The following is a 141727-nucleotide window of genomic DNA, read 5'->3' on the forward strand; positions in this document are numbered from 1 at the left end:
CACGAGCCAGTCACATCAGGCCCACACCCTCCCTGTTTATACTGACAATGATGACTTGCCCCTAGCTCCGGCCCCGCCACGGCCGTCCACACATGGAACTCATTCTATCTGTGCACAACACCACGAAAGGCTGCCGGATCGCTCCAGCAGCATCATCCTGTAAAACAATCTGTTACTACGGCAACAGGTGCTGTTGGAGACATCCACAATTTAACAAAGAGCAGGAGTTTAAGTGACCAGTCACAGAAAGTTGAGTTTATGGGCAAAGCAGAGCTTTAGGGAAACACAGTAAGGATGACATCAGTGTCCGCACATGCACATGATCTAGAAATAGAGTCACTGTGTTTGTCTTGGCCCGCCTCTCTGCAGTTACTAAGGCTGTGTCAAAATGTGATATGTTGCAGATATCATCTTGCACATGCCAAGAAAACTGTTTAAAAAAAAGATTTAATGAGCTTAAGGTATTAATGCGTGTTAAAACTCAATCGGAGCATTCCTGTCAAACTAGTGCTGCAAGATCGCTGAAATGGATTAGTTTGTTTACAAAGGCAACAACTATCAGAGGCGAGAAAAAAAAGAATAGCTTTTGAAAAGCCCTGCGTGGGTGCAACCATATGATCTCACGATGTTTTGTTGAAGCGATTTGAACAAGACTGTAAATATTTGAGCAAAGTGTGTGTGTTTTAACCCTGCTTTACTGTGTGAATAATGTCACATTATAGTACCGTCCTGCTAAAATCTAGGTCGGGCTGGCTGCCAAACTAACAGAACTCGTGTCATATGAAAACTTTTTCCCCACTCTGTGCCTGTGCGAACACATTCTTCAACCAGAATATCCTGTAATCCCCTATTTCAAACTCAAGATGACAATGAAGCCCCAAACTATAATTAACCCTTGCACGTCCAGCATACTTCACATGCCTTTCAAAATAAAGACAAAATGATACGTGACTTCTTCTGTTAGAAGAATCTTTGCTATGTGTGCGAAGAAATGATGCAACTGTAACGAGTAGCTGCTGCACATTGAGGAATTTTACACACAAAAGGAGTTGACTTTGGTTTTAAGCTCTGTGAAAAGCAAACATTTAGAAGTGGGTCTGACTGTTGATAGATTAGGATTACAACATAGCTGATTAAGAGGAACACAATGAACATTCCTTAGCTGACCCTTTTTGTGTTTAATACTTAACTTTGCTGTTAGAAGAATGATGTTGATCAATTTAAAAGGGACAGTGCCGTGCCTGCTGAGTCACTGCACTGTGACAGGGCTACAGTACGGTCTTGTGATGTTAATGCCGTGTGGATGAAGACCTGGATGACTCAACCCTGAAGACTGGTTGGTACAACTGCCCATTTTTCAGGGTACAGAAGGTGGGGAGTAGTGGGTGGACAGATCACTGGACCAGGAAAGATTGCTTCCAGGCCTTTCCAAATGCCGTGTCCAGATGAATGATCACTAACTGGAGATGACTGGATCTGAGTTTAAATCAAGTGTTGCTCAAAACAGAACCTGGCCACTTTTTCCTTTCAGGTCTATTTTTTCTCTCCTTACTCTCAGCCTAGTTTCTGCACTATTCTTCCTTTTAATCCCCCTTTTTGCCACCCCTTTCATATTTATCACTCCCATTTCTTCCCTCCTTTTATATTCATAAACCCCCTTTTCTGTCTTTCTTAAAATAAAAAAACAACCCTTTCCATAAAAAACAACCACAAACCCACTGCTCCTGTGCGTGACTTCCATTTTTAAACTGTATGCTGCATTTATTCCCAGCATTTCCGTGATCTTTTACTGTCACACGGTTTGCTCTGACCTGTCCTGTTTAAATTAATCCGATTTTATGAGCCCAGCACAGCAGAAAGCAATGTATGGTGACTTAGTTTCAGTTGCGTGTTTTATACATAGTAATTAAAAAATGCTGAAACAATTGCAAGAAAAAAAAAGCCACACATGAGTTTTAATTGATAACAAAAAGAAAATGAGAAACAGAAAAAAGCTCACAAAAATTTAAATTTAATATTCAATTCAATTCAGTTCAATTCAATTCAATTCAATTTTATTTATATAGCGCCAAATCACAACAAAAGTCGCCTCAAGGCGCTTCATAGATACAGAGAAAAACCCAACAATCATATGACCCCCTATGAGCAAGCACTTTGACGACAGTGGGAAGGAAAAACTCCCTTTTAACAGGAAGAAACCTCCGGCAGAACCAGGCTCAGGGAGGGGCGGAGCCATCTGCTGCGACCGGTTGGGGTGAGAGAAGGAAGACAGGATAAAGACATGCTGTGGAAGAGAGACAGAGGTTAATATCAGTAGTTTTGAGTGTAATCAAAGGACTCTTTTACATGCTGACAGAGATTCTCTGTGTTCAAGGTTCTGCTGACCCCGGGCCAGGGTTTTCCTTTTTTTTCAAATTGTTATTCATCACATACAAAGACTTAGATAATTTCCTGTTGCATTAATAAAGAATTTCTGATTCTGATATTATAACTGTCTTAAAATCTCTTTTTAAATCAAGCTTGAGATATTTGATATCCTTAAAATGCTTAAAAATCTCCAGAATTTAAAAATTAGGCTTGGATAATTTTGGTTTTGGGGACAACTATCAGCTTGCAATTCAGTCAACAACCTCTGGGGGAGCCATGGTAAGAGTTCGTTGGTTAGGCATGTTGGTACAGGATGAAATATCATGACAGGATTAGTTTTCATGATTTTAACTGAATGAAAGATGGCTTTTGTGTCACGATGTAACAACTCCTTGAGATAAATGACATCACTTTGGGGCCCTCTGACTTTTATAGCATCACTATCACTAAGGATTATGACTGGTTAACCAACACATGAAATCCTCATTAGCTTCACCTCTACTTTTAGTCTTCTTTTAATATAATAATATTAGTATGCTAATAAGCTACTATGACATCAAGATGTCAAATATTTAGCTTTTATGTGAGAACAATTCTCAGAACAGCCTCTGGCATCCTGTGAGGGACGGCGCAGACAGGGTTAAATTCTCTGTGGAAGGGATTTTTTTTTCGAGGGGCAGTCATGAGGTTATCCCCCTGTGTCAGACTGTCACTTTTGCCCAAGGCACCTAAGGAAGAAGATTAAGTGGAAATGACCGGAACTGGTGTTTGCAAGTGTACGCACAAGATAGGAGTTCTGTGGCCACATCAAAACAATGTTTGCTCACTTCCTGCCCTGCTGACCGGATTTGGCTCCACGTGAGCCTAAAGTTTTTCCCTCCCTGACAAAATGACATTCAATATATTTTTTGCTGTTGCTTTTGTAACACAGTGGTGATATAGTAAAAATAACAAAGGGGCAGTATACTTTGAACGTGACTTCAAGGGCTCGATCCAACCATAATAGGAGCACTAGAACAACTCCCAACATGTAGACAGCTAAATTTAATTTGTGGTTTTTTCTTTATGTTGTGCAGAATAGTTTTTGATTTTGTTTCCCCCCCCCTGTATTTTCTGCCTGACAAAAGATTACTATAGATTACTTCACAGATTACTATAATTGGAATAGAAAGACTGCACATGCCAGCAGCACCTTTACCTATCCCTGTCATGCTCCTGACAGGAAATCAAGGTATGGGCACAAACTAGGATATAGGTGCCTCGTGATTGAAAGTGTTCTCACTGATTTATTTAGAACACATAAAAAATAGCATAGACTTGATCCTATAAAACTGATGGATAATTTTCAGAAGTCATAGTGAGACACCAAACCCTCTCCCTCCCTGTCACAGAAACAGGCCACGCAAAATGGTTACAGAACAAATAACAACCAACGTGATTCATGTGTCAACTAACTGACACGTTTACAGAGAGTTCATGTTTTACTCTGATCTTATTATATTCAACAATCTGCTGTTTGTGAGCAGCAGAAGAAGAAGACATTATTGAGTTAATCTGGGGGTCATACGGAAGTGTTAAAACCACCTGCAGGTTAGGTAATACACAAATTCCCCAGGGAGCCACATGTTTGATAAACACAGTGACCGCTTGTGTTTGCAGTCAACACAGAAACCATCAAGTCCACTTTTTCTAAATGGTTATCTAACGCTCTATCACACAAAGTTACATCATTGTTATACAACCCTCACAGAATGGGACGGGACTGTCAGCTGATGGTTTGGAGCATCTTTCATAGTTTTTAAATAACAGAATGTGATCCCTGCACCTCTTTTTATTTTTATTCTGGCTGAATACTTCCTTTTGCTGGAAATTGCCACTGAGTAATATTTTTTACTGATCTGATTAATAAAAATAGAACTACTTAATTAAATAGTTGCTCTGAACATAAAATCCAACAGTGTGGGGCTCTCTCACACGGTCAGCTGGCAAAACAGGTTTTCTCATAAAAAAAGAAGCATTCCTCTTGGCAGGCCTTGCTGGCCTCCATTTCACTGCAAAGACGATGGATTGCTGTGGATTGTTTCCCCATCACATGGAGAAAAGTGACTTCAGTGATTAGCGCTCTCAGACGGGCCTCTTTTTGAGTGGGTGAGTTCAGGTGAAATGGACACGTTAAATTGTCTGTGTAGAGCTCATTTGTCATGTTCCCTTTCCTACAAACACAGTGTTGTAGTCGAAAATATATCGTAGGTTTCTTCCACTGTCAGAATGTGTTTGTGGCCACTGCCTGGAGTCAACACACCGGTTAAAAAAATATGCTCCCTAAAATAAATGGACTAAAGCACAAGGAGAGAATTATGAGACGTGTTGCCATCGGTGGGAGGGTCACTCTCATATCTGATGTGCATCTGGCAGTGAAAGTAAAACAAATAAGAATTTGACGGATGATAAATAAGACACCGCACCAAGATGTATTATAATGTGTCTCGTTAACATTTCTCTCGATGACTAATCATGCTGTGGTTGGCTACTTTTTGTAATTCCTCACAGATAACCAAAATCATTGCTCACCACTGCACATCAGCAGGGCCAAGAAAATCCCACAGGTGCTGAACGCCCAGGAAAGGCTGCCATTCTCTAGCCTGTCCAAAAAAACCCAGAAACTTTTCAAGTTTACTTTTTTACAATCTACCTTAGCAATGAGCAATTTAACAGTTTAAAAGATAGTGGAAGAGCAGCTTATAGACAACATATTCTTGTCTGATCTGCCTCTGCATTAAAACCATCTTTCTGAAGTTCTGGAGAACACGTCCCACCCATTAAGCTGTGGGAGTATTATTTTGTTCTCAAGTATCAATAATAGGAGTAAGTTCCAGGGAGTTTAGAGGACTTGGGCTCATTTTGGTAGAGCAGGGGATTCTGCTGGGAGACCACTGATGTCAGGGATGTGGGAGTGCTTGGACTGTAACAATGTTTAGGTGACAGGGCCCATTAAAGTAATGTCCATATGAATACCAGAACCCAAAGTTCCCCAGAAGAACATTACTCTGTAACAACATGCTCGATATTGCACAGTGATTCTGCTTGAAGCTGTGTTTTTTCTGCATGCTGCCACAGCCGTCTTAATGCTCTCCAGGTGGTTTAGAGGAAAATCTATCTTTTGATAACTAAATACTTATGGCCCACTGGCTTCAATAGAAGCCGTGGAAGTTGCCAAGCTTGATTATCAACCAAGCAATGTGGGAACTGTTTGTCAGCCTGACAGTCCAGCAGCCAAAAATGCTTCAAAACATGTTTGCATACCTTGCAACCAGTGTCAGTGTATCTTGGAAAACTAAACCTGCACAGTCCAGTTGCAACTAAGGAGGAACAAAAACACCAAAGATAATTTTGTAGCCTAGTTTTAAAATCTTGAACATTTAAAATTATTTTGCGCTTGCCAAAAGTAATTTGGCAAGTCTCATACTTACATTTTATTAAATCTTCACCAACATTTGTTTTTAGATTTCTAATGATTTATTTTTTTTTACATTCAATTTCAAATAAATGAGCTCCTTACCTGTTCTGATTTTTTTGAAGCCATTGGCATGGCCCTAAAACATTAATCACATTGCTAAAGCGGCTTTACCATGGCTTGATGTCTCTGGTTGGCAAAGACAAAGTTATATTTAAGTGCAAACACATGACACGAGTGTACTGCACATGACAGCCAAAAAGCTGCAATGGGTGAGCAGCCAACACACAAGTCCATATGTCAGAGAGCACCAAGCTGCTGAGCCACTGGCTGCAAAGTTCATGCTTTTATTTATGCACCAAATTATACTGTGAAGCTGATTTCTAAACATTTTCTTGTAAAACAAATGTGAGTCAAAAAGATCCCATAAAGAATAAAATCCATTTAGATGTGTAATGATGTTAGTTTTCTTTGTATATTACATAAAGCTATAACAGTTTAGGAAATGAAACCCTCACCACTCAAAAAGCATTATCATTCCCAACACGTAACATACCGACAATTTATCACGGCCCAAGGTTCCACGTTCTTGTGAGGTTCTCAACTGAATGCCGCTCGCAGTGCTAAGACACGCTTAGAGCAGAGGCTCCAGCCGTCCATTCCAGCCCCAATCATAACGTTAACCCTAACCTTAACCCTATCACATACTATTTTCCAAAGTGATTCATGATCAGAATGTAAAACACATTTACAAGTATAGATTCCTTCCAACCGGCTCTCATGCCTCTGAACGCGTAACATACCAACGATTTGTCACATGCGTCGGTATGTTACGCGCTGGGATGAGAACGTGTTGCAAAAACAAGGGGAATTTAGAATAATATCTTATTTTGATGTTTATTTGATCAAATAATCTTGGTATTGAATGACAAGATCATTCAATAAAGTAAAAGTGAGCTAGCAAAGTTGAGGAGTGCTGGACAACACCTAAATGTATGTAAAAGAGGAGCAAATGTTATTGCTGCTATTTGGTTTGCAGCAAGTTGTTAAATGGTGAATATTTAATGTTTTAAGGAAATAATTAAAATGCTTGAATTTGTTAGAGATAACTCCACTTACCTTTCTACAAATGTGATCATTGGTAATAACTAAATAAATCTAAACTATACATGGTAGAAAAGATGCTTAATGTAAATTTCTGCTACCGTGACCATGATCGAAACACAACATATTGCCCCACATGAGATGAAAAAAGATGCAAACTTCTTCTTTTTTTTGCAGCAAGGGAGTGCTAACAAACTCGTCACTCTGTTAGGGTCATAGGAGAGTGTTTTCCCGTGACATTTTTCTTACTTGTCAAGTCTGAAAAGTTCAGACACTTACTATTTTACAGTGTGTTTTTAAAGCTGTTGTGGCATTCCCTCCCTCTTGTAACAGTTGTAACATGTTTGCTGAAAGAGCCAATTTGAGAGCCGCTGAGAGGACATTCTGCTTGTTAAAGCAAATTATGAAATATATCCCTGTAATTAGCTGCAGCATTTAGGTTAGACAGTGAAACGTATAGGTGTAATTACCCACAGGATTAAGGTTAAAAGACGAAATCTAGCCTCATGGTGTACCAAAAGATTCAGGGGAAACTGAAATATATCCCTCTTATTAAATCTGTCAGTTAAATGAAGGGACAAAATACTCTTTTTTTTCCCCTTCATCCACCAATCTCCATGTCAAATCTGACCCTTTTAGGCATGTGCATTACAATAAGACGCAGCACGTGAAGCTGGTTAGAGACAGATGCGTGCAATTACTCGTCTACTTATTGTACTGCCAACAACAGTAAAACCATGCAAAGGTGCAAAGACATGCGTCTGAAAGAGTAAAAGACTCAAGACAGGAAGTAAACGAGGGAATGTGGTTTCAGGACAGCGCAAGGAATTAGGGTGTACGTGTTTGTGAGGATGTTTGGTACAAAGCAGTGTTGAATGAGAAAAAATTCATGGAAAAAAGCAAAGAGTATGAATGCATCTTATCAACGAAAATGTGCAAGAGATAAGATCATGTCTGTGACTGTATGTGCATACAAAGCATAGCTGGAGAGCTTCTTGGTGAACATTTATAATTCCAGTTGCTTATCAAAATAAAAAAATAATATTTAAACTTAATATCTTTTCTAAACCACATGTTTATTATGGACTTTTAAGTAAGAGCAAAGTGCAATCGCACATCTTCCTTTGGTTAGCACACCTTCGCTCATACGTGTAGTAATGTAACACACCTTATGCAGGCGAACAGAGAAAACACCAAACACAAAATGTAGATGGATGATGACAGATGAGCCGATGCTCGCTGACACCTGTGAAATGCCTTTAATGAAGACGTCATACTGTATGTTGCCACACTCACCCTGCAGCAACTCCTGTCTGTCTGTGTATACAGTATATGTGTGTTTTCAGCACACATGTAAAGCCCCCACACACTGCGGGGCTGCTGATGTTGTCAGCACACATTTATCACACAGTCACACATGCACACAGAGGACATTGCATTGACTTACATTCCCTGGAGGACCTACCTGACCAGTACATGCCCTAACCAAACCCTAACCTTTAAAAAAACAGTAGCCTGAAATATCTCCCATTTTACTCTGTGAAGACTTTGCATACCCAGGTCACCATCATATGATTGTATTGTTATTTAATTTAACCACAAAATGCAACCTACAAGGACCAACCCCACATTTCATGTTTATGTACAAGTGGACATCTAACAGCAAACATCCACATGACTTGATTAGGTCTGACATACCACAGCTTCTGTGCTGTGAAGACAAAAGCGAAAAACAGCAGAAATTCTGGCTTGAGGGGAAAGTATCAGGTCATGTAGATGTTTTATACTGAGAGCATTTTATCTATTTATTTATTTTATGAGCTGGATAGATAAAGAGAAACTGAATAAGCAAGATAAAGAGGGTGAATAATACTAAGGAGGTTAAACTGGTGCAAAATAATTGCAGGCTATACTGCAGCCCAATTATGAACAGGTCAGCTGACCTCTAGCAATTTAGATTTCTTTAGATGATAAAAACCTTAAACAATACAAATAAATGAAAAAATACACACACCCATGTGTGTATGCTCTTATAATATTTTACAAAAGCAAACTTCTGCCCACTTCCTGGTTTATCACAGGTCCAGAAGGCAGAGGTGAGCTGTACAAAATGTAATGTATTCTCAATCATCCAGATAAGTAAATCTCCAAAAGTTGATTCTGTTCATTTTTCATTTTTCAGTGGTGAAAAGGCTACGTCCAGATGAACAGAATCAACTTAATTAATTCTTGGTTATACAAGACTCATGCAAGTGTATGAGAGATGTCTGAACATCTCATGATGTAATGTGGTGAGAAATCAAAGAAGTCAGGTGAACCTGTTTTGGGAGAAAAAAATGTTCCTGACCCTAAACACCTCCAAATTTCCTCACAGGAGAGCCCTGTTCCCTAGCCTCACTGGAGAAAAGGGTGGCATCAGGGTGCGATCAGAATCATAAATGATGCTGCAAGAATCATGGAAGACCTCAACTTGCAAACTAAAGCTTTTCCCAAACCTTTAGGTTCAAGGTTCAAGGTTCTTTATTTGTCACATGCATAGTTATACAAGTATAACACACAGTGAAATGTAGCCTGACACGCTCCTCGACATGTGCAAAAAGGGGGGGGGGGGGGGCTGTAGAGGAAGAACATTATATATATATATAGTATATACATTGGGTGAATGTGCAGTAGTAGCAGCAAGCAGGTGAATTCTGTACATTAATAAGAATAGACATCTGACTATTTTACAGGATAGACAATGTAAACATATTTAAAATTAAAGGAATTTGAAATGTACATTGTTCCTTGGTTTAGTGTCTGGAAGAGTCCTGTCTCAGTCAATTATAGATGATGTGAGAGGGCGGGTGTGTGTGTTTAGGGCACGGATGGCTTGGGGATAGAAGCTCCTCTTGAGTCTCTCTGTCCTTGCCCGGAAGATGCGGAACCTTCTACCAGATTGCAGAAGTTGGAACAGTTTGTTGCCAGGATGGGACGGGTCCTTCAGTATCTGCGCTGCTCTAGTCCGGCATCTCCTGGTGTAGGTGTCCTGAAGCGGGGGGAGAGCAATCCTGCAGCAGTGTTCTGCTGTACGGATCACTCTCTGGAGAGCTTTTTGGTCCTTCACACAGCTGTTCCCAAACCACGATGTCATGTTCTGTGTGAGGATGCTCTCCACAGCGCCTGTATAGAAAATCCTGAGGATCTTTGGCGAGACCCTGAACTTCCTCAGTTGTCGTAGGTGATACAGGCGCTGCCTAGCCTTTTTGGTCTGGACCTGAATGTGGGCAGCCCATGTCAGGTCTGAGGAGATGTGGACACCAAGATACTTGAAGGACTGCACCCTCTCCACTGGAGCTCCATTGATGATAATGAGCTTGTAGTCTCTGTGCTGACCCCTTCTGAAGTCCACCACCAGCTCCTTGGTCTTGCTGACGTTCAGCTGGAGGTGGTTGTCCTGGCACCACGATGCCAGATTCTTCACTTCATCCATGTAGGCCGCCTCATCGTTGTTGGAGATGGCACCCAACACCACTGTGTCGTCAGCAAACTTCACAATGGTGTTGGAGCCATGGGTGGCCACACAGTCTGAAGTGTAGAGGGAGTAGAGCAGTGGCGAGAGGACACATCCCTGAGGTGCTCCTGTGTTGATGGTGATGCTGTTGGAGAAGCACCTGCCCTCCCTCACCACCTGAGTTCTGCCAGTGAGGAAGTCCAACACCCATGCACACAGACGGCTGTTAAGTCCCAGATCCCTGAGCTTTGTAAACAGTCTGCAGGGCACTATTGTGTTAAACGCTGAACTGTAATCAACAAACAGCATTCGCACATAGTTGCCCTGTTTAATGTACTAAAATTTAAAACGTTGCCCTTTCCAAGACCTCTGCAACCCAAGGATTGTGCCTGAGGCTGGGTAAATGCTGCATTCAGCACTACAAGCAAGAAACATCGGAATATCTTCAATATCAGTGTTGCACCATGGGTAATCGGCATAGACTTAATATAAAAAAACAGAAAAAGCCATTATGACACACCACATAGTGGTTTGTATTTTGAAACCTTGAGTTTGGAAATTAGATCAAATTAGATCATATATTTTTTTTCTCGAGTTTTAAGTTATGATGTATCATTAGCTACCTAGCTTAGCAAAGGCACATCTTAAAGGTGATAACAGACAGCTATAGCTCAGTCAACAAGGGCCCTCTTTACCATGCAAACTTTAGGTATTATTGTTATTAGTGGTAGTAGGTAAAGTTGTCATAAATATGGAACTTATCTAGAAAACAAAACCACATTTGTATCAGGGTGTTAAAATTTTCATTTCTCTATTTTCTGCAACTGTATTAGGTACAGATATTAAATGGCTTTTCAGGACAAAAATGTAAAAAAAAGGCTGATATTATGAAAACTTTTACTAAATTACAAGTATTGCTGCAGTTTCACTTTTAAATACACAATAAAGTGTATTGTTAAGATTGTTATGCAACACTTTAATATTACTCTGAGGCGTTTAACCTTTTAAACATCTTAATGTCAGATCTATTTTAGCCGACACTGGGTTGGACAAACTGAACATTTTCCCCCCTTAACAACTGTGGTCAGGCTATGTCTAATATAGCCCATTAACAATTCATCTCCAATTCACTATTACTGAAGCTGAACACACTTGCTTGATGTTACTGTTTTATCTAAACACATTAAGCATGTGCCATGCGGTCGACGTGGGCTAAATTTATATTAATGATATATTAATATATAATATATATAATTATAGGGCCAAGCTATAAAAAACAACCCAAACCTGTATTTCTGGGCATCTTTTGATCAATTAAATAAAAACTGATTTTCAGATGAAAATGGCAGGTTTGTGGTGATCGTAAATGAAACTATTGCTATGGCTGTCAAAAATTGCTTGCTAATAATATGTGTTGTAAGGCTAATACTTACTAATACTACAGTAGAAACTTTAGATTTTTCTTTTCATCACACATTTCTGGCAGATTCAAGCTAATACTTTTTTGAGGCAGCATCTGCTAACAGCAGGGCAGCACTAAGGTTGCCATGGTTACAGGGTGACGCTCTCTCTCTTCGTGTTTCCTGGGTGAGAGAGCGCCTTTTTGTTGTTGTTGTTGTGCTAAGCTAATAGGCAGAATGCTACAGACTAGCTATAGCCCTAAAGAACGTAGCATCATAGGCAGTGTAGTCCGTGCTGCAGGGAGAATGGACTGCCATACACGTTATGTGTCTGTGAGCGAGGGAGGGAGAAAAAGGGGAGTGGAAAAGTCCGAGCTGTCACCGAGCAAAAACGGGAGCTGGAAGCATGTAAATATAATAATAACCACTGCAGCCAAGAAGAGTGCCTGACGAGCCCAGTTGTAAGTAAGCTATTAAGACTCGACTGTACACCGTGTTCGTGTTTTCCTCCGAAACAATAAGTTCCGTTTCAGCAGCCTTTCAACGCCTCTCTCTGTCTCTCGCTACCAAACTTGACCCAGACAACAAAGTAAAGCTAGTTTTCAGCTACGAGCCCAACACGGAACCCGATGTATTAGCCAGAGGTCCCTTTGCTATGATTCAGAGCCGCGGACCTTCAGTAATAGTAATAAATATCACAGCAATAGTACATTAACGTAGTTGTAAACAGCATGATAATATATTAAGTAATCCAAAGTATTCAGAATACGTTACTCTCATTGAGTAACGTAACGGAATATGTTACAGAATACATTTTGGGGCATGTATTCTGTAATCTGTAGTGGAATACATTTTAAAAGTAACCTTCCCAACACTGCTGGTACCAGATTGGACCGCCACCGGCTTTCAGAACTGCTTCAGTTCTTGAGGTCATGTTTTCAGCAAAGGTGCTTGAAACGCTCGTCAGAGAGTTCGGTCAATACTCACATAATCACGTCTTCCCCCTGTCGCTCCCTCCGGTATGGCAGATAGCAATATGCATATTGTAATAGCTAAACCTGGTTCTGGTGGAGGTTTCTTCCTGTTAAAAATAAGTTTTTTCCCACTGTCTCCAACAGCTTGCTCAAACTGGTCATTTGATTGCTGGGGTTTTCTCTCTATTATTGTAGGGTTTTACCGTACAGTACAAAGCACTTGTGGGTGGTGGGTGGTGGTGCATGGCTGTTCTTAGTGGGTGAAGTGATTTGTCTGGTTAATTCCGATAACGATCGAGACTCCGACATGCTAACTAGTTACTCGACCCCGTGCGGTCCCAGTTCAACTTCTTAGAGGGACAAGTGGCGTTTAGCCACGTGAGATTGAGCAATAACAGGTCTGTGATGCCCTTAGATATCCAGGGGTGCACGCACGCCACACTGAGTGGATCAGCGTGTGTCTACCCTTCGCCGAGATGCGTGGGTAACCCGTTGAACCCCACTCGTGACAGGGATTGGGGATTGCAATTATTACCCATGAACAAGGAATTCCCAGTAAGCTCACATTGACTCAGTCTCTGCCCTTTGTACACACCGCCTGTCGCTACTACCGATTGTTTGCGGGGTGGCCCTAGCTCAGGTTATAGAGTTGGTCACATCCTAATCGGAAGGTTGTTGGTTCGATCCCAGTCTGCATGTTAAATGTCCTTGGGTAAGATTCTAGCCCCAGGTTGCTCTCTTAAGAGTGCCAAGAACCACTGATGCAAGGCAGGATGGATCTCCTGACTCCCTGACATTACAGCACATTCTCAGGTCATTGTTCCTTTGTCCAACCGTTGAACTCTTCCCAGTTCATTTACTGCCTCTCTTCTGGAAACATACCTGAAAAATAGTTCATCCTTCAGGTCCATAACTAGATCAATAACACAATAACAGCATTTAGTTCTCCAGCACGGGCCTCACAGATAAACCCAAAGAATGTCCTTTGTTTGCTTTCTACAAGAGTTTCATAATAATATTATACAACATGAGCACCACATAACACTTGCCATGTTGTGGATGCTTTGATCCTCGGTGCCTTACAGTACTGTAATTGGATCTGTTTTTAATATGGTCAGCCCTGCTAGGAATCTTGTATTAACTAACAACCATTAGGATGCTGCTAAAATCCATGCGTGACAGTCTATGTTGTGAAAACAAGGCACTAAAGCAGTGATTCTATCAGAAAGTGATGTAATCAGACAAAACCTTTTCTAATCTTTAATTTTAGTTTTGTACCAAAGGTTGTTGGTGTGAAGCATGGCAGTGCAACCAGAACCTTTAAATTAAAATATCCGGTTCTTTCTTCATTCATGACTCTAGATGTTTGTTAGCAATTCCTGAAAGTACACAACATATATTTTCCACACATAAGGTCATCAATAACATGTAAACAACCAAATACAAAAAAAACAATATGAGGATTGTGTGTTGTATAAGGTTGAGGTACATGTCAGTTTTAACAATATATATATATATATTAAAAAGCTGCTGCTGTATTTAGGTCTCCGGATCATTGTCTGGTTGTTCAATCAATTGAAACTTATTGTTGGCTCATGCACAGAAACTACTTCATCTTAAGTGCTTTTTTGCAAACTAGACACATCTCATAAATGTCTAAAAAGCTGATTTTGATGTCATGATGCAAAGACAATGAGGCATAGACTTTGTTTGTGAGCGGTAGTTAACTTGTGAGGTTTAAATGCTCAGCTTATTCCTCACCCCCCGAGGCTAGCTTTAGCCACTGAGCCTCGGCTTTTAGATTTCATTTAGTAAAGAAAGGAATAGTATCTTTATACGTTTGAGCCTGGCCAAGGGCTTCTCTTAGTCGCTCCTGCCAAGCTGCCTGGTTGCGTAACTGCAGGATGTACGTCTGAGTGCGATCCCTGCTCGGCCAACTATGGAAGGGTTTCTTGGAGGGCATGAGGTTTATGTAACTGGGACATGGAAGAGGGCATGGGAGGATATTTTACCCTGGAGTCCATTTTTAGCTGTTGATGCTGAGAGTTCTGACTGAAACAATGGCAGACATACATACAAGGGAAACATCACCAACTGGTGACCATCCAGCAATGCTCAAGGGGAAAGAGACAGCATGAAACAGGAAACAGGCTGCCACTGTCACTATATTTGTGCTGTCCCTGTGTTTGGGAATATGCACAACATTTCTACATGTAAATGATGAATTTAAGAGTAGTCAAGACCATGAGAGTCCATCCTAAAAGGTGTTTCTAAAGGTTTCATGTCACATGACCTTTAAGATTGTGAATTCTCTACATTTTGTGAGAAATCGTCTCTTTTACCCCTTTGTTTTTCACTCAAAATGTATTTAAATGTATCTAAATGTGTCCAAATGTATTTTATTAATATTCAGAAAGGTGATCACATGTAGCTGATTGAAGAGATTCTCACACAGGACATTTTACAAGGAGACCTAGTTGTTCCAAAAGGTCTGTACTGAGACTGTAAATTATATACATTGGTCGAAGGTGCAGCTGATCCATGATCTCCCAGAGATCCAAAGATGACTTTTTACAATTTTTCATATGCAAATTATGACAATATGATTAGTAGCAGCATTAAGCTTGCAAGGAAGTCTGTTGCAGAGTTTGCAGAGCATGCATGCAAACTGACGTGACACATGAGATGATATTCTCTCTGAACCGTCCGTCCACAGCTCAGAGGGACTCGTGTGTGAAAGCACTAATTATGTCAGAATGCGAATGATTAAAATAGTGAACCTGAGCACATGCTCAGCGTGCACGCACTAAGCTATAAAAAAATGCAGGGAGGAATGCATTGACGTCACAGTTCAGCTAATTTTAGGTTATATTTGTTAAGTATACAGCAGAGAGGGAACATCTGTGTCACAGTGGAAAAAAAGTTTTATAGTGCACACCCACAACATGATCTCCTTTTTTCAAAGCAAGCTTTGCTAAGCACAAAGTTTGATGTTATGTACTAAATTAAGCTTAAGTGAATGGAAGAAGTCTGCCCGTGCACAGCAAGATTAAATGGTTTACTTACAGTAGGGCAAAAAAGTATTTAGTCAGCCACCGATTGTGCAAGTTCCCCCACCTAAAATGATGACAGAGGTCAGTAATTTGCACCAGAGGTACACTTCAACTGTGAGAGACAGAATTTGAAAAAAAAAAATCCATGAATCCACATGGTAGGATTTGTAAAGAATTTATTCGTAAATCAGGGTGGAAAATAAGTATTTGGTCAATAACAAAAATACAACTCAATACTTTGTAACATAACCTTTGTTGGCAATAACAGAGGTCAAACGTTTACTATAGGTCTTTACCAGGTTTGCACACACAGTAGCTGGTATTTTGGCCCATTCCTCCATGCAGATCTTCTTGAGAGCAGTGATGTTTTGGGGCTGTCGCCGAGCAACACGGACTTTCAACTCCCGCCACAGATTTTCTATGGGGTTGAGGTCTGGAGACTGGCTAGGCCACTCCAGGACTTTCAAATGCTTCTTACGGAGCCACTCCTTTGTTGCCCGGGAGGTGTGTTTTGGATCATTGTCATGTTGGAAGACCCAGCCTCATTTCATCTTCAAAGTTCTCACTGATGGAAGGAGGTTTTGGCTCAAAATCTCAAAATGGCCCCATTCCTTCTGTCCTTAACACGGATCAGTCGTCCTGTCCCCTTGGCAGAAAAACAGCCCCATAGCATGATGTTTCCACCCCCATGCTTCACAGTAGGTATGGTGTTCTTGGGATGCAACTCAGTATTCTTCTTCCTCCAAACACGACGAGTTGAGTTTATACCAAAAAGTTCTACTTTGGTTTCATCTGACCACATGACATTCTCCCAATCCTCTGCTGTATCATCCATGTGCTCTCTGGCAAACTTCAGACGGGCCTGGACATGCACTGGCTTCAGCAGCGGAACACGTCTGGCACTGCGGGATTTGATTCCCTGCCGTTGTAGTGTGTTACTGATGGTGACCTTTGTTACTTTGGTCCCAGCTCTCTGCAGGTCATTCACCAGGTCCCCCCGTGTGGTTCTGGGATCTTTGCTCACCGTTCTCATGATCATTTTGACCCCACGGGATGAGATCTTGCGTGGAGCCCCAGATCGAGGGAGATTATCAGTGGTCTTGTATGTCTTCCATTTTCTGATGATTGCTCCCACAGTTGATTTTTTCACACCAAGCTGCTTGCCTATTGTAGATTCACTCTTCCCAGTCTGGTGCAGGTCTACAATACTTTTCCTGATGTCCTTCGAAAGCTCTTTGGTCTTGGCCATGGCGGAGTTTGGAGTCTGACTGTTTGAGGCTGTGGACAGGTGTCTTTTATACAGATGATGAGTTCAAACAGGTGCCATTCATACAGGTAACGAGTGGGGGACAGAAAAGCTTCTTACAGAAGACGTTACAGGTCTGTGAGAGCCAGAAATTTTCCTTGTTTGAGGTGACCAAATACTTATTTTCCACCCTGATTTACGAATAAATTCTTTACAAATCCTACCATGTGAATTCATGGATTTTTTTTTTCACATTCACTGTATCTGTTTACCATGCGTGTAAATACAGTAATTGTGTTGTATGTTCATGAATCCTTGCTTCCATCTGCTGCTAATAATGAATGATTATATGTGCCCTATGTACAGCCTGATTGCACAAGAAGATTCATGGAAAACCGTTCCCCTTTCTCAGCCCCCCCCCCAAATATTCAAATGCTCTTTTGTTGTGTCTGAATAATGTAGCGGTTGACCTCATCTTTGAAAGTTCAGCACATGAGTCACATAGTGTCAGTGCGTAAATTGTCTTATTATGTTCATTTGCTTTGTGGTCCAATCTCTGACTGTAACGGTTCACTGGCAAAGGCGGCTTTGGAGTCAGATGATTTTAATATTGAGATGGTTCATAATTCATAAACAAAGGCTTTATTTCTTCCACAAACATGGAATGTCAGTTTAAAAATAATTTCATTCTGTTGTTCAAGTTTGACTGAGAATGCATTTGCAGCATTTTTCACGAGTTCTTACAGGTGTGGTTGCCGTTGGGGTGGTGAGTGTCTTTGTTGATCCAGTGAATTCCATCAGATAACAGAGGTTGAACAGGTGTCGTTGGGCCTTCATCACCACATTTGTGGTTTATCTGGACCATTTCAGGTCCTCTGCAATGGTGATGCCAAAAAAATTAAACTCACTGACCTGCTCAGCTGGGGTTCTGTTGATGTAAATGGGTGCACGATCTCTGCTTGACTGCCTGAAGTGCACAATCAGCTCTTTGGTGTTGTTGACATTGAGGGCAATGTTGTTATCCTGACACCACCGTGTCAAACGGCTGATCTTGACTATATAAGCAGTGTTTTCATCCACGATGATGACGAGAGCTCAGTCGCATCTTCCACATATTTTGTTAAGACTCTGGAGCTGGGCTTGGCCTTGCAGTCCCGTTTGTACAGGAAGCAGAGGAGCAGACTCATGCAATGCAACTGAGTTTAAAACTTTTCAGACATCGTTTGAGGCCACAGTGTCACCCAGAAACATAGCTGTTTCTCCATTTATAAGTACTTTTATTTTTACTAATCTGAGGGTTATTTTTATTTAAGCAATCAGAGTGCCACCATATGCAGGATTTCCTGAAGAAGTCCTGGTTTGTGGTTATGCTGATTAGTGGAAACACCCAAAATACAGGAAAAGCAGTGAGGCCAGGACACAGAGGTAGGAAAAGAAAGGGAGAGCAGCCAAATATGCCCAGCATGCCTCAGATGTTTCTACAAAACATTCGATCAGCAGAAAACTGTAAGAAAAGGTGCTTCATAACGTGCTTGTTGTATGCTTTAAAAAAAAACAGTCACAGTTTACAGACATCTAGTGTCCTCTAGGTGCTGGAGTTTACTTTCAATTTTTGAAATAAGCTTCAGCTCAGGGCTGTGGCCCAAGATGGTGCTGTGGGGACTGAAGTACGTTATCCTTAATGGGAATATATATTCAGTTAGAGATTGATGTTTTGACCCATCATTGAATTTACCTGCTCCTCTATATATATGTATAAAGTTCAAAAATATTAAGAAAGAAATCAACCAACTTATAATTTCCTTATAAAGACTTGGGTGATGACATGTGTTGTCATAACACCTGATATTCTAAGGGTAACTTATAACCGTGACCATCATACCTGCTGATCACCTCATCTAATGGAAGCCTATTACTCTGCTCCAGCCCTGAGTCATAGTTTGTCTATAAGAAACCAGCCCTTCACTCATTTGATGTCACTTTAACAACATAGATGAGATGAGCCCTTAAAACCGACTTGCAATATGCTGACACTAACATTCCCTCAAAGACTTAAAACTGCCTTAGACACAACTTGAGACATATCCTGGAATTAATCAAAAATATGAATCCAGCCTGCAAATATGTGTAAATAGAGAAGCAGCTGATTTATATTCATAAACTAATACATTTGACATCTGAGAACAATGTCTTGGACTGAGTGTCTCCATTTATTTCTTCCATAATGTTTTTTTTATTTGTTGTATGATTGAATTTATGTTTTCCAGATGTGTGTTTACTGGAAAAACTTAGCAAACTGGAAACACTGAAACACAACATCATGTGTGGATTGAAATGGAGAAAGAATTACCTGTTTTTAGGTTGTGAGTGACAGGAGACATTGTTCAAAGGATTCCAAATGTCAAGCGTTTCAACGTGAATTCATTAAATATGTGTTTTAAGCGAAATTGTTATTATTTTTGCACAAATTACTTGGTTACATTCAGTACAAAAGTTGTAAAATAACATGCAAATCACTTACAGCAAGTACAAAGAGGACTAATGTGGCAGTCTCTGAAGGATTATTGTAACCATAGTAACTTTTGGATGCTAAACTAGAAATCTAGAGATTAAAAGAGGTTGAAATCATAATTAAGATATGGCTAAAAGGGGAAAAAAAGCAACGACAAAACACACACACTCTCTTTTTTGTCACTGAACTACTAAGAATCCTTTTACAGACAGAATACTTTATTAACGCGAAGGCTGAAACCAAAGCAAGGTGAAAGACAAGTGACAGACTGAGCATCATTTCTCAAAGATGATAACAATCAGTGCCAGTCATTTTAGTTGTGAGACTAATGTTTGTGCTAAGGGGTAATTTCCAAGCATATCTGATACGTGTTTGTCATCTCAGGGGTAGGTTTTGTTTTGTTATCATTTTCTCAGAGCTGAATAATAAGAGGAGAAACCACCATGAAATAGAAACCATATGGCAGTGCTTTTGCCTTAGTATTAGTAAAGACAGAGAACATCTCAAATGAAGAGAAGATGAGAGTGTGAGGTCAAAAAACAAAACAAGCTGCATTTACCTGATAATAAATTCAAAGACTTGGAGTGTTGTCCTAAATAGATGTTGTCATGTGTCTCTATTAAATTTAGAAATTAAGAAACTTAAAATACCATTAAAAACTCATCTAGTTGTTTCTAAGCTGCTTCTCTATCACACAGGGAAAGATAATAACACACTGATTAAAATAATTAGATAAGACTAAAGTGTAAGTGGATGTGGGCGTGGATCGCCTCTGCTGACTTTTCTCTTCTTCCTTATAGTTTTCTGCAGGTTTACAGCTTTTGGTCCTACTAGTTTAAGTTGGCGATGAATGAATCAAGCTGTGGCCCCGAGTAGTTTAATTGTTAGTGCAAAGTGAAACATGATCAAAATGAAACTCTTTCCAACTCCTAAGCCATCTATTTTCTTCTAGTTATTCATTTCACGGTCTTAGAGGTGGGCTGGAGTGTATTCCAGCTTTCCATGGGACGACAGATGAAAGGCAGAGCACACCTTGGACACGTCGCCAGTCTCCTGCAGGGTCAACACACGAAGACATGGAACCACTCAGATTCACACCTAGAGCCAATTTAGAATAAACTAACCCCATTTAGAAAATTTGACCAGATTCCCTGCTGTGTCGTTCTCAGTCTTCACTTTAAACTAGATCTGCTGAGGCACATCTGGGTCGTGCTTACGAGATTAAAACATAGTCAGAAATGAACACTCCTACTCCTTGACACACTAAGATGCTAAAGCATCTGAAATTTTACTTTCTGTTATCAATGTGTGCAGAATATTTAAAATAAAAAGAGTTTCTGTATACACTCAGCAAGAGGGGAAGATTTTGATTTTGAAAATATTGCCTATTGGGTAAATTCCTTTTTTTCATTACCATAAATAATAGTAATTGCTTTGCCTGTGTGCAAACCTATAACCATTAATCAAAAAATAAATCGAAAATCTTGAGAACTTTTTGATTTATTTGTTTTCTGTTGTCGTTTGAGTCCATGAAGTACTTTCCTCAGTTGAGTGAACGACTTTGTTGATGGAGCCACATGAAATATCAAATAAATAGAGAAAAAAATTAAAAATAAACATTGTTTGAGAACAACATGGTCTACAAAAAATCTACTGAATCTGTGCACATCATTATTATGCCTATCAGAAAACTTTAGAAAGTGCTTGCTCTACTTTTGACAAGCTATCTGCTGAAGATACGATCGCTATGTAAAAGCTTCTTTCAGCGTCTCCTTTCTTCACAGTGGATCACCACAATAAGTGAATGCATGTGTTTGAAAACAAGTAACACGTTTTTCTATTTTTTCTATGTATTAACCGCTATACCACATTATTCATGGATCATTTCTTACCTAAAATGATTGACAGCACAGATACTGCATCCAGTCAGTTTTCCATAAAGCCTCAGTTATTCTGCAGTAAAAATAGAACAACAACTTCCTCGCGACAAGAAATAATCAGTGGCTGCTCGGTAATTGCATAAAATGTTTCCACATTAAATTTCTGATTATAAGTTCTTGAAGTGGCCAGCTGCACACCCAGAGCTTAAGTGTGAAACACAGCTAAACCTCCGGGTGTTGTTATGCTAATGCAATTCCACAGATCACCACCTGGGAGGCGACCTCTGTCTAAACCACAGGTGTCGAACTCCAGGGCTCGAGGGTCCTGCAGGTTTTAGATGTGTCCTTGATCCAAGACAACTGATTTAAATGGTTAAATTACCTCCTCAACATGTCTTGAAGTTCTCCAGAAGCCTGTTAATGAACTAATCATTTGATTCAGGTGTGCTGACCCTGATGAGATCTAAAACCTGCAGGACACCGGCCCTCGAGGCCTGGAGTTTGAGACCCCTGGTCTAAACAGTTACTCTTTGACAAACTGGCAAAGGATTGCTAGCAAACAATTACTGTCTAATTTCTAAATCCATACAAATTGACAATATGTTGCAATCAATTTTAGGAATGAGGAGGACTTGCTGTCATCGACTCCGAATCAGCCATTTCAAAGGCAACAAAATTAGAGGGCAACTTTCCCAGTAACATTTAAATATTTATTTAATTTAACCTTGACATCAAGGATCAGTTGTTTGGAACTGCAATAACCTTTTTTTTTTGACAAACAGAAAATTAGGCTTCAAGTAAAACATCAGCTCATAAAGGTCACTTGGAGGAGGAGTAGAGTGAGCATGACGGATACCCAAGCGTTCACGTTGGGGGAAATGCTTTCAAGTGGAAGGTTAGCGGAGTAAAGCTTAGTGCCACCAGAGCTTTGTGCCAGTCACAGAGAGATTTCAGCTGAGCACCCAGGGGGATTGACTGTGGTTCTGCTCTGTCCTTCATTCCTCCAAACTCCATCCAGATCTGAGACTTCTGCTTTTCATTGCCTGTGTGTGAGACTTGGCCTCTGAGCATGTGAGTCAGTGTGTGTGTGCAGTTTTGTTGCAGACACCCTTTTGAAGCACTGTATTCTGTGGCAGATGAGTAAGTAAATGTTTATACATGTGTGTATTTAAAAGTGGAACCTGCATATGTTTATGTGAGTGTGTGCGCTGATATTTATTAGCTACAGAGCAGACATCGAAGTGCTTCAACTACGAGTGAACATTTCTTACTGTACATGCTTTTTGGGGGCGTTAAACGAAGAACAGATATATGTTTTAAACACACGCGCACACACACACACAAATTACTGTCAGCAGCGTTACAGATGAGCGAGGGGGATGTGTGCATGATCATCTTTGCTTTCGAGATCCATCTTAAATAAATTAAATATTCTGGCAACGACCACATTGTCTTAGTCACTTGTTTGAAGAGCTCTCAGAAACCTCTCCCACCAAGTTTTCCACAGGAATCCGGCTTGTTTATCAGTCTTTACACAGTTTTTTATGATCACCAAAAGCTAATAATTTCAGGAATGTGGGACAAATGTAAATTTTGTAGTTGCAGTTTTGGATCCTGAAGAGAATTCCTGATCTCTCTAGTGTCTTTTTCTCTGGTGGATTCACATGTCAGCTGCAGAGCAGCAACACTGCCACTGTAAGTTGGTTGAATTTAAAATTTTCCCTCAAGGAGCGATCAGCGCAGTGCAGGAACCTCCACTGAAACTTCAGATCTTGGTCTGCTGGTCAGAAGGTGTTGTAACCATGAGGACAGCTGGTGACCTGGAGTTTATTCTTACTGATGAAAGATGGTTTGCTTTGAAAGTGCAATCATTGCTTTCAGTGATTTGTTACCTTTGCGTCGTTTCTTTACGCATTCTTCTGAGTAGTGCTGATAGTAAACTATAATAAATCCAGTTTTTTTGTGCGTGTTATGGGTTCCACTTAAGTTTAACATGAAAACATTTCATGTGTAACAGAGTCAGAGTTTCAAGTTTAATTTCATAAAGCAAACATCAGTAACTGTGGCTAATTAATCTCATCCCAGCATGTTCGAGTCATGGGGTTCTGCACAGCATAAAGTAATTACAGAGCACATATACATCACAGAGGAAACTATTGATTTTGGATGATATCTTTTTCTGAGTGGTTTATATGAAACTCCAAATTTCTCTGCGTCATTTCTCTTCTCAAGTACAAAAGTTCACATCTTTTCGGAGGAGCTTCCAAGAACTATAAACACATATTTGAAATTTTTATTTTGGTTGAAGAGTTGGTCTCAATACAAATGGAGTTGTTTGGACCGAGATTAGCCCAAGACCTTACCTTTCTTCTTAGGGAAACATTCTCTGTAGCAGTATTTTCCTGGGTGTGATAATCACTGTGGGCTTTCAGTAAGATTAAAGAGGAGCAGTGTGTTTTCAAAGACTTACTTTTTTATTTAAAAGGACATTTATTGGTGGCTGAGGTCTCTGCTTGAACATGCTTCTGTAAAAGGTTGAAATGCCATTCGAAGAGGTTGGCATGGCAAATAATTGCAGAATGTAAACACAGTTTTGTTTGTTATTTCAAACTCATCTCCACCACCCTGGAAGTTTGATTTTGTTTGGCACGCACGGCAGCGTCCTAGCATCCTGTTATTTGGAGATGTTGTACTTGTGCATACTGGATCTTCTACAAACATTTATGAATTAACAGATGCCCATGACACATCTCCTGCTTGACTGTAAGACAATCTTGAACTGCAAACAGAAAAAGCACGTTACAACAGTGTGCCATAAAACTGCTGGTTTTCTGAAGAGTTGACTTACGTATGTAATTCCAGGAAAAATGGAATAGAATATCTTAACCTTTCCAGGTGTGGCTAAAACTGGATTGCTTACAGCATTAATAGATCAATCACACCACAACAAAAAAGGGACGGCAACCTTCTTGTGATTATGAAAGATTGCCGATTGCATGACTGGTGATCAGCTGGTTTCTCAGAGTATGAGCTTGCAGAACTGAACCTCTGGGTTGGAGGACAATCAAAAGTATAATTTCAGACACTTTGAAGATGGCAACTGCCTGTGAGTGGTAACAGACCTTGTCTCCATCTGCAGAGGAACCATTTTAAAGTTAATTGCACAGTTTGTAATAATTGTGAGTATCTCACAGCCTTCAACCACTTTTCTTTTAATGGGACTGTAGCATAAAGAAGCAAAATCAGTCTTTTAAATGTTTAGCTATTTTATCAACTCTAATGCTCCATCACAACCAATTGTGTGTGAGAAGTTAGAGATGTTTGTAATAAATAACTGGATATTTCTTCCACGTGTGGAGAAAGTCAGAATAAAAGATGAATGAATGAATGTCATTACCATACTTATGAGAGAGCAATTGTTCTGTAGTTCTAGAAGATAACTGGGCTTACTGCTTATTGCACCCATCAGGAAGTCTGTATAAGCATGTGAGGGTAAGTTCAAGACTACAAAGAAGAAGGTAAATAAGCAGAAGACGATGATAGCTGACAGTAGCTGTTGAGTCATCAGCTTAACACCTCACTGCACACAGAAGCTGTGTGCACTTTACCCTGATAATGCAACAGCAGACGCACACACATGTCATCACAAATGTGTACAAAGTGTGCGCATTGCCAGCTTGAAGCCAACTCAGATTCAGGTGTGGGAGTGTGAGCTCAGCGTATTCCTTAGTGGAGGTCTCTTTGTTCCACAGCTTCACTTTCTCTTTACTTCACTGTAAATCATAAAGAGCGTAGAGAATGAGCTGGAAGACCAGCTGCACTAAAAGAAAAGTCTAATTCTACTTTCAGATGATCAAATGCCCAACAGAGAACAGAGACTCATCGAGTCTGGGTGGAGTGGAACAGGATATAACGAACATGAACTTTTAGCTTGAGCGAAACCAGGAAATTGGGGTTACACATACTAAGCTGTCTAATTAACCAAATAGGATTGAGAATTACAATAATCCAGTACTGCAAGAATGGATGAACATGACAGACGTGACCAACTGTTCTCAGAGATTTGTCCAGTGCTACAAGCCATCATAATCGGTCAGAGCTTTGACTGTGACTTTGACTTCTGTGGGTGTGATTACTGAAACACTGAAAAAGTTGCAGCATCATACGTTTTCATAGTTTTAGATGAGCCGGTTATGTTTATAAGAAAGACTGAAAATGCTGTGTGTGGTTCAAAAGGCTCAGAGTGCAAACATGAGAAATAAAAACTAAAAACTTAAAGCAAGAATTGTTTGCAAAATCCAAAACTCGCCTTCATGCAAACTGGGTAAAAGGATAGCACGAGAGACCCACTGTGATCTTAAGTGACCCGGATCAGTGAAACGTCCACTTCTGTTAGAGTAAAGAAGCTTGACTACACATTTAATTCCTCATATTTCTTAGTATAAGAAAAATATCTGCAATTTCACCATCTCGGGTTTGCTACATGATAAAGAAAAGAGAACCTAAACTGACTCCAAATTAAAACAGGCAGTGACTACAAACTGTCACAAAACAAAGAGGGGAGGCACAGATAAGAGAGCACAACAGACCAAAGAAACATCTGAAGCAAAACAGCAACAGTGAGTGGAACTTTAGACAAGTAATAGTTTGATTAAGCAAATACATGCATGATAAAAGTTGACCAACGTAATAAAATCAAAAGAAAGACAACACAGTTAATAATTTTTTTAGTTTTGTTTTTAAATTTTGGGTTCATTGTGTCGTCTTTCCTCAGTTCAGTCAGTATCGGGGAAATAAAAAGGGGGAAAAAAGTCGAAGTCAAGTATCGAAAAAATTAAAAAATAATTTACAACATCCTGCTGGTAGTGTACAAACAAGCACAAAACAAGACAATCACAACAAAATACAGAACACTGGCCACAATTGGATTTCCAAGTGTCTTTTTACAGCTCTCTGGTGCTCTTAAGCATCAGGTAGGTTTAAGATAGCCATTTTTTCATACACTTTACTGGATGCTTTATATCTCAGTGATAAACCAGATGTTTATTAACAGGCAACATGGGCGGATTGCTGCACCTCTGCCAAAAGCAACTATGGCCCCTCCCAACAGCTTAACACAGCTTTTCTCTGAAATGATGCTTTGTTATCCTTTGCATTCTTGTTTTTTCATTGTTTGTTTTTAATTTAGACTTGCTTCTTGCCTTCAGGTCACAGCTAATGCTAGTGTAATGGAATACTTCGTCAAAATACCCGATAACAACCGACCACCTCCCAAACATAGCTTGACAGAAACTGTCCAAGAAAACTTGAAGAGGAATTTTTTCAGGATCAGTTGACCTACCGTGTGTCATGTCAAACATCAAATGGTCTTGGCTCTATTGTTGATAGTCTGTGTGATGTCCAGCTGTGCTCGTGTGGAAATCGAGCAGGTAACTGTGAGCTAGGAAGCAAACATCACGTGGCCTTTCTTCTGCCACCTATGAAAGAGATGTTTCACATGTGAAAAAAACACTACTTTAGAAAATTGCCTGACCTGATTGTCCCAACATATTTTGGAGTTCATGTGTGAAAATATTTTTAATCACCAACAAGGAGGTGGAGCTTTACTAGACACTTCAGTAACTATGGGTGGCTGCAAGGTAAGATGGAAAATGGTAACAAAGAAGTCAAAACAAAGAAGAACAGGAAGTCAGGGGTGAATCCAAAAAGTGACCAAAGACCACGTATGAATGGATGTAGTTTTTGTGACTGCATTAGACCTTAATCCTTTTTAAGAGCCAACAGGCGCTCTTCCTCTAGAGCAGCCTAGTGTCTAGAGTCAAACTCAAATACACAGTGGGCCAAAATTCAAAACTGGAACAAAGTTGCGGGCTAACGTTAATATTTATTGAAAAAAAAATCTTCCTCCAGATATAAGAATGAATCTTTTCTGGACGCAAACACGTTTTGCTGAAAAACTGAATATGGAACAAGCAAAGCTTAATACTAAACGATATATATATTAGCTGTATAATACCAGTAGGCCAGCTCTAATAATAATTTGGTATGGCTTTGCAGGCCAAATGTAATTAGGCAGCAGGCCAGAGTTTGACACCTATGCTCTAGAGGCAATATTCAGTAAATATACTTGAAACCGCCTCTGGTGTCAAGCTATAGTATCCATTTGTGGTGACACATGGTGCATGGTTAGTGTTGTTGTTTCACAGTCAGAGGGTTCTTGGTTCTAATGTCCTGGTTGACTTCAGCCTTTCACTGTGAAATTTATGTCTGGAAGGGTTCTCTCTAAGTACTCCTACATTAGATTACATAGTATTTCTAAGTGTACAGAACAAAGTATTTCTAAGTGTAAAGAAGTAGGTGCTGTAAGTGTAAATACATCTTGTAGTATGAAGTGCTTTAGTTGGTCATTAAGACTAAGGAAGAGCTATATAAACACATTGCATATTGTAAATTTTCTTGGCTTTTGAGATGGCCTACGTTGCCTATGAGCACGAAACATTATCTCAGTCAGCTGGAGCTCTCGCTCATGAAATCTCACTCAGCAAAAGCGAAATGGCAACGGTTCTGATCTGAAGGCTTCACAATAGGACCAGTGGGAACAATACTGTAGCACAAGGAGTTAAGTTGAATGACGAAGAATTTCCAGGCCTACAGGTACATGAGGAGCTGAGTGAAAAGATCTGAAACTAAAGAAATCAGGGAAGACAACCAAAACGGGGGGAAAACCACAATGACAGGAAGCAAAACCAAACAGAGACACACTAAATGAACAGCATGTGCCGCATAAAGACAACACACAAAAGAAAAAACAGAGAGAAATAGAGAGCATAACAGTAACCAAGACAACTGTGGCAAAGTTCAATTTTCCTCTTACTAATTGAATAATATGCATTTGCAATACTTGCTCCACTGTTCCTTATTGGCACAGAGGACCAGATAATACTAATCAGTCAGATCCAAATAAACATTCTGTGTAATGATTGTCACTGTAAATTAGATTAAAGACACTTTTAATCAGCTTTTAATGGCCACTGCTCTAAAAACATTGAGATGAAACTAGAAGCAGCGTGTTCAACAGTGGAAAACTCAAAGCTGGTAGGAGAGAGAATAAGATCAAGAGAAGAGAAACATCCATAAAAATACAGAATATAAGACAAAAAAACAGAGTTTTTAAAATTCTAACAGGGTTGAAGTCAGAAATTGACACAGTATGATCACCTTTATTCTTCAACAAAGCCAGCAATTTCTCCAAGTAGTCTTCAGGAATAGTTCTCTAGGCTTCCTAAAGGACACTGAAAACTCTTCTTTGGATCTTGGTTCTCCTCTCTGTCCAAATGATCCCACTCTGCTTCAATAATGTTGAGTTCAGCGGTCCGAGGAGGCCAATCCATGACTCGACTGTCTGTTTTTCTACCCCAGTGCAACCAAGTGTGACCGTGTGATCTTTGGGTTGAGAGAGCTTGTATATCTTGATGATGCTTGTAGTAAGAAAGTGCTTTGAGCGCTCAAATATAGCACTCGATGGTTCACAACATGAACAAACAACATCCTCAGCTCTGTGCATATCAGACCCTTATTTCCCCATGTTTCTCATCTTTTCTCTTACTCTCAGGAAAACAGCCTCGATCATTGAAAAAAATGTTTTCGTTTCCATTCCTGAAACGCAGGCACATCAGCGTAACTGATTGCTGCGTATCGGACTTAGTAAGTATTGAGTTACTGCTCTGTACTGTTATCACTCTGCAGCTGTCTGAAGGACATTCAGATGAGTTTTTCCCGTTGATGGTTGCCAGCTGTAGCAAGCTGTTGGTAAATGATACAGCAATAGTCACATTTTCAGTCCTCCCAAGAGTCAAAGCAGTAGAGACGCCGATTCTCTCTCATTTCATTCGTCTTTCCAGCTTGTTTTTATTCTGGCTGTAGAAAACTCAAGAGCAGTAAAACTCAGATAAGATAAGAAGCGCACATTTCCCCCCAAAATGACAGGAAAATGAAAAGGTACAAATCAAATATCAAAGCCTTGCTAACAGCATCTGTCCTGTATCTTATCACACCTGAAAACCACACAGCAGAACAAATTCAGGATGGAGGCCTCAGCTCAACTTCCTACAAGCCACTTTTATAACGTACTTGAATTTTGACATCAGGACTGATCAGCTGTAGGGCCAGAACTTGTAAAAGCCAAAGACCGATCACTGATTGGCTGTATAGATCCGTCTTGGATGTCACTGTATGATTAAGGACCTACATTTCCATGGTAAGTTCTCCTGAGAACAATTAAATTCAACTCTCAGTTTGCGCAATTTATGTCCTGCAGTTAGAAACAACTTGAGGGTTGAGCTGATATGTAACTTATAATTTTCTTGTTTGTGCTTGCACATTTTGCTTGTAGGCATGTCAACGTAAGAAAAACGAAACTTGGCAATGTCAGTGCTTGCCTTCTGTTACAAGCCAAGATATGAATGTAAGATTAGTCTCCTTTTCTATAAAAATGCTCAGTGTAGCTCAATATGAACTGAGCCCAACCTCATTTATTTCCAAGTATAACACTGACTTTACGGTTCTACAAAAACCAGTCACAAGCTGGTAAGATGTGTGGTATGTCAGAAACAGCCATTGCTATATCAACAGCGTCATGGGTATTGTGGCAGTAATGAAGGAAGAAGCCACTTACGTAATGAGGGTTGGGGGGATGGTGCCTCAGGTTTCTTGTCCACCTGTCGAGTTCTCTTTATGTTGAAATATTTATAGGGTGTTGTATAATAACTGAGACATAATCTTTAATAGAAACCAGTATATATGTAAATTCTAGCAACGTCTTTAACTGAATTGAATTCAGTTTTATTTATATAATGTCAAATCATAACCGCAAGGTGCTTAACCTCCTAAGACCCGAACTCTTCCAGAGCATGCATTTTTAATTTCTCTTTGATATTTGGGCATATTGGGGCCCGATGAATGTAAAAACAAAGAATTTCCAGATTTTTTTTTTACCTTATTTTTGTTTTTATGAAAAATCAGAGCCACATATGAGGATATTCGTTTAAAATTTTGATAGAACAGAGGCAGTATAATGTCCTCGTAAGTGGATATCAGCCCCTTGTAGAGCAAAATTGAGTATTTTGGTCTAAATAACCCAAAATGTGATGTCCACATATGTGGACGCCAGGTCCCAGGAGGTTAATATTGTATGGTAAAACATAAATAAGACCGAGAAAGCCCCAACAATCAGACAACCCCGTATCAGCGAGCACTTGGTGACAGTGGGAAGGAAAAACTCCCCTTTACCAGGAAGAGGCATGTTGTTGCATCCTGAAAACGTTTCCTTAAATGCCCTACTCCACAGACACGACTTGAATGGCAGCAACCTGCAGTCTGACCAGGACCAAAGGCTTTCTTGCAATGCCCTTCATTGGCATCACAAGAATGCCCCCTAAAATAACAAAAAGCCTCTCTACCATGATAAGTATCTGCCTCCTAGTCTTGAAAACTAAGTCGATGTTTACATGTCTACCATTCGGTGTCTAGCACAACAAAAGAAAAACAAGAAAAAGAAACGAATCAACTATAGAAATATGAACAATCAGGTTTGCTAATCCATGGAATGCTACATAGTCACATGGTAAATACTGAATACTTACTGTACTAATTGTTGCTCAACAGAACAATGTAAAGTGCTTTCAGTGCTAACAACAATGTAGCAATAACATGTATCTCATCTGCACCCCAGTTTGCCCTGCACATGCACCTATGCAGTGGGATTAAATTCCTTTTCTTAGATGGGTTCTGAATTGAACCCCCGCATAAAGATGTTCTGGGTGAAATCTTTCAGCTGCAGCATTGTGACACTAACCGCAGACTTGGCAGCTGAGTTGCTGTGGTTTAGATCGTGCTGTGCCCGAAGCAGTGGGATTATTTAGTATTTGTGAGGAGATTTGTGATAATGGTGACTGGGATGAAAACAAATTCTTTAGATATATCACCTGTGCGTTTGCCTTTTCTTGCAAGGAGAACAAAAAAAATCACACACACCCCAAAAAAGACTTGAGTAAATGCACAAGCCTATATGCAGCTAAAGATTGTGTGAAATGTGTCTGTGGTCCTGCAGTCCACAAAGGGTAATCGATGGTAGGCTAAAGAGCTTTTTCTGCTTGTTCACATCTACGGTTCTGCTTTCACTTGTACACATCTGATTGCAGCGTACTTACTCAACTGAATGGATGAATGCTTTCCTGACTCCTACATCCGCCTCCCTTCCACGCACACTCAGAGGACAGACATCGGCTGGATCACCGCAGAGGAATGTGTATCTACTGGGAGGGCTTGAGTTTTGCTTGTCAGACCATCTCTGTCTTGCATTCGTGCACAATCAGGAGTTCATCTCACGTCCAAAATGAGCTTTTGCATTGATTTGAAAATAACAGATAAGTCTGGAGTCTTATGGGCATGTCTGTTTCTGGACCCAACAGCATCTTCCAAAACTAACTGGGAATTGCAGGCTGGAGAAGAATGATGCTGCAATGATTTCTGGGAAGCTTAAAGTGTTCTTATATCTCTCTGATGGACTGTGTTGGGTGAAGCATTATCTTCTATAGAACTATTCAGAAAGAGGCAACCATGTGTGTCGGTGCATTCAAATATGGGTCAAAAAATCCCCTCTTTGTCTTTTTGGTTAAACGTTCAGCTCTTTCTGTGTTATCTTTCTGCGGTTTGCACTTAATGATCTTGATTTTTTTCCACTATCTTTTCTCTACCACTTTATTGCATCCTGGATGTGAAGGTCAAACAAACAAGTCGATGTAGGCTTGGTAGAAAGCACAAGTAAGTGCCCAATCGCTAAAGCCTGAAAGGGTGAGCTGGAATTTTATCTCTGAAATTGGGAATACAACAAGCTCTTTGTATTTCATTTGGCTGTCCAAAATTCCCCAGCGTTATATTTAGCTCATCACTGAAATAATTTCACATTTGGAGAGAGCATTAGAAGTTAGTCTGTGACTAATTAGAAACCCGTGCATTCTCATATCATCTAAAAACAACACAAATTATAAAAACTGAAAATGATCACATGAATTAAGAAATAAAAATGGAAAATGAAATTCAGGAACTCTTTAACAAGCGACATAATGCAATTTGAACAAACATGCTGGGAGACATTTCTTTCCATCCTTTTGGTCATTAAACCAGGTGACCACTGTCTTACATATCAGGTCTCTGAGCCAGATTAATTTAGAAATATATTCCTTTCACTGTATATAATAACTACATCCATCCTGGTTCTTTGTATTCTTCATATGTTTATTGTTTCAAGCCCTGCATTTGGGATCCTCTTACCGAGAAACATAATTTGCTAAGCTAGTTTTTTTAAACAAGCAGATATCAGAACAACGAATAAATATGTTTACAGATTTCCTGAGCAAAGGTCCACATTCCCTTTAATAAAAGCTGACAAAGTATACTTGTATACGTCTCTTTTGCCAGAAATGCTTTCCAAGCAACAACTTTGTGACTGACACTTTTGCAGCTGTGAAAAACAACCAAAAAAATCCATCCGATCAAATTTAAAAACTCTGAATGTGTTGTGGTCTTTCATCATGAAGCTCAGTAACTGTTCTCTGTCCCTCAGGCTCACACACAAACACAGTTGATTAGGATTACCTTTGAGCACTCTACTCCCCCAGGCTGTGTCTTTTCTGTTGTACCTGCTGTTTGATTCACATTAAGTATTTGTCATCTTGTCTTCAAAGCTTCAATCTTCTCTTGTCTTTTTTTAAACCATCAGTGTTGTCACAACTATGTAGCTAGTGTGTTTGTGGTGTGGAAGTCCAGACACAGAAGAGGCAGAACTGAACTTTAAAAAAAGGCGAGTCGTTTATTAGGCTGAAAAACATGAGTACAAAACAAAACATAGCGAACAGAGTGAAAACTAAAACCTAAACTGGCAAAACCTAGACTAGAGATATCATAACATAAGAAATCAGCAATACAAAATAAACTCACTACACTTTATGGTTTTCAATAAAATTTCAATTTTGTTTAAATAAGTAGCTGCAGTGGCAATATTAATAACCCGAAAGCTGTTGATGCTTTCCTGAACAGATAAATAATTTGCCCTATATTATTTAAGAGCCATATGTGAAAGTACTTTAAGGAGAGGTTTAATTGTTGACTGTCTCAGTATAAATCAAACCTGGCTGTCTTCTTTAGTTTGCAAACAACCAATTTATCCTCTAACCTGTAAAATCTGAGACATTAATCACGCAGCTTCGTGACACTTTCGGAATGAGATTGCTCGTTTTTCAAGTCCTGTTTAGTTTGTGAGGGCCAGTTGTGCTGTAAGGTTATTAATTCTGATAAAACAACGTGACACATTATATTGCACGCCACAGCTTCATGAGAGAAAAAACAAGAAGACTGATATTTGTTTTTCTAAACTGACTTATTGAAAAATGTATTTAAGGAGTGCACACTCTGCATATCTGTGAGTGTGGATGGGTTGGTGGTATTTCAGTTTGTAGACTGGGCTAGTTCAGTGCTTATGGAAACTGACATGATGCACCATAGTGACAAAATTTGAAACCATCTGACCAAGACTCCTCCGTGCTTTATTATTTTGTGATTTACAGTGCTCATTGGAGTGAGCGTGAAACATCTCATGGCTAAACACTGCTCACAGAAACAAAAATAGATCTCTGCTTCAAAGAAATCTGAGAGAGACTAGATGAAGAGGGTGAAAAGACATGAAGAGGTGGAATAAGAGAGATGGAGAGGGTGCAGGTTTAGAGTCCTTAGGCTTCCTGCCAGATGTCCGATTGCACATTTAGCTACTTGGCAGAGCCTCGAGCGCTCTGTGATATCAGCTGTCAGTCACTACTGCATTCTACACAAACATCTCGGACCCATGTTTGCAAATCCTTCACTCATGAGGATGCAGCACTTTGTTTGATAAATTCGGTTTGGTCTGAATTTAATAAGAAAAACTTGTGATGGGAGTGGAGCTTAATAAATCTTTCACATATCTCCTGAAAATGTATGCTTGTATTATTTTTGAACACGGGGGAAAACATGGTTGTGAGGCACTCCGTACACAAAACGCTACAGTAAACTTTTCAGTTTTATCCTGTAAGACTGGGGTGAGCTGAGTATATATTGTTTCGACCACTTATATGCAGCTCAACGTGGCAAAGACCAAGGAATTGATTGTGGATTTTAGGAAGACTAGGAAACCCTTGACCCCTGTTTCAATCCACGGGGTCAATGTGGAAATTGTGGAGGACTATAAATACCTTGGAGTACACATAGACAATAAACTGGACTGGGCACGGTGGTTAGCACTGTTGCCGCACAAGGTCCTGAGTTCAATTTCACCATCAGGCTGGGATCTTTCTGTGTTCAGTTTGCATGTTCTGTTTGCGTGGGTTCTCTCTGGGTACTCCGGCTTCCTCCCACCATCCAAAGACATGCACTTAAGTAAGTAAGTAAGTAAAATTTATTTATATAGCGCTTTTCACAGATAAAAAAATGACAAAGTGCTTTACAACACAGGAAATGGAAATATAAAAACAATATAACAGTAAATAAAACAATATAAAACAATAAAACTATAAAAATAGCATAAGAAGAAATTAATCAAATGCTTTTCTAAATAAAAATGTCTTCAGCTGTTTCTTAAAAGAATCAATGGAGTCCGTGCAGCGAAGAGACAGTGGGAGAGAATTCCACAACCGTGGTGCCACAGTCTGAAAGGCCCGATCACCACGAGTTTTAAAACGAGTGCGCGGTACCACCAGCAGTCTCTGATCTAATGACCTTAAAGCCCGAGAAGATGTATGTGGTTTCAGCAGGTCAGATAAATATTGAGGAGCTTGACCATGTAGGGCCCTAAAGGTTAGAACTAAAATTTTAAAATGAAACCTAAAATTTACAGGCAACCAGTGAAGGGAGGCCAAGACTGGAGTGATATGCGATCTTCTCTTGGTGCCTGTTAAGAGACGTGCTTTAAGGCTGATTTGTGAAAACAAGTAAAAAGGCCATTACAATAGTCTAAACGAGAAGAAATAAAAGCATGAATAATCATCTCAAGTTCAAGCTTTGATATCATTAGTCTGAGTTTAGAAATATTCCGTAAATGATAAAAACAGTTTCGGACCAGCTGCTTAGACTGCTGCTCGAGCGACATCGAGCTGTCAAATATGACACCGGGGTTTCTAAGGCTTGACTTTACATAACGGCCTAAGAAGCTGATATGCTGTCTAATTTCTGGGACCATGTGGTCTGGAGCAATAATTAGAGTTTCTGTTTTATCAGAGTTTAGTTGGAGAAAATTGTTATTTAACCATTTGTTGATTTCTGTCAGGCAGAAGTGGGGATAGGTTAATTGATTAATCTAAATTGCCCATAGGTGTGAGTGTGAATGGTTGTCTGTCAGATGTGGGATGATTCCTTCATGATTTATGCAAAATGAGCAAACCCTGTAGAAGAAAGTATGCATGCAGATGGATGTGAGGGAAACTCATTGTCACACCAAATCACACACTGCAATTAATGTCACCTTTTTTTTTCTTCTGCAACCTGGACCATGCTTTTCACAACATATCCATAAAGTGTAACTTTCCATAAACATAACCCTTCTGTAGTTGCCATGCACAGCCCTAATAGAAAATAAGACTTAAATAAACTAGAGCACAAGATTGAGAAAAATACTTAATTATCCTCATTTATAACAGTCTTAAAAATGTTATGAGTGCTGACACTGAACCGCTGATGTAGCTACATGGCCAGCTTATCTGGGCAGAGCTCAGCAGAGCATAAACATGGAAAGAAATAACTAAATATAACAAATGTGAGGGGAAATTGGTTTATGTTTTGTGTGAAAGAAAATAAAAAATATTAGCCAATACATTGGATTATCAGATTTTTAAATCGCAAAATATTGGTATCAGTATCAGTTTTCAAAATCCTTTTATGATGGGGGTCTATTTTCTATTGATATCACAGCAATATGTGTACAAACGCTTAGTGAAAGGAGAAAATAAGCACCTCAGCCTGTGCATCTGTTTACAGAGCGTCAAACAAACGTTAGCATTTGCCACAACAGTCTGGTTCTGCTGTTAAAAGGGGGTTCTTCCTTCCCACTGTTGCAAAGCGCTTCCTCAACATGGGTTGCTTGATCGTTGCAGTTTTCTCCAGAATATTGTAGGGACTTTACCTCGATGACGATATTATTCCTTATAGAAAAATGTTTAAAATATCCGTCAAAATGAGATAAAGGGGAGTAGTCCTAGACTCACATTTTTAAAAGTCCATGCAGATGATGTCTCAAATGCTCAGACACTTCATTGTGGACAGAACAAAGCAGACGCTTGTATAACTCTACCTTCTTAAAAACTCTTTGTCTGCTTGTCTTTGTCAGTTGTCTGTCTGGCATTATGCAAGCTTGAGTGAGTCATGATCCAATTAGACAAATCTAAGCCCAGACCTAAAATTGGCCAGTGTTTAAGAAGTTGGACTTATGCAACTTTGCCATCTTTGTACACAGTCATCCAGTGTGATGTGACAGCTGGCGTTTTATACATTAAATATCTATTCATCATCATAAAGGCTGGGGGCTATCTGCATCAAAGTTCAAGAGTTCCAAGATAAACAGTAGATGTGTTGGCCTCTAATGGTGTATGGTCTGTATGGTGAGTGCAGGATTCATTTTTTCAGCACATTTTTGCTCAGGTTGCATTAAATGTGAAAAATTGTAAAATATTTAGGCTATTTATGTCATTTGCAACATCAAAATGAAAATGCCAAATATAGAAAACATGAACATATCTATTAAAAATAAATGTCCTTAAATATCTTATAGAAAGATAGTTTTTCTACCATGACATCAGAATATAATCCTTTCATATACATACGTATTGCTTATATAAACTGCTGAAAATGGAGTCAAGCCAGATCTAAACAGACAGAGAGAGAGAAGGAGTCCAAATAAGCGATCATGTGCCGTCAAAATATCTTATCTTATCTTAATGCCAGATTCCTGCAGTTCACAGCTTATCACAACAAGCGGGTGGATTTCTGGGGAGTGGTGGGGGGCAGAGTGTCAACACAGGTTTAATAGAATCACAGAAAATCCTTTTTTTAAACTCACACTACTACTTTCATATGTTTTCACCATAATTTAAACGCCTAAAGAACATCTAAGGCTCTGTCTCCTTTCACAAATTTATCAAATAAAATAGGGCAGCATGACAGACACCATAATTCTCAGTGTGTTTATGTCTATAATTTGAAGGGCTACATCTTAGACTCTACAGGCCTCTGTTAGTTAATGTTAAATGTTAAAATCTATGAGAGTACAATTAGAAAAAGCCTGAACAGGTGTGGCTTGTTTAGGAAAGTTTCCAGGTCTCTTCTCTCTAAAACGAACATCGACCAAAGTATTCTAGAGTCAAATGTGAGGCTATCGTCCAACAACCCAAGACTGGTCAAAAAATGGGTCTTGCAGCAAGACTTAGAGCAGGGGTGGGGAACTTCAGGCCTCAAGGGCCGGTGTCCTGCAGGTTTTAGATGTGTCCTTGATCCAACACAGCTTATTTAAATGGCTAAATGAACTCATCAACATGTCTTGAAGTTCCCCAGAGGGCTGATAATAAACTAATCATTTGATTCAGGTGTGGTGACCCAGGGTGATATCTAAAACCTGCAGGACACCGGCTCTTGAGGCCTGGAGTTCCCCACCGCTGCCTTAGAGAGTTGTGCTTAAAAAAATGCAATCCTCAAGGAATTGAGGCAACGCTGAAAATAAGAGTGGGCCAAAATTTCTACCACAACGATGTAAGAGACTGATAAAGTCATACTGAAATTATTACTTCAAGCTATAGCTGCTAAAGGTGGTTCCGCAAGCTATTAAATCATGAGCTGTACTTAGTTTTTCTGTACTGCACAGAGTCATGTGAAAAGTTTCTTTTTCAGATGACTGTACTTCTTTCTTCCTTACTAGAAGTAATAGTATAGAAAAACGTAGGAGGATCACTGTTTATATGATTAACCTTTAACAAAATCAAACAACATATGCTGTTACACAAAACTGTCGTTCCTAACGAAGCATTTAGACTGATTAGTTGTTATTGGAGGAGCTTTAATTGCACTTTCAGTGATACAAAAGGTTGCTGTAAAGTCAAGCAACATTATCTTCACTTATTTCTGTTTTGCACACAGAGAATGGCCTCTTAGTTGTAGATTATCTCACAATCAGTTGAAATATAAGTGCACAAATATAACACGAACTTTTGACCTGATTTGACTTCTACCCTCTTCATGTTTTTAACATGTGAAACCCTGGCTGTTTAAATCTGTGTTTTTGAGTGTCAGTGATACACTAAAGCTTCATGACTTTAAATCGTTCTGTCAGCCATATCAGCATCTTAACAAGGTTAATAATTTGAGTCTTTTTAGTGGGGGGTCTTTTTGTGACTGAACCCTTTATGGCACTGATGATTGTCATAGTGAACAAACACTGCTCCGGGCCTGCTGAAGTCATGTCTGAAGGATGAAAGTAACACAAGAACAAAACTGTAACTGAAGCCTGATAATCACTCACCAGGTCTGGGTCTTACAACTGTTATGGTTTGCCATGCTATTTATCATGTCTGTTTTTCTTTTATTCTGGATTTTTGACTGAACCCATTAAAACATTCTCAGAAGACCATAATCCTTTCAACCATGCCTTTACCGGGAACAGCATCTAATGTCCTTCCCGGAGCGGTGGAAAGATTTTTTTTTTTGTGTCGGGCATCCTTCTGTTTTGGTTTCCACGCACCTGAACCTGTAACCAAGGCTAAACCGTGGCAGTGTGAGCAATGATAATCCTGCTGTGACATTCAGAAACACACAGACAGATGGACAGCTTTGCCAAATATGCTGCATTCTAAATAACTCAGCATGTACACCCTGCCAGTCACGGGATGAGCAAGGAACCCAGAGACAGATGTAGAGTACCTCACACGTTTACTTTAGGAAACTGCAGTATCATTGTAGACTGGAGTATGCTCTTGGTTCAAGCGGGTCATGAAGCTCAGCTGGCTCGTGTTATGACCTGCCTTCTATACGTCTCATTATCAGATCTAACAGAGGCTTCACTAGTAAATCGACCTGATTACAGTGAATGAACGTCTGCAGGCCACTTTGCAACCCATTTCAAATCTAAGGTCCTCCTAAAGGCTGTGTCCCAGTTCTTCCCTGATAATGAATTAACAAAACATCTAAAAACAAACAAACAAAAACTATCCTCTACACATAATTATACTAAAGGCTGATTCACACTAAGCATGTTGCGAAAAAGTGATGCAAATTTCCAAATTTTTCTTACTGAACACATTGTGTTTTTGCGGAAAATTCACTGTGAAAAAAACAAGATTCTGGGTGCAGGGAGCTTTTCATGGTTTCATCCAGGTGTTGAAGCTGTATCGTGGTTGCTTTCATGGATATTTCAGGATGTCAGTGGGGCAGTTTGAACTTGGCAGAGTTGGGACCACATCTGAGGAGGAAGGGAAATGAGAGGAAGACAAAAATGAGTGGAAAGCCTGTTATGGAGACTGAATGTAGCCTCATCTCACAGTGACAAACTGCTGATGAACATCCACAGCAAACATTGACTGAGTTGATTCATTTCTACTGCTGACTGAAAGGACTGTAACACAAACCCTGTCCTCAACTTTTAATGCTGTGAACTTTCTGACTGTTTCAACATTTTTTTCTTTGCCAAAACAAAACAACAACAACAACAACAATAACAAAAAAACCCAAAAACGGACCGAGTGACAAATCTAGAGCTTTTGGAACAAACCTTTGCTGCTTAGCAGATTAGTCAGTTTATGCTGTTACACAGATGGGTGCTGTTCACTGTGGGAGAAAAAAGAAAAAAAGCCATTTTGTGCAGACCTGCCTTAGTTTGCAGGTCTTTTGGTCGCTCTTTCTCTCTCTGTGTGTGGATGAGTTTGTGGGTGAAACTAACAACTCTCTTCTCAGTGTAGTCGTGGTCCAGCGAGGACCCAGGCACACAAACTGTTTTTTATCTCCAGTCAGTGGCAGCGTTTAAACCTGGCTCTCATCTCCGCTTGTTGTCAGGGTGTTAACCTACCAAACATGGTAGCGTAGCGTGGGTAACCTTGCAGTTTTGATTAATGATATGTTAAACTGCCTGCTCTGTATTTGCGTACCTGTATTTACCTCTCCGTTTCCTCCTTCATAGAGATTCCTGTTTGGTGTGCTGTTGGAGTACTTACGCCTAAACCTCTGTAGAGCCTGTAATGTTTCTAGGAAGGCTTCGTGGTTTATTGAGCCAACTTAAAGACAGTTTTCTGGCACAAAAGTGACTCTCTGCTTACCTGCCTGGATTAGACTCACAATCTATGTTGGTTGAGAGGAAGTTATGTTCAGAGTTTCGGTTTAAAATAGTAAAAAATGCTTCTGCTGGGAGAACACATTTTATATGTGCAACTTGTTAAGCCCCACCCACAGTTTTATATATATGTATATATGTATATGTACGTAGCACAACGGTTCTCTGCGTTATTAAACATGTGAGTGCTCTCTATTTAAATACATGAGTGTGTGTACAGCATCCCTCCATACAAGGCTTAAATATCTCTTTATAATGGTGCCTATTATCACTTCAGCATAGTGTATTTGAATAGCACAGTCTGCTGTGGCAGCAGAGGGTAGAGGTTAAGAACACCAGTGTGCGGTCTGTCTGTGGGAAGAGCAGTGGGTGACACTGACACACACCCATTCAGACAGACAGAAACACACACATATGAAGCACGGTTTATTTGATCCTTTGCCTTAGTTTGTTTGCTATCTTTGGTTCTCACACTCTTCTTTTTGTTTTTGTCATTTTGCTACTTAAACTGTCTTTGACAGGTTGTTCTGATAAGCCTCAGGACCAATAAAGAGGCTTATGATGATCTGCTACCCCCTCTTCTCTCCCTTCTCTTGCTGACCCCTAAACCTTGGAATCATAGAGATTAGGAGGCAGTGGAAATTAGTCCTATTTAAAAAGAAAACAAGGATGTGTCAATTACACTTCCTTGTCTGCACACCAGTGGTGTTTTTCCTTCTTTTCCACCACTGGTGACAGTTTGGATGACACTATCAGTCTTCTTTATGACCCCCAGTCATCTTTTTCTTCTATCATTCTCCTCCTTTTGCCCTCAGCCCCTCCTCCCGTTTGGCCCTTTCCACCTGACTAGCCAATGGCACCAGACGGACTAGTCTGGGTATGGAATGAACGGCCAAAAGGAGGGGTGGGAATGACTGACCAGGCAGGACCAAACACCCTGCCCGCCAGACAGACAAGTAGAGAGCCTGAGAGTAGTGGGTTGAAACTTAGTTTAAGAAAATTTGGCTTTTCTTATTATTTAATGGGCATTTTGTAATTACAGCTTGTCTTCTTGTTAGTATATCTCAGTGGATCTACATGCATGCTGCAGGGGTGGAGACTGAGACTTGTGAGAAAGACCGCAGGACAAAGAATAAAACGGAAGACACAAATATTAAAGTTTAAGGAGGAGGAAAATTAAGGGTCGACGTCGGTTTAGCTGGTTCACTCTGTCAGCAGAGATGCACAATGCCAGCAGGAGCACAGAGGTTTACTGACATGGAGATGTTAGTGGGGATGGAGGATGAGCAGGTTGACACTACAAGGAGCAGGGCTGGGAGCTGTGTGGAGTTTCACAGTATCAAGGTAAGTTTTCCTTTTGCTTTCAAGCTCTCTGGGATCAACAGCCTTTCCAGAAAATTGTATTTGTAGATTATGATGACACTGCGAAAATAACACACCACAGTGGGTAATGCATATTTTGTGTTTGGGAATTTCACAGGTCTTGTCACAGGAATAAATAAGAATGTTTTACCTGTTTTCACCTTTGGAGAATCAGTGCTGAGGAGGACTGAATCTATTCTAACAGCCCAACACACTAAAACCCTTTGATCAGTCTGTATGTTTGCTGCAGGTGTAGTGGGGGAACACATGCCGAAAACTTCTCCAAAAGTGTTTTGTTTCATAACCATGTGTTTTAATGCAGATTTGAATCTCTGCAGCTCAGTAAAGTACACACAACATTTTCAGTCTTTAGAAGGATGTTTGGTCGTTATTGCAGCTACTTCTCTTTGCCTCTGTTAAAGCCAGCAGACCAGAACAGATCTGTATATGATTGGAAAGAGGTGAGCGGTTTGGGGAGGGTCTGGAACATGTTGCCAGATTCTTTGTCAGTAAATGCAGCCGAACATGACATACATATATATATATATATATATATATATATATATATATATATATATATATATATATATATATATATATATATATATGTATATATATATGTATATATATATATATATATATGTGTGTGTGTGTGTGTATGTATATATATATATATATATATATATATATGTATATGTATGTATATATATATATATATATATATATGTGTATGTGTGTATATATATGTGTATGTGTGTATATATATATATATATATATATATATATATATATATATATATATATATATATATATATATATATATATATATACACACACACACATATATATGTGTGTAAATATATTTGCACAGCTCTACACTGCATTAATGGCCTCAAAGTCTTACAGCAGCTGGTAAAACAGTAAATTCAGTTTTTATTTAATGGCACCTTTTGACACTTTAAGATTTCTCTGCAGCTTACATCTAAACAACTTTCTATTTTAAGGAAGGTCAATAAAATTTAGATTTAATATAGCAAGCTGAAAAAGTTTAAGCTAAAAAGAGTTAAAATAAAGACTTTTGTACACCAAGGACACTTACCATTTACATGTTTTTACTCTCAAAATACGAGATGCCTGATTTAGTTTGAAGGATGTTTTTGGCAATACTGAACTTGACTCATCCCAAGATGTCAACTACCACAGTTCTTCCCAATTCCATCATGTGAAATGTAAATCTCTCTTATTTAGACAGAAAAATGTTCTGGATGTTGAAAGCCTGGCAGTACTGAAAGCTACAAGCACATTTTAAACATTTTTAGTTTCACCTTTATTTACAGTTTAGGCACTAAACCTGTTTGGATTTGGATAAACATCATGGTTTGAAAAAAAATATTGGGTTATAAAATCAAGAAAAAATTTTTTTCTTGCAAGCCATGACATCTTTTAGCTGCAGTCCAGTGAAATCAGCTGATATCAATCTATGTCTCAGATAGGCACATCTGCATTAAGCTGTTTTAGCTTGCCCACTGTTGCGCCAATCCATGTCAATTCAAGCTTCTCCTTCTAGCTCTGTCTCTGACTTAATCAGTGTCAGCAATCCATTTTCTTCCAGTTATCTAATTCAGACCGTATCCCAGATGCCATAGGACAAGAAGTAAGGTACCTCCTGGAAGCTGGAGTACCCAGAGAGAACCCAAGCCGAGAATTTGCAAAGAAAGATTCCCGACTGGATTCAAACCCAGGACCTTTTTGCTGTGACAACAATGCTGACCAGTGCACCACCTCACCATTTGTCTGTGACATGTCTGTAGTTAATAATGCCTCTCTTCAGTGTTTGGCTTTTCATGTATGCACATGTTAGAGTAGGGAGTTCCCAGAACCACAGCATAATGCCAAATGCAAATTAGAGACAACACAGATGCCAAAGCACATCTGCATACATTTGAAACACCAGCACCTTTTTAAACAAAAACTACAGTCTTTGACACCCTGGAAATGATAACAGGCTGGAACATACGGAGAGCCTGAATAACCACGGTGAGGTCTGCTTTAGATCAGCTCTGGCAGAAATTAGTCAGGCTTCTAACTTTGCTGCATTTGTCAGTCTTAATCCTTTTGGAAAGAAACAATGACTATGTATATATGTTACCCTTTTAGTACTGCATTTAAATGTCATTTATGACTCCACCTTACCTTTGATAAATTGCACACATGGAACACATCTAAACCTGAATCCTGGCTGAAACCCTGCAAGCTTTCTCAAGGATTACTAATATTGTACTATAACTTAATGTAGCACTATCCAGGTGTCATTCGCTGGCCTCAGCCCTGTCCTCACTGACTCAACAGCAGGTCTGCTGCACACCTAGGAATCTCTCTCATTCTATTACCGTGCAGTAAATAAACTTGCAATTTAAGAAGGGTCACGTGGATAGCATTGAAACACAGCAATGAAACGTTGCACAGGAAGCCTGCCTTTTTCATTCTTATTTCTTCCTTTATTTTACTGTGCTGTAAAAAAAAAGTTACATTTACCATTGTTATGCTGGTTGCCCTTAATTTCTAACTGTGTTGTGTTCACAGACACACACACACACACACACACACACACACACACACACACACACACACACACACACACACACACACACACACACACACACACACACACTCATTTGCGTGTATGGGATTACAGCAGTGTAAATGTGAGTTAGTGTGTACAGTAGAAGGTCAGGTGGCATCACGTGAGGCCCACAGACTGGGCAGACACAGAGGAATGCTGTTTTTGTGTGTTGTGAGACCACCTGCTCTTTGTTCAGAAACCTGGCTGAGAGGAGTCCTATTGTATCCCCCTACAGATAATAGAGCTGGTTTTAGCAGCTCAACTTTTATATATATATGGATTATGTATGGGTTTGATTTTACAAATGCAAAATGAGATAAATTAGCATAGTGTAGCCTAATGTAAAGTCGTCACATTTCGGGCCAATAAGAATTGAACAGAAACTTTGTGTTTGAATGATCTCTGTAAGCACTGGGAACACAAACATCAGGACTCATTAATTATTATGTGCATAGAAATGTTCTTAATTTGCGTGTATAACAAGTGCTCAGACACAAACATTTTCTTCTGACACTATTTTCTGTATGTCATTCTGAGTGAGATAAAAGTAAGATAAAAAGCAAAATAATATGTTGAACCCCCCCCTCCGCCAAAAGTTCAAAAGTAATTGGACAATTCACTGAAAGCAGTTGCATGGTCGGTTGAAACCTGCTTTCTTGATATTCTGGGACAAATGAAGCAGACATAAAATCTGAAACTTATTCAAAGTGCTGAACTGTAACACATAGCTTTCCACTGTAATTTGAAATATTCGGCCCAAAGAGATTTCAGAGTAGGTGAGCAAGGCCATCATTGGGTTACATCATGGTTACAAAAAAACAACTTCACAGTAGAGCTGGGCGATAGAACGATAACGATATGTATCGCGATAGACCTCGCCGCTCTTGTCCTCTTAAAAAAAAAAAAAAAAAAAAGGTCAGCCAATCTAAATTAAGTAGCGCAGAGCCGAACCAATCACAGCCGCAGCGTCACGTCGCGTGACTTGTTACGTACAGCACAAGTGCCAAGCCGCACGTGTGTTTGTTTGGGAAGCAGCCAGCGGGTAATGGAGGAAATGAGTGTGCCGACTAGAAAAATCAACCGAGCGTGACCGAAGAGAAAACAGATGATGGTTCCAATGCCAGACAGATTGTCGAACGGAAGAGCCATAGAAGTTCCGTAGTGTGAAGGTATTTCGGCTATTTCAAGTCTGACAAAAAACAGAGTAGCGTGCACTGTAAATTGTGCCGAAAGCAAGTCTGGAAATACAATAAACTGGTGCATACGTCACACTGTGCGCCACGTTATTGTTTCGGTGAAATGAATTTCTACAATACTGTTACTGTTAATTCTACTCTCTGCAGTGTTTAAATGCTTACATATACACAAAGTTACTGTCCCTCCACACATACGACTCGGTTCTGCTTCTATGCCCCAGCTTTGTTTACTTTTTCCCACCGAGGCTTCTAGACTTCTGATTGGCCAACATTTCTGCACGGTTAGGAATCTAGCGCCACCTGCTGCTTTGGCATGTTCATAGCAGCGTTTTCCTTCATTTCTGCCTTTATGTGTGGACGGGATTATTTTTTTAAAACGAAAACGGAAAATCTCCGTTTTCAAAAATACCCGTGTACGTGTGGACGTAGCCTCAGTCTCTGACTGGAAGCGCTAATTCATCATTCGGCTTTTGTCAGACTAAAGTAACTGTTAAAACTGTTTGAAAAGCTCAGCTATACAACAAGGAGAGATTGAGAATTTCCTTTTAGTTCTCAGTTTATTTGATATTGACAAAAGTTAGTCAGTTTTGTCTGTTCTTCTGTAAAACAAACTAAGATTTATTTTTAGAATTAATATTTTGTTTCTAAGTGGAATTGACAATTTAGTAGTCTGTTTCGTTTGTTCTGTTTTGAAACTTAAACGCTTTAGCGGCTGCCTTTTGTGTAGTTTGCAATATTTGCCTTTATTTATCTGAAAAAGTCTCATGTTCCTTAAGTACATCTACCCTGTTGAACTTATTATGGGAAATAAATATTTAAATAAAAACAAGCTGCTGATTATTTCACATTTTACTTGTGAGCAACAACACATTTAAATCTTACAAATATAGTTATTTGGCTTATATCGTGATAGATATCGTTATCGCCTGAAATGAAAAAAACATATCGTGATATGAAAAAATCTCATATCGCCCAGCTCTACTTCACAGCAAGTGAAGAACACTCTCGAAGTGGTAGTCTGATCATTGTCTACAACATGAGATCAGTGGAAATACAGATTTTACAATATTTTACCTTTATCTTTTCTAATATAGTAAATAAAAGCATCAATAATAGCCATGAACGTTAATCTAGTAACTCTGATGCAATTGAACTTTAAAATAACATTTGACAGTAATTCTACCAAAACAGAAACAAAGCCCAACAAATTGGCAGCTTTTTCAGTGAAACAGAGCACACTAATGGTCTTTAAGCTGCATTAAACCTGCTGAAGTTATTGGACAAACATCCCTAAGTGATACAGCCCATTGGTAAGAAATGAGGCTTAAAGCATGACAGGCCATCAGTTTCAGGGTTATTTTATATATTTAGCCAATGTGTAAAATCAGCTGTGTTAAATATTGATGTCTTATGTAAGTAAATATTGCTTTAATTTGCTTAGCATTTAATAAATGTATGTATATTTGCATTTTCTGTGAAATCTGGGCTTCGTTATTGGTAAGAAAACATTGGTTTATCCCAGACTTATGGGTTTAGAATTTGTGTATCTTCACAATGTGTGGATGCTCATTGCCCAACAGTGTACTACAGTGCCAGCCCAGTGAAAACTAAACTGTACAGTATTATATAATGATTAAAAAAGTGCAACATGCTGCAACAAAAACCCCACATGAGCCCTGAGCTGTTATAATAAATCATTCTTTACAGATGTAGTAGAATATAATAGAGTGTAATACCTTATGGCTAAAGGGCCATGCAACAGCATGAGAGTTTATGGGATATTGTTTACTTTACATCAACTTCATAGACAGGATTTTTAGATTATAAAGTATACAGGTGATTACCAACTGTCGTAATGCATGGAAAAAGTGCTTTGGGCTGGTGGGTGCTTAAAAGCTTCCTTCATATACTGCAAGTCACATAAACTTTATATTGCAGGGAACAGTTTTATGAACAATGTTACTCAGTTTTAATTCTGTCTTTTAGTACAATGTGAAAAAATAATTAGTGTGCTTTTGAAACTTACATCAGCTGTACAAACCATTACAGTAAATATCCAGTCTGCAGTTTGTCAAATCTTATGTTATTACAAGTGAACACAGTGTCGAGTTTTTAAATCAGCCACTCACAGAGCATTTAGCGTCCAACAATGAAGTAATACTGAAAAAAAAGGAGCACAGGCTTAATGTTCACGATGATGGATGACACAGCTTAGGCGCGTTTTTAAGAGGCTCGTTGTAACATTGCACGGCAATTACTGAGCGAACGGTTTCCTGCGCATTTGACGAAATACAAGAAAAAAAAAAAACTAAAACATGCATTCAAAACAAAAAAGTTTGAAAGAAGGGAGCGTATACGTGATTTGCAGATAAGGAGCTAAAGTTTGCAAACACGCAGTCCTTCCAGCGGGAGGTTAAATACATTTTCCAAAATACGCTTCGAAACATCAACACGTTTGCTCTGGTAGAGGAGGAAAGCCATGAGCAAAGCTGCGTGATGCAGAGGCCAGGGGGCGATCTGTTTGTGTTCAACACAGCCCGCTCATACCATGAGTGAGCTGTCTGATGCTACATCAGTTATGCAGGCATCAGCATGCGCACACGCATACACACATACAGTGAGTTTGAAGTTCAGTAGCCATGAAGTCCAGTGTATTATTAAAGTTATCTCTTGACTCTTCCAGGTATATCATTACTGCCCTTAAGTCATAACAAATCAGGCCTTACTGATGCACTGTATATGCATTTAGACGTGTATGGTGCCTGTGTATATGTTCAGTCCTGAGTGTCCATGTGAGGATTCAGGGGGAGTTAGCAATCATAGTATATGAAAATATCTAATTTCTCTTGAGTGAATAAGTCCAACATCTAAGTGTTTTTCTGTGTGTGGTTTATTTGTGAAGACTCATCTGAATTTAAGGCCTTGGAAGTGAGTGAGGGCATTTATGGAAAGTTATTGGTTTGTCCTCAGTGAGGAGCAGACCTTCAAATGGTTGGTTGATAGTTGAGATTTTTTTTGAGCTTGGAATCACCCCGGGGATGCATCTCATCTGTATTACTGATTTACTCATAATTTTACTGAATCTTCCATCAGTAATATTTTTTTCATGAAGCAGATAGCTGATTCTGGGACACTTCTGACAGGTGCTGTGTTGTGCCTGGGGGAATCACAAGTACCATCTTGTGTAGCCATGACAAGGCAGCATGTTTTAATGCTTTGTTTCTTGTTCTGTTTAATCTCAAAAAGCCCCTAAAAACAGTCAATGATCACTGTCGGCCTCTCTCGGTTTTTATTACCGCTGATCATTTTAAAGCTCAGTTTTTAAAACCTTATGATGCAACTACAGCCCAACCCATGCAGCAGTATATTAATGACTAACCTCATATTATGAATGGATGGATTATCTCAGTTGTTCTCCTGACTGAAGTTTGGTCCATTTACAGCATCCTGCCATGCGATTGCATTTGTCCCTAACCTTCGGGAACCCTCAAGTTAACTTTTATCGAGTGGAAAAAGTTAGCGTTCATCCTCCAGTTTCACTGTTTATATTATGCTAACTTAGCTGTGTTGCTAGCGATCACGTAGCAGATCAGCAGCTAGCCAAACCTCAGTAACTCTACAAAAGTCACTGCTGTTTAGTTTTCTGTCTTTATTTATGTCGGAAGTGATAGCAGAGCTGTACGTCTTAACTTTTTTCAGAAATGCCTCAGTCAGAACATGGTATATTATATTTATATGGAAACTAGTGAGCTAACTCCCTGCTAATGTCTAACTCCGTTAAATTTCATAAATTTGATTTTCATGGATGCTTGTATTTTAAACTTAATTGTTACACCTGGTAGAGCAGCGACATTGATCATTTTATTTTAGACATTTTTTTTTAAACTCTCAGTGATGCTGCAGTGATTGTGTGACTTAGGGACCTGCAGCAGAGTTTAGGCCCAGGCACAGCTAATGACGTCAGACTTAGGCTACGTCCACACGTACCTAGGTATTTTTGAAAACGCAGATTTTTCTATGCGTTTGCACCTTTCGTCCACACGTAAACGGCGTTTTTGGTCACTGAAAACGCAGATCTTTAAAAACTCCGGCCAGGGTGGATATTTTTGAAAACTCCGTTTTTGCATTTACGTGTGGACGAGAAAAACGCAGAAAACGCAGCGTCAAAGGTGTGCGCCTTTTTTGACGTCACACTATGCGCCACGTTATTGTTTCGGTGAAATGAATTTCTACAATACTGTTACTGTTAATTGTACTCTCTGCAGTGTTTAAATGCTTACATATACACACACAGTTACTGTCCCTCCACACATACGACTCGGTTCTGCTTCTATGCCCCAGCTTTGTTTACTATTTGCCACCAAGGCTTCTAGACTTCTGATTGGCCAACATTTCTACACGGTTAGGAATATATCGCCACCTGTTGCTTTGGCATGTTCATAGCAGCGTTTTCCTTCATTTCTGCCTTTATGTGTGGACGGGATTATTTTTTAAAACGAAAACGGAAAATCTCCGTTTTCAAAAATACCCGTGTACGTGTGGACGTAGCCTTAAAGACCGGATAGGAATTATTATGGGGCAAACAGAAGTATTTATTAAGGTGGGAGTAAGTGGCTTGAAAATGAAATAAGTTTAGAAGGAATAGTAATACAAATATATATTCCTCTAGTTTTCTTATTTTGCAAGAGAATCTTCCCAGAGTCTTCTAGAGAGCAAGCAAACTTAGAAAAATAGAGTGGTGCTGGTGGACTAGTTTTGGCATTTTAATAATGGATTGCATTTATATAGTGCTTTTCGGGACCCCTCAAAGCGCTTTACAATACCACTATTCATTCACTCTCACATTCACACACTGGTGAAGGCAAGCTACAGTTGTAGCCACAGCTGCCTTGGGGTAGACTGACAGAGGCGAGGCTGCCATATCGCACCACCAGCCCCTCTGGCCATCACCAGTAGGCGGTAGGTGAAATGTCTTGCCCAACCGAGACGGTCCGAGCCGGGGCTCGAACCGGCAACCTTCCGATTACAAGACAAACACCCAACTCTTGAGCCACGATCGCCCCTAGCATGTTTAGCTGAAAAGAGTAAAGAAAATACAAGTAACTGCACCAACTGATATATGAGCGCAGTATTTCTGTGAAGTGACCCACACATGCTTAACAACTTGAGCTAAATGTGTTAGAACAAAACTGCAAAAAGAGACATGCAAATTTCAGACTTTAGACAGTGTGTTTAAAATGAAAGAAAAAAGCCTTTAAGACCTTCCATGTGCTAGACTGCTGTACACCGTGACCTTTTGAGAACTCAGCTCTCTGAAGACCTGAGACGTGAGAACAATAACATTCAAGTGTCAAAACAAAACAGGGTCAGGAAGGCAAACGTTGTTACCAAAGACCTGAGACTAGACAAGAGTCTGTCCTAAAAGCATACATTTAACTGAAGAGGCTGATCTTTGACTTGCAGAGAAGATTTTTGAATCGATTTACTTATGACTTGACTTGGATCTAATATTGTGAGCGCTAATGTTGTGATGTAGTGTTTGAGACTCTGAGGCATTCAACAGAGGAAGCATTTCAGATCCAAGGAGTTGCCTGATTTCTTTTCAAGCCTCACCTGATCATGGGGGTCCATTATGGCTTGGTGAGGCCTCCTTATACGCCATCATCAGGCCTTTGCTTCTCTAAAAGCAGCAAGAATATGCGACTGAACGTCAGCTTGCATTACCTCCTGTTAGCTTCAGAAAGTCGGCATGACACTGAAGGTTGTGAAGTCTGAAACGTCATGGTGGTAGCAGGAGGCATTAGGCTAGACGCACATAGGGGGAGGGTGGATTATGTCTCACCGACCCTGCATTCCGAGGTTAGAGAGCAGAGAGAGGAGGGGGGGAGAAGGTGACGGGTAATGGGGACCAGGGCGGAAAGAAAAGAAGCCGTCGGTAATTAAAGAGGGAGGAAAAGAGACGGAAGATGAAAGGTAGAAAGGAGAGGATCCAAGGAGAAAGGGAATAAAGTTTTTGATGAAATGGCACCTCGTAGGTCTTGGCAGCTACTCGAAAAACTTTTACAGCTACAGTGAACGAGGCAGCTCCCTCTGCTGAATGCACCGAGAATAAACTGACAAAAATAGACGCACTGTGCCTTTAGTCGCCAGAAAATGACCCCCTGTCACCAGGTCATGTGGTCTGTGGCTGCAGGATGGCAACAAGTATCTAGTGTGAAATCCAGAGAGAATACGCAGAACTTTGAACCTTTCTATAATGTGAATAAAAGTGTAAACACAGCGCATTAGTTGCAAATAAGGTGATTCTAGACAAAGATTCTAATGTACTCATGCTTTGATATAAATATTAGTGCAGCTTTTACTTAGTTTTCTGATAATGGTTACCTTATCTGAGACCTTGTCTACAGGGCATCCTACATGCTTGCAGTGCCACAGTCTTTTCTAAAGATTTTCTCTATTTCTATTAAAAAAGAAATAAAGAAAAAAAATGATAGAAAAGTCCACAACGTGTTGGCAAAAACAGACCATCCATTAGCCTCAGTATCGTGAATCAGTAGGCACTGTTACTGTTTCTGTGATGTCAGATAGCAGACATGTTTAATAGCATGCACTTTTAGATACAAGCATCTTCCGCTGTGACATGAAGCGTCTGCAGTGTGAAGATATTTAACCAATAAAAACCTTGAAAGCAGAAAGCAGGGGGATGACAGCTTTTGCTGTGTCCGGGGCTGCTGAGGACATAAATGAACTTAAATAATAACAATAATTTGCATGCATGTTAATAATAACATGCATCGGCCATCAACCTTCAAATGCAAAAGCTGCTAGTTCAGTAACAACATGCTCCTGAAGGGACTGAATAATAGACTTGAATTCATCTATCAAATATAGTGGCTAACCCTGAAACTCTTCTTAGAGTCCGAGGTATGACAGGACCAACACTTCAGCACTAAAAAGCTTTTAAAATGACAAAGAAGCTAAGGAAGGAGAAGTGAAGAATCAATGTGTGCATGGAAACAACTCAGCAGTCATTGCATTTCTATAGCAACCATCAAACACAGCTTTCCCTCGATCTGCTGATAGAAAGCCTCGGAGCTTCTCCAGATGGTTTCCAGAGCATTAAAGGAGATAAAAGCCTAGACTGGGCTTTTTTTTTTGTTGCTTTGTTGTTTTAGTGTGTGCACAAATGTGTATGTTTGTGCACGTACAAGTGGTTTGCTCTCCCAAGCCATCCATCAAGCAATTTGGTCATTATGTTGGCTTATTATTATGGGTTTCTGAGGGTGACCTAGTGCAAAATATGCACGGGTCTGTCCGCACACTTATTGCACACGCTGCAAACACTCAGAAAAGACAGAAAGGCTAACAGAGATACAGATGGGAAAGAGTTGTATAGAGAAAAAAACACAGCTAGCAGGAAGGAAACGTGGACAGGCTGACAAAAACAAAGAGAAAAAAAGAAGAAAAGAAAACAATCTGTGATTCATCAGCACGTCAGCTGATTGGTGGATTATAAAGGGAAAAGAAACTGAAAAAAAAAACTAAGAGTGGATTGATATATATATACTGCACGCAAGAAAATGTGGTAGAAACATTTTAGGTCAGCTTTCCGCTAATTATTTCCTTGGTGCTCTATACAAGTGCACAGACTTTGATGCAGGGGCACTGTAACCATGTCAAACTCGCATGTGTTGTGATTGCAATATGTAAAGGTAAAACAGTCTCAGCTGCTCTGTAGTGTTTAGTCTGCTTTAATTGCCATAAAGCTTTTTGGTTTCTGTTAAAGTTGTACAAGCTTCATAATGATTACAGTGTGCTGAAATGGTGACTTCCAAACTTTCAACCTCCTAGAAGTTTATGATAAGTAAAATACAAATACTGTATTTGGAACAAGGCTATTATGACTCTGGCTGCATGTTTTTGTTGGATTCCGGCTCTAATTAGGTTGTTTTCTCCTCTCATTTACGTCTCTGACCTCATGAATCTTAAAAAGTTAAATGCGGGCCAAAACTCTGCACTTGCTCAACATTTTGAAACTTCAGCAAATTACAGTGCAAAGATGAGACATGCATAAAGCTTCCTGTGTTACTTGCTCGATGAGAGCCGGTGTTTTAACCAGCAATCGTCACCGTGCCTTTTAAATCTTATCCGATACTTTCTAGGTGAAGATCAGACAGATAGCCACGCTCTGCGAAACGCCACAGCCCTGACAGCTCTTGGCACTGTGGGTGAGTAGAGAGCAGCGGCGGCTGATATGAGTTTGGGTCACGGTTTGCGGTTGCTGCAGCAGATAAATCGTGGTTAATTGTTTTAGTGACAGGAAGGCATCTTTTCTTTTGCAGAAAGATGCCCTGCAATGCAGCTGCAAGAAGGGAATAACGGGAATAAAGCAGCAAATGCATTGCACTTATCTTTGTTGTGGGCAAGATGTCAGAGGCAGTGCAGATTAACATGTTGAAAAGCAGAACTGAGGTCAAACTGGACTTGAAATCAATTATTTTTTGATCCCAAACTGACTTAAAAATATAGAAATCATATATAACTCTCTCAGTTACTCAGTTTGACGTAGTTTGACGAAAGCTGTGCATTCACGTCTGCACACATCTATTCTGTATGCCCATTTATCAATACTTCAATCTCATCTCCAGAACGCAATCTGCTACTTCGCTCATATGCATTTCAGCTAGACTTGTAAGAACTTCAGATAAGACTTTTCACATATGAAGACTAAGACAGTATGACTCTCAATGTGTTGATAACACTCAGTGAGAAACAAAAAGACAAAGATCGAAAACTGAGCTAATTTTAGTTCTGTGCTCATTATCCGATACCACTATTTCTCTTCCACAGTAGTTGGAGCACTGCTATGGCAACAAAGGCTTTAATGACTTAAGTGAATGCTTGCATTTGTCTTTGAGTGTGTGTGTGTGTGTGTGTGTGTGTGTGTGTGTGTGTGTGTGTGTGTGTGTGTGTGTGTGTGTGTGTGTTTTTGCTCCTTTATGGTACTCTGCTAAGAAGTAAACAGAACTGTCTGCTAGTTTCTGTGTGACCATCTTAAAAGAATCACAGACAAGCTTTCTCTTTCTCTTCCTCACACACACACGCACGCACGCACGCACGCACACACACACACACACAGACACACACACACACACGCACACACACACACACACGCGCATTTGCATGAGACAAAAATCGTCCATGAAAACATTACGACCAGTCAGAGGAAGGGGATGACTAATAATGTTGCACTTTTATGACACAACACAAACTTTGCTGCTAATAACCACAAATGATCTTCAAAGGTCTTGTGGTGTTGAAGATGACTTGGTGCAAAGCACAAAACCTTCAGCACCATATCAAGCAGGACTGTGCTCAAACCACAATGCATAGCAACACTGTATTTTAACATCAGCTTCTCAGAACAAAAAGTGAAACAAATGCACTCTTTCTAACACGATAATAACAAAGTCTTCTTTCATATCTCTTCTAAACATTCAGCTGTTCACTGTTAATGAGCCAAAATAGCTTCTGTGTTCTAGTCACACTCCCAGAGGACCAAAACTAAAAAAAACATAGATCCAAATATCAATATTATAAGTGGAAATTCAAAAGGACACACATAAAATCATGCAATATAAATGAGCTGAACAATATTCAGGACTTTTACAAGAGTTCAATTACTTGCTGTGCCCCTTTATGTCTATCAGAACATGATGAGCAAAAAGATTTGCACACTGTATAAATCATGAGACTTTGCCTCAGTGCTATTTCTGTCATTGCGACATATTTCCAAATGTGCAATTGAAAGAAAACAGGAATCAGTTAAACAAAAGTTTCTCCACCCAGACCAGAAATGTGGACATCAGACAAAATTGCCTTTTGCTTACTATTAAAAATGCAACTTTGCCCAAGGGTTACCCTGATGTTACAACATCAAACTTCAGCAACTTTATATATCAAGCAAAGTTTTAGAGCTTCCACTGTTAATGTCCCAGTGATGTGTCCAAGGTGAGAGCTGAGGTGAAGGTGTGTTTTCAGTCTTGTCTTCTCTCTGATAGAAAGACAGGTCAAAAAACACTGAAAAACAGCCCTATGTTAAACTATTAAAAGTGTGACAGAGATGTTTATCACTCTCCTTATTTTACATTTTAAAAAGTGATAGATGGGATGTTAGCCTTGATGGAGCGTGCCATTTTTCTCCATGTTGAAAATGCATCATGAAAACTAGAATCTGAAAATGGTGCAGATTCTTTTATTTGTTGGATTATATGCTATGATTGAAAAAAAATCTAATGAAGAATCGTCAAATTCATTTTACTTTTAGGCTACATACAGGGAGTGCAGAATTATTAGGCAAATGAGTATTTTGTCCACATCATCCTCTTCATGCATGTTGTCTCACTCCAAGCTGTATAGGCTTGAAAGCCTACTACCAATTAAGCATATTAGGTGATGTGCAACTCTGTAATGAGAAGGGGTGTGGTCTAATGACATCAACACCTTATATCAGGTGTGCATAATTATTAGGCAACGTCCTTTCCTTTGGCAAAATGGGTCAAAAGAAGGACTTGACAGGCTCAGAAAAGTCAAAAATAGTGAGATATCTTGCAGAGGGATGCAGCAGTCTCAAAATTGCAAAGCTTCTGAAGCGTGATCATCGAACAATCAAGCGTTTCATTCAAAATAGTCAACAAGAAGCGTGTGGAAAAACCAAGGTGCAAAATAACTGCCCATGAGCTGAGAAAAGTCAAGCGTGCAGCTGCCAAGATGCCACTTGCCACCAGTTTGGACATATTTCAGAGCTGCAACATCACTGGAGTGCCCAAAAGCACAAGGTGTGCAATACTCAGAGACATGGCCAAGGTAAGAAAGGCTGAAAGACGACCACCACTGAACAAGACCCACAAGCTGAAACGTCAAGACTGGGCCAAGAAATATCTCAAGACTGGTTTTTCTAAGGTTTTATGGACTGATGAAATGAGAGTGAGTCTTGATGGGCCAGATGGATGGGCCCGTGGCTGGATTGGTAAAGGGCAGATAGCTCCAGTCTGACTCAGACGCCAGCAAGGTGGAGGTGGAGTACTGGTTTGGGCTGGTATCATCAAAGATGAGCTTGTGGGGCCTTTTCGGGTTGAGGATGGAGTCAAGCTCAACTCCCAGTCCTACTGCCTGTTTCTGGAAGACACCTTCTTCAAGCAGTGGTACAGGAAGAAGTCTGCATCCTTCAAGAAAAACATGATTTTCATGCAGGACAATGCTCCATCACACGCGTCCAAGTACTCCACAGCGTGGCTGGCAAGAAAGGGTATAAAGAAGAAAAACTAATGACATGGCCACCTTGTTCACCTGATCTGAACCCCATTGAGAACCTGTGGTCCATCATCAAATGTGAGATTTACAAGGAGGGAAAACAGTACACCTCTCTGAACAGTGTCTGGGAGGCTGTGGTTGCTGCTGCACGCAATGTTGATGGTGAACAGATCAAAACACTGACAGAAACCATGGATGGCAGGCTTTTGAGTGTCCTTGCAAAGAAAGGTGGCTATATTGGTCGCTGATTTGTTTTTGTTTTGTTTTTGAATGTCAGAAATGTATATTTGTGAATGTGGAGATGTTATATTGGTGTCACTGGTAAAAATAAATAATTGAAATGGGTATATATTTGTTTTTTGTTAAGTTGCCTAATAATTCTGCACAGTAATAGTCACCTGCACACACAGATCTCCCCCTAAAATAGCTAAAACTAAAAACAAACTAAAAACTACTTCCAAAAACATTCAGCTTTGATATTAATGAGTTTTTTGGGTTCATTGAGAACATGGTTGTTGTTCAATAATAAAATTATTCCTCAAAAATACAACTTGCCTAATAATTCTGCACTCCCTGTACACTTTGATCTTGCACACTTAATCCCAGGAATATCTGAATATTAGAAAAATATGTTCAGTTTCAACAGTAAACCTCATGTTTTCTGCATAACAGGAAAGTTCAACTCCAGTAAAGGAAAGAAATCTGTCACCACAACTCTCGGGCCTTAAATCTTAGGAAATAAATGTGTAACATTACAGAAATAGTTCTGGTAACTCATTGCTCAGACTTCACTATTAGTACAAAACATAAATTTTTTGTTAATTCACAGAAAATGTCCTATTTTTAAATTGCTGTGGACTAAAATACAACAACAACAATGGAAATTTCTATAGTAGTAAAAAAAATTAATAATTCAGGACAATTCCTCTTATTTGTTTTTTGTTTGTTAGTTTTTTTTACTATGGCGTCATATGAGTGTCCGTGTGAAAGGTCGTTATCATGGAAAAAAATTTAAAACTTATAAAATACAATTAAAAGTCTAAAAATTATAACCTTCATATTCAACACGTTCTCACTCCCAAAGCGTAACATTTTACGCTCTGTGACAAATTGTCAGTATATCACGCTTTCAGGCACCCAACACGTCCCTTTATTGTGAGATTGGAAAAATGAGGACACATGAGAACCATTTGGAATGAATCTACACATGTACGTTTATTTTACTTAAATCGCTTTGGAAAACACTAACGTCATTAGAGTGGCGGTTATGGTTAGGGCTTGAATACATGGCTGGAATGTCTATTACTGCAGGACCGTTGTTCTACTGGATTTCATCCACAAATCGGCGCGTAGCATAGGAACGCAGAAGGTCACTTTTTGCGTTCCCATGAAGCGCATCGGGACGTGACAAATCGTCGGTATATAACGAAGTGAGAATGGTCTGTCTTATTTTCCGAAGCTGTCCAGTGGACTTTATTAGAGTCTTTGCAGGGCTGATCTTAGCCCCTGGACCTTATGTTTGACACCCTTGATCAGAGCCATTCAAGCTGAGCTGAAACTGATACAGGACCGTTTTTTTGAAGTGGGAAACAGCACGGTGCCAACCAAGCAGAACCATTTTTTATTGATTTTATTAACAGGTGAAACATCACGGAGTGTAAAGGATTCTATTAGTGCTGCTCAGTTATCAGTGCTGATAACTTTTGGTTCATGAGGTTCTCAGTCATGAGTAGGGCTGCCACAAACGATTATTTTGATAGTCGACTAGTCACCGATTATTTTTGCGATTAGTCGACTAATCAGATCATCATCCATTGGACATAAACGTACAGATTATTGCACCAGCATGCATCTGCTCTTATATAAGTATTACTATCTTACAGCTTGAAGTGTTTAAGGTATGTGCTAACTAAAAATAAAGACAAGATGATAGTTTATTAAATTTTAATGAAATTTGCAGATTGTTTCGGTGAAGTTTAATAAACTCCTTGCTATCTAAAATATAACAGGACACCGGAGTATATTCTCGAGCATCTCTTTAATCTCAGCCAAACCGATTTACTCAGGAACAAATAAAAAAATAAAAAAAAGCCAAACAATAACATTTTAAAGTTATCCAAGTGATTTATATATCATGTTTAACCTGAGTAGTGAAAGACGGCGGTGGATTTGAAAACGATTTGCCGGGAGTCCAGTGTTCTCACTGGCTCTAGTGAGCCTGGAACCCCGGCTAGCTATCGAGCTAGTGGGTAACAGACGTCTCCGAAAACGTCGGAGCGCTTTTGAAAATATGTGATGTCTTGATAAACTGAGCAGATATTTGAGGTTTACACAGCTACATTCTCGCCTGAAAACATGTTAAACGTTTATTTTGTGACCCAGAAAGAATAATAAGAGTAATATTAAAACTAACTAGCTGCCGCCGTTGTTGGAAACTGAGCTGGGCCGCGCTATGAATTATGGGACACAACTTCTTCTTCTTCGGGGTTTAACGGCAGCTGGCATCTTTGTACATGCAATGCTGCCATCTTCTGTTTCAGTCTGTTATTACACTCTTAAATCCTGCTACTTATTCCTGCGTCTTTTGGGATCTTACAAAGCTTCAAACGACGCGTTGACTATTAAATTAGTCGTCGACGATTTTGATAATCGACGTAATCGTGACTAGTCGACTAATCGTGGCAGCCCTAGTCATGAGGCAGAGCAGGTTAATTGTAAGGTCAGCTTCACATGTCAAAGTATCCTCGAACAAGATACCAAATCCCCAAAACTCCCCTTGACATGCGTTACTTAATGTGTGTGATGTCAAAGTGTCATATAAAAATGCACACTCACTGGTCCACCTGTTTACCATGAAGTACACGTTAAATGGACGATTAAACTACTTTTAAAACATTGACGACTGTATTTAAAAATCATACTCTGACATTACTAAGAGCAGTTACATGCTGAGGATGAGGTTATCTAATCTTCTTCGAAGCAAAACAAAACCGGAGCACCAGAAGGCCAAAAGACTAAAACAAAAAACGAGCCCAAAACCAAAAGAAACGAAGCACACCAGAACACAGGAAAAAAACAGAGCCCAAAACAGAAGAGTCCAGGGGGCCGACAGCACAGGAGTCCAAACAGTTCGGGGGGCCGACCGTGCAGACGGCAACAGCGGCGACGTGGACACAGTTCGGGGGGCCGACCGTGCGGACGGCAACGGCGGCGACGTGGACACAGTTCGGGGGACCGACCGTGCGGACGGCAACGGCGGCGACGTGGACACAGTTCGGGGGACCGACCGTGCGGACGGCAACGGCGGCCACTCAGGCGATGGCGGTCCGGGGGCCGGCCGTGCGGAAGGCAACGGCGGCCACTCAGGCGATGGCGGTCCGGGGGCCGGCCGTGCAGAAGGCAACGGCGGCCACTCAGGCGATGGCGGTCCGGGGGCCGGCCGTGCGGAAGGCAACGGCGGCCACTCAGGCGAAGGTGATCTGGACCAGGCGAGGCTGCAGAGGCTGGACCAGGCGAGGCTGAAGACTCGGATGAGGCTGGACCAGGCGAGGACGAAGACTCGGATGAGGCTGGACCAGGCGAGGACGAAGACTCGGATGAAGCTGGACCAGGCGAGGCTGAAGGCTCTGAGGCTGGACCAGACGAGGCTGAAGGCTCTGAGGCTGGACCAGACGAGGCTGATGATGATGATGCTGCAGCAGGTGGCTGGACGGGCTCCTCGGGCCCTCCAGCTGAGACAGGTGGCTGAACGGGCTCCTCGGGCCCCCCAGCGGAGACTGGAGACAACGGCCGGAGCGGTCCCTCAGACCCTCCAGCGGAAACAGGAAACAAAGGCCGGAGCGGTCCCTCGGACCCTCCAGCGGAGACACGAGACGAAGGCTGGACGGGCCCCTTGGACCCTCCAGCAGAAGCCATCACAAAGCCAGCAGGCATGGAGTCCTCTGGCAGACATGAAGGCAATGGGTGCTGTGCTGAGCACTGGCCCTGCTCAGACAGCACTGACACGGAGTTGTTCTCTGAGGGCTGCTTAATCTTCAGGGGTCCAGAATCAGCTGGGGACTGAGACCTAGCCTCTGGGGAAGCCCTGGAGTGCAGAACGGTGCCTGAAGCAGCTAAAGCGCGAGAAACTCCCTGACTGGACCTTAAATTTCCTCCCTGCATGGAGTGAATGAGTGGAACCGGTACTGCTGGAGCCAGAGCTACGGGTAGCGGGGGCACTGGAGCTACTGGGGCCTGTGCTACAGGCGGCACTGGAGCTACTGGGGCCTGCGCTACAGGCGGCACTGGAGCTACTGGGGCCTGAGCTGAAGGGGGCACAGGAGACTGAGCTGAAGGGGGCACAGGAGACTGAGCTGAAGGAGGCACAGGAGACTGAGCTGAAGGAGGCACAGGAGACTGAGCTGAGAGTAGCACTGGCTGCGGGGGAGCTAACTGAGCTGAGAATGGCTGCGGGGGAGCTAACCGAGCTGAGAGTGGCTGCGGGGGAGCTAACCGAGCTGAGAGTGCCTGTGGGGGAGCTAACCGAGCTGAGAGTGCCTGTGGGGGAGCTAACTGAGCTGCCGGTAGCTGCACAGGCGATAAGCAGCTCGCGTTGACATCCGCCACACAAAACGCAGCCCCTGAATGAACAGTCATGCAGTCTGAAAATGAAAAAGAGTCCTCACTCACCACAGCCGGCGATTTAGAAGCCCGAACGTCCGGCTGTGGGGTGGCGCGCTTGCGGCGCTTGCGGCGTTTCCTCCCCGCAGACGGCTCCGACGGGCCGGGCAAGATCACATCCGGCGAGTCGGGCAGCGAGGCAGGAGTGGCTGAGAGAAGGTGAGGTGTGTGCCGGAGAAAAGCCTGTATGGTCGGAGGAAGTGAATTCAGTAGCCGGAAAAGAGACGTTGTAGCCGACCTTCCACGGCGCGGCGAAGCTCGTACGGAGGATTCTCCAGCCACAGCCCGAGGAGGATCTCCACATTGTAGCCGATGTCATCCTGGAGCTCCTCGGATGGATTGACTGCCGCTGGGTCCATGGTGGCTGGTTCGTTCTGTCACGGTTTGCGGGGCAAGCCGTGTGGAGTAGTAGAAAAGGACCCAAAACGCGGCAGCTCAGAAACGAGGATGCAGGGAGGTCCGGGGAAATACACAAGAAGAGACGCAGGGAGACCGAGGGGAAACAACACAGACGAACCAGCGATTACTGTTAATTTGTTATTTTCTGTTTTATCGCGAGAGTACGGTTGCCCGCGAAGTGTTGTTGTTGTGGTCCGTATGTAAAATGGCGGAACGAATAAAGCGCTGTGAATGAGAGTACGATGTCGTGTCTTTTGAGTTAACATTGGTAGCAGAGGATGGTTTCCAATTACAAAGTACCACCAAAGCTTGATGAAGCCAGGCCATACGAATGCTGGAAGAATGAAGTCAATATCTGGAGACGGGTTACGGAGCTGGATAAAAAGAAACAGGCCATGGAGATACCCGCGGAAGATTTAGACAAAGATGACGGTATGGAAATACTACTTGCAAAACTTGACGCGGTGTTTCAGAGAGAAGAGAAAGACCGCGCTTATGAAGCCTACTCGTGTTTTGACTCCATTGCAAAGAACCACAGCGTGTCCATGGCAGACTACATTATAGACTTTGAACAGCGTTATAACCGGATGAAAAAGTACAACATGACGCTGCCTGACGCTGTGCTAGCATTTAAGCTTCTAGATACAGCTTGTCTTGACTGACAGCGTGCACGGACTTAACGTTTGCGTCTATGAAGTCTGCACTGAAACGGATTTTCGGAGGGAAAGTAACCGGAGTTTTCAGCGGAATTCAACTGAACCAAGAAGCAGTTTTCCTTACGGAACAAAAAGGTCCCAAATACAAACGAAACAACGGTACTTCGTCGCGGAGTGGACAGCGACAACCACTACAAGGTACCAACCCACTTGACAAGTTTGGCAAGCGAACAAGATGTGCTATTTGTCAGAGCACTTACCACTGGGCGAAAGACTGTCCTCATCGTAATGGTGACCAAGTAAAGCTAACTGAAGATGGGAAAGTGGAGGAGTGTAACATTACTTTGTACACTAAAGCCTCAATGACAGACTCTGAAATCTTCCTGACTGAGGCACTGGGGTCAGCCATTATTGATACTGCATGTACACGTACAGTTTGTGGTCAGAAGTGGCTAGATAGTTACATGCGTGACCTCAGCCAAGGCCAAGTAAACAAGCTGTTGCAATCAGAAACCCCCAGCTCCAGACCATTTCGCTTTGGGGATGGTATTGTAGTGTATTCCAGCAGAAAAGTGAAACTTCCAGCCAAAATTGGACAAACAAAATGTGACATTGAAAGTGAAGTAGTTCCTGTTGACATTCCACTACTACTGAGCAAAACGTCTCTCAAGAAAGCAGGGACTGTTCTAGACATGGAGAATGACAGTGTTGTCATGTTCAAGCAGCCTGTTCCCCTAGAGCTCACTAGTTCGGGACACTATTGTGTGGACATTAGAGATGAAAATACTACAGAAAGCTGCAATGAAAATGAAGTTCTCATGGTAACTGCTGAAATGTCTACAAAAGAGAAACAGAAAGTCCTTGTGAAACTTCATAAGCAGTTTGGTCATGCATCTGCAGAGAGGTTATTGAGGCTCATCCAAAGCTCTGGCAATACAGATAAACAATGTGCAGTTATTCTACAAGAGATAGTTCATGACTGTGACATTTGTCAGAAATATTGCAAAACCAAGCCGAGACCTGCTGTTGGTCTACCCCTGGCTTCTGAGTATAATGAGACAGTAGCGATGGATCTACATGAGCTGGAGCCCAATGTGTGGTACCTTCACATCATCGACCACTTCACACGCTTCAGTGCCGGCAGCATCGTAAAGACAAAGAAAGCTGCAGAGATCGTCAACTCCTTCATTCACACCTGGATAAGCATTCACGGTGCCCCCAGACGGCTCTACACAGACAACGGCGGAGAGTTCAACAACACAGACATTCGGGACATGGCTGAAAACTTCAACATTGAGGTAAAAACAACGGCGGGGTATAGTCCCTGGAGCAACGGACTACTGGAGAGACATAACATGACACTTACAGAAATCCTCCTGAAGGTAAAAAAGGAACGAGGATGTGACTGGCACACTGCGCTAGACTGGGCCCTTATGGCCAAAAACAGTATGCTTAATGTACATGGTTATAGTCCACATCAACTTGTGTTTGGCCAAAACCCCAACCTTCCTTCTGTGTTGATGGATAAGCCACCTGCCTTAGAGGGCACAACTGTAAGTGCAAGAGTAGCTGAACATATCTCAGCATTACATGCTTCCAGAAAAGCATTTACTGAGGCAGAGTGTTCAGAAAGGATCAGGAGAGCACTACGCAAACAACTTAGGCCTACAGATGACAAATATGAGGCAGGAGATAAAGTATACTACAAACGAGTCGACTGTACAGAGTGGAAGGGTCCAGGTGTAGTTATTGGGCAGGATGGAACTGTTGTATTTGTAAGACATGGGGGGACTCTTGTAAGAGTACACCAGTCAAGATTGACTAAAGTGGATTCACGGACTGGAGATAAACAAATATCACACAGTACTACTGATGATGACAACAAAGACGCAGTTGAAAATGATGACACTGACACACCCGATGGGGAACAGAGTATTAGTGAGGAAGAAGACATCACTATTGACAGAGAAACTAACACTACAGAAAACATGTCTGTCACACACACTACAGAAAACATGTCTGTCACACAAACTGCAAATGAGCCCTCTACACCCACTGATCATGTCTCTGCAAATGTAAAGTTAAGATCAGGACAGCTGATTGCTTTTACCAACAGAGACAACGGTGTTCAACACACAGCCAGAGTGCTAGGCAGAGCGGGAAAAGCAAAAGGGCAATACAAAAACTGGTACAATGTGCAATATCTTGAGCATGATGGTAGTGAAGGTGAAAAGAAAGCTGTAGACATGTCACTTGTTGATGGTCTTTGCACTGAAGCTGAAAACAGAGATGCAGATGTACTCATAACAAAAGATATTTCCTTTGATTCTGCTAAGCAGCAGGAGATTGAGAGCTGGCAAAGTAATGGTGTGTTTGATGAAGTGAAAGACCTGGGTCAAAAATGTGTGTCTACTAGATGGGTCTGTACACTCAAAGAAACTACTAATGGTGTTGTCCCAAAGGCTCGACTTGTGGCACGGGGGTTTGAAGAGGTAAATACTAAAGAACTACAGAAAGACTCTCCAACATGTGCGTCTGAGTCCCTCAGACTGGTGCTAGCTGTGATATGTCAAAACAAGTGGAGAGTAAATTCAATGGACATTAAATCTGCCTTCTTGCAGGGAATGGAACTGTCAAGAGACATCTATCTTCGTCCCCCACCTGAAGCTGGCAAGGACAATGTTCTATGGAAACTGAAAAAGTGTGTTTATGGACTTGCAGATGCTTCACTTTATTGGTACAATAAGGTCAAAGACATTATGCTCAAAACTGGTGGTAAAATATCACAGGATGATCCTGCAGTGTTCTATTGGCAGAATGAACAATCTGAGGTTACAGGAGTGCTTGCATGTCACGTTGATGATTTCCTTTGGGCTGGTTCAAGTCACTTTGCAACTCATATCATTCCTGTACTGAAATCTACCTTCCTTGTGGGCCGTGAAGAACATGACAGCTTTTCTTATGTTGGTATGGACATTTGTACAGTTAATGATGTAATAGAGGTGCATCAACAACTTTACATTGACAACCTACAACCGGTTCAGCTACAAGCAGCACGGGCTGTACAGAGGGAGGCTCCCTTAAGTGAAACAGAACGTGAGCAACTCAGGTCAAAAATAGGACAGATTTTGTGGGTTGCCAAACAAACAAGGCCTGATGTTATGTTTGACACATGTAGCCTTGGATCTAATATCAAAGATGCAACTGTACAGTCTATTCATGAAGTGAACAAAATTATCCGTAAACTTAAGGCAGAGAAAGTGACTCTTAAGTTTCAGCACTTGGGTAACAGTGAGGATCTGGCATTGGTTGTTTTCAGTGATGCTTCATTTGGCAACCTTCCTGATGGCGGTACTCAAGGAGGGGCATTAATCGTCCTTATGGGTAAAGGAGGAAAGTTTTGTCCTCTCTTCTGGCAGTCTAAAAAAATCAGGCGCGTGGTCAGAAGTACACTGGCAGGAGAAACTCTTGCCATGCCAGATGGAATAGACAGTGCTGTCTTCCTGGCAACACTTTTTTCTGAGCTTACAACTGGTAACACTGGTCTAAACGCTCTTCCTTTGATCTGTGTAACTGATAATCATTCCTTGTTTGATGCACTCAAGTCTACTAAGCAGGTTACAGAGAAGAGACTGAGGCTAGAAATGAGCAGCATTAAAGAGCTCATACAAGGCAAGAAAATCAGACAGGTTTGTTGGTCAGATTCAAAATCTCAACTTGCTGATTGTCTGACGAAAAAGGGAGTTTCACCTTTAACCCTTCTAAAGGCGCTAGATGAAGGACTCTGGATACTGTAATCCTTTGTCTACAAAGTTGTCTTTGCATTCAAATGTACCATTGTTTATTGTGTGCAATGATAGTATGCTTTAAGTAAAGCAAAGCACTTTTGAAATGTTTTTTTTTGTTTATATAAATATATACATATATGTATACAAATGTTTACAGGGGTGTGTTTATACTCTTATTTTATTTTTTTTAAGAAAGAGGGAGATTGTTAACTTGTTATTTTCTGTTTTATCGCGAGAGTACGGTTGCCCGCGAAGTGTTGTTGTTGTGGTCCGTATGTAAAATGGCGGAACGAATAAAGCGCTGTGAATGAGAGTACGACGTCGTGTCTTTTGAGTTAACAATTACTAAGACAGAAAATACAACTTAAATACACTCAGAACACAGGGAGATTACACACAGGTGGGAGACACAGCTGGGAGTGATTAACATGACGAGACCAGGGAGGCAAACTTCCAGACACTAAACCAAGGCACAATGTACATGTCATGATCCTGGGTCCTTTTGACCCAGCGTTTTGTGTTTTCTCTTCGCGATTTTGGTTCTATTCTCTAATTGGTGTTTACCCTGTTCCCCCCCGTGTGTTCCTGTTTTATTGTGAAGGTCTGCGTCTTATGTGAGTGTTTTCAGAGTCCTGATTCAGTCAATTATAGATGATGTGAGAGGGCGGGTGTGTGTGTTTAGAGCATGGATGGCTTGGGGATAGAAGCTCCTCTTGAGTCTCTCTGTCCTTGCCCGGATGATGCGGAACCTTCTACCAGATTGCAGAAGTTGGAACAGTTTGTTGCCAGGATGGGACGGGTCCTTCAGTATCTGCGCTGCTCTAGTCCGGCATCTCCTGGTGTAGGTGTCCTGAAGCGGGGGGAGAGCAATCCTGCAGCAGCGTTCTGCTGTACGGATCACTCTCTGGAGAGCTTTTTGGTCCTTCACACAGCTGTTCCCAAACCACGATGTCATGTTCTGTGTGAGGATGCTCTCCACAGCGCCTGTATAGAAAATCCTGAGGATCTTTGGAGAGACCCTGAACTTCCTCAGTTGTCGTAGGTGATACAGGCGCTGCCTAGCCTTTTTGGTCTGGACCTGAATGTGGGCAGCCCATGTCAGGTCTTATCAGCTGGTAAAACAGTGATGTTGTGGTCTTTGCTCAGGGAAGCGACGGCCTTCTTTTCCTGTATTGTGAGGTTGGATGGAGGGACTTTGGCACTGGAGAGCGTGGCTGAGACTTTCATCCTGATTTGCTCTGCTTCTGTCTGTGATAATTTATTAATCCGTATGGCAGATTCTGTGCCCAACACTCTAATGGAAAAGAAAGACAACGCAGGAAATTTCACACCTTGCTTCCAAAAACACACACTCCTCATCCTGAACCTACACAACCCAGAGAAGAAAACACACCTGAAGTCAGTCAGGAGAAATGGGTTAAGAACTTTTCAGACAGGATTCTCACTGAACCTGAAAAGAGAGTATTAGCCAAAGGACTCAATTTTGCCATTTCTCCACAACAGTTGCCCATAGTGGACCTCATCACAGCCACAGAATCTGCCATACGGATTAATAAATTATCACAGACAGAAGCAGATGGCTGATTGGGACCCACACCCAGTTTCACACCTTGGCTCAGGCGATTAGAGGATCATCAGGGGGTCCTTTTGTCCCTCTGTGGGGGGAAACTCGCACTAGGTTTATATCTGGGACTCTCCACCATTTGACCTTAGAACTGAAGAAGCTTCTCGGATGAGAGGTGAAACGTCTTCAAGCAACTTAAAGAAGTCCAGACGCTTTTCTTTGCAAGCTCCTTTGACTACGATGACCTGGATGACTGAGAACCTTCACAGACATAAAACTCTGTATATTCCAACAGATGTTGATACAGTGGGGTGGTTGTGTTTCAGGGATCAGTCCAGAGTTCTATCTACAGTGGGATCCTGGCCACATGCACACGTTTCTCTCAGGCTTTGTTTTGACAGAGCACATGACTGAATGTGCAGCAAGAAGCTATTCCAGTGCTTGTGGCTCGCAGCAGCTCCGCTGCCCGCTTAAAAATAGCAACAGGCGTTCCCTGCAAGCAGAAGGGAGAAAGCTCCGTGTGTCTGTCAAAGTCCAACCAACACATTTTTGTGATTGTGTGTAAGTTAGCATGTGACTAATAAGCATCTGTCTGCATAGTGTGTGTGTGTGTGTGTGTGTGTGTGTGTGTGTGTGTGTGCGGGTTAATTGTGGCTGGAAACTGGAAAAAGTTCAACATTATAATTCTGGTCCTGATCCTGGTTTATTTCTGGCATTGCATAGCCAAGGCGTGCCATCTAGTCTAATTAAGAAATGCACACACAACCACACACACACACACAATCGTGCCTTTTAATAAAATCCAGGCCTTGCTTTGCTGGTTATTGCAGGGTTAGTGAAGCCACACTGGGGTGAAATCCCATCAAATTCCAACAGAGATCTACGGAGCCGTTCCTTCTCTGTCCAGTCAAATTGTTTTCCACACATACAAACTATTATAAAAGTGCTCTGTCTATTCTGCACTTTAGTGTAAATTGTCTGGCTGAGGGTTTGGCAGGGTCTTGGCAGTGTGCTGTTCTTTTGTATTATTTAATAAAGCACATAACAAAAGAGATGAAAAAGAAAACTCAATCCTGCACTTCATTTCCATTTAATTTCAATTCAAATTTATTTGACAGGAACAATTTACAGCCATAACAAAACATTAATCTCCTACGAGAAAAGGTGCAGATTTAGCTAACAGCTAATTAGCTAATAGCTAATTAGCTATAAGCTAAAACTAGCAAACAAAAATGAGATGCTGAAATTGTTAATGATGACAAATCTGGTTTATCAAAATTCACCTTTTTACATCACATGAGAAAGAACAAAAGTGTATACTGGATTTCAAATAAGAAGCTTATTATCAGCCATTCCCTGATAGCTTTAAGGGATCTACCTTGCATTGTTTGCAGTGAGTTTATATTTTATAATACTTATAATCCACTGCAACTTGGAGAAAAATATGGCACTTTCTTTGTGTACTTGACCATGGTGGTGGTCAGAGGGCCCGGTGGCGCCAGTGTCCGGCAGCCTCGCCTCTGTCAGTGCGCCCCAGGGCAGCTGTGGCTACAATGTAGCTTGCCATCACCAGTGTGTGAATGTGTGTGTGAATGGGTGGATGACTGGATATGTAAAGCGCTTTGGGGTCCTTAGGGACTAGTAAAGCGCTATATAAATACAGGCCAGGCCATTTATTTCATTAGATACTTTTCAGATAATGCTAATTTGAAAATCTTGCTAACACATTACTGGATTAGTCTAGTTATGCCGTATAACCTATTAGCAAGTCTATATCATAAATATAACACTGTAATCTTACTGTAGCTACAATACTTCAGTTAATACCTTATCGACACTTTCCAAGGTGAAGATTTCAATTCTTCAACCAGTGACTGATTAGCACTTACATAAGCCCTGATTCACATTCATATTCAGCACACAGTCTTTTGCTGTTTTCCAGTGACCTTTGACCTGATGTTCCTCAACCTCAAAAGGAAACTCAGTCTGTTAAATTTTCCTCTGGGGAACACTTAACTGTCCGTAAATGTGAAACTTTCAAGGCCCAGAGGAACCCTCCTCCGATTTCATTTTTCATTATGAGTTTAGGATCCTGGACATAGGAATGCAGACTTTGACCTCCTGACCTTTAACCCCTGCCGAGGCTGATAAGACTCGGCTGGTAGTGATAGGGGCTCACACACTGATCCTGGCTTATGCTGTGAAAGCATGCGCTGATTGACGTGACTCTCACACACAAGCAATGTGCACAAATCCATCCAAACTCTGGGAGACGGACTTTACAATCTCACACACACACACACACACACACACACACACACACACACACACACACACACACACACACATACGCCTCTGGTGATAAAAGGATGAGGCTGCTGACTGAAGTGTACATAAACACAGTTGAAAGTGTCTGATTGATTAGCGCTTCCTTCTCTGCTGCCTGTCTGACTCCTCCAGGAGAGAGCAACCAGTGTTATGAATCCCTGAGTGACTCTCTGTCTCCTCCTGTCTCCCGGCTGAGCTTCCAGACACATTATTCACAATCTAATGTGAGTCAGCACTGTTCACTGCCCTTCAAAAGAAGATGCTCAGATCTTTTATGCAAATTAGTATCTAGCTGGGTACCAGTTCAGGAAAGTTTTCCATCTATTGTTGTTGTTATTAACTCAATTAAAGCATATCAGATGACAATTAAAATCATTAGAAGTGGAAGGAAATGATGGATACCTGCAGTGTGTATAGTGTTGTATAGTTTCTGCATAAACAGAACACACAGCCGCTGCATTAAAACAATGTGGATGGAGAACTGAAATACAGCAAAGTTGTCAGATTAAAAAGGAAATGACACAAATTGCTGTTAACACTCAAATGTGACCAGAGGAGCTATTATACTGAAGTGAGAGAGATTTTCCAATGAGTTTGTATTATTCGCTCCACCTCATCAAGCTGTCAGACAAGTCGCTGGCAGGGCTGATGGGGTCAGCACTTCAAGTCCTGCTGAGAGGGCTCAGCTGATGGACCGGATGGGAACAGATATTAAATGCCTGATGAGCGACAGTGTTGGCTTGCAGGGGGTGGGGCAGACTGACTGCAATTCTAGCTGGTAGAATAAGAACGGGTGGTAACCCAAGTTAACTATCTAACTATCCATAGTCTAGCATGCAAAGATAATACATTTTCAGTGGCACAGAGACCCTCAGGCTCAAGAATAACTAGCAAATAGGGTTTGACATCAAGTTCTGGACAATTCTGACATGGACAAAGACACGTGCTTGTACATGCTGTTTTCCAGCAGATCTGCCCAAAAAGTTGTTCTGCTTGCTCTTTACTGGCAATCCACTCGTCATATACAGGTTTTAAGAAAACGTGCAGCAACCTGAAAAAGTCGTGCACTGAATTATCTCATGCACATTATCTCTGGCCAGCTGATCCTCTGCACCAAGGTCAAACTGCTTGAGTGCAATTCTTGCTTTAGGCTCTCATATTTTGGGAGTGCCATAACTTACGGGGGTAAACATGACCACGTTTTTACTTAAACAGTTCACATTTTAGGAATTATCCAGAATCCTATCTGCTGTCTTTGATTGTACATTATCCTTTCTTTGTGTTGCTGTGCAAACGGGTCAAACGTGATCGTGTTTACTTTGGGAAAATATGCTGCTCAGCTGATTTAAGGGTGACCTCTGCGCATACCCGTCATAGTCATTTCCCGGAGGGATTTGTTCCTACATTTTTCCCTAAAAAAATACTAAAAAAAGACATGTTGAAGTGATGTTTCCCGTGTTGTTTAGATGACAAAGTTTCAAAACATTACAGTCAGAAACTGCCAAAAATAGATGCAACATTTCCTGGCAGCTTCGTGATATATTGTATCAACAATTCTGAAGTAACTCCTTTTCCTTTTCTTGACTGAGAAAGAAAAGAATCAGATATGGATTTTACACTGAAGCATTTTTTCACTGTTTATGGAAGAATATGGCTGCAAAGTGCAGTTAAAAGATTACCTTTGTTTGAAGATGTCATTGCTCAGTGGATGGGGTCGTGAGGGTCAGCCTGCAGGGATCTGAGCCTGTAGCTCCAGTATGTGCTTCCGAAACAGACTGCTGAGTAAGTGCAATGGTTTCATTACTTTAAGAGTGGAAGAGCAGTAATTGATAGAGCTAATATTTTTATTAAACATGTATGATTAAAGTGTTATTGGTTGTATTACTGGTGTGTATCAAACTGTGCAGACCATGAATTTGCAGCGATCCTGGAATAATAAGAACAGTACGCTTTCAGGTTTTCCACTCTATGGATTAATCAACACTTTGGAAGCTTCAGTATAACCATCAGACATTTTTATATTACACTGTGAAATGTGTGCAGAGGACAGGCTGTGTCAAGTGAGGATCAAAAGTTCTCCAAGTTCAGTATAATTTATAAATATTTAAAAAATGTGCACAACTCTCCTACTTTGGAGAAGCCTGTGGAAAGGTTCTGCTGGTGCCTGATGCTGCAGGTATGTAAAACACTCAAATTAAACAGTGCTATAAACATCTGGAAAAAGGTGATTTTTAGCCTTCTTTGGCATTTTAGCCAAAACTGATCATTCACTGCCTACAGGTGGTATCCTGAAGCTGCAATTTAATTGAAAAAATAATGTGTAAAGCACATAAAACTGAAGAGAACAGTGAATTAGAGGTGTGTGGATTGATCCAAATATCCATAGTATTAATATCCATGCAGGTATTGGTATCAGAGCTATACCAGCACAATAGGACACAATCATATTTTTTTATCCTCTAATTTTAGCATGTCATCCACAAATTGTGTTAAATTATTTTATTTCTTTAACCCCTGGAGGGTCTTGGGTCGATTTGTGGCTCTAGGTCCGATAGTGTATGCATTTTTCTAAGACCCCCCAGGGGTTAATGAACAAATATAACTCAATCATTCACAATGAAAAGTGTCTGAACCTTTTTGTACTGATCGACACATCTGCGTTTTTTTTTTTATAGCCCCTGTCACATTTATACAGCAGGCACTGACCAGTGATGCTTTAGAGACAGACACACAAAAGCGACAGTTTTTTTCAAATACATGAAAAGCTGAAAGGTGTATTTCTTGTGTTAAGTCATTATTGTGGACATAAAAAATCAATGTGATATAAAAAATCAATGTGATTTAATAGTCATTAAAATGTGTTCAGAATGATTCACCTCATAAATTACGGCACTCTGCTGTCCCCTACATGAGCTACCTCTATACGTTAAAAACACATCAGTGTCGGTATCGATATCGCCGATGCTGGAGACTCGGTACCTATAAAAGCAGTTCTGTGTGCGCCTCTGACAGCACAATGCGTGTTGTAATCCGTTCCGATTTTATCCATCATTCAATAGAAAGCGGGTTTTAAAAATTCACCAGCGTTTTGAGGCTATAGTTTGCGTTCTCCAGAGCGAGAATTTTCGAGATGCTAGGAGCAGCAGATGGGTGGGGTGCAGCGCAACGTGCAAATTTTCAGGTAGGCTTCATCTGAAACAGCTGCATACCTCGAATAGCTCACACTAGAGAATGTCACTCACACCCTGGAGACGTTTAAAAGAGGAACACGCGCCTTTTCTAAGTTTGGAGGAATGTGATGAAGCCACACCAACTTACTTAAATTAGCTGACTTTAAGACACAGGTGCACATAGATAGTGCCCCTTAATACTTGATTTTATAGAAACGGGGGATATCCAGGGATAGGCGCACGTGTGCCACAACATCCCAGTACCACATTGGCTGATCCACAGCGCCAGTGCACAGAGGATCTCTGGCTCTGTAACACAGAAATGTGGTGTGGTTGAATCTGCACCACGCACAAGTTCTGAGTTCTGATTAAATAACCTAACCCGTGTTGCTGCATCCTTAAGATATCTGTGGGCGAGCACGCGTAAACACATGTAAGCAAAACATGTGCACACTCTCCCATATACGCAGGAAAAAGGAATCCCTGATTATGAGCCAAGTCTCAAAAGCTAAATGAGTCCAAATTGCGGAAAATAAACGGAATTAAATTAAAGCGTAATGAATGTATTCTAAATGGCTTCTTTGTTCTGGATCTGAGTTTAGCTTGATATATTTCGTATTGTTAAGATACTGGATGCAATGCACACTGCAAACTAAGCGAGTGATATAGTGACAGAGAGTCCGTCACAACAACTATAAAGCACAAACCTTCAGTGCATCAGTAGCATCTTTCACTCTGTAGGGATACTGTGCTAATCAGATTACAAGGGCTAGAGGGTTTGAAGGCAGGAGGGTGTGTGTGTGTGTGTGTGTGTGTGTGTGTGTGTGTGTGTGCGCACCTAACTAGAGAGCAGATGTAGCAGGCCAGCAGCCAGGCTTAGACCGTCTGTTTCTCTGATTTCAGTCTCAGTATCTCTGACTGAGTGAATGACAGTCTGTCTGTCTGTCTGTTTTTCTCAGACAGCAATGTTTTAGACAACAGAAGGTTTCACACAATTCAAAATGGCCATTAAAAAAAAAATGCATTTTTCACACATCCTCCTTGTTTCAACAATCAATTGAAATTGTTTTTTGGGTTGTTTTTGCTTTCTGTCTCAGAGTTTTATGCTTGTTCCCAGGATTGTTTGACCTTTTTTAATGTACTGAAAACAGCTTTACAAGTTGGAGAGGCAGTCCTTAGACCCTCTGTTTGCAAAGAGCCGCCAGTAAGAAGAAAGCTGGCTTAAAGGGAGTGAGGCAAAAATTTTTTTTATAAATGGCTGCTTCCACAGTCTCTCTACAGCACTCACCATACCTCTACTAGATTAGTTAAACTCTTCCTCTTTTCATTAATAAAGAATAGAGTAGAATAGAACAGAATAGATCTTTATTTTCACTGTTACAAAAACAATGGGTTTGGCATCTCTCCATTAGCAGCATGTAGATTTTTACATTAATGTGGCTTTAGAAGGGGAAAAACAGTTTAAGAGGTGCCTACACAGGGAATGTATGTAATAACGTATAAATAAAGTTGAGCAACTTCTGTTTTTGAAGCTATACACCGATCAGAGATAGCATTTTGACTACTGACAGGTGACATGAATAAATCTTATTCTCTTATCATGACACCTGTTGGTTGGTGGGATGTTTTAAATGGTAAATGGTAAATGGCCTGTATTTATAAAGCACTTTACTAGTCCCTAAGGACCCCAAAGCGCTTTACATATCCAGTCATCCACCCATTCACACACACATTCACACACAGGTGATGGCAAGCTACATTGTAGCCACAGCCACCCTGGGGCACACTGACAGAGGTTTTAGGAAACAAATGAACATTTTATTCTTAAAGTTGGTGTGTTGGAAGCAGGAAAAACAGGCACGTATAAGGATTGGAGCATGTTTGACAAAGGGTTCAATTGCATGTAAGGATGCATAGCTGCAGATCAGTCAGGGTGCTCATCCTGACCCCTGTCCATTGCCAAAAGCACCAACAATAGAAAAGTGAGCATCAGAACTGGAGCAGAGAGCAATGGGAGAAGGTGGCCTAGTCTGATACACACAACATGCCTTCAGGGGCCTAGTGGAGTCCATGTCTCGATGGGTCGGGGCTGTTCTGGCAGTAAAAGGGGGACCAACAAAATATTAGGCTTCAGGTTGTGAACTTGGCAGCTCCACCCACCTGCTGGACCAACCTTTCATTCGCAAGAGGCAGCCAATCCGAGAGCTGAAACAATATGTTTAAGACAGTGGATGGAGTGTGAACTGAGGATCTACATCAAGGTCAGTTACTGTGAATTTTACTCTGGTAGAGCCCTTGAACATACGCATGTGGCAGAACTGAGCATAACAGCTTTACTCCAAACGAGAAGAAATGTGACGTATGAACCACAACACACAAGATAATTATAGAAAGCATAAGTAACTTTTAGAACAATTTCTCCAGGATTATAGGCTGGATATATATACTAAATACTGTCCTAAAAAACAGCTAATTTTGTGCCGTAATGTGAAAGTGCTATGATTAAAAAAACCCTGTCTTTTATCTAGTAAACAGGCAAATAGAAAACCAAAGGAAGTTCTCAGTTTGGCCTGAAACAAAGAAAACAAACAGCCTTTTGGTGTACAACTTGTGGGGCATAGTCTGCTTTAACGTGGCCTTAACGTGATTGAGACCTGACTGTTATGTAATTTAAAAAAGCTTAAAATCAGCCCTGAAAATGGCGCACCACTTGAGACAGATCTGTTAGAAACAGTTGCCAGCTAACCCACAATTTCCATCTCCAACACAATATTGTTTAGACGTCTTTCTTCGCTCTCCTCCACCTGACTCACTCTCTCACCGCAGGCTTTGTCACAGTCTGTTTCGCCCAGGCCGCCTCCGTCTGTCTCCTCCACATGTCTCCGAGGTCTGATATGCCTCGGCCTCCCCACGCCACAGTGTTTAGACAAACCGAGAGGCACAGAGACACGCTGACTATGGCAAAGAGAGATGCTAAAATTTCTTGCCTTCTCTTTCTCTGAAACTAATCCTGATATTGGTCTCAGAGGCTTTAAAGACTGGATGGTTAAATCCCATAGGAGTAAACAGATGATGGGCTCAGTATGGGAAAACCCAAACAGTGGAAATGAAAACTAGCTTTCACTTTCAGCTGTAGATGAGCTTTCACTATAAACATATTAGGAATTCCCCCGTAAAGGTTTAATCAGAATAGAGTTAGGGGTTTTAAATTCTTCGTGCCTGTCCTCATCTGAAAAAAGAGAGCACAATTTTCTTTTTCAAACACTTAATATACATATTAGCAGGAACACGAAAAGGCCAAACACCAAGAGTGTTGTAACAAAGAAACATGCCTTATGGAAAATGCTGGGTGTGCAAAGCATTTGGTTTAAATGGTTTGAATCCAGTGTCCTGGCAAAATTTATTCTTGTTCCATGAACAATATTTTCCCTGCATAAATGAAGCCGTTTCTTGCCTAACTACTACTAATACTATGAAATACAGACTGGAGTATCCGCGGGTTGAGCCACTGACCCTCTGACTGATAGATAACCTGTTCTCCTTCCAGAGCTACAGCCGGCCCATAGTACCAACTTTAGTACTAATAATTAGAAATATTTGTTTTCTGTATCACTCTTTATCAGTCCCTCAAACATCAATGTGGAGGAATTTTGGCCCATTGTTCTTAACATTGTTGCTTCAGTTCATTGAGGTTTGTGGGTATTCATTAACGCACAGCTCTCTTAAGGTCCAACCACAACATTTTAATCAGGTTACGTCGGGACTTTGATTGGACAATTGCAACACTTTGATTCCTTATTTTTTCAGCTATTCTGTTGTAGATTTACTGCTGTGTTTGTGTTGCATGACCCAGTATCAGCCAAGCATTAGCTTTTTAGGACAGATGGCCTCACATTTGACTCTAGAAAACTTTGGCATACAGAGGAGTTCATGGTCAGTCACGACTGCAAGGTGCCCAAGGTCCTGTGGCTGCAAAACAAACCCAAATCATCACCCTTTTTACCACGTGTTTTGAGGTCTCTGTGCTGATATGCTGTATTCGGTTTTCACCAAACGTCATGCTGCACATTATCGTCAAAATTCGTCACTTTGGTCTCGTCTGTCCAAAGGACATTGTTCCTGAAGTCCTTTGGTTTGATCAGGTGCAACTTTGCAGACCTACAGTAAGCTGTGCTACTATGTTCTGTTTAGAGAGAAGAGGTTTTGTGCTGACAACCCTTTCAAACAAGCCATACTTGTTCAGTATTTTTTTAATTGTACTATTATTAACTTTAACACTTCACATGCTAAATGAGGTCTGCAGAGTCTGAGCTGTAGCTCTTATGTTTTTTGTTTTTACAATTTCTATGAGCAATGCACAATCTTTTAAGTCACACCTAAATGTTCCAGAGCAACAAACTGTCAACATTTCTGCTTTTATAGCGGTGCTCACACCTACTGGTAATCAGTTAACTGAGCGAATTTGATTTGCTGCACTTGGCTGCTACTTACCCTCTTAATTCCTATAGAAGCTGTAAGGTTTTACTTAGTTTCTCACATAACTGAATAGATTTTTGTGAAAACTTTCCTTTTCACTAATAATTGATTATTCAAGAAAGATTCCAGCCACATGGAAGTCTGGCTTTTTAAAGTAGCAGCAGCGACAGTGGCTGCTGCAGTGGCGGTCGAGGCTACGGTGGTGGATGCCATTTTGGGTCACAGTTACTCCCCGTCTGCCTGAAGTGTCTCCGTCATCTAACACACATCTATCTGTCCCTGAATCCGTCTATCCGTTTATCCACTAGAGCCTGTCATCAACCCCTCCCCGTACACGAATATGTGTGTTTGTAAGTGAGCTCTTTAAATAGACACTCTGCTATGTGTTTAAAATGCAAAGTGAAAGCCTAACACCATAACCCTCCAAAGACATGAATGAATCTTTCATGAACAGCTCCTGTCAAAACCCTGGACTCTCTCCAGCTCACTGTCTCTCTCAGGAATCTACTGTTTGTTGTCCAAGTCAATACTCTCCTCGCCTTCAGGTTTTCAATAGCCCAGCTTCCTGGGTGTGACAGAGACATTCCCTCTTCCCACACTTCAAAGAAAACGTCAGATGAAATTCTCAAGGACACGTATTGAAGGTCTGTGTTTCATGCCAGGACAGAATCCCTAGAGCAGATTAAGCTCCCAGTTGTTTCTTCTGACCTGAAGCCATTTGGGCACACTTGGTTCAGCTTGGTTGGAGTTTGGGGCTGCCGTCTGACACAGAGATTCGTGACCCAATTTGGATTTCTGGCACGAATTAAAAGTGTGCTTTTTGAGCTACCGTGCAGAAATGTATTGCTTTGCCATGGTTACCAAAAACAAAATCCAAAGCACACTTTTTATTGGTGCAATCTAAAGTGGAACATTTAGGTGGTAAAAGAAAAAGCAGTGCAGTGCAGTGCAGAGGCAGTCATGGTCAACCATTGGTGTTTCCAACCACATTTCTGACACACCCTCAATTTAGTCTAACTTTTTTTCTTTTTGTTTCCTTTTTCTTTCTTTTTTTGGTGTTTTTTTTTTTTTGTTTTGTTTGTTTTTTGCTTTGGGTCCCTCCAAACAGCAGGAAGCAAAGGCAGTCATTTAACCCCTAAAAAATAGAGTGCACAAAGTGCAGTTTAGGTTCAGGGACAAATATGACTTGGCCGCACTCTGTTCTGGAATAAAAGCATTGATTTAGTGGCAGAATAAAGGAATGCAGCATTTTGTGCATCAAGCTATTTTCTCTAGACAGAATCCAGGTTCCCCGGCTGCTGTCTCACGTAGCTCGTGACGTGATCAAAGAGGATGGTCAAACACTATCAATGTGTTCTTATCATTCGATGCATGCCACTTTTCACAGGACAGATAAGATGGAACAATCACTGCATACCTTTACATTTGTGCAGGAGAGACAATGGTCTACAGTGGGCCGTTATTGTTCTTTAGCTTTGGAATTTCATAGACAGCAAGGCAAAGAAGAGAAAGAAAGACGACTTGGTACCTACATGTTCTTCCAGGTGAGCCAAACGCTTTTTAAAGCTTTGAAACACACCGCAGTGGCACAAAAATACAGATGTATTCAGATATCATTTATATCAGGTCACACTCATGTTGCTGTTGATTTTATACTCCCTGGTTTCTCCTGTATATGTAAGTCCTAACCGTGAAACCAGTGGACATGTGCAAGAGCTTAAAATTCAGTTCACAGACTCAATAAATCAGTTTAGCTTCAGTGGTGTTGGGTGCTTTTTGATTGCCTTCAGACTTTTAAAAGTAAACACTCTCAATCCACAGAGGAAGGTATCCCACTGAGGTTTACTGTAGCTGCAGCTAAAATTCAAATGAGTCAAGCGTCATGCCTGTGTTAAAAAAAAAAAAAAAATACTGTGGAGATTCCTCCTCATCAGTTATTATTATTATTGGCCCTGGAAGTACATTCTTACACCTGAACTGGATCCTCTGTAAACTGCATTACTGTACTGCAGAAACAGGCGTCCTCTATATGGCACCGACTGCCAAAGAAAACACGGAGGGCGCTTCAAATGAAAACACACTCACATGCATATATACACGGGCGGTTTAAGAGTGAAACTAAAGCGTGATTTTAGCAACAGAACTGGGTCAAAACATGAAGATTAGGCCATGACGGGCAGTCTTCAAAATAAAAGGGCCAAATTTGGCACTCATATGAACAACTTATAATAATTAGATAGAAAGTCTTCATTTGACATCAGTTTTTGTTGCAATACAAAAACTGCACTGAAGTCAATTCAAATGCTTGAAACAAGATTCTTTTATTTTGTTTTTACTGACGTGTGTCTGTGGAAGGGACATTGCAAGTAATAATTTACATAATCATAATTTTTAGCATCCTGGTGCCATCATAGTGTTTTCAGTGTTGTCACTGACATCCACCCTCTCTCACAAATGCATACTTGCTTCTGCCACAAATTTGTTCCTTTTACATCAACCAGTCATCAGTGATGTTGGAGTCACCGGTGGACTGAAACAATTATTCAGGCTACTCTTCTGATTCTGTTCCAGGCCTCTCAGACCAGTTATATTCATATTTTAATGTTTAATGTTTATTGCATTTGTCTTGTTTCTATAGGAAAGTGGAGTCTGTAAGCATAACTGTGCCCAAAAAAGTCATTATTTAGACACCTTTTCATAGAGTGAGACGCAAAGTAAGTTTAACTATCTTAGATTGAAGTATTACACAAAACTGCTCACACATGTTTCCTGAAAATGAACGAATTCTTCCTTTCTCTCGTTAATCTTTGCTTTTCCTTGTGACAATCGTTTACTTTAGGGCAGGGGTGTCAAACTCAAATACACAGTGGGCCAAAATTCAAAACTGGAACAAAGTTGCGGGCTAACACTAATATTTATTGGGAAAAAAATATCTTCCTCTAGATATAAGAATGAATCTTTTCTTATGGACTCAAACAAGTTTTGCTGAAAAACTGAATATGGAGCAAGCAAAGCTTAATACTAAACAATATATATATTAGCTGTATAATACCAGTAGGCCAGCTCTAATAGTAATTTGGTATGGCTTCGCGGGCCAAATGTAATTAGGCTGCGGGCCAGAGTTTGACACCTATGCTTTAGGGAGCTGAAATATTATCAAATGTTGCCTGCCTTGTCTGGACTCCGCACATGCGCCCTTGTGCGCGTCTTGTGCGCACTGCTTCCAGAGTTTATCTGCCAGAGCAGAGTGTGGCTTGATGTGTGGATTCTGAGAACCCACTGAGAATCTTACTTGTTTATTTTACAGTCGAGCTGACTGTTGACGGTAGGCCAAATGACCCTTTAGCTGCCGGGAAATATCCCGGTGCTTCCAGCGGGCAGTCCGCCTCTGCTTTGGAATTTATTAAACCACTTTCAGACTTCCGGAAGCTGTTTGCTCTCCACAGACATCGAGCTGTTCTTCAACTAGTCTACGCTCACTGAATTTCTAATTTGAACAAACACTGCAATATTCACCACTCACCACTGCTGTTGTTATTTTTATATCAACTTGTATATATATATATATATATATATATATATATATATATATATATATATATATATATATATATATATATGTTATAGTTTTGTTTTTGATTTACAAAAATGTCTCGTGATATCTTTGGATGGGCTGAAAAGTGACTTTATTTTGAAAAGCACGGACGGAAGCTGTGTACCTCATTGTCTTTAACTTTGAAGTTCAGAGTGAGCTGAAGTACACCGTAACCGCTGCGCTCAGAGCAAACAGCGCTCAGAGAGAGACACACAGACAGAAGAGAGCAGTCACCTCTTTTCATACTTCAGATCAGACCTCTCCATCATGGATTCGTTTCTGGCTCGCTCTCCCTTCTCCGCCGGATAAACTTTTGGACTTACTTACGTATCATGGGAATATACCGTGGGTGCGCTCGGACCCGTGGATTTATACAGCCTTGATGGAAATCATGTCACCGCAGCAGGGGACCATGGGACAGAACAGGTCCGACTCTCTGACGGGAGAGAGCAAGGCGCTTCCCGACAGCAAAAAGGTACATCTGAAGTAATGTAACGTTATCTAGACGCACTTTCTGTTCACGTGTGCGCGTTTTTGCGCATCGGGTGCGCTTGTTGTGGGTCTTCTTTTACTTTTGAATGACAATATGAGATGTAAGACACAGAGCAGTATCTGCAAGAGTGAGTTAAAAGACCGAACGCACGTTTCTGTTCCTGGCTTGTTCATTGTGTTATTTTCTGATATGTGTCTTTTTTAAATGTATTTTTAAAAATCAGTCTTTAAACCCTCATCTGTGTGCTGCGCAGCACGTCTAGAGGATCTGAATTAAGACGCTTGACTGTTCCTCGTCCATGTCATTGTGATTGTACATAGTATGAGCGTTTATGTGATCACAGTTTTTCACAGGCTTGATCAAGGTTTGTCCTTGAAGACTTGTGTGGATCCACCCTGTGCACGTGGAATAGTGTAATCTTAAGTGTGGAAAAAAGAAAAGCAAAACCAGAGGACTGGATTCTGGTCTTTCCAACTTGTGATTTATTATTATTATTATTATTATTCTATAAAAAGTTGAACTTTTTACCCAAGAAAAACTCTTGAAAAACAAAACGGGTCATTACTTTGTTTTTTCATGCTTAGTGCAGAAAGTATGGCTGAAGCCAAACAACAGAAAAAAAATATAAAGAGCGATTATTTGTTAATTTCACAGGCAACACGGGCATGGATGTTGCGCTTCGGTTAGTTGCGTGGCTTCTCTTCACTGAGAGCATAGAGTATTTAAACAGAAGAGGGGAAAAATAAACACAATTTTGCGTGTCATTCCACATTACCGCCTGTGCTGTAAATCGAGGGCTATGCATTACAATTATTTCATGTAAATATTTCCCTCCAGATCTTCGTCGCTGATAGAGCAGACGATTCCCAGCGGCTGCTGAACGAACGCGTAGCGCCCCCTCCTCACGCCTGTTTAAAGCAAGTAACTGTAGCTTTCAGCATGGGAGGATGTGAGCGCTAAGTGTGAACATAAAAGTGCCGCAATGCCTCCTGAAAGCAACAACTGGGTTAGAAAAGTTGACCATAGGTTAACAGGATGTGCGTGATGGTTGGCAAATATAATATGTACTCATATGATCTCCACTAGTTACTTCTGCACAGTACACTGGTGCTTTCTAAGTATTTCACCACTTTCCAGGCCTGGAATTTTATAGTGAAAAATAGTGTTATGGATTTACAAATGATGTTGCTGTAGCCCACCCCAACCCCTCTCTTCTCTTTCCCTTCTCTGAGCAATTGCTGCTCTTTGGCCTGTCTGCAACACACTGGGCTCTGCTCAGCCTTAGGAAGTTGTGAGAAATGCAATCTGTCAGCCAGAGCCTCACCGAGTGAGAAAATGCTCATGAAAATAGAGTTTCCACATGCATCTCTTTGAGTAGGACTTGTTTTTTCCTCTCGGATATTTCTGTGAGAATGTGCTTTCTTGAATTGTACGTGACAGGCATGACAGGTACATAATGTGTACTTGTCCTGCAGCTTTACAGTGCAGACTTCCTCTTTGGCTTTAGCACACAGGCTGCATAATTTAAGACTTGAGGCTTCAGGGTGTCCTGCCTCGTGTCAGTCACCACGGCAGAACAACGAGATGACACCTGTCACCAACGTCGCTGGTGCGTTTGAAAATCTGCGTGGAAACGAACTGAATTATCAAACTTACCGTACACAAAACTAATGGAAAAACCAAACCCGATTTAAAGGGTTTCCACAAAACCATCAAGTCAATTCAACTAATTTGTAGGTGTCAGATATTCATCTCAGGCAAGACGTGTCACTGTGAATTATTGTTCCTTTTTTAAAAAAAAAAAGAAAATAAGCACATTGAAGCTGATGCTTCTTTCCTTTTTCCAAATGTCCAATAACTCACAGCATGTTGGGCTGGGCTGTAGCAACTCTGACCTCTATTACTAACAGGAGTTTGTTAAGAGAGGAATGTCACCCTTAAGTAACTCCAAAAAGATTCCAGGAATCCGAGTCTTATTTAATTTGGGTCGCTACTTTAATTATTTCTTGCCTTCCTCTGATTGAATCACTGTAGTGTACGTCGTGGGGGAGGAGGAGGGGGAGGTATTGTGAGCTAACAAGGTTTTGGCATGCTGTAGGTTTAAATGAAATAGCTGTGGCGGACATAAAGATGCCTGTCATACTTCTGTGAGTGAGCGCACCATTTATCGTGCCACAGTGGGAATATGTGAACCATCATAAACATCACACGCCGATGATATATTTCCCAGCTCCAGCCATCTTTTCTGTCTCGCTGTCACTTATTTTTCTGTCTGCCTCCATCTCGCTCGTTTCCTCTTTTCCCTCCTTTTTAACTGCCGTCACTTCTCCTATTAGTCGCTTTCTTCCCTTCTCTGTGAGTCCTGTATTTCCTGCATCGACCACAGCTAAACAGCCAGCTCAGAGCAGTGCTGACTGTGTACTTTGCCTTCCGTCTCTGTAACCATTGCGTGTTGTACCAAACCGAAAACAGTGACGCAAAGTAATGTCTCTGACCCACCTCTCCCTCTCTGACTGTGCAGAAGATGAAGACCCTGGCGCAGAGACGACAGTCAGCTCCTTCACTCGTCATCAGCAAAGCACTCACCAGATCAAGAAGCACATCCAGGTATCAGCAAACACACATACTGAGCTGCTGAGGTGCTGTCACCACTGTGTGCCATATTTCTCCCCTTTTTCTTCATAAACTATTGACCCTACCATGCATGCTTTATAAAGGCTTTATAAACTGAATTTAATGTATTGAAAAAATCCTTTTCCTGCTTTCTTTGCCTAGTAACCTGTTATTTTTTGCACGTACAGACTTTCTAGATTGTTTAAACATAACTTTTCTAGACTTCATGCATTTTGATGGATATTTGCACTGACTCACAAACTTCCTAGAAAGTACTTACCTGTGGGTTTGATGAGGTGACAAGAAAGAAAGTATAGCTACGAGGCTGAGATAAAAATCACTGATTAGAAAATATATGCCTCTGATGAGCAAAAGTGGAAGCCTTTGGTTCCAGGTCTGAGGTGTTTAGTATTTCAGACACACATTAAAGTGTCTAATTTCATCACTTAGATTCAGATATCTCTCCCCTTTTCTGTCACATTCAGTGTCTTCAGACATCAGCATTAAGACTGCCAGGCCTTTCTGACTCATTCATCGAGGGCTTTTAAATCCTCACTTCCATCAGAACTATCGGGCTTTTCATCACCCTCGTATCTCACAAATCCCTTCATCCTCCTTCAACAGTTTCGGAAATAAGCTATTACAAACCCTCCAGGAAGGGTTTGTAATAGCTTACTAGAAACTTTGTTTCTGTTATGCACTCTGTTTAATTTTCTGCCAGTGCCAGCTTTTTGGGGTTTTTAGAGGAAAAACACTTTGAGGCAGGCTGGCTTTTCAAAACACTTTGAAGCTTTAGAAAGTTTTCATGTTGTCATGATTTCACCTACAAGCGAGTGCCTGGTGAATAAACCTGATGCCTTCCCACTGCCAGCGTTACATTATAGAGAATTGCTGTTGGCAGCTTTTATGGAGATCAGGATGGTAAATCTTCACGATTTCGACAAAATCTTAAATAGGCCAGTGTTGTTGTAGGGTCTGTGTGTGTCTGTGTGTGCATATGTGCTAAACAGAGTTAGAAAGACAACTTAGATGCTCTGTTTGGATGCAGAGTGAGACACCATGAGACCATTTATTGAGTGAAAGACAAACAGAGGCTGCCTGAGAGTCTGTCCAAGTCTGACCTGTGTGTGCGTGTGTGTGTGTGTGTGTGTGTGTGTGTGTGTGTGTGTGAGCTGACCTGACGCTCTCTGCTGTCACCCTTAACCCCTGACCTCACATCAGGAGGCTTAGAGGCCGGTGGAGGTCAGCTGGGGTCAGAACCTAACATGTCAGTGAGTGTGTGAAGTAGTTATTAAGGTCCGGATATGTGTGTGCAGGGTGCTACCAGCAGAGTGCTTAGATGACTGAGAGTAGGTAAAGGCTGATGTGACTCTCATGCAGCAGGTGCTTTTCTTTCTTTCTTTCTTTCTTTCTTTATTAACTGGGCACTTTTTATTATGAATGCATATTTGTTGTTGTTAAGATTTGCAAACCACATGCAGGCTGTTATAAAACCCCGGAGCCCCAATTAAAGCAGTTAGAATGGGAATATCCATGTGCCAGCAGGTCTTGGCAGTGGGGTTGCACATCATTGTATCACTGCTGTGTTCTTTAAAAAGGCTCTACTGCTGTTACAAACTCTCCTTGCACAAATTTTTATTGTAAGCAGCTTTTTTGTTCTAGTTGATAACTTCTTGCCCTTATAGGCTAGGATTTATTGTCAAGTCTTTAACTTTATGCTTAAGAGCTCCTCTCTGAGAATAGCACTGACTTGCTGAGTGTCCTGTTGGTCTGGCATTTTCATCTTGTTCATGAAGCTGTTACTCACTCACAGTCAGTTCATTTTTCAGTATTGAGAACAGCTGGAAAAAAACAGGTTTAAATATTAAACAGTGCAGAGCAGCTAAAGCAGCTACAGAGTGAAACATACCTCAGGCTTTGATTTGAGTTTCTGTTCTGTTTTTTTGTCTCATCTCTGAACTCTTTCCCCCCTTTTTTTTCCTCTGCTCATGACTCGTGCAATCAGTGAACAGCGCTGAGTTTTGGCTCCTGTTCACTTTTTTAAAATAACAGTGCTACAATGAACTGAGTTCTGAGGTACCGGGGGGAAAAACAAAAAACAAAACGAAGGATTAAAAAAAAAAAATTGGCACGGTGAAGTTTCCATTGTTTGGAGTGTGTCTTTTTTCACAAGAGATTCTTTTTTCTTCTTTCCCTCCCCTCTGTCCCTGAGATGCGTCCTTGCCTGTGTTTCCCATCAGCCCTAAGAGGCACCGGAAGGGTCTCTGGACCTTTAGCGCAGCCATTTACATCACCTCCGTGCACAAACTCTCACACTTCATCTCGAAGTATAACGTCATCCCTTTGCCTCCCAACTACAGTGCGGGGGATTAAGGGTCTCCTTCAACCTTCAGGCAATGAAATCTATACACATGGACCCCTCCTGACCTCACACTTTCACGTGCTATCAGCCGCGCACACATAAATGTGACAACCACACGGCTCTTTACTTAATCTTAAATCTAATCTTATTTCTGAGTAATGACTTTTAGAAATGTAAAAAAAATTAAAAACATCTCAGTTTTCAGTTTTTTTCCTGGTTGTTGACATCTGGATCTCAAAATGACAAATTCAAGAACACACACCCACTTGCACATCATGCAAAAATCATTTCCTGGTTGTAATAATGAGCTCTGTTAAGGATATCATGGCTGACAGCCCCTAGGCAATTCTAGCTCCTGATTCTGACCTCATCCCTGTGTGTGTGTGTGTGTGTGTCTGTGTGTGTGTGTGTGTGTGTGTGTGCTTCCTCGTCTATATCAGGGCACTGGTGTCAGGATGAACTAACATTATATTTTGCCTATGAACCTATCTGATGCACGCAGAGCAAAAAAAGGTCAAGTTTTAATTGTTTTATGTGCAGTAGTGAGTTGTTAGTGCGTTATTGTTAATGGTTATTATAGTGTATCTGAATGAGATGTTGCCTGGCTGTTCAGTTTCCTTCAAATCTGTAGAGCTTTTTAGCCTTTTTTAGCTTTTGGTTTTTTTGTTTCCCATTCTTCTAGGGGTCTAATTAGCAATAGAAAGATGCAAAATAGTCCCCTTTTCAGGTTTTAGGAAGGTTAAGGAGTTGTTCTGTAGAAGGAAAAAGGCACCTATACAGATAAAAACAAATCAAAGCTCCTGACCTAGTTACAACTATAGTAGGAATGTAATTCAGAAATGTGTGAGTAATGAAGTGAGTAATCTCTTTATTGCCAGTCTTACTGCAGCCTTCGGGGTTTTTTATGCCACGATAAACAAAAGCTTCCACTGTGATTCGGGCGATGGTGCGGAGTGGAGTGTGTTTATGCAAAAATGATGTCTTCCCAAATCCGCTTGTTAACAGACGGTCTCTTTTCACTGCTTCGTGCACAGAGATGCCAATTGTTGCTTGTCTGAAGATCTTTTATCTGGGACAAAGAGGTCAGGCTGTTGGTGATTCAACCCTCCTCGTACAGAAACATATGCAAAGGTTCAACGGGTGACATCTCTTGTAGTTGGGGGAAGGGGGTCTCCAAATTAAAAAACGTTATCTGCACTTCACAAGTCTCTCCTCTGCTCTCTGTTTCACTTTGCGCAGAGCAGAGGAGACAAAAGAAGAAACTAGCTTTGACTGAAGACTGCTGAACTGTGCTGAAATTTAATGAATGGTCACAAAAATGAATAAAATATTTAGCTTCTTACATTATTTTCCTTTCGATTTCTTCCCCCTTTAATTTCTTGTGGCTTGGGCTTCCCCTTTAAGGCGGTGAAAGAGGAAACACGGACATCTCTGCCTTTGCTTTTTCGTCCTATCTTTATTTTTATTCCCTGTCAGAATTTACGCGTTTCATGAGAAATAAGAGCGAGGCTGAAAGTTTGCTCTGAACACATTTCCATTTATTTGCTTCTTCTCGCCATGTGTTGACTTAATACAGGAAAAGCAGATTTGCCACCAAAGACAAATTAGCTGCAGACAAATTAATGACACAGATGATGCACAGAGACACATAAATGACACTCAGCGTTCTTCTCAGGGTTATTATCAAAGCTGAGCAGATGGACAGTTATATAAGTGTCATTTCTGCCCTGAGGGAGTCAGTCTGTTCTGTCTAGGCTGACTGTTTGACAGCTGGGAAGACTTTAAACTGTGCATCAAGACACAGCAATATAAGCAAAACAGCGCATCTAGCCCCACTAAGATCCCGTTACAATGGGAAATACCTGGAACTGGAAATAAGTGGTAAAAAGAAAGTGGAAACAATGAGTGGAAAGAAAGCTAAGCAACAAACAAGACAAGCATAGAAAGTTCCAGCTGTTTGTCCAGCTGTTTTCCCTCTGGGTATGTAGCACTCACACCTGATGGATCATACTCATGTCCATGACTAAGGCTTTACTTATCTTCCTTCATGATTTAAATACTCGGTGCTTTTGCTGCACGAGGCTGAGGAGATGCCACAGCCAGGCTTTTCTTTACACGTGAAAAAGCTCCATTTCTTTCTGCAGATGGGTTTTCATTTGGGCCGTCACAACAAGTTAACAGAGTCTGGCTCAGTGATGAGGATGCTTTTCTTTGTGATTCAAATTTGGCCTTTTTATTGAACACCGATTCTGTCTTCTTCATTCTCTGTAACGCTTGCTTTTCATAATTCCATCCCTCGAGCTTTATAACTTCGTAGTTCTCGGTTTCATGGTGTCGTTTTCTTTTCTCGATACGCTCAACTCCTCATCAATCAGGCGTTTAATGATTAGGAGCCATTTTTTCACAAATCTGTCAGTTTTTGCTGTGTAAATGAAACTCACTTGTGACTGTCAGACTGGGTGATTTATGCTTATAAGACTTTCATGCAGAAATGTTTCCCGCTCCTGCTTAAATATTCATGCGGGGACATTAGTATGCGGCGTTGTGCAGCTCATTGTACAACTCCCGCTCCCCCCTCCCATATCGTGTTTTAGAAAGTCAACAGTTCTCCTCACGGAGCCGTGCCTGAACAAAGGTGGCCATGTATGCGCGGGCGGGGTGGACGCTCAATTTATCAACATCACACGATGCACATTGGAGCCATTAGCTGTTCATCCGTCCGATTCAGCTGTCACTCTAACATTTAGGAGGAAGGGATGTGCGGTGAATACGGAAGATGTTGCCCTTTTTGTGGGGAAGTGAGATGTGAAAGAGGCTTTACAGGAAGGTGTTATTGTCCATGTTGATCTGTGCGTGCGTGTGTGTGGGCTCTTCTGACAGATGCATTTCTCAACTACATTTCGGTGTCCCTCTCTGTTTTAGGGGGTGTGCAACATTACGTTATGGTGCCACCTTGAAAGATTTAATGAGAGCCAGCTATCAGCTGTGCTTTGGAGAATTTATATTTGTGATATGAAGGCGATGCAAAGAAAGAAATGCATTAGTTATATGACTGGAGGGTAAGGGTAAATAGACAAAAGAAATGAAACTGCGTCACATAGAAAGTATTTATTTTTAAGCTGTGAGTGTGCCCGTGTAGTTGTCCTGGATCCTGGTTCTGCAGGCCAACATGTTCCACTGAATCACTGATGCTCTGCTGGCTAAATTCATTGAACCTAATTAAATTTACTGAGCCCACATTTGAATTTATTTTTGGATGACACACAAAGAGAAATAATATGAAAGCACTCTAGCGTGGCCGTCTGGTTTTTGTTAATTAATTACGTAACCGCTTATGCTGTAGCTGGAAGGACTTTGGCGAGTAAGAGATTCATCTTCCCTGGCTTCCAAATATTGGTTCTTTCTCAGATTTTTGCAGCAGAAAAGTGTGTCTTTGCATGTGTCCTGGTAGGCATCGGGGGTGAGAAACTATCCTAAGAAGAGGGTGTGTGCATGCATTAGTGTGTGTGTTTGTGTTTGCACACGTCTGTTTACATGAAAGAGACTAAGAAAAGCGGAGAAAGATTTAAAATGTGTATGTAAGTGGATATTTGGGTCTTTTATCAGCCACCTCCAAATAAACAGGAAAGGATGGAGCTCTCAAATGATTTCCTCTTCCTCTAAAAAATGATTTTGTCTCGTCTTAAAAAATAGCCCTTCTGATTTTTCTTTGTAGCCAAACAATTTCCCTGATGTTCTAAAACTATAATCTTGTCTTTTTTTGTATTAGTTAGATTACGTGCGTTGGGAATAAGAGTCGGAATGAGGAGAAAAATGAGGAGGAATGCTCAAATTTGGAGGGTCAGCTAAGCCTTTTCACAGCTTGGCTCACATGCTACGTGGGATTCCTGCTTTCACTTACACCATTCCTGGTTGTTTCACATTCTGTATAAGTTTGGAGGAAAAAAAACCCTCCACAAGAAAATATGCAGGAATAAAGAATAAAGTATTACTCCACTAAACCAAATGTATGTGGAAATAAAGTCGTGGTCTTGTGGCCAATATAATACAAAACGTTCAAGGTTGTTCAGATTGAGCTATACCATGGGTTTTGTTTCAAAACCGCAAAGCATTGACTCCCGACCTTAAAGTCGTAATAGCTTCCTCAGTGTTTACCGGGATGGAGCTAGTTTCCTCATACGATGCCAGGCAGACATTTTATGCCTTAACGTCTTCCTGGTGGTAATCCAAATTAAAGGGAGGTAGTGTTTGAATTGCATCCTTCTAAGCTAATAGTCTTTCATTTGATTCTTGAGTTTCGTGATGGTGGTAGGTATCTCAGGGGCTGGGGGAGCCTGATTTGGATCCATTAGTAAGAAAGGTGCACACTTTCTTAAGTGTCTTGCTCAGACGAGTTACTTAAATCTCCTCTTTCTATCCTCACAGTGGATTACAACTGCTTTGCTCACTTTTTAGGTGTTTCAAGCTCACAATGTTTCTTCACTCTTTTTTATTCTTGTCACTCGGCAGCTTCTGTGAGCTATTCAGGAGCTCTGTGGCAATTTTGCAATAGCTGTTGAGCGAAGCAAAGAGAAATTCAGTCCAACTGTGTTTCCAAACCTGTTGTTTCAGTGCATGCTTCCACATACTCCAAACCACAAATTTCTCCTTTGGGGATCAATAGTGTAAATCATTCCTTGCGTCTGCGTTGTCTCGGTTTTGTCCCCCCAGGGAAAGCTGCTTGACGCCAGTAAGCCCAGAGACTTGTCCTCTAGTCCAGGCCTTCCTGGCTGAGTGTCCAGGCCGTCTGTTCCTGGGTCACGCCCAAACACAGCTAAAGACCGGCTTGCAGATCCAGGAGAGACACCTTTTCCTCTTCACAGACACCCTGCTCGTCACCAAGGCCAAGTAAGTTTCTTTCAGTGTTTTGTGAAATGACAGGGAGATGTTTATACGTGGTTGTGAGTGTGAGAGGGGGCGGAACAGGAAATAGAGACAGAGTGACATAAACAGGGAAAAATAGGAACAAAAAGCGGCCGTGCAACATTTCATTGTTCCTAGTTGTTTCTCTGCTGGTCATAGCAAAAGAAAATTTGTGAAGGATGGAGTTTCCCCCTGTCTCTCTTTACATACTCTCCTGCTTCTTTTACTACTCTGTCCCTCATTTTTTTCCCCAGCATATAATTATTTCCCAGCCAATTAAATCCATATGAAGCCTGGCTCAGATCAAAGCCAAACTGGCTCGCCTTGGGCCTAAAGTATGGGGCTTCCCACCCACAAACTACACAGCACAAGCACATTCAAATATAGAAAGCAAAGAGCACATAGACAATTTTGAGGTCCACACAAACACACACACACTCACACATACACATAAACACACAAGCTCTGCACACTTACAGTATGTACTTACTGTACACACAAACCCCTCAGTGCAGACACAGCAGGATGGCTGCGGTCTGTCCTGGGAGTCATGTGCCAGTGGGCGGAGCTGACCCTCTCAGTGGAGAGAGTGTATGCTATAATTGGCTTTAATACATTGTGGCTGAACCCAGGGTGAGTTAGAGGAATGTGTGTTGGTGTGTATGTGTTTGAAAGATAGTGATAGCAAGAGGGAGGAGGGGAAATTTTTAAAAGTTGAGTGGTGTGTGTGTGTCTGTGTGCGTGCGCCTTTATATCCATAAAGCAGAGAGTATGTGTTTGTTTGCCAAATGTATGCATTCGGATCATCTCCCTCGATAATTACAGATGCTGTGGCACATAAATACATGTCTACTGAGCATGCCTGTGTTTAACGTCTGAGAATAGCTGAATCTTTTAATATTTTGCTTCTATATTAAGTGTTTTTTTAGATTGCCATATGCCACAGGAGGTTTATGGACATCAGTTATTTAAAGAAAACTAAGTCAGATTCCGCACTTAATGCCCAAAAAGTTCCTTGTGGAATGCCTTGAATCCCTGAAACCAGTTGATAGATATGAGCACTTATCACATTTATCACAAAACACTGTAATATAGCATGCTGTTTTGCTTGTTTGCAGGTCTCCTACTCATTTCAAGGTGAAGGCTCAGGTCCGGGTTTGCGAGATGTGGACGGCTAACTGCATGGAGGAAGTGTGCGAAGGAAGCACGAACCCCGAGAGGAGCTTCGTGATGGGCTGGCCCACCTGTAACTGTGTAGCCACCTTCAGGTATGTACAAATTGTTCACATCCAAGAATAGGAATTCCTAGAAGGTGAAATGTAGCCATGTTTTTTCAAATTATCTTGATTCGATCAAACAGGAGAAGCTTGAGGTAACTCAATTTCCTCTAAAGTATTCATTGCCAGCCCGTTAACCGCTTACTCCTGAATATTTCTGGAAAAGTACGCAATGTACTGAGGTGCAGATGTACAGTATAGTAGAGAACCCCACCGCAAAATCCATAAAAAGCTTAAGCACAAAGGCAGCTTTCAGTCATAAAGCTGTCTCAGTAAAAATAGAGCGAGTAACCACACACAGGCACAAACATGCAGCATGTACAGATGTATTCAGCGCCGTATATTTGCACCTGCCTTAGCAGCATCTACACCTGTGTACCCATTCACAAACACACCCATTATATTTTCCATCAAGAGGAATCCAGTCATGGCTCCAGGGGGAAGTCTGGTTTTTAACTGCGGGAGTTACATAACAAAGCAAGAGCGACAGTTACTTTTCCTCTGATTGTGTTTTGTAACATCACTGATTTCATTTCAGCTCTGAAGAGACTAAGGACAAGTGGCTGGCGCTCGTCAACAGGTAACATATTGATTAGAGGTTCTTTTTCTTTGGCCCTAATGCTTTGTTTAGCTTAAAGTTCTTCCTTGCAAATCAGATTCCCCTCTACAGGCCAGAAAGGATTTGATTTTAAAGAATAAAATGATTAAGCTGAAGCCTCCACAGCATGAATGTTTTGTATTAACAGACAAATTCATAAACTTATACAAAAGTGTTATTCTAAAACAATATTCTCGCTATAACACTGACCTCCTTCCCATTCCCTGTTTTCCACCAAACTCAGTCGGATAAGTGAGGGAAAAGAGAAGGACGACCCAAAGACCATTCCTCTGAAAATCTTCGCAAAGGATATTGGAAACTGTGCATATGTAAGTTTCCCTTCATCCCCCGTGAGTTTTCATTGCCTCTGTCAGCACAAAAACAGCTATTATAACATCTCTAGCACCACTATAACTTACGGATCACACAAACATCTACATATTTCCGTGATGTTTACCCAAAAATGTTTCCACCAGGCCAAGACGCTTGCGGTCAGCAACACAGACAGCACCACTGAAGTCATCCGCATGGCTCTGCTGCAGTTCAGCATATCAGTAAGTAACCGAAGGCCTGTGTTCAGGATCGCTAGATATTAAACTTTGTCGTGCGATGCTACAAAACTCTCTCGAGGCTCTCAGTAATGGACCTTCTGGGATTCACAAGCTCTGTGAAACAGTGCAAAACCTGATGGCTGAAGTGGTGTCAGAGCAGTTTTTACTAAAGGAGTTTCTTTTTGCAGTCTCATTAAAAGTGATTCTCTTTTTCTCTTCTTAGGGTTGCGTTAAAGACCACCGGCTGTGGGTGAGCTCCATTAAGGATGACCCTCCATATCCACTTATCGGTGAGTCCTACTGACATCACTGTATAAAACAAAATAATAAAAAATAGCTTAAAGCAGTCACATTATACCCCTTTTTAATGAGTTTATGTAAGTCTCACAGGTACCTCGAACTGGTTATGAAACAGAACTTTATTTCAGCCTTCATGAAGACCCCGCAGTTTTATCGGCGTTTTTAAATCCAACTAAGCCGTTGATGCCCACGGCCTTTTTAGGTAGCGCTCTGTGAATGAATGACTGCAGCAGCCAGTTGGCGCAGTAATCCATTCATATATCAGATGCAGCCATGATTTTGCTTCTGGCTTTCTCTCTAAGTCAGGGATGTCCAATTCTAGGCCTCGAGGGCCGGTGTCCTGCAGGTTTTCAGCTGATCTAAATGGCTAAATTACCTCCTCAAGATGTCTTGAAGTTCTCCAGAGGCCTGGTAATGAACTAATTTGCTTCAGGTCTGTTGACCCAGGGTGAGATCTAAAACCTGCAGGACACCGGCGCTTGAGGCCTGGAGTTGGACACCTCTGCTTTAAGTGATCATTTTAGATCTAAATGAGGCCAAATCATTGCACAGCGTAGGCCTCCGTGCGTGTATCATGATTTTATAAAATCAGGTTTTTATCAGTGCAGAGGGGAAGCTTGGAACATGGTTTGCGCGTGCTACTTCATAGGCACGGTGTTGTCTGACAGCAGAAAATGAAAAGCACAGAAACAAGAGGGACCCTGCTGGGATTTCATGGGTTTTAAAATTCAGTACAGAGAAGGGAAGAAGTAAGCAGAGTAAAAATGGAGCCAAAAAAAAGCAATCTGAGGTCAGTAAGGACCAGAGAACAAAAGAAAACATAAAAAACGCAGTAACTGACACACAGTCTTTTGTTTACTGGTTCCCATAATTTCCTATTCTCCCTCAGCCTTCTGATATCATTAGCTGCGTAATTTGTTAACACTTGCTGGCACGTTGTGCTCGTAGAACAAACAGTTTGGCCCTTGAGTTTGGAGAAGCTGCTCTAGCTAGGAAATAACAATGGCTCACTGTCCTATTTTGGCAGATCTGCTGACCAGCTGGGGTATGTGCTTATCTAGTTTTGATGTCACAACCAGCTGCAAATCTGAGCACCTCATTCAAAGACACACACTTTCTGATCTGCGGAGAAAAGGAACAAGGAGACAAGGTCTCTTTCTTGTGTTTTTATGGGTCTCCAGTCACATCTGGGACACACAATAGATATGGCTGAATTTGATTACCTTAAAATATTTCCCTTTTAAAGGCACCCTTAAAAGAAGTAGTTCAACAGTTGGGTAATGATGTAGGATGTGGTGAATAACAAAACGTACTGACATCTAGAAACACAGCGTCTCTTCCTCAATGAGTATTTAGAAAAAAACTCTCCACTTCTCACTTCTATGCATGCATCAGTGGTTCAAAACTCACCATCTGGGAACATTTCAGAGGACGTGGTTTTCTTGTGGGTTTTTTGTGTTACCATAATCTTTTGTTTTGTAGTCCACACAGAATTCCTGACACGCAAACACAGAATTTATGACGCTGTGTTGCAAAATGCAATGCTGTATATGCCCCTTTTTTTTAAAGCATCATGTGAGGTGCACAGACTGCAAACACCAGGCCCTCCAGCGCTAAACTTTGACCTTTCATTCAGGCCACGAGTTTCCCTTCAGCATCAAGATGAGCCACATTCGAGACGTTGGGAGCAATTGTGGAGGACTTGGAGGAGGAGGAGGGAAGGATGTGCTGAGTCCCACAGACTGCCCAGGGGTTCTTCTGTTGGACCAGTGTCTCCCTCCAGACACGCAGTGCCAATTTATACTGAAACCCAACAAGGCTGTCCTTGGGCAGACTCAACTTTTAGGTAAGGGATTTCATAGTCAGTATGTGTCTGGTATTTTGGTTGTGTTTATTAGTAGTAGGTATTAAAATTACATCCACCATTAAGTATTTAAAGTTAATCGTTTGGGGTTTAAAACGGTAGCATTCTGATGATGGCCCTTCATGCACCACGGAATATTCATGAAGTGAGAGAAGTAAACATTGTTGTTTTTGTCATTACCGTGGCAGCTTAGGTTTTCTGAGTACATGGTTGGTCACTGTGAGGAATCCATCCATAAATCTAACTCTCTGTGAAACCACAAGAGGAAATATGAGGATACAGAAGTATTAATACAGAACTGAAAGTACTTCCCAGAGCGAGTTCCACTTATATAAAACATTTCAGTATGTTTGTGCTCGTCTTTGAGGTTACCGTCGTGTTTGTTAGTCCTCAGTTTGAATCAGCAGGTGGACAAGAAGGGGAAAAAAAGCGTCATCGACGGTGGGAAGAGCATTTTAATGGAGCGGTGGGTTACAGCAGGGGTTGGAACAGACGCGGTGTCAAAATAAGAAAAACATCGGACAGACAAAGAGGAAGAAACCCCAGAAGGACCGGATAAATGTGGGAATAGGAAGATGGAAAGTAGAAAGAGATGACACAGCTATTGAGTAAGTGTGGAAGGTCAGTAGAGGTGAAGGAAAAAGAAACAGACAACTATGGCAGAGAGAGAAAGGATTTGCAGACCAAAAGACTGAAACTTGGACCTTAAAGCGGAGAGGTACGGATAAATTAGGAGGAAGAAAAACAACATGACGGTGGACAGGAGTGAGGATGAACTGCGGGTACGGAGACCAGGATGGAAAAAGGACATGATGAGGTTTAGTGGCGGGAAGAAGCAGAGGAGAAAAAAAATGTGTGTTTTCCAGTCAAGTAGGCTCCAGTTTGCCAACCGCAAGCTTTGCCTCAGATTCCTTTGCTTCAGGCACAACAGGGTCTTACGTAATCTCTCCATAACAGCCCCGCCACCATACATGCCTAATTGCTCGCGCCCAACCAGAAAGCTAACGAATATGTGTTTACTGGCTTGTAGCCCTGACAAAAGCCTCATTTCAGCCATTTATTCTCAAACAATCACACAGGAAATTGTACATGTTTAACAACTAGCGGGTGTATGACAAATAAAACTCCTCCAGTTGTTCCCCAACATGCTTCATGTCCAGTTTGTGCCAGTCTACTGGGGAGATACTGTAACTGGACAAAAAGCCTTTGAGGTGGCTCATGGCAGCAACAGAGAGTGAGGCTGAACGTGGATAAAGAACCACTGCACACAGCAACACAGATCTATGCTGTCTCAGCACTTGAAAAATGAGCAAAGATTTTGTACTAGACCTATAAAAACAGGTATTGTTGTGCATTCAACTGCAAGAAGAGATTTTCTATGTTCCCATTACAATATGAACCATATTACTGGCATGTCCACCCTTGGAAGTGGCTTAAAGTCTGCTTGTCAAAGCATTCATTTCCTACAGTTCAGTAGAGCCCAGTGTTGCCAACTCCTCAGTAAGGAAAATCGTTATTGGTTGTCCTAAAAGTCGCTAAATGACGTCATCGCCTAATTTGTCATGCTTATGTAATTGTAACCTAACTTTTAGGAGAGAGAAATAGCATCCTGGACGAGACGTAAAGTGAGTAAAAAACACCCTAAATGCATTCTGAATATATTTGGAACTACAAATTAAATTCTTTTAGCAATTATTGTTTTTTTAGTCATTCCAACCCTCCTCCTTTATCCGGGCTTGTGACCCAAAACAGCCTCTGGCGGAGTTACACACACACACACATAGACACACAAAAAAGTCTGTGTGTGTGTGTGTGTGTTTTAAGTAGTTTTAAACCTTGTGATCCACGAAAAGTAAGAGTAAAAGAAGAACTGACGTCATTACAGTCAGGGCGGGAGCAGCGGCTTCGCTCACTGGAGGTTCATTTGCAGGATGCGTAGGGGTGAACGTCTCCTGCTCTGACAGCAGCTGGGGGGGAGTGTTGCGTGAGGACTATCCGCCGCCTGTGAGCGCTTCGGCACGGGCGAGGTGCCCACGGTAGCACCGCTGCTTGTTGAGAGTAAGAGCGATACGTGCTTTCACGTCAAAAAGTGGTCATACGTCTTCCTAATAACACCAGCAAAAGTCGCCATATTTGTCGTTAGTCGCTTTTTTTGAAAAAAAAAAAAAAAGTCACTAAGGGGGTCTGAAAACTCGCAAAGTATAGCGGCAAGGTTGCTAAGTTGGCAACACTGACAGAGCCAGGTTGGCCCATCCTCTGGAGCTAGCTACACCAGCAGTGTTGATTTGGTTATTTGGAAAAACTAAGAATCGAATAGAATTATTGCATTTATGCAAAGATGAAAGATTATTCCATTTGCCTAAAAATGAAATAAGTAAACTACTAACATGTCAGCACCTGTAATCTGGGGTTTCTATTACAGGACACTGACGTCACTGTGTAGTCATGTCTGTGGTAATTTCATTGTCAATGAAGAGAAATACAACATCTAGCACCTGTTTTATAACACAGTAGAAGATTAGTGTAAGATGACAGAGACTGCCCACCCAGACATGTCGTCTGTGTCTGTTTCCTCATTCCACTGTCTCTAAAACGGTTCCCTGCCTCGAGAGCCGTAATGATGTAACACCTGATTTACACCAAGGTCATGTTTTTTCATTTTTTGATGGCAAAGGCCTGCTGAGAAGTGCCAGAACAGGCCAGTAAATCTGTTACTGTTGAACTTTGTTCCAGAGTGTATTTGGGCATCACGCCACGGCAGATTGTTAAATAATGAATTCTATGTGAGGTATGGCGTGTATTCTGAGGGCCCTTTCGGGGCCGATGGGTCCCCCGCCCACCGAAAGAATCTTTTGTTTGTTAGGTTGAGTCCCACCCTTGGATACAAATCACCGACGCTTAATAACATAAATGTTATCATTTCAAGATTGTTGGCAATTCAAAGCTGCTACAATTACATTTCACTACAATGGCCCTTTAAGAGATTTAATGCACTGTTTGCACATTTTGCCCGTCTAAAAACGTCGGCGGTGGCTCAGAAACGCAGTGCTGCCACAATTAGTGACGAATGAGTCATTATCATAACATTTGTGATATGAATCAAGGTTTTTGAAATGCATTTCAGCCCGGAGTGACATTTTATTTAATCAGCAGTCCAAAACACAAAGAAATTAAGTCATTATTAAATATACATTTCTTCTGTTTAGCAGCTAATTGTAATTCTAATGCGCTCCACGGGAGTTAATCATGCTAAAACTAGCTTTTTAAACTGCTTGTTTATTTTAGATGTCTAATTACACGCTAAAGTAAATGTACATTCTTATTTATAGGCACTTCAGTGCACACGTGCTATGCAAAAACATGCTGAGCTGGTGCTTGAACTACACAGGCAGACATTGTGCCTTTGCACTGCTGTGCAAAAACTTAGGAAAGGGAACACGCAGTCACATGCACATGTTCTTTTTAGCCTTTATTGAGACAGGAAAGCAGAGATGTGACCTATATCAGCTCGCTATGAGGTTTTGTTAAACGCACCCGCATGAGTAAACAGAGTAAACCATCGTCTATCACATCTGCTTTCATTGGTTTTCATTTCTCAACCATGAGCAGCGCGTTAGCATGATGCATGATGAAAAGCTCCTGCATCTGACGCTGATGGGCAATTCGTAAGCAGTTCTGCCCGAAATTCAAGCCCACAAAAGTAAACATTACGAAACAGTTTCTGAGTCTGCACTTTTGAAGCTATGTGAATCAAACAGTTTGGTTTCCTGAACGTACCTTGGGGCGCATTCGCCATCCATTACTCAACAACAAAAGTTTGATTATATCTCAAACTAAAGTTCTCCTTCCTCTATTTTTATTTTCCTACCCACAGAGCCTGGTCAGCAGAAGTCTTTTAAGAGAAAGAGATCTCTGATCAATTGGCCTTTCTGGAGAGGTTCGAGCACACAGCTGGACGGCGTGCCCCTGTCCCCAACCTTGCTCTCCGCCGCTCACGGTCGGCTGTTCGGACAGCCCTTGAGCTCCATCTGCTCTCCAGAAAACGGCCTGCCTAAACCTGTCATGGTAAGCCGAGTGGAGTTCACATAACAGGGGTCAGGACCCTGACTTGAGGGAACACAGGTTGACTGTTTAGTTAGGGAACGAGAGACTTGAGGGTGTGAGAAAGTAGATTATTTTAGGAGCATTTTATTTGACTTCTACTGCTGCAATCTTACTATTCTATGACTTTAATACATCCACCAACCACTTAAAATAATTGGCGGACCCATTTTCCATTTTAGATTAAATCAGATTTTTTTTCCTGGAAACAGAATATATTTTAATGTACACATTCTTCTTATTGGGAGTGAGTGACTCTCTCACTGAGGTGTCCTCTAAGAGAGACGTCTTTCTTTCGTTCTTTGTAGAAACACTGATTCAGACACGTTCCTCCTGTTGGTCCACAGAAGAATCTGTTAAAGGGAGGTGCCAAATTGAAATCGAGATAAAAATTCTGGCAGGAATTCTTTGCAATTAAGACCTCAGTGGAATGAAATGCCTTCTGCCATTAGGGCCTGTTTCCTAAGCTCCCGCTTGTGTAATCTCTGACATTAAGTTCTCCTGTTTCATCAAATGACATTGTTATTAAACTGAACAAGTTGGTAACCTTCTGTTTCGATGTTCCCCCAAAGGACATGCTGGCATTTCTGTACCTGGAGGGGCCATACACCAGAGGCGTCTTCAGGCGTTCAGCTGGAGCAAAAGCCTGCCGGGAGCTCCGAGACAGGCTGGACAGTGGGAGCGAGGACGCGGAGATCACACACCAGTCTGTGTTCGTCATCGCTGCTGTCCTCAAGGTAACCACACACACACACAGCTCTTCCCCCGTCTCTCTTTCTTGTTTGAAACTGAAAACAGGCACGACTGATGTTGGTCCAAAGTCACCTTAGTCCAGACAGGATAATCTGTCTCTGCATAGCCAGGCAGACGGCCAGTCACACACACAAGGTGCAGCATTGTTCAGGATCCAGGCCAAACGGCTGTCATACAGTCGGGCATCCAGGGAGTAGCTCGGGCCTTCTTCTTCTTCATTTATTTCTTTTTTTTTAGAGATGGTCCAACTCCCTTTTTAAATTTTGTTTCACTTCTTTTCCACATAGAGTGCAAGGATTGTCAGCCTCCTGTGATATAAAGGGGTGGCTGTAGCCCTTTAAATTGCAGGACGGAGAGGAAGTCATTTACTAGTCTACCGGTTCAATCCCTGGCTGCTCCAGTCTGCATGCTAAAGTATCCTTGAGGAAGATATATCACTGTCAGCAATCATCACAACTCCTACCTGTTGTGCCAGTAGCCTAACTTTAATTTCACAAGTAAAAATGCACTAACATAATTGGATTTGTTCAGTGATTATTATACGACCACCAAGCTAGGATCGAAAGAACCACAACCACAGATGAAGCCATAAAAAAGTGAGAGCAGCAAAAATCCCTTTGACAGTTGTTTCCAGTCTATAATGCCTGTCTGTCAGTATAAGGCATTCTTCAGCTTCACTTATAAACGTTTTGCATACAGGACTTCCTGCGAAATATCCCAGGCAGCATGCTGTGCGTGGACCTGTATGACCAGTGGATGGAAGCGATGGAAGGAGGAGAGGAGAGGATACCAGCTGTCCAGAGGTAAGAGATCTCTCTTGAAATCCTAAAACATGCAATATCTAAGGCCGTGATCGTCCTGCTAATCGTATAGCTGTCAGTGTCTGACAAGAAGATGCAAATCCTACGCGCATTTTACATAAGTCAGCAACACAGGACAGGAAAGATTGAATAAATGGCTGTTCTGGTGGCCTGTGGTAGAGCAACACCTTAGACGCTGTTGGTTTTTTCCTTTAATTACCTACAGTTTAGGTTTAGAATGAGAACTAAAAACAGAGAGCAGGGATGTGTGTATTTCCAGTAGCAACAAACAAAATTCCTTCTGCTTAGGAGAAAAAGCAACAGTGGAAATTCTCGTCCGGGCAGAAACAAGCAGCCGTACTGAAAGGAAGAAGCAGGGACCGAGGATGTTTTTCGTAATGTGTTTGATCTCATTTCCTGCCCCACTCCCATTAGGCTCCTCCACCTCCTTCCCAGTGACAATCTGCTTCTGCTGCGACACGTGATCGCGGTACTCCACTGCATACAGGGCAGTGCCGACGACAACCAGATGAACGCCTTCAACCTGTCTGTCTGCATTGCTCCCAGCATGCTCTGGTCTCCGGCGCCAAGCACCCCTGAGATGGAAGGGGAGGCCACTAAAAAGGTGAGACGGGACAGGCCTATGGACACTTTAGAGCAGGGGTAGGCAACTCCAGGCCTCAAGTGCCGGTGTCCTGCAGGTTTTTGATCTCACCTGGGTCAACACACCTGAATCAAATGATAAGTTCATTACCAGGCCTCTGGAGAACTTAAAGACATGTTGAGGAGGTAATTTAGCCATTTAAATCAGCTGTGTTGGATCAAGGACATCTAAAACCTGCAGAACACCGGCACTCGAGGCCTGGAGTTGCCTACCCCTGCTTTAGAGACTTATCCAAATATAAAATCTTTAACTTGGCTGGTCACATTTAGTACAATAATGTGACATGTTGGGGGAAAACGCTTATCCAGCCTTCTTGCTGAGAGTTGAGGGAGATGTTTGTTGGAGTAATATGAGTCTCAGTGTAACAGCGGAGCAGTTTGCCTGCTCGGGGCCAAGAAATACTTCTGCACAGAACCTCTGGAAAAACCACAAATTTCTACACTTTGGTTTTTGTACATGCAAAATAAACGAGACACAGCATGAAACTTAAAGACTTTCAGAGGTGCTAATAGGAGGATTAGGTTACACAGAGCAAGGAGACCTACTTCCTTTGTTTCCCATCTACATACTACCCTGAGATCTGCTGCCTGCAGCTAAATTTTCTTAATGTATAGAGATTAGAGTAGTATCGTTGTTATCATCCCGCTCGCAAGAAAATGCGTTTCTCAAAAAGCCAAAGTGCTCTGATCTGCTTCCACAGGCAGTTTGCAGAGTGCGAGGAATTTAACATTTGGAGGGAAAAAACAGAAGCAAACTGCTCGTGACCAAGCAGAGACCTGAATTTGACTGACAGTTAAGTTACAGAGGCTTCACTGACACAGGTGTATACGTACACTAAGTGCTCACATGCATACTTCACGTCAGGCCGAGAGCCATTTGTCTGCAGACTGAAGGCTTTCCCCGTGGACGTGACTGCCCACCTCAGATCAGGAGCTGACCCACTGCCACACAGCAGTCACACACACGCAAACCCCCGTCCCACAGACGCGCACTGTCAGTCTCATTCACATGTGATCTTTGACAGTTACTCATAAGCCTCTTACATTCAGCTAAGCTTCAAATCCCCGAGTTTAGAACAAGACTCGGCAAGTTTAGCTTCTCGTATAGAGAAACACATGCACAGCATCTAGTTTGGTGAGTGTCACCGGGGTTAATTCTCGTTAATTGTAAAGAAAAACAAGAACAAAAACAGGAAATTTAATTTACCTCTCGAACTACTTTGTGACAATGTTGGAGTAGAGTCTGCATGAATATCACTGCAGTTTCTCTGTACTTTTGTGTATATAAAGTGAAGTCTGCAGTGAAGCAACCGTATGTCTTAGCCAGCCATTCTGGCCTGGAATGGCTTAATTCTACAGCCAGAGCCCACATAGGAAGGCCCCTCGCCCACCAGAGCCCATCATATAGTCACTGAAACCCTAAGCATACAAAGTCTGCTGATTTGTGGTCTGTTTGGAAAGTTACAGTTATTTAGTTACACATAATCTCACTGGGTGGCTGTTTTGCTTATCTTTTCCAATCTGTGTGTGTATGTGTGTGCGTGTGCGTGTGTGCGTGTGTGCGTGTGCATGTGTGTGTGCGTGTTTGTCTAGAAGTGGTTGAGGTTCATTTGAGAAAACACGCAAAGAATTTCCTACAGAATCTGAGGACTGGGATGTTTTTGTGGAAAATTGTGTCACTGAAACACCCTCTTTCTCTCTCCACACACACACACACACACACACACACACACACACACACACACACACACACACACACACTCACATAAGTGCTCGTTGGCAAAAAATACCCTCATCACCCACAAATACTTAAATATCAGCTTCACAAATACTCCCCTGATAACACTTTCCCTCTCGCACACCGCATATTTGTGTGTTCGTCTCGAGCACAGGCGGCTATTTTCCTGGGGGGGGGGGGGGGGGAAGACAAATTTTCAGCATTCCCACCTTGCAGTCAAAGACAGGGGCCAATTTAAAACTTTTTTGGGGGGGATCGTGGATGTGTATTGGCCGGTTTTCAACCTTTTCCGAGGACATGTCTGTGCTCACTGTTGGCCAGTTCAGTTTAGCCTTCGTGTCCCTCCTGCTTTCATGAAGCATATAATTTAAAGGTTTTTGGCTGAACATATCCCTTAAAGAGCATCTGAGGTAAATGCAGTTTGCGTCTAACCTTAAATGGAGACAGGAAGAGATAAATCATTTAGAAGTAAGTTGTTTTTCCTCAGGCTTGGCTCTGGAGAATGCAACTTTTGCTTTTCTTCTGCTTTGTTTTGCTTTTCTATATTATAGTAAAATCACAGAAAAGTGATACCCAGCTCAGAATGCTGCACGGATGGTTTTCCAGCGTGCACAGTTGCAGCATTTTTACGCACATACACGCCCAAATACTGGAAGATTTCTTCCAAATCTTGCAGTACTATTGTATACTCTTACAGTAGGAATCTGCAGTTCATGCAACAGATACATATTTTGTGAATGATGCATAGAGTTCGTATTTCCTGGTTTTCTGAATGCTTGAGAGAGTTAAAGATGACATCTCACTGAGGTGAACAAGAGGTTCTGAATGGGCTGCTGATGGATGAATAAGTGAAAATCTCCTGGATGCCCACAGGCTCCTTTTGTTCAGTGCTTTGCATCACGTAGCAGTGCTCACTCTCACTGGGTGACAGTGAGGAATGCTGAGTGTTGCCACAGTGGATGGATGCACAGATTTGATTCAGGGTAGATTTTTACACCTTCGTGATGCTAGCCTCCTATTTACGCTGCTGGTTTATATCAGCTAATTATTTGCTTCATTCGAAACACGCGTGTTGCCAACAGGGAAGTTGCCCTCTGGTTGACATACTATGCAAAGTCAACACCCATAACACGGTTGGAGGATCTTTCTCACCTGTTTTCTGTAATATTTAAATTTTATTAATGCCATTATCCATAGATAGAGCTATAGATCCAGTATCTAACGAGAACAAAAAGAAGGAATCCAAGGTCTAGGTGTTTTATCATGGCCATATGGCACCAATTCCTCCTTTCCAAAGAAACCTAGGTTGTCAGTGTTGGGTTATTTAAAAGTCTTGATCAGATATGTTATATCCAAAATATTGGAGGCGGATCAACTTTAAATACCCGCCTAATGTTAGCTCTGTTTGAAAATCAACAATTACCTTTCTGTTGCCTCCCATGCAGATGTAAAAAGTCAGTGTCACGGGAGAGATTTGCAACAAGATCTATGTAAATCATTGCCAAGGTCTGTCAGGGACTTGTTTTTGGTGGTTGGAACTGCGGCAGGTCCTGTATATTGATCGCAAGTTCCCAAAACTCGCACCCTGTTCACACATGTTTAGTTGTCTTCTTTAAAAACCTGACCCGAGTTTGCTGGAAGAGCAATTTACCCTCCAGGACTTTGCGGCAGCAAACTGTGAGCAACTGCAATATGACTCCTTTTATAGAAAATAGAAATAAAAAAACTAGTTCAACGAGTCATAAATAACCACATCATCCAGTTTTAAATTATGTCTCATTTGTAAACGGACGGATTTAGGACATAATTCAGATTGACTGGGTGCTGTTGATCACGAACGCCACCGTTTGATTGATAGCGTGCATGTATGACCTCGACTAAAGTTGTTTGTGATGATGATTGGCTTCCTGAACACTTCAAAGAAACAGTTGTGGAGTTCATTGCGTTACATAACTCTGAATGTACAGCTCATCATCCATCATCTGCTAGCTTAAATGTAAATAAATAAACTGTGAGTGGTAGTTTAAAAAGTGGATTTTTTTCAAGCTTTAATAAAACGCTGGGTTTAGAGGAAAGAAAACCATTTTAAAGGACTTTTTAGCACAGCCTGATTACTCCTTGTTTGGACAGACGACGGTTTTTTGGCGCATACGGACACCGTGCAGACACAGACCAGACAACATCTGGCCCACAAACAAACAAATGAGTGTTTACCGGCGCAGTATTTCCATAGTGTCACAGGCTTATTTATGTACACATCAGGCAGATTTCAGTGGAAATTTCCCAGTGGCCCCGGCGTTTGCCAACTATTTGTGTCACAGGACGTCATGTGTGTAAATTTTGTCTGTTTAGTTTTAAAGGCAGCGGTTTCTGCCAAGTAGTGTGATTTGTTTGAGGATGGATTCCAACTGGGCTGATAAAACTCATAAAGCACAGACAGCGTTACAGTGTTTGAAGACATCAACTGAATGTGCTTAAATTAGTCGTTCAGCGGCGAACGATTGGTATTTGGATCCCTTTCAAAGATTCTTGCCCCTTTGTGACATTTGTGGCCGTGGTTTTGCTGCGAAAAGTCGTGATTGGCTTTAAGTTAAAAAAAAAACACAAAAGCACACAAAATGGGGAAAAAAACTACACCTACATTGTATTCGGTATCAAAGCCAAGAACTGATGATGTCATAGCCAGTATTATCAGGACATTTTCCAGGGCTGGTAAGAAGGAATGGATGGAGGAGAGGGAGTCGATGTTTTCCCGTTCACTGTGGAGGTTGACATCAACGCAAGCAAATGAAAAGAAATGTTTCCCCAAAATGATAATATGGGAAAAAAATGTTAAAAAGAGCTTTTGACAGCTGTTTGAAAACAGTGCCACAAAGTTATTTGGGTCACTATATCATAGAGCAGTGATATCACAAGTCAGTAGCTACAGTATTAACAACCACACACAAGTTTAAGCACTCTGCTTCTCAGACGTTGTTCTGAGCATCTGCGTGACCCGTTTCCTGCTTTTCTGTCAAGTCAAAGTCAAATTTATTTATATAGCACATTTAAAACGAAAACGTTGACCAAGGTGCTGTACAATTAAGATAATTAAAAGAAATAAAAACATAGGGAGACATGATAAGAGTTAAGAAAAAGAATCATAAAATTAGAAGATTTGAGTAAGAAATAAGATAAAAGTAATACAAACTCATTCTGATTTAAAAGCCAAGGAATAAAAGTGTCTTTTCAGATGGGTTTTAAAAGTGTCCAGTTTTGGGGAGGTCCTGGTGTGAAGGGGCAGTTTGTTCCACAGTTTCGAATCAGTTACAGCAAAGGCCGGATCTCCCCTGTGCTTTAATCTGGACCTCGGGACAGCCAGGAGCAATTGATCCGCAGACCTCAGCGATCTTGCAGGAGTGTAGCAATTTAAAAGATCAGAAATGTATCAGGGTGCTGTGAAAATCTACACTTTTAAATGCTATTGGATAAATAGAAAGGTGTGAGATCTAAAAATACTTACATGTCTGCAGAATGTGCATCAAGTACAAGTATCAAGTTAAAAATATGACACAGGCCGTTCACACGACCATGGCTGCACAAAACTCCGGTTTTTAGTCTTATTAAAAATGGATTGTGTCAGTAATTTCAAATGAAATCAGCAGTTGGTACCTACACACTGCCTGGGATGTGGTGGCAGCAGGCAGACCTCTCTCTGCTCCGATTTGCCTCTACATCGCTTTTATTGGACCACTGACTTAGACATAAATGTCTTTGTGCCCCAGGATGGAAAACACAAGCTGTCGGCTGGTGCAACCCAGTCACGACGCCACGTTTTGTGTTTCACGTTGCAGTTTGTGAGTCCGATCGGTATTGCACAGACACATAACAGTAAACTTTCTGTGTTGCTAAATTATGGCTGAACTGGCTGCTTCCGTGAGGTCCAGCTTCAGCAAATGAATCTGTAAACACAAACACCTCTTAATCTATAAGAGTGAAAACTAATCGTTTGCCACCGAAGTAGAGCAAAGTGAAGATGTTGGTGACAACATGAAATAATCAGGCGCTGTTTGTTCCTGCAGGTTTGTGAGCTTGTTCGCTTCCTAATAGAGAACTGCAGCACCCTCCTGGGGGACGTCACATCACTCTTCAGAACCTTCAGCCAGAAGAGCAGCAGCAGCGACCATGGATCTGGTAAGAACTGAGATTTAGGCCAGACAATAAAGAAAGGACAGAATATCAGTAGGAATTTAATTTAAAAACAGTTAATTAGGATGTACAGGCTTTTTCTTAACATTTTATGATTTTGTGATCCAGTTTAGTTGTATAAGCTTGTAGGAAAAAACTGTTAAGAATGGCTGAGACAGTGACAAAAAAGCCAAGAGGTCTAGAAAATACTGCTCTCTAATAAAGTGCTTAGTATTGAGACTTGATTCCTACATTGTTAAAGAGTCTGATCCCATAAAAAAACAAACAGGCTGCAACTGTAATGGAAACATTTACAGATTTTGCAATTTGGGTTTCTTTTGCTTTCAGTTTTCTGACTTAATAAATGCAAACTGAAACCGCACAGCCAGAGCTATTACAGGGAGAGGTGTGGCATTAAAAAAATCTTGAATTGAGTCTACTTCATTGACGCATAAGATGGTAAAATTCCACAATACTCTGCACGCTCGCCCCTACCATCAACTGAAACTGAAAAAGCCACTAATGTTGTTGCACATGTAGTTGTATAACCTGCTGGTAAAAAAAGAAAGAAAAGCCTGTTAAACCTTATTTTGGGGGCAAAACCACCAAACATTTTAAGCGTTACTATCTAAGATTTAACTGGTTATTCTGAAAATGTATTTTAACCCAAAATAAATGCCTGGAGTTGATGACGCTCTTGTGGCAAAGCTTTGTTCTAGGAGGGTTTTAGCACAGCTAGTCCTGTGAAAAAACATAACAAAAGAAAAACAGATGCACATGGAGACGATGTTCTTGTGTCAAATTTGTTCTAAAGGTCAAGTGTGTGTGTTTTGTGTGTGTGGGATAAAGGATCCTTTATTTATTATCTGAAAAAGTACTGATAAAGCCTCACTGTGTTGCATCAAGGTGGTTTGGGACTGACTAGCTTGCTCTGTGTGGGTGCAACTGAATTGCCCAGGAGCTTTAAGTCATGTTGAGTGGGGTCAACAAATTGACCTGCAGTAATTTCAATGATTGCCAGGATCACATGATTAAGATAGCACTGAATATCCTCATTCATGCTGTTAGCTCTTCCTCATGCTGTAAGTAACCACCAGGGGTCAAAGAGCACATAGCAGAGATATGCTTTGTCCTCTATTCTCCTCATGTGCACCAGTGAACTGTGACTTTGTTCATTCAGCTCAGGAAATGCTCTCAGTTAATTGAATCTTTTTTTTTTGTCCTCTAGCAATGGCAACCAATCGGTTAAAGCGACTCTTTACAGTGAAAAATGGCACTGTTGCTAATTGCTAATAAAGTGAACCATGTTTTCTCCTTTTCTTCCCAGATGTGTCGTCCTTCCAGATGAACGACTCGTCTTACGACAGTCTGGAGAACGAGCTGAACGATGATCCCGAGTCTCCCTTCCAGGAACAGCTTCCGCTTCGCGACAAAGACAAGCCGGACAGCTGCAGCCGTGACTCTGTCATCACGCTCAGTGATGGCGACCCCGAACCTGACCCCGATTCTAACCTTTTGCTGCAGCTCCCGCCTCTGGCCAGACCCAGTAGGTTCAGTCCCGTGGTTCGACAGCCTCGCGTACGCCACGCCAACGGCTCGTCGCAGGGTCCTAGGAGACTGAGGAGGAGCTCAGAACCGGCCTTAGCCCTGGCTAGCATGCCGAGTTCAAGCATGGTCTTGGCTCATGCTGATAACCGCCACCCGTCAGTGAGGAAGGCGAGCTACGATGCTGCCATGGAGGGGGAAGCAGATGTGGATGAGGTTTTTCTTGAACAGGGGCTGAACGGGCTGCAGCTGAAAGAGGAGGGAGAGGATGGCTGTGAGAAGAGAGGAGTCAAAATCCAGAACAGCGGGCGGAGGAAGACGAAGCATGCCCCTCCACCGCCACTGCGACTGGATGCCAGTTGTTCCAGTCTGTCTTCACCGGCAACCTCACCAACCGGCTCCTCCCTCAGCTCCTTAGACTCTGCTTTCTCACAGTACTCCACTGACTACGCCACAAATGTGCCACTTCCGTTAAATGAACCCCTTCCTCTCTCCCCCCTTTTTCCTGGACGCCCACAGCAGTCCTCAAGGAGCTCTCCCCCTCAGAGAGAAGCGCTGGCTCATTGGCCACAAGCCACCCAACCCCCTCGAACCTGCCAAAGTGCTTCCCACTCTCATGGCCTCCACCCTAACACGTGGCTTAAAAGGGACCGGTGCCTGACGCTAAGGCAGCCCGATAGTGGACACACTGAGGAGGACCTGCCCGTGGTTAACGGGAAATCCTTCTCAACCACTAACTGCTTCTCTGTCAGTGCCCAGGAGGCCATGGTGACAAATCAAGACTGCAGACATAGGTCAAGCAGCCCTCCATCTTACCAGCAGGCTCTGCTGCAGCTGCAGCGCAGCCACTCTCCTTTTTACGGTGCGACAGAGAAGCCTCTGACAGTCAAAGATCTGAGACAGCTCCATGACCAGACCTCTCCTAACAAACTCAAACCAAACCCAGGAGCTGAGATCGCACAGAGGCTGGCTGAAGGTGGCTGCGTGCAGCCCCCAAAAGGTGTTTTCTTTGGACAGAGTGCCACCACTCTGGTCCTCCAAAGACAAAAGTCCCACTCTCTAACTCCTGCCGTGGACATCCACAGAGGGAGGAAGACCCTTCCTCGCCGAGCATCTGAGCCTGCTAAGGTCAATGTGAACTCTAACCGTGGCCCCAGCCTTATCTTAGACAGACTTCCTGCTTCTAAAGCCCGGCCCCAAGACGGCAGAGCGTCAGATAACCACGCCAAGCCGCGCCTCTGCTTGTCGCCCTCTGCCACCAGGGCTGTAAGGGACTACTTTTCCTCACAAGGTCAAGAGGATGTGGACGCCTGCCTGCAGAGGAGTCATGAGGTCACGCTAGCAATTGTGCAGGGTAAGAAGGAGTGGCAGAACAGGCGGTGCAGTGACCCGCGGCTGGAGGACTTTGAGCAACTTTTTTTTGCAGAAGAATCGTATGTGTAAAAAGGAACTTTGGAAAGACAAACTGTACAGGGGAGACTGACTTTCATGTGATATTGTAACTTGTACACAACTGTCTTTTTATTGTATTATTTTTCATATACTCCTTTAACCTGTTGCTGACTACTGTAATGGTACATCAGCGGTTTAAGATTTTTATGAGGTACAGATGCAGCGTAAGTGTAGCGTCTCGAACACCAAAAATCTGGTTTCTCTGGACAAAATGTTTCTCTCACCGCATCCTTGTGCACCTTCCAGATCTATGGTTGTTTCTTTTTCAGCATGTGATGAAAGTCTGGAGAGCTTGTCAGCAGTAAGAAAAAGAAACGACAAAGAAATCCTTTTTTTCATGTTCGGGAAGCTTGCAAAATGTTTAGAAAGCAAGCAGAACATCCATTACAGCTGATGGGAAACGAAGGCTGTGACAGTACAAACAGTAACATTAAAAACTTGAGCAACATTCGTGCCGCTCGTGACCGATCGCAACCATGAAGTGAACTAATTCTTTTCCAGTGACTGAAGTGTTTGTCTGAGTCAGTGAGTCGGTGGGGGCAGTTTTTGTGTTCGTATAAGCATCCTGCAGACACACAGCACAGCGTCGTCCTCAGTAAGTCTGGTTAATATCTCTGACCTGGAAGGAGAAGATATCTGCGTGTGTGTGTGTGTGTGTGTGTGTGTGTGTGTGTGTGTGTGTGTGTGTGTGTGTGTGTGTGTGTGTGTGTGTGTGCGTGTGCGTGTGCGTGTGTGTGTGTAAAAGAAAGCATTGCTGATTGTCAGCGTGTCCTGAGCCAAAAGAAAATCAGTGCCGCTGAAAGAGAAATCGCATTTAGTTTTGCTTTCAAAACACTTAATTATCCTCATCAGGACCCTTTGGGTATCGCAAGGAGACACCTTGTTGAGCAAGTGCATGTTGAGTTGGATGTACCAGTTTGTGTGTTTTGTCCATACATGTATGATCTTTTTGTTCCAGCGCTGCAGTGTTGACTCCATAGTGACACTTAACAGTAAATGGCCTTATTCCACTGTCTATTACCGTGATGAAAAGTATGTAAATACATACCCACAGATAATGTTAGCTATTGTTAGTTTGCACCAGTAATAAACAGTGTTATCTCTTACATAGCTTCTTCACAGGACCACACACACAGAAGTAAGGCCATTGTCATGTGCTGCCATTTTAAATGATCTCATAGTGTACTTTGTCCTGTATTATTATTAATATTATTATCTCCTTTACAGAACTGTGTTCAGCCTGTATAGTTCTCCATATTTATGATGCAGATATATATATATGTATAAATCTCTATATAAATATATTATCTTGTTGTTTCGTATGTGGTGTGTGGTGTGAGGAAATCAAATGTGTATTTTTGTACATGCCAATTCTGCTGCTGCTGTCTTTATAGAAAGAGTATTTGCTACCAAATGCACCCTTTGTATATTGTGTACATCTGAATTCCAGCAGGAATTCACAAGAACCAAAATATAATTGATTTCAATAAATGTTGCTCTCGTGAAACTACTTTGCCAGTCAAATGTGAAATTTGTTCACAGGGGTGGTTTCGCGTGACAGTTTTGTGGCTATCACCAGGGTGGGATACAGGATGAGGATCATCATTAACATTTATTGCAAACAAATGAACAGCGTGTGGACACACTCCACCCTTTGATGGCTCTGCTCGGAAACCGAGGCCAGTTTGCTGTAAGGTACACCTTGCTGTAATGGGTTGGATCCACTTTTGCCTTCACAACATCCTTAATTGTTTGTGTAGCTTTAACAAGCTGCTTGGAAACATCCCCCAGAGATTTTGGTACATCACACAATTACTGAAGATTTGTCTGCTGCACCACCATGATCTCCTGATCTGGTGACAGTGGAGGCATTTAAGTGCAGTGAACTCCAAGTAAACTAATTTGGTTTCAGGCTCAGATCATCACAATCACCAGCCTGAACTGTTGATACAAGGCAGGATGGATCCATGCTTTCATGCTGTTCCTGCCAAATTCTGACACTATCATCCTTATGTTGCAACAGAAATCAAGACTCATCAGACCAGGCAACATTTATTTTCCAATCTTCTGTTGTTGCTGCACACATCTCTCGGCTGACTGTAGATCAAGAGGTACAGCAGATCGGTTGGAAGTTTAACAGTTTGATCCCTGGCTGCGGCACACTGCATGCAAGACTTCTTGTGCAAAATACTGAACCCCAAGTTGCTCTCTAATGCATCAAGTGTTAGAGAGAAAGCTCTTAGAAAAAGCATAGAAAAACATGCTAGCAGGGATCTGTGTGAATGGGTGAATCAGCCCATTTACCACAGCTGAACAGGTGTGTCTAATAAAGTGAATTTAATTTGTAAATGAATTTATTAAAATGTCTTCAAATTTCCTGAAATCCAGCTTGGTAGTCCTTACTAATCTTACTACAACACAGGTGAGCATTAAAAAAAGTGTAAATATCCAAATATAAACTAAGGACTGTATGTAAAATATGTCTCTGTCCTGAGACCTAGTGGAACTGAAATCTGATTAATAAATTCCAAAATATGACAAAAGTGATGTTTAAAAACACTGGTCTATAAAGAGCTCATTACAGCTACATTTAAAGCTAAAAAAATAACACTTCTATCCATATTTTAATAAGTCAGCTTGTAAAGGAGGTCAGCTAATCAGAGCGCTACTCAAAAGTACAGCTTAACAAAGCAAGAACATAAGAAAACAATCTGGCCTAATGAGTACGGTTGAATAGTCCAAAAAATTTACCTCATATCGTGTTTAGCATTTAGTTTAAAAAGGTACAATTCCCTAAAGCCAACACTTATTCCAGCTGACCCAGAGTCTAAACTGATTCATGATTCTTCATGCATGACAACACCTTGACAAGAAACGGATCGTAAGGCAGCGTAATGTTCACAGGCTGTTTTCAAAAATCAAAACATATCAGTGTGCTGTGGCACGAAGTGGAAAGCACATGTTTTATTAACGTTTCCACGATCTCCACCACTTTATCAGTTTTGGTGACAAAAGCTTTGCTGGGGCATATTTACTGATCTTCAGAAGGTGAATCACTATGAATTATGGGATGGCAGTATCTTCGTTTCCTTGCTAAAGTATGGTGTGATGTATCCTGTGCTAAAGATGGTTTAACAAATCAGTGAAAAAGTAGTGAAAACCAAATGCACTCCTCATCATTTAGAATAAAGTGTTGTGTGACGAAATGTGTTGAAACAAATTACCAAACAAGCTGCGCGTGTGCTGTGAAACTCTCATGACTGCAGCAAAAAGGAAATTAAATCTGGCAACGGTGCGGGAGAGGGAGAAACTTTAGACCTGCACGTCTGATTAATGTGAGCGCAGAGAGTGGATGAATATCACCAAACTTGTTTCGAGTGTGTGGTTGTGGATACGGCCATCACAGCAACCGTGACGTCACCTACTGGTTAGTGAAGTCCCTTTGTGAAGGCTGGAGCTGAGCGACTTTGCGGGGGGTGATTCTGACTGAGGAACTAAAGAACACTGCACGCTCAAGGTCGACGTCTTTTGACTTGCTGGAGGTTTTCATTAGAGTTCAAACTCATTACGAGCATCTTAAAACCAAAGATAAAGGGAACAAGTGTCCATGTTTCCATTCCTCTATTGGGTTTTCTCTTACATGTTTTCCAAGTTTTGATCTTTTCCTTTATCACTCCATGAGTTTTTCTTCTCCTTGGACATCTCTGAATCGGTTTGATAACTTGAAATAAAGTTTTTTTTATGAACAATCCCTAGCTACATTATTATATAATCAAGGCTCACAAATCATGGTGGGATTCTTACAAAAAATCCCCAGTATGATTCCTACACAGCGGCAGAGGAAGAATTAAGTGGGGCTTTGTGATGGTTTCTCTAACCCTTGTTTATGAGTTTTTGTAAAAACCTTCAACACCGGCAGCCACGGTTGACTCATATATTTACAAGAAAACTTTGTAAGACGTCAACACCAAAAGAAATATAGACAGAATCATCAAAACCTTTCACATCTGTACACTTATGGGCCACATGTTTTCCACTAATGCATGATGTGGAGATATACAGGCACAAGCTGATGTTGCTAGGGAGACAGGTTGCACAGCAGGTTGGGAGAATTAGTCAAAACACAGCTTTGTCGGACAAACAGAGAGGTTCAGCTCAGTGTTAGAGGAACTACAGGCAAAAACGGGTTTTCTTACTATGAGTTCTTCAAGAACTCATGAGTGGCTGATCTCTCTCAGCCATATCTGACAACCAGCAGGCACCCTAACACCTGCTGGCCTCCAGATTTTTGCAAACTTCTGTTATGGGGGTAACAGAGCAAAATAGAGGAACATGTTCAGAGCAGCAAAATCTTCTAAAGATAGAATAAATCAAGTTGTTTGATGCTGTGCAAAAGTCTTGAGCGACCCCTCACTGTCTTTATATGTCAGTAGAAAAATGAGAAATGGGTGCATTTATGATGTTGAGGTCCAATGTGGAATTCATTGTGTGTTTTTCTATCCAGGTATGCTTTTACTGCACTGGCGTTGTGTCTGGGATCATTGTCGCACTGAAAGTGAAGCCTTTACCAACCAGATGCTTCCAGCTTTTATTGCACGGATCAAAATCTGACAGCAATTTTCTGTGTTTATAATTCAAACTGATCGAGTAGTATTTGAAATTGCCTTTGTTCTTGTTTTTTCCTGCTGCTGCTTCGTATTTTTATGCAATGCTGTTGTTCTCTATAATGGATCGGTCTACAAACTTTTAAGGGCAAGAATACAGGTATTCTTGAGGTTCGTACTCTATTTTAGGTCTCTTGCTAGTTTTACAGGTGCAGTTTGCGCTTCCAGACCTTAAGTTGCTCCCGTAGCAAAAGAAAGATTTGCTTTTATTTTCAGAAGGATGATAAAGGTTGTTTAACAGCCGCTTGGCTTCTCCATGAGATTCCTCAGCCAACGCCGAACTCGATGCACAGTGAGGTCACACTTGATCCCAGTCATGAATTTCAGACAAATCAGCAATCAGTATGCTTTCCCTCCCTTTGCTATACTGTTGACCCACTCTGAAAAGCATGCAACTCCCTGGGCAGTAACCCTGGTGTTATTCCCACATATTGTTTTTCTGACACACATTCTCCAGTTTTGGTGAAGCAGTAACGCTGCAGCAGGCGTGAGTGAACTCCCATTCGCTAAGACCCGCTAGACCCTGAATGTGATGTTGATTAGTTTTCTAAAGGCAAAATACAGGATCACAACACAACTGCACTAACACAGCAATACAACTGTAGAAACCTTCACAATGTTTTATAGAAGCTGCTGTAAAGAACCAAGCATGTTATGGCATTGTTTCTCCCTAGCTGAAAATCATAAAATAAGATTGTGTGATGGTTTATGGGGCTAGGTAGATGTACACAAGCACAGGAAAACATTTTTGTTTTACATTTGTACATATAAATACAGCAAATTATAGGAGTAGCTTAGAAGAATGTAAGACCTCGGACAAAGCTTAGTTACATAATAGGAGGGAAGATTTATGGGGTTGAAAAAATGTGGTCAAGAGAGCCTGGTAAAAACACCTGGTAAGAAGTCAGTGAGGGAAAAGACTGGATATGTGAAGGCATTTGAGCATATTAATGTGTATTCCCACTGAAATACTGTACGCAAAGCTATTTCTCAAACTTAATATTTCATGCGGTCAGTTTTAATGACATTAGCCATTTTCTACATGTTGCTGTGTGCTCAGCTAGCTAATGAGCTTGATTGTGTCATATTTGACTCAAGCTGTATATAAAAAATATACTTAGTCTCCAAAAACCGTAAAGCAAGAGGGAAGATTCAAGGGTTAACTATGATAGGGTTAAAGTTGGAGTTTTCAGTGGCAAGAAGGTGGCTTTCCTTTTACCATTGACAAGAAGCGTGATGCAAAGGTGACAAGTGTTGGTGTGATTATTTGGAAATAGAAGAAATATAAAATCATGTTGGTCTGGAGCTCCAGGCAAAATGTTGCCTCGTGGGGTAAGGACTTTGAGGGCTATGAGAAAGGTGGTGGATTGCTCCAAAACTACACGGATAGAGGTTGTTTGTGATTTGAAGGCAGTTAGGACCACAGTCCCCAAGAACACCATTGGTAACTCACTATTCTATAATGGACTTAAATGTTGCAGTGCCCAAAAGGTCCCAGTGCTCAAGAAGGCACATGTACAAGCCTGTCTTAAGTTTACCATCTACCTGGGAGAAAGGGCTTGACCTTCCATTGTTGGAGGAAAAGAAATGCTGAGTATGACCCAAGGAACACCATCCCCACAGTCAACCACACAGGTGGAAACATTAAACTTTGGGCTGTTTATCTGCTAAGGGTAGACACTTGTTATTAATCTCTGTCTTTCTTCCACAGCATGTCTTTTATCCTGTTTTCCTTCTCTCAGCCCAACCGGTCGCAGCAGATGGCCCCGCCCCTCCCTGAGCCTGGTTCTGCTGGAGGTTTCTTCCTGTTAAAAGGAAGTTTTTCCTTCACACTGTCGCCAAAGTGCTTGCTCATAGGGGTCATATGATTGTTCGTTTTTTTTTCTCTGTGTGTATCCGGTTGTTCAGTCTGACGTCACTAGCCGTGTCTGGGTCTAAACTCCGCTGCAGGTCCCTAAGTCACACGATCACCGCGGGATCACTGAGAGTTGAAAAACTGTCTAAATTATTTTGTCTGTAATAAAATGATCAGTGTGGCTGCTCTACCAGGTGTAACAATTAAGTTAAACATCCAGGCATCCATGAAAACGGAATTTATTAAATTTAACGGAGTCAGAAGTTAGCAGGAAGTTAGCTCGCTAGTTTCCATCTAAATATAATATACCATGTTCTGACTGAGAGATTTCTGAAACAAATTCAAACATACAGCTCTGCTATCACTTCCAACATAAATGAAGACAAAGTAAACAGCAGTGACGTTTGTAGGGTTACTGAAGTTTGGCTAGCTGGTATATAACGATGTGCTACGTGATCGCTAGCAACACAGCTATGTTAGCATAATATAAACAGTGAAGCTGGAGGATGAACGCTAATTTTTTCCACTTGATAAAAGTTAACACGAGGGCTCCCAATGGTCAGGGACAAATGCAGTCGCATGGCAGGGTGGCAGGCTGTAAACGGACCAAACTTCAGCCAGGAGAACAACTGAGATAATCCATCCAGAATACGAGGTTAGTCATTCATATACTGCTGCATGGGCTGGGCTATAGTTACATCTAAGGTCTTAAAAACTGAGCTTTAAAATGATTAGCGGTAATAAAAACCGAGTGAAAAACAGTCACTGACTGTTTTTAGGGGCTTTTTGAGATTAAATAGAATAAGATACAAAGCATTAAAACATGTTAAAAACACAACAGTCTTATTAAACGCAGGGTAGTTTGGGCCCGGAAGCAGGATTCATCACGTCATCACTTAAAGACCGGATTGACAATTTGCTACTGTATGCTGAGTCAGCACTACCTTGCATGTCACTTCAATTTAAAACCAACCAACCAACCAACAAACAAACAAACAAAAAGCAAAATTAGGACCTTTAATTCAGAAGACCTAAATAAAATGGTTGAAGTCCCCCCCTTGGCTGTGTGTGTTTTATATACACCCGTAGTCAAGCCCAAATGTGAATTAAAGAGCTAAAACATCTGTGATATTTGATTCTTGACATGCCACCCCCTCATTGTTGTGAGGCACCTCGGATGAAAAGCTCCATCATTAAATGGCTAAAAATGACCCTGCATCATTTTCCCTTTCATCTACAAAGAGTTACGTCTCTATTGCTGTCCTGTCTACAGCTCCCTTTAAACAAGTCATCCTCATCCTCCCCGTCTCTTCTATTATTCTCAAGGAAGCACACATGTCCACTTATTGATAACTAACACTTTTTTCATATCCACAAACAACAAATAGTAAATCTGTTATTTGTCTGTGATATGCAGAAACCTCAGTACAACTCCAGTGCTGTTTTCCACATGCTGGGCTATGCATTTGTGTATTCCTGTACCCTTTATGTGGGTGCCAGGGGAGGTGGGTGGGAAGGCACATGAGTCTGACCTTTGCTGGCATTAAAAGAAACAGATTAAGCCCAACTTTCATCTGCCTCTTTGTTATCCACACCAACGCTCCCATCCGTGTTCCCCCATGAAATCAATAAAAAATGCTTTGAAGGCCTTTTTTTAAACTGCTGTTGGAGGGGAAACCCCAGAATATTCTTTGGGAACCACTCTGTAAGGTGATCTTACTGTACATCATACAAGTAGCCTTCCACAGAAATGCTAAAGTTCTTCTTCACGTATAGTTAGCTGTAGTTGTAGTCCATATGGAGTACAGAGCGTGACCCTAATATATAACATAGAGCAGTTATCTAAGTGCTTAGATAGTGCTTAGATATCCATGTCCCCCTCTCTCTATAGATAACTGATAACTGATATTTATCAGGAGAGAGAGGGAAAACTTGAGAATAGCCCTCTTTCTACATGCAGCATTTAAAATAAGCAAAGTTATTCAAAAATACTACAGTATACACTGTAACCTATAGCCTTCATGTGGTGTGCCTGGGGGATTCCCAAGTGAGTTTTTGAGAGAGCACCCAGAGCCTTAGCACACATTAAAAACTCAGTATTCAGATAAACTACTTGGTCAGTCCCAAATTTCAGTATTTTGCCGTCTGGATAACTTTGCTCCCAGCAGAACATAGTGGTCAAACCTGGGCCAGCCTGGCACCAGTTACATCAACACGTAGAGGTAGCCTAAGAAAAATAGCGGTCTGGTGGTTTGCATGAACAGGGTGGCCTGGTATGGACTCAAAATTCCCAGCCTTAATTATTGTTTTTGTCTGCCCCTGTGTTTAAACCTGAAGCTTTCATTGTACATGCGCGGAAGCAGGGTATGGTTAGTGAAGGAAAAGTTTTGAAATGAAAAATTAGCATGACATTATTATTTATTTATTCTTTTTTTTTTTTTTTTTGCATCTTCAAGCGCACCTTAAGGAGAAATCATTTATTTAGTTTTTCAACCTCAGTCAAAACAAATGTGAAATAAAGCAATTGTTCAAAATAAAACAACATTATAAAGCCAGAAAACCACATTAAAGGTTAAGTCACTGTCATTATCAGCAGCTATCATGACTTAACTATTTCAGAACACCAGCACAGCTGATGGGAAGCCTAACAACCAAAGGTGGCATCACAAAACTTTTCCAGAGGACAGCTGATTTCTCCTTTTAGTAATAAGCTCGCCAGCTTTGCTTTGCAGTTTCTATTTTTAACTTTTAACTGATCCTTCAACTCTTTGTTTTGGCTGGCAGCGAACACTGAAACATGAAACATGAGAGGGGGAGAAAAAGGGCAGGTGAGGTGGGGGTGCTGCGATGACCTATGAGTAAAACTGAGCACATCAAGAACCACTGATTTATCCTACCAAACATCAAGGTCTTAAAAGCACATTGTCCTCCCCTCTTCAACACCGACACCCCATGTTCCTCTCTGATGACTGACACACACGTGACTGATGTTTGTTGGCTGGTCAGTGCTACTCCTGTTGAAGGTATAAAGTGTGTTTTTATGGATTCACCTCAGGTATCAACCATCTTGCTTCTTTGACCCTCTCTCTGTTTTGGCCTTCCTGTAGCAGACTTCAGTGACCTGTTTTAAAGCTGTTGCATGATTTAACAAATGCCTTACGGTTGGGTCAATGATTTGTTGGGCACATTGTTTAGAGGTTTGCCTTTTGGACACCACCACAGTAGATTTTAAACAATCTACTGTGCAGTCTTTCAGCATTAATTCAATTTTAATTAAAAGGAAATTCAACACCTTGAATCTACTTCAGATGTCTGCATCATTTTTATAACATAACAAGGAAATGCTTTATCTCATGGCATCAGTCCAGTTACTTTTGAGTTTCTAAAAGTTGGGGACTGTCTATCAAAATGTCTTTGATTCCTAAACGGTTATTCCAAAAACCGTTTAGGAATACATTTGGGCATTTATTTTCATTCATATTGTTCATCTTCTCTCCTTTTTCTTCTTCATCTTCCTCTCTTATAATTGCTACTTCATACGGAGCAACAAATTCAGGTAATGTATAGAGATACAGTGTTTTGTTTTGTTTTTTGGCTTGGGAAATCTTTTTGTAGCCTAAGCCTGCTTTAAATTTCTCAATAACTTTATCCCTGACCTGTCTGGTGTGTTCTTTGGACTTCATGGTGTTGTTGCTCCCAATATTCTCTTAGACAACCTCTGAGGCCGTCACAGAGCAGCTGTATTTGTACTGACATTAGATTGCACACAGGTGCACTCTATTTAGTCATTAGCACTCATCAGGCAATGTCTATGGGCAACTGACTGCACTCAGACCAAAGGGGGCTGAATAATTACGCACACCCCACTTTGCAGTTATTTATTTGAAAAAAAAAATGTTTGGAATCATGTATGATTTTCGTTCCACTTCTCACTTTGTGTTGGTCTCTCACGTGGAAATCCAATAAAATTGATTCATGTTTGTGGCTGTAACGTGACAAAATGTGGAAAAGTTCAAGGGGGCCGAATACTTTTGCAAACCACTGTACCTTTGTTCGACACCTAAGTGCTTTCTAACCAACATTCACACTATGATGGATGCATCAGACCTCCTGAGCTACAGCAACCCAAGATACAGTCAGGTATACATATGTGTGCATAGGTGTTTGTGTGGACCAAGCATCCCCATAGAGAACTTGGCTGTCAGGTGAGATGCAGATGAAGTGTGTATGTGTTTTATATGCCTTTACCTGCCCGCTATATTCATAACTTACAACCCCCTTAAATAACCCTTCTTGTTTACTGCACCCAGGACTTTTCACAGACTGTAAAATGTCCAAAATATGAATGTGTTTCAGGCTACTTCCCAAGAAGTGACTCAGAGCTGGCTTTAAGGTGACATAAAACACCTTCTGAACCCCTTTTGGAGGTCTCCAGCTCTATTGAAAGAGTATTTTTGTACAGGTAATTGAGTTTGAGAACCTCTAACATCACCCACAGTCATATCTGTTGAGTTCTGACCAAAAGAATAAGTTTACAGATATAAAGGTGAGGCTCTTTGTACTGCAAAATACTGTAGAAACAACCAGGATAAGTACTTACATCCCAACTATACGGAAAGGGGAACAAATGTTCAAGTTAGTAGAGCTGAAAAACACAATTTATAATGGTAGACGGCATATATGTAGGGATAGTAAGATGGATATTTAAGGCGAATATTCAGAAACTGTCTCTGTGCACAAAATCAAAGCAACTAAAAGCGACCAGTTTGAGCCTAGTAAACATCATTCTTTGCACAACAAGTAATTCCAACATGAATTTGGAGACTTTAATGTCTTGTTTCAACATGACATCACTCCTGTGTATAAAGCCAGATCCTCAAATAAAAGTTTTCCCAGTTCTGTGTGGATGAACCTGACTGGTTGGCCCTCAGCTTTAGGCAGAACTCAAACCTCATCACTCAACGTCTGTGTTAGACCTCACCAACTCTTTCTGAAATAAATGATGGCTGATGAACAAGTTCAGCACCTGGGGGAATGCTGCTTGGACGTCACCATATGTGATCACATTTTTCCAGGTTGTAAAATTGGTAATTTCCAAATCTAAAGAAGCCGAGCATAGAATTTCTCAAATAAGTTCAATGTGAGCTCTTATTTCCGGATTCACCCTGGTGTCTAGATGATGACTTCACTGTTTCTTCTCCTTCTCTGCATCCAAAAACATTTCCAATTTTATAAAAGATAACAGAAGAAAGTGCACACACAGCTGAAAAAAATCAAATGAAAAAACTGAAACCCATACTGTCCATATCAGGGCATGCTGTGACTCCTTCATGCTACATTTTGCTGGCATGGTTTGGATCTACTTGAGGCAGTGGGTCACTCCAAATCAGCACTAATTCTGAGATTTTTGTTTGTTTTTATTCTAGGACGTGTTATACAGTGACTCGCGTTTTTTAATCAGGGCCAAAGCCCCAGCCAACACTTATCTCCAGTCTTAAATTTGACCTTTACCCTGCACCCAGTAGGAGTATCCTTTGTGAACTTTGCTTCACTTTTCATTATTCCTCCCATGAGTATCACATCCAGGAAAGTTCGTCATATTCTTGCCTGTTTTTCGCAATCAGGAAAAAATCAGGGATGCTGTCGCTGCCTAAATGTTGCTTCTGGTAGAGTGTAAATGCCTAAGCTGTGTAACACACTAAACGGGTTCAGTTCAGGCTCACATTACATTCATAACTGAAAAGAAAGCACAGTACACACCCCCACCCCAGTCAAAATAACCAGCATTTGTAGTAACCAGTATAGATGACATCATGGTTGCATAACAGTAGTCAGCACAAAGGGGAAGTTGGTTGTGTAACCATAAATGTTTGTCAGTCCTGCAGCGAATGCAAATATGCTGGTTTATTTCAATGGGATTTGCCCAACACCTAAAAGCTGCTGCGCCTGTTCAAATATCACCGTCACTCCTGTTTGTGGCCAATATGCTGAAAGAATGATTTTCTCTGCACTTGGTCAATAGCAAATTGGTCTCAATCCCAAGTCGTTGCTCAATAATAATCGGGACCCTGGGTGTTGTAGAAACTGCTCTTTTAATGTGTGCTTATCACTGTAAAGCAGGGCTGTCTAATTTTCTGTCGTGGGCCACATACAGGCCGGACCAGTTTAATTCACTTTGTCGCAACCCACTAAACAGCAAAAAAATCTTATCTGGCACATCACACACAAAAACAATTAACCACCAGATAGTTAGTGTCAGTAGAAAACAAGTATTTATTTTACAGTTAAGGCAAACCAACCAATTACAGGACAAAAATAAACAACCACAGGGAAGCTTTAAGCTTCAGGGTCTCAAAATGTTTTTCAAAAGTGGTTTCATGAAAATCTGTATAACGGTTTTAACTGTGGACAAAACCTCCTGCATCCTCAAACACACTTTATAAGATGAGTCCCAAAGTGATGGAGCGCGAGAACAACTCTAACTACGTTTTATCATAGTGGGTATAAAAGAGAACTATTCCACACATCCTTTGTTTTAAGGTCACATTCATGAAGTAAAGAACTCAGGAAATTATCAACAGTGGACCGAACCACTGCAAGGCCTACAAGGGGGGAGTCCATTTACAAACCTTTGCTCTTTTAACCAGTATGAAAAGCAGTGCATGTTATTATTGTATTAGCATCCTCTCTCTTATCCAAATAACTTTGTTACCTTTCCACATAACTGAATGATTTAACCTAATCAAATGGAGACAGAAAAGTTAACTAAAGCACATTTTAAAAAACAAACAAACTTAAACTGACACTGAAAAAATGGTAAAAATCAAAATCTCCTTCCCAGTGTGTCAGAGGGGAGAGGGAATACCGATGTCTGATTTGTTTTTGTAGTTCTTCAGTATTTTTAATGGCAAAACAAAGGACTACAATTTAGTTTATTGCAATAACACGCTTATCTTACTGTCTAAACTGTCTAAACTTCTACCGTTTACATCATATAATGTGACGGTAATAGTTTTATTTATCAAAATGTCAGTCCATATCAGTATATTGATTTATTGCTTTCTTACAGCTCTCCCACATTAGACATCCATTCATACTGTATCTCAACAACAGTTACAGGACATCTTTAGCAGATGCCACAATAAGATGAACAGTTTTGAGTTTTCAGCAGCTCGTTAAATCCCTCAGAGGGATTTCGTTTTACAATATACAAAAAATAAAAACCATTCCAATCTGATTAATATCATCATCATTAAGTAAAAGGCTTTGGTCCAATTTGGTTTATATGACAAACTGAACAATAAGAGGAGGAAAACTAATATTCAGGCACATATCCATCACTGATGGGAGTATAATCTACCATGCTGACCCACTTTCTGGTTTTTGCTTTTCTATTGGCTCACAGCCCAGCAGTTGTCGGGGGAGACAGAGTTCACCAGCTATCATTCACCGGCCTGTTTGCTGGGACACAGTTCAGATTATCCGGTTTATCCCTCGCAATACTTATTTTGAAAGGACGTAAATCTGTCCTCGCAAAGTTTTAGTGTGAAGACTTTGTTTGAGGTTAGCTCCAGGTTAAGGCTGGGATAAAAGGTTAAGACAATTAATGTAAATAATGTAATGTCTACTTAATTTATGAATGCTGTGTGTGTGTGTCTAAAAGAGAGATTTCAAAGGCAGAGGTCCTGTAGGTCTACCACATTAACCCTGCGCTCCGTTTGGCTGTGCACATTCTTTTCCAAATATGTATTTTGAGACCAAAAAAGAATCTTGTTACAAAGTTATATTTAATTATATAATTGTAAAGTTTTGTAAATTTAAAGTCTTAATGCAATTTGCAGTTGATAACAGCAATGACAGCTACACAAACCTGAAGGTTTATCACTAAAGCACACAAAAAGAGTCACCATTCACCCCCTTTGACAGGTTTCTTTTGACATGGCTGCTTTTTCACTTGTTTTTAATCTAATCATAGTACCTATGAATGACTCAAGCAGAAAAAAGGTGCCAAACTCAAAGCATGAACCAGTGAGTTGCTAAAGCACATCATGTGTTTCCATTTCTTTTGCTGAAATGAAAAATGCCAAAGATAACACAATTTGACATAAAAGAGTATTTCTGCAACAACAAGATCATTCCCAAGGTGCTATTAGCTAAAAACCTGGCATGTCTCAGTATGCTTTTCATGTGTGTCCTTAAAAACTGTGAGGAAAGTGGACATGTGCAGGATAAAAGAAGAAGCAGACCTTAAATAATATCTACAGTAGATTAAGAGTGACTGAAAGTCATGTCCTTAAGAAATAGGGAACAGTCCAGTAAAGACCTGATGCAAGAACTGAGAAATGCATCTGGTGCTTCAGTTGATCCATCTACTGTTCGCCAAAGCCTCATCAGTCTCAGTCTCAGTGGATGGGTGGCTTTCAGAAAGCCATAGTTCAGAAAGAGAAAAGGGGAGAAAAGGCTGGGGTATGTTAAATTGCACAAGAACTGGACTGAAACTCAGTGGCAACAGGTCTGATGCAGTGGATGAAACAAAATTAGGAGTTTTTCATTCAAAACATTGTCAATATGGGATGACCACAGTTCAGGGGGATGGGAAGCTCATCTTGTAACCGGAAGGTCGCCGGTTCGATCCCCAGCCATGTCTGTCTTGGTCGTTGTGTTCTTGGGCAAGACACTTCACCTTCCGCCTACTGGTGATGGCCAGAGGGGGCGATGCCACGATATGGCAGCCTCGCTTCTGTCACTCTGCCCCAGGGCAGCTGTGGCTAGAACTGTAGCTTGCCTCCACCAGTGTGTGAATGTGAGAGTGAATGAATAATGGCGTTGTAAAGTGTTATATAAATCAGAATCAGAATACTTTATTGATCCCTGGGGGAAATTATTTTTTGTTACAGTGCTCCATTTTAAACCAACATTAAGACAAGACAGACAATACGCTAACTAAGAATAGTACAATATATACATATATATACATACATACATACATAAGTCACTTATAAATAAATATTTGGAAAAGAAACATGTGTAGTTGTAGCAGCAAACAGTGTGTTAAGTGGATGCGTTGTACAGGGAGATGGCCACAGGCAGGAATGATTTCCTGTGTCGTTCAGTGGTGCTTTTCGGTAATCTCAGTCTCTCACTGAACGAGCTCCTGTGACTGACCAACATGTCATGGAGTGGGTGGGAGGTGTTATCCAACATTGTCTTTATCTTGGACAGCATCCGCCTCTCCGACACCACCTTGAGGGAGTCCAGCTCCATCCCCACAACATTGCTGGCCTTACGGATCAGTTTATTAAGTCTGTTGGCATCTGCGACCCTCAGCCTGCTCCCCCAGCATGCAACAGCATAGAGGATCGCACTGGCCACCACAGACTCATAGAAAATCCTCAGCATTTTCTGGCAGATGTTGAAGGACCTCAGTCGCCTCAAAAAATAGAGACGACTCTGGCCCTTCCTGTAAAGTGCTGTGGTGTTTTTAGCCCAGTCCAGTTTATTGTCAATGTGTACTCCAAGGTATTTATAGTCCTCCACAATGTCAACACTGACCCCCTGGATTGAAACAGGGGTCAAGTGTTTCCTGGTCTTCCTGAAGTCCACGATCAGTTCCTTGGTCTTTGTCACGTTGAGCTGCAGATGATTCTGCTCACACCACGTGACAAAGGAGTCGACCACAGCCCGGTACTCTGTCTCATCATCCCTGCTGATGCATCCAACCACCGCAGAGTCATCAGAAAACTTCTGAAAATGGCATGTCTCTGTGCAGTGGCTGAAGTCTGTGGTGTAGAGGGTGAAGAGGAAGGGGGAGAGGACAGTCCCCTGTGGTGCCCCTGTGTTGCTAATCACCTTGTCAGACACACACTGTGGGAGACGTACATATTGTGGTCTTCCTGTCAGGTAATCAACAATCCAGGACACCAGAGAAGCATCCACCTGCATCGCTGCTAACTTATCACCCAGGAGGGTCGGCCTGATGGTGTTGAAAGCACTGGAAAAGTCAAAAAACATGACCCTCACAGTGCTCGCCGGCTGGTCCAGATGGGTGTAGACACGATTGAGCAGGTAGATGATGGCGTCCTCTGTTCCGAGACGAGGCTGATAAGCGAACTGAAGGGGATCCAGATGTGGTCTTACTATGGGTCGCAGCTGGTCCAGGATGAGCCTTTCCAGGGTCTTCATGATGTGGGAGGTCAGTGCCACGGGCCTGTAATCCTGGGGGCCACTGGGACGAGGCGTCTTTGGTACAGGGACGAGGCATGATGTCTTCCACATCACCGGGACCCTCTGCAGACTCAGACTCAGCATAAACAGTTTATGAAAGACTCCACACAGCTGGGGGGCACAGGTCTTGAGGACAAGGGGACTCACTCCGTCTGGTCCAGCAGACTTGCCTGAGTGAAGTCTCCTCATTTGCATCTCAACCTGGTATTGAGTGAAGGTGATGGGTGGGGGAGGGGTGTCAGGAATCTCACAGGAGGCAACATGTGAAGATGCAATCCATAAATGCAATCCATTATCATTATTATCAAACATATCATACATGAAGAAGGTCAGGGGAGAGGTACAACAATGAGTGTTTTCAGCCATCTGTAAAACACAGCAGAGGCTCTGTTAAATCAGTCTTGCCTGAGGCGTGTGCTTAAAAGACAATAGCAATGCAACATGAGCGTGCTGTTCTTTTCCTTCAAACATGCAGTGTGCAAGAATCTAAAAAGCAAACAGACAAACAGACAAGTGAGGGCACCTCTGCTATCTGTTGTAAGCCCCTCCCAACAAACCTCTCCTATGTACTACAACCATGCTGATTTCTCACAAAGACACATCTATCCCAGGTGAAAGTCCTCAGCAGACTGTGCAAAAGTCCTATGTGGACTGCTTTTTCTACCATTTTAGTCTCGTTGACCTGATCTGTGATTGCCCCCCCTGTGACTGGCTGATTTTCTAAAGCCTTAAAAAACAAGCTCACTGGAAAGCTTGAAGTACAAGTCTGCTGATATGTGACTGTGGGCTTTTTTCCTGAACTGGATAGGTGAACATGATGGATGAATGGATGGATGGATGGATGGGTACAGCTGATGCCTTGAGGCAATTTGCACACAGTAATCAATATGAACAAATAAAAGGCAGAAGTAAAAAAAGAGACAGTTTAATTTGAGGCAAATTATCCCTTCAGATCTATTGATGTGTGTATTCTCTAATATCTTTTATTAGAATGTCAGTCATGTTAAAGTCTTATTTGACATGAGAATTACTTTTTCTCCCAAAATGAAACTTAAAGCAGTCAGTAGAGACAATGAAGATATGAATATTGTGCTTTGGCAGTGATGCTCTGTAGATTCATCGATTTTGAGGATTTGGACATAAGTGAAGATCGACTGATTGTAGATATTTTTGCGCTTAATGACAGGATTTAGTGGAGGCATCGCATGACAAGTTGTTTCCTAGTCTTGCAGCAGCCAGACACTTTGATAGGTCAGTGGCAAATATAAATATTTGATCCAGTTATGCAAATCATCTTGGCCCAGGACCAGAATGCAGCTCACATGACTTGTTTTATATCCAGCACACGGAAGGAGCCAAATGAGGCCCCATTCAACTGCAACCATCGCTGCTGAACATCTGCCATCTTGGATCTAATAGAAGCACAGGCCGTATGCATCACCTCCCACTTCGCTCTCTTGACAAAAAATTGGATGCCACGTTGTAAAAATGGAAAATAAGACAAAGCAGGTCAAGGCGAAAAAACAATTTCAGCGTTCTGTGAAATACATTCCTGATTAATCGGAGCACCTGTTGTGTTTGAGGAGAAGTCAGAATGGTAACTGAGGATAATTTCAAAGTAAGCAACACAAAATCAGAGCTAGAAGAGAAAGAGCAAGTGGAAAAGGGAAATCTGAGGTGTAAATGAAGACATAGAGCCAAAGAGCTGCCAAGATCAGAAAGTTCTACATTTACTTTGGTAAGAGCGTGATGAATTTGAGTCCTTTCATTGAGGTCTTAGGGTGAAATCACATCTTTGGAATGAAGTTAGAATTCTTTTTCCTTCTGGGGCAAAGTATCATCCTCCACTCTGAAAGTTATCCTCTCATAACACAACCACATTAAAATGAGAACATCATTATGGACTTCAGATGAAGATTCCTTTTCAAACTAGTGTTTTGATGTCAGCTCCTCAGCTGAAAGCGCTTCGTAATGAAGTGAAGGGGAAAGACAAAGGCAAACAGAGGGAACAGAGTAAACACTGTAACAGGCTTAATCGTGATCCTGATTAGATTCTGTTTTAAGAACAGAGCCAGAGAGGGAATCAAACCATCTGAAAGCAAATGTTGTTTTTGGCAGACGGAACAATGGTTATAGGTTTCCAAAGAGCGGTGAGAGAGGGGACTGTTTATTTCACACAACTTAAAGGAAAAAAGCTCAGATTTTTGTTGTATAGAACCTGAAAAACTTCAGCATTTGTGTTTGCATTTTTGTACAAAGTGTGGTTCTTACTCTTGTAATATTTTGCAGTTATGCTTCATATATTTGCCCACATCATATTTCTGTTTTATGTGTTTTCATTGTGTAATGTTGCATGACTCAAAAGTGAAATATAAAGCAGAAACAACAAAGAAGCATCTGCTCCACTACCCCTGCTTTAAAGCACATGTCATGGTCTCTGAGTCTTGAGCCACTTGTTTACAGTTTCTGTTAGTGTTTGTTTTTGTTTAGTATGTTTGTGAAGTGAATAATGTTCATGTTTTGTTCCTTTTTCCATCCTTCTTGAAACGTAGTATTATATTTAACTCCTCTGAGGTTTTGTTTTTGGTAGCGCTTGTGTCATTCTGTTTGCAAACACGATAGCTCGGAAAATTTTGAATTAATTCTGATAAAACTTTTTAGGGGGTTAGAGTGGCGTCATGTTGACAATCAATTCGAACTTGGTTCATGTCCACCAAGGTCAGCTTAGTGATTTATTGGTCAAAAACTGAAACTATGGTTCTTACAAGTGTGTTGTGACATTTATTATGTTAATTTAACCTTTATTTAACCAGGTTAGTTCCACTGAGATCAAAGATCTCTTTGAAACATATGGGAAGTAGCATATAAAGATTTAAAATATCATGTCACCTCTGTGACCTCTGACCTCACCTTCAAGGGCAATAGATTGATCTAAAGGTCAAATTGATAATAATGCTATATAGAACTATTTAAAACTATGTTTTTTACTACCATTGTTTGTACTGATGACATGATAGGGACTAATATATGGGGATTCAAAATATCACCTTACTTTGTGCTCCTGACCTCTTGTTCAAAGTCAAATGAGTTCAAACTCTCATAAAATGTCTTTTAGCTTTAAAACTTTGCTTAAAATTGTGCTGCCTTTGTTTTTATCGGTAGCATTTAGTACATGATACTGGTATATGGGGACTATATAAGAGTCACAATATAGTTTGCATCCAAATATCACTTTTACGTTTCACAGCTGTTGTCCCCAAAGTTGACCCCAAAATGCATTATTTTTTACTGCACTAAAGACATCCTAAAGTAGGTTTAAATAGATCAAAGAAAAGAAAACGAATATATACAAAAATAACGCTTTGTTCCCTTAAAAGTAAATACTGCCCTGAGATTGAGCTGGCTTGGCCGAGGTTTGTGCTCATCATCTTTCCTGGTATTGTTCATTATTACCTTCCCAGTGGCCTGTTTGTATTTTGGCTTACTTAAAGTCCGTCATTTTAGCTTTTCCTTGGATTGAGTTTCCATATTTCTTGGTTAGCTGATGTTTAGTATTAAGTTTCTGTTGCTAATCCACTCTGTATTTACAAGTTCTATTTATATCATATTTTGCATTTGGTTCTCAATGGCTAAATTCCTAGTATTATTTGTCTTATTTTCTTTGTTTTGTTACTCTCAGATCATCCTTTAGTTGGTCCCTTTTGAGTTTCCATTCAGTTCCTCCATCTGTTCCATCTTTGTATTTCTGTGTGTCCCTGTCTTGTGCTCCTCTCTTTCCTATGTGTCACATTAATTCTGTTTCCCCTCATTCTGCTGTTTCGCGCTTCCTGTTTGATTTTGGTAAGGGTTGTGCTCTGTTTAATTTTTTGTGCCTAATATTTCCAGTCACGCGTCCCACCTGTTATCCCCTCATTATCTTATGAGTGCATTCATTGTCTCTGCGTTTGTTATTGCATCATCCTCCATAACTGCATGAACCCCAGCTCTTGATTCTGTATTTCCTGGCGATTTCTTATGTTTTGGTTTCCCTAGCTCCATTCCTGTATTTTGATCTAATCACCAAACCCTGTTTTGTGTTGGACTTCTGCCTCGTGTGCCCTGCATATGAGTCCGCAATAAACAGGTCACACAGCCCACTTATGACAGCAGAAGTGGAGTTATTCATGAGGAACTCATAAAAACTCCAACAGAACCAAAAAGCAACACACTCTGTCATCCAAGTCTCTGTTAGCAATGATTTGGCAACTGATTTAATCTGCCTCATCATCCATCCATCATCACTCTACGCTTTTAGACATTTTGATTCATATAATGCTTGGGTTATGACCTAAAATATATATTGTGAAGTCACAGAATGCTGGAACATTAAGATTTAACCACCTAGATTTAATAAGGTCATTTCAGGTTCAAGTGAATGTCTTTTGAAGAAAAACCTCAAGGCGTTCCTAATATATCACAGTCACAAGATCATAACGCCTCTACTTGTTGCTGCTGCAAGCATGGAGGCATAAAAAAGCCCTCTGTAAAGCTGGATCCACATATTATTCATCAGAGTTAGTGGAAACTGGGAACAACCCCAGATTTCTTTTTAACATTGTAGCCAGGCTGACAATGACTCAGAGCTCTGCTCAGCTTTTTATTCCCTACTAGCGATGACTTAATAACCTTTTCTACAAATAAACTTTAAGAGAAGACAAGTTTTGAGATGAGAGGCTGGCAGCATGCGTTAACTTGATCAACATGTCTTTTAGACTGGAGTGCTCAGTGTTGTTTTAACCTGGATAACCACTTTCACATTAAATCTGATTGATCACTTTCATTAACAGTCCTCTGATTATCTTGATGCCAGTAAGAAAATCACTTCCAATTCTCCCACTGAAAATGCTACGTCCACATGAACAGAATCAACTTCATGAGAATCCTCTGATTAACCTCTGATTCAAAATCTGCAGCACGTCCTCGTGCTTCAGCCTGGTGCCTGACTCTATTTGTAAAATGCATGAAAATGCTGTTGCAAACCAGCTGAGTTTGCTTTGTGATTTGTTTGAAAGGTTTCAGAGCAGAACATAGGCCAGAATCAGCCCTGCTTTAAGTCACCAGAGGTCTTTTGAAGGCCTCGCACAATTTGTCTCTTTATTTGTTCTGCTAGATCTCAGTGTTTCATTTGACAACATTTTATTACAGCAACTGGAGGTTATAATCAGGTTGAAAGGAATGACACTACGCTGCTCGAAGACTAGAGTAGAAGCACAATCATATACACCTTCCTTAAATTAACCCAGCCTAAGCAAAGTTACTGGCTCACAGCAATAGTGAAAACATGGAGGTGAGTTAAGTGCCTAAACCTAACAGGCGCAGATAGATTCCCTCCTGGTTCTCTATCATGGCTTAAAATTGGATTGCATGGGTTTTTGTTTTTTGTTTTTTTGCTTAAATGGAAAAATGACACAAAGTCTTTTTAAGGTAAATTGAGTGTTCATGATCATCATGTGTTCTTCCACAGCATGTCTTTATCCTGTCTTCCTTCTCTCACCCCAACCGGTCGCAGCAGATGGCCCCGCCCCTCCCTGAGCCTGTTCTGCTGGAGGTTACTTCCTGTTAAAAGGGAGTTTTTCCTTCCCACTGTCGCCAAAGTGCTTGCTCATAGGGGGTCATATGATTGTTGGGTTTTTCCTCTGTATGTATTATTGTAGGGTCAACCTTAAAATATGAAGTGCCTTGAGGTGACTGTTGTTGTGATTTGGCACTATATAAATAAAATTGAATTGAATTGAATAGTTTAGATACTTCTGTTTAACCAAACAGCCAATCACAGGGCTCCAACTTAATGTATTAAGCCTTATAGATACAGTGAAGAAAAACCTGATGGGGTTCCAACTGAGCACAAAACATGGATGAAGAAAAGTGAATACAGTAACTTTGAATGGCACGGTTGAGAGAGTGATCTAAGTGTTTCAGAAGCTACTACCTGGATTTCCCAACACAACCGGGGTTTACTGTGAATTATCCCAAAATATCATCACTGAACAACCCAGCGAGCAATAGCTCTCTGGGGGAAAATGCCTTGTTGATGTCAAAGGTCAGAGGAAAGTGGCCAGACTACGTGACAGCGAGTTCACTGTGCTCAGATGTTCTCCACAGTCAGCAGATCTCAGTTCCAGAGAGCACCTTTGGAATGCGGTGGGACGTGAGGTTCACCTGAGGGATGTGCAGCTGACAAACTGGATGATGTTGTCATGATATTTATTAAAAATCTCTTAAAAAATAAAATATTTCCAGCATCTTGAATCCATGCCATGAAGGATTAAGCCAGCTCTGAAGATGAAAGGTCTACCAAGAAACTCCCATGGTCTAACTAATGACGAATTTATCCCTGATTAATCATGGAACCTGCTGGATTTGAGGGAGAAGACGAACAACAACTGAGGAAAATTTCAAACAAAGTAAGCACAACAAAATCTGAGGAGGACGAATGACCGAGAGGAAAAAGAGGAAAAGAAAAAGGCACATGATGAATGGATGAAAGGAAAACTTATGCTCAACTCTGGCTCCTATAATTACTGTGGCAGCGACTGATGGTTTTAAATCACTGGAATTAAAATCAGGTTCTCTTTTTTTAGATCTATTTTTTTTAGTAGCGAATAGCTTTGGAAAAATACAAACAATGGCATGAAATCTGACCAGACTTTAGCAATCTCCACTCACAAATGCTCCCACAAAAAAAAATGCTATTTTAAAGCAACTCTAAACAAAAATACTGCTGTTTACATCTGCAGTCACAATTCTGAGGAGGTTTACCGGCAGTCTGAGCTCACAATCAAAGTGTTAAAGCGTGTGTTTACAAGAGTGAAATATCATCTTTCAAGCTGTGTATGGCTGTTTACATCTTAATACTGTGAGCATGAATATCCCTGTTCACAAAAGTCAACAAACACAATAATCGAATCAAAACGGGGGCACAACAGAGCTAAAACACGCTCATCGCCACTGACAACAGCATCATATCTACTCAGTTAAAATTTCCCTAGACAGCCACTAGTAATTTAACACATGATGTTATATATTTAACTTTAATAATTCCACATAGATGTTAAGAAGGTGAAAATTTTGCATTTGTCAGTTAACACTGGGTAAGAGACTGTATTCTAGACACTTTACTGACCTACATCAGGGCAGTATGACGACATGTTTCTGCCTCTATCTAATATGCATATACACAAACCCATTCACACTCATGGTTCAAGCAAAGTGCTGACTTTACTGGGAAACACACACACAGCCCCAACTCGTCTGAAGATTCCCAGAAGAGAAGACGCTAACACTGCAATACCAAAATAGGTCAGAGATTCGGGGCAGCGGGGATGAGTAAAGTGTGAGAGCACGACAAGCTGTCAAAAATCAAAAATGGGGACGTGTTTCATCTGGACTTTTTTCTTAGTTACAGGTCATTCTGGGAAAATTATATTTTGACTGTGACTGGATTGTAAAACAAACTGAATTCACTGTCGGGTCTTCAGAGGGTAACTTCAGACAGCCTGGGTGCTATTAGTAATGCACTAATGTTACACTAACCACAGACTGTATATAAAAGATAGACGTAGCCAATTGGGGTGTCCGACATTGGTCAGTGAACTCTTGTATTGATACCTCGGGCAGAGAGTGAAGATTTTGGTGTTTGGAAGTGAGTGACTGAGCACTGCATACTGACAAAGCAGCAGCTAATCAGTTACAATGCATACTCTTCTTTGTTGTCTCGCTTTGACAGGATAACAAAGTAAATAATATGGACAAATATTATGATCATCTGAGGCCATGGACCCATTAGGAACGTGTTTCGTGGGATAGCAGATCAATGGAGATGAAGGACTGTTTTCTCGCAGGCTTCTATACAGTTCTTTTTGTAATTGGAGGGGTCGCCCCCTAGTGGCCATTGGAAGAAATGTTTAGGGTACTTCCAGAACGTTACAACCTAGGAGGCCATGCATCTTTTGTATATGTTTCAGGATACCTACTGAGTGCATTCCTTAGGCCTGCAATTGTTACACTCTTACCAAGATAAACAGCAAAGCAGAAACTTCCAGGTTAGCCAAATTAAAATGAAGAGAAAACTGAGGCCACATGCAACAATAAAATATTGCCTGTAACTGTTTTCCTTTTTTTAAATTTTTTGTTACAGCGATCAAAGTTTGCTTGGTGATACATATGGGTATTACTGTTATCTACTGAAAGACAGGGTTTCCTCTCAACTTCTTCCTTAGTAGGGAAACTCTGAGTTACACCTCTCAAAAAGAGTCGTGTTGAATTATTTCTCCTCTTCTTTACTTGCTTATCTCCGTGTCTATCTCACTCCGCTGCTATGTGTTTCTCTTCTCTCCTGCTTCTTGTCACTGTGAGTTTTTATTTTATCCTCACTTTATCTTCAGTCTCACAGCCCACTACTCAGCCCCCTCACTCCTCTTCCCAGTTTCTGGCATGCACTCTTTGATGTTCTCATTCCTCCATATAAAGCAATGGAAACACTGAGGGTCTCGGGCTGATGATGACACATGCCACTTGTCACTGTGACTGGCTGCATGGGAAAGTGCTCCTCCGGAGAAAACTGAGACACTAACGTTGCTATACCAATATGTTGGCTCCATAGTGTAACTCACAAAGTATACACTAGTAGTTTAAAACGTATGATGTTATCATTCTGCTGCAGAAACAGATCCACAATCCTGACAGCCTGCTGTAAAACAATGCCTTCATGGTTGGATTGCACTAATTTCATTCAGTTTGCAACATGCTGACTGCTGAGAAATACAGACCAAATATTTACTAAGTGAGTTTATGTCCTTATTGCACATTATAATCTGCATCTGTATGGGACAGTACTGAAGAGCAGCCACGTCAACGAGAACCAGCTCAGCACCTTTTGCTGCATTCAAAAAAAATAAAAGCTCTCATTAGCTTTCAGATATGGATCAGATCTCACAGTCCTGATTAAGAGAAGATGCTAAATTCACTCATTAGATACACTGGTTCAACTGCCTGTTAATGCAAATATCTAATCAGCCATTCACATATTAGCTACTCAATGGTCTGCTGGGATTTTCCTGCACAGCCGAGGGCAGCATTTCGCTGGATGTAAATGCCATCTTCACGCTTTTAACTGATAGGAAGGCAACAGAACTCAAACAACCCCCCAGTTACATGTAATGTTCAACATGTCGAACCTTGAAGCAGAAGCATCAGAAGCAGGAAAAACAGGAAAGATTAGACACTAGAACATCGGAAAAGTGTTGAGTCTGATGAGTCTGAATTTCTGCTTTAATAGTTGGGTCACAGGGCCAGAGTTAGTAAACATGAAATCATGCATCTATCCTGTCTTGTGTCAGTGCAGATGTAATGGTGTGGGGGGCATTTTCTTGGCACACTTTGGCCCCATTAGCACCAACTGAGCATTGTTTAAACCTAGTTTTGAGCCTAATCTTAAAAGTAGAGAGGGTGTCTTTCCAGACTGAGAGCTGGTACCACAGAAGAGCGTCCTGAAAGCTGAAGGCGCTGTCTCCTATTCTACTAAAGATTGATCGATCTAATAATCAATAGTATTAAAGGTGTAACATTTGTTCAGTTTAGCCTATTTTTCAGTGAAACTATAACATCTATTTTACAACTTTTCACAACGTTTAATGCAGGTTAAGAAGCTGAAAGAAGGTATGTGAGACATCTGTGTAGCAAATTTTTAAAAACCACTCTGTCTACAGGAAGGGCAGGGTCTACTTTAATACACTTCATTTCAGCCTTATTTACCTATTTATAATAATTTCTTATATTATTGCTCATTTTTCTGTTTATAGTATAAATAGGTGCTGGTGGAAACTATGCTACTGTTGGGCACAGGAGAGGAAAAAGGTGTGTTCACAGGCAGAAAGGGAGAAAGAAAGTAGCAAAGCGTATGCAAGATTGAAGAAAAGAGGAAGACCACATGTAAAGAAGATGAAGAACATGCAGAGGGTTGGTGTGACAGAAGATGATGCAAGGGATAAGATGAGATGGAGGCAGGTGGTCGACCTCATGGTCTTATTATCTTTTGCTGTCAGTGTTCCAACAGTGGGTTTGTTTCCCTGAAGAGACACAACTGTCTCCCTCTCTTTTGCCTTTCTCTTTGAGTTTTACTATGTTGCCAATTAAGGCAGTTAACCCACACTGACTGCTCTGTCATTTTTCGTAGTCCCGGTGTTTCAACTCAACGGTAAATTTGCTGTTACTAGGCAATTCAGTTTAGAAAACTACAGTAATTATTCTTATTGCAGTTAAGCCCACAATTTGATTAATCCACCACTTTTCCAGCCAGAATCCCATTATTCCACCTGCATAATATTGCTTTTGGCATTCATCTTTACACTGCTGAAAACACTGAGTCACCTTGCTGGCAAAGTCAAACTCTGTGTTTAGTATCCAAGTCTATGTCGCCCGAGCTCGACACCCCAGCTAACTTGAAGGTTGTGTATACCTGATGAGAGTGGAGGAAAAGTAAGAAAATACATTTATTTTCATGGCCAGAACTTGAGTTATGTTTGAATCACAAATCGGGCTTCTTCTCGCAAATGCAAATTGGTCCTGTTGTGTTACTTAAATAAATCTAGTTAAATTGGTCAATTTTGTAAGATTAACATATTCTAATTCTTTGTCATAACTTCTTGAAGGCATGAATACTTCAGTGCAATTTTTGGCGGTAGAGCAGTGCTCCAACATGGTATCTCACCAGATGAGGAAATAAAAAACATTGGGTTTGGGAGGGGTTTCAGTGGCTAACTACCAGAACTCTTAGCTAGAGGTTTGCTTTTGTTGTAGGGCGTTTATTTACTTTCTCTTTTTGAAATTCTATTTTTTACTTTGTGATTGCTTAGATTTAAGATAAGAGGAGTGTAGGTTAAAATTCACCCTTTGACGACATTAAGCACATGTTTCAAAGTTATCTTGTTCCAATATTTAACAAACTTTTTCACTAGTGGTTTGTTATGGACACAATACCAAGTAAATACAGGGCCAGTGCTGATGCTGATACTTTTAACCTATAAAGGCAGCTGTAGGGAAGAGCAATGTGTCATGCTTTATGAGATGAATCATCATCAATTTGCAGATTTTTATGACCACTAATTGACTTTTTACTTTCCACAATACTGAGTTAGCATAATAAAAAGACACCTTTCAGTTTTTTTTTATGTATTTTGAAACCAGGAATTTAAACCTCCCTGTCTGTAAAGCACATAACACAAATGTGTTATCGAGTATAAATAAAACAGATGTGACGGTGAACACAAAAGGCTCAGACCTTTTTCATGAACTTAGAGGAACAAAATACTGATGCTATGGCACTATATAGATCCAATATCAATTCCAGTGTTCATATTGATATTATTGATATTTAGATTGATCCGCACACATTTTCATTTTTTTCCCACAGTCTACTTTAAAGGATCAGTTGACAAAGAGCAAGCGAGTGAATTTGACAAAGTCGAAAGATGACGGCAGCTCGCGGCCCTTGCTGTCGAGGTGCGGCAATTGTGGCTCAAGAGTTGGGAGTTCGCCTTGTAATCGGAAGGTTGCCGGTTCGGTCCCGGCTCGGACAGTCTCGGTCGTTGTGTCCTTGGGCAAGACACTTCACCCGTTGCTTACTGGTGGTGGTCAGAGGGCCCGGTGGCGCCAGTGTCCGGCAGCCTCGCCTCTGTCAGTGCGCCCCAGGGTGGCTGTGGCTACAATGTAGCTGCCATCACCAGTGTGTGAATGGGTGGATGACAGGTTGTGTAAAGCGCTTTGGGGTCCTTAGGGACTAGAAAAGCGCTATACAGACCATTTACCATTTTACTTTTTGGCCACTAAGATAAGTCCTGCAAAAGTGATGACAACAGCTGAGTGCATTTGTTTAGGGTCCTGATGCTGCCGAACTCAGATACTGCTACTGTCCATCGGACAACTCTTAAAGTCAAACAACAAAACAAGCATGACACCCAGCTCGTTCACTGGGACACTATGGCCCTGAACGAGTTGTGCTATTTGGAGAGTCCTGGCAAAGTAGCCACATGTTTCAAGGCAACAGTGTTCAAACATGAGTGCATTTTAAATTATTGTATTTTGTTTTGTGTATTTATTCAGTTTTCACTTTCTATCTTCAACATTTCTTCACTCATAATTGGTTACTTCTGCACACAAATTTAAATTAAATTCATATACAAGAGATAAATTCCAATTTGTTCAGGTAAAAAAATCAGTCTTTCATGTACATACTGTAAAAACATTAATAATGGAGTTCCACAGGGTTCTGCACTAGTACCTGTATACTTTTTACTTTAAACATGCATTCCCTGGGAGATATTATTAGGAAAAGAGCATAAATAATAAAAGATTCAAAAATACTTTGATTTTAGGTGGTAAACTGTAAGAAATGAGAAACATAAATGCCTGTATGATTAGAAATGTTCTACTCCTCAGTCCCCAGTAAAGAGAAAAATGGAAAATTAACATGAATTAGCCCTATAATCACTTCAGAAACACATTATATAATTTATTCACGGTGTTTTCGGTTTCTGTAAACTTTACCTGCTGCATAAATGCCAGAAAAATAAATCATGGTGAGAGAGCATTCAGTCCCATCAACTTACGAGGGCAAACCACCTCCATGTGTAAACACACTGGTTTGTTATACTGTACTCTTAGGTAACATAATGAGGACATGATGGAACTGTATGCTGTGTTGACTCTCATATCAAACAAGTCAAACCTGTGTTTGCTTTAAACTTCAAGGAATCAATAGTAAAGG

General features: G+C 41.2%; 1 protein-coding gene across 2 annotated transcripts; it reads left to right on the plus strand.

The window, feature by feature from the left end:
- Positions 1-41841: 41841 nt before the first annotated feature.
- Positions 41842-112930, plus strand: arhgap20 (Rho GTPase activating protein 20). Of its 2 annotated transcripts, none has more exons than XM_080902622.1 (15): positions 41842-42217; positions 85018-85103; positions 92182-92358; positions 93492-93641; positions 94189-94230; positions 94493-94577; positions 94725-94802; positions 95023-95089; positions 96736-96945; positions 100838-101028; positions 101637-101801; positions 102517-102620; positions 103053-103242; positions 109080-109191; positions 110513-112930. In XM_080902622.1, the coding sequence occupies exons 1-15, from the start codon at positions 42101-42103 to the stop codon at positions 112171-112173; spliced, it is 3435 nt and encodes a 1144-aa protein (XP_080758748.1). In that variant the 5' UTR covers positions 41842-42100; the 3' UTR covers positions 112174-112930. The 2 variants fall into 2 exon arrangements, with proteins under 2 accessions (XP_080758748.1, XP_080758749.1); XM_080902623.1 differs by lacking the exon at positions 41842-42217 and adding an exon at positions 82168-82478.
- The last annotated feature ends 28797 nt before the right edge of the window (positions 112931-141727 follow it).

Source organism: Rhamphochromis sp. 'chilingali' (assembly GCF_963969265.1).
Source record: "Rhamphochromis sp. 'chilingali' genome assembly, chromosome: 14".
Taxonomy (NCBI): Eukaryota; Metazoa; Chordata; class Actinopteri; order Cichliformes; family Cichlidae; genus Rhamphochromis; species Rhamphochromis sp. 'chilingali'.

Bases quoted from the DNA above. Each gene is read 5' to 3' on its own strand.
- arhgap20 (XM_080902622.1), top strand. From the start codon at position 42,101: ATGCCAGCAGGAGCACAGAGGTTTACTGACATGGAGATGTTAGTGGGG. The intron at 42,218-85,017 runs GTAAGTTTTCCT...CTGACTGTGCAG, and splicing joins TGGAGTTTCACAGTATCAAG to AAGATGAAGACCCTGGCGCA. The intron at 101,802-102,516 runs GTAACCACACAC...TTTTGCATACAG, and splicing joins TCATCGCTGCTGTCCTCAAG to GACTTCCTGCGAAATATCCC.